At 37.0% G+C, this 144,179-nt stretch overlaps 2 protein-coding genes across 2 annotated transcripts; one reads left to right on the top strand and one right to left on the bottom strand.

The window, feature by feature from the left end:
* Nucleotides 1–31,313: 31,313 nt before the first annotated feature.
* Nucleotides 31,314–95,515, bottom strand: PDHX (pyruvate dehydrogenase complex component X). Its single transcript, XM_049779989.1, is given in 12 exon segments — nt 31,314–31,671; nt 31,674–31,776; nt 34,010–34,072; nt 39,421–39,579; nt 42,555–42,613; nt 46,958–47,105; nt 48,953–49,121; nt 56,493–56,591; nt 60,536–60,735; nt 73,523–73,623; nt 80,824–80,904; nt 95,304–95,515. Coding segments are annotated over 12 exon segments (1,494 nt in total). The 5' UTR covers nt 95,464–95,515; the 3' UTR covers nt 31,314–31,519.
* Nucleotides 95,516–95,705: 190 nt separating this feature from the next.
* On the top strand, nt 95,706–119,869 carry APIP (APAF1 interacting protein). The gene is made up of 7 exons (XM_049779905.1): nt 95,706–95,830; nt 105,793–105,893; nt 111,496–111,544; nt 112,794–112,911; nt 114,488–114,623; nt 118,737–118,904; nt 119,545–119,869. Exons 1-7 carry the CDS (start codon nt 95,774–95,776, stop codon nt 119,642–119,644), a joined length of 729 nt encoding a protein of 242 aa, XP_049635862.1. The 5' UTR covers nt 95,706–95,773; the 3' UTR covers nt 119,645–119,869.
* Nucleotides 119,870–144,179: the final 24,310 nt, after the last annotated feature.

The raw sequence follows: 144,179 nt of genomic DNA, 5'->3' as shown, positions 1-144,179 counted from the left end.
CCTCCACAGACTGGGAGAAAATATTTGCTCACCAACCAAAATCTCTTATTTATGAACTCAGAAGAATTTAGGATTGATTTAGTTCTTTAGTTTCCAGTGCTGGTGGGGCAACCATTTGGTGCTGTGGCCACCCCTGCTGGCCAGTTGATGTAGCAGCGAGCAGTGTGCACGCTACTACCACAATCTAAAAAAAAAATCTAAGAGAGAAAATGGCAGTTTCCTCTGACTCCAGTAAATGTAGAGATCCAATGAAAGTAGAAATTCTAGGTTAGTTATAAATTGAAACCCAAGTACTAACATGCTTCTAATCATGGTGCTTAAATAAAGATTTATTAAATTAAAAAAAAGAGATGATTTAAAAGATAAAAAAATTCTAGGTCAGACCTTTCAGACAAGAGTGCAGAAGTAGAGGCTGTTCAAACGTACTGAAGAATGTAGAAGGAACCCTCAGAATCATTTTGAGGAGATTTTTGAATCTAAAACTTTGTTTTGTTGCTTGGCACTTTTGTTTTCACATTCATCCTTTAGGCAATAATGAAACCTCTTTTAAAGAGTAAGTAAGAAAATAAACACATTTCTGGGTCTCAAAACAATATAATTGAAATGCAATAATGTTCACAAAATATGTCCAAAATTAACTATTTGCTAAGGGTTTCAGAGTGACCCCCATTTACAAGCAACATGAAAAGTGGAAGATCTGAGATGAAGTTGCTGAAGAAATCCCAGGTCTCAATAAGTGCCTCAAAGGACAGCAGCTCGAGCATGGCCATTTGCAGATTACATTGTCATGTGATGCTTTTCTCTTCTATCAAATAAACATCCTTCTAAATTAGCTCTGCTTTACAATGTCAAGTTTCTTGCGCACATCTGAAAAGTGAAGTAGTAGTTATTAAAAAAAATAGGGCTTTGGAAAAAAGTAATATTTGTCTTTTGTTTAGTGTTACTTTTAAACCACTATCAGGTCGAACATCAGCTAGAATAATCAGATTAGTTTTCTTTATTTCCTTTTTATGTTAACAAATGGTTTTATTTAGAAATTCTGAGAAAGGGGAAGGAGAAGTGGAGAGAGGGAGAGAGAGAGGGAGAGAGAGAAAAGAGAGAAAGAGAGAGGGAGAGAAAGGAGAGAGAGAAAGAGAAAGAGAGGGAGAGAGAGAGAGGGAGAGAGAGAGAGAGAGAGAGAGAGAGAGAGAGAGAGAGAGAGAGAGAGAGAGAGAGAGATGCTCTTAAGAGAATCAAGAGAATTTGGGCATTTCCAAAAGCAGAGTCCAGGTACACAACCCAGCAAGAAAACAGGAAAGTATGAAAGTCTACATCTCAAGAGGGGATCTATGGTGACATGTACCCAGGCACCATGTTTCCATGTTTTCAGGCAACACATGTGGCCAAATGAACCCAGGGAGCACATGTGCAATTCAGTTGTTTTCTGATGGGATTTACTATTTGTTTGATTGCTTGTTTTGTTTTGTTCTTAATCAAACTCATGAGATCTGAGAGTTTTAAAAGTCTAGCCTGCCCAAAGTGAGATACTTGAACTTTGTGACTGTAACAGTAAACTCAAGTGAAAGTTTTAATAGTGGTAATATATAAAATGGTCACATTTTTCTGCTGAAAAATAAAGCAAATTTTGGTAAAATATAGACATATAGTTAAGTCATAGTTCTGGGACTAGAGAGATAGTATAGCAGGTATGTCACTTGCCCTGTTCATGGCTGATGCTAGTTTGATCCGTGGCATCCCATGTGGTCTCTAGAGCACCACCAGAAGTGATTTCTGAGTGCAGTCAGGAGTCGCTGAGCATTGCCAGGAATATACCCAAAATAAAATAAAAACATAGTTCTTATTGGTTGAAAATAGACTATTAGGAAAAACAAATAATTAGCAAATTTATAAACAAAATTCTGAACAAAAAAGCCACAATATTTTGTCTAAAAATACAGAAGCTGTAGTCAAAATTGATACTCACCAACACATAACACAAACATACACAGGGAAGTTAAATTACCAGATTTTTGTGGCAAAGCTTAAGTTTTGGATACATTGTTTTGTAAACTAGTAGATATTTTATTATATATTGAATGTTATTTATGCGGCAGTTATTGGTTTGAAATTTCATTTAAAATAAATTGAAAATCCTAACGTATGAAGTGACTGGAAAGCATCCAAAGGTTTTGGCGCTTTTGGAGAATTGCCATAAATAAAGCAAAGTTTGCAAACAAGAAGCCTTGAAATATATTCTTATTAAAGGAAAAATAGAACTAAAGTCAAAATAATTCTAACAGTATGAGATCTGATTTGGAAAATTGGTAATTTCTCAACATGTAAGAATAATTAATCTGGGGGCCGGTGAGGTGGCGCTAGAGGTAAGGTGTCTGCCTTGCAAGCTCTAGCCAAGGAAGGACTACAGTTCCATCCCCCGGCATCCCATATGATCCCCCCAAGCCAGGGGCAATTTCTGAGCATTTAGCCAGGAGTAATCCCTGAGCATCAAACGGGTGTGGCCCAAAAAAACAAACAAACAAAAAAAAACAAAAGAAAAAGAATAATTAATTTGATTTAGTGTCATTTTATTTTTAGCTTCAATTTTTAATTAGATAAAATTGATATTTTGAGCCACAATAAAGTAAAAGAATTATGATTTTAATAATATGGAATATTAAAACCAATATATAAATATAGAATTTTCTAATTGAATCATGTGAGGTAGTTATAACTTTTGATAATTGATTCCAGTCATCCAAAACTTGTCAATATTAGATTTTATGATAATTTTGTGGGGAGGTTTTGGGTAACTACCAGAGGTGCTCAGGAGTTTATTCTGGCTCTTTGCCCAGGAATCACACCTGTTGGTACTTGGGGGACCATATGGGATGCCAGGGATTGAGCCAGTTCAGCCATGTGCAAGGCAAACTCCATATCCACTGTACAATCTATCACTCTGGCCCTGATAATTTTTTTCTTTACCTTGTCCTTGAGACCTTTAAAAAATATTTGTCAAAAATGTTTTTCTTAAAAAACTTCTCTGGGGGCTGGAGAGATAGCATGGAGGTAAGGCGTTTGCTTTGCATACAGAAGGTCAGTGGTTCGAATTCTGGCATCCCATATGATCCTCTGAGCCTGCCAGAAGTGATTTCTAAATGTAGAGCCACGAGTAACTCCTGAGCGCTGCCGGGTGTGACCCAAAACCAAAAACAAAAAGAAAAATTTTTTTCTCTGAATGGAAATTTGGAAGGTAGTATATGTGAAACATTCAGGTTTTTTCAATCAAGAAAAAATTAATTCAACTAGTAAAAATATCCTATGTGTAACATGACATGTTTTTTTCTTCTTGGTGAAGCAATGGAAATTTTATTGAAACTTATTTAGAAAGACGCGAGGGGAGAAAAAAGGAGAAGTGTGAGTTCAAGAGAGAAAAGTTTTTCAGAATGCAAAGAAGCAAGCAAAGAAAAAAAGCAAGTAAGGAGTCAAGAAACCAAGGTTTTGTTCAAAGGAGAACAAAAAGAGCAAGCCAAGCCAAAAAAAATTTTTTGAGCCATACCTGGAAGTGTTCAGGAAATTTTCTGATTTCACCTGATACCTTTGCATCCATAAAAATATGGTCTCAATTAAAAATATTTTATTATAAATAAGAGTCAACTGAATATATTACTTATATCTCAGATCTTAGAAACTTTGAAGATTTTAGAAATTTCTAATAAAACTCTCAAAATTTAAAATACAGTTAAAAAAAACCTCAACAATTGTTTGGAAAGGATTCAAATGACATAGTTTTATGTATTTAAGTCACACTGTGCAGTTCTCAGGGACTACTCCCTGCTCAGAGATGGGGGACTAGGTGGTGCTGGAAATGGAACTCTTTCTGCATGCAAAGAATGTGCTCAGCCCATTGCATTATCTCTTAGATCTGTGACACAGTTTTAGAGTCAAAATTAGGTGAGAACAAATAGGAGGAGCAGAGAAAAACTGTAGAGAAATTAAAATTCCAGCATGAAACTTAACCAGTGGAGAAGCGTCATTATATGTTTATGCAAACCCTTAGAATATACAATACTAAGAATATGCCTTAATATAACTACAAACTATTTGGATGATAATATTGTGTCAATGTTCACAATCATAATAAAAGTATCACCCCTTGGCTTGATGATGATGGAGGAGTTGTTCATCTGCCATGCAGAAGGCTGATGGGAAATCTCTTTACCTTTTGCTATGAACCCAAAATGATTAAAACAATAAAATCTGTTTTAAAAGTTAAGGCAAAAAAATATATGGCTAAGAATAGAATGACCCAAGAAGTGAATTTGCAGAAAAGAAAGTCAGGAAAAATTTAATTGAAGTGGTAATAAAAGTTACTGTTTTTTACATTTAATAAAATGTTGAGACCATATTTGAAGCTTATTTTGTTACTTATGAATCACATTTTCCATGTTATATTTTAGAAGTAATGAAATAAAGAAGACATTGATTAAAAAAAGCAAGAACCAAAATATGCTGATAGTTTACTTTTTCAAGGATTCCAGATCAATATAGAATAATTCAGTGTTCTTACTTTGGATCCATGTTATTTTTGGTTTATATAAAATAAGTTTTAAATTTTTTGAATGAGCCAGAGAGATAACACATAGGGCATGTGCCTTGCAGTTGGCCGACCTAGATTCTTTCTGAAGCAATCCATATAGTCCCCATGGGACCACCATGAGTAAGCCCTAAGCAAGGAAGGTCCAACTAAAAAAAACGAATAAATAAAAAACCCCACCAGTTTTGGGCAGAACAAGAATTTGAGGATCTTTCAAGGGGAGCTCAGGTGCCTCAGGGGTCACTTCTAGTAAACAAGTTGGCTGAATCAAGGCTTGGTCTTTAGAAGTATTTTTACTTAGATCCAGTATTTGTGGGGACTACCAGGATCATACCTGAAGTGAAATTAGCTAATATTGAGAAAAATTAAAAGAATGTTTGGACAGCAGATTTTAAAAAGGGGGTGTGCAAAAATTTCTGAAGGGAGTCAAATGAAGAGGTTCACTCAAGGAAAGCTGCATAATGTGGGACAAAAAAAAGTTGGTTCCATTAACTCAGTGCCTTCATCTGCAAGGGAAGAGTTTGTTATAAAGGAGACTCAATGTGCCAGACTAGAGAGACCAACAGAAAACTTAAAAAAGAAAATAAATACAAATACTGTAAAAGACATCCAGAAGTCTACATTTCTCAAAACTCCTAGGAGATTCCCATGGGCAGCAGACTTGAGCCTGCTGTCAGCTGACTTGATTTGTCATATGTCTTGGCTGAATGAATAACCTTCAATGAACCCAGAAAGCTCTCCCTTTGTGGTTGTCTTGGAAGAGACAGGACATTACTCTCACCACTATGGGCAGAGTCTGCTCTATGTGTGTGTCCCTACCTATTTTGTGGTACTTGGTTTATTCAGTGTGTTGTGAGAGAATGGTCTGCTAGTCTTGTCTGTCGATTTCATGCCTTAACCTCAGTAACATTTTAATCTCATTAGTCTTCCTGGGAGTAGGATCCATTTGACACTTTCCAGAAGCCAAAGGACAGAAAGCAGTCACTTCTGCCCATGCACTCGGTGTTCTTCATTGGAACTGTTCTTGGTGCGACTCATAGGTGCAACTTTCTTGCTTTTGAACATTTTTTTCCTCCGGTTAAATTTTTTTATGTTTTATTAAATAAGAGAAAAGTAGAAAACATAGAAAGGTCAACAAATAAAGATAATTTAAAATATTGGATCTGAGGCCGGAGCAATAGCACAGCGATAGGGTGTTTGCTTTGCAAGAGTCTGATCAGGGACAGACCCCGGTTTGATTCCTGGAATCCCATATAGTCCCATGAGTCTGCCAGTTGTGATTCTTGAGCACAGAGCCAGAAATAATCCCTGAGTACAGCCGGGTGTGGCCCCCAAATCGAACCAAACCAAAACAAACCAAACCAACCAACCAAACAAAAAATATTGGAGCTGGAGCAATAGCACAGTGGTAGGGCATTTGCCTTGCAGGTAGCCTAATCGGGACAGACCTGGGTTTGATATCCGCATCCCATTTGGTCCCCCGAGCCTGCCAGGAACGATTTCTGAGAGCAGAGCCAGGAGGAATCCCTGAGAGCTGTTGGGTGTGACCCAAAAACCAAACCCCCCACCGAAAAAGAAAATATTGTCTTTAAGAGAGCTGCTGTGAGGCCCGGAGAGATAGCACAGCGACGTTTGCCTTGCAAGCAGCCGATCCAGGACCAAAGGTGGTTGGTTCGAATCCCGGTGTCCCATATGGTCCCCCGTGCCTGCCAGGAGCTATTTCTGAGCAGACAGCCAGGAGTAACCCCTGAGCACCGCCGGGTGTGACCCAAAAACAAAGAGAGAGCTGCTGTGAAAGCTTCAGTCTGTATATTCTTTTATTTAATTTGATTTATTTACATTTTTGAGATAATAATGATATAGATGAATTTGGTTTTTAATATTGTGAACTTATATAAGGAATGATTATTATATTTTTTAAGGAGTAATTCTTAAATAGGTTCTTTTTATTATTGCTTTTCCTGGAGTTTAAAATGTCTAAGTAAAATTTTTAAGTTATCAGGGCCCAGAGAGATAGCACAGTGGTGTTTGCCTTGCAAGCAGCCGATCCAGGACCAAAAGTGGTTGGTTCGAATCCCGGCGTCCCATATGGTCCCCCGTGCCTGCCAGGAGCTATTTCTGAGCAGACAGCCAGGAGTAACCCCTGAGCACCGCTGGGTGTGACCCAAAACCCCCCCCCCAAATTTTTTTTTAAGTTATCAGAAGGAGAGTTGAGGGGTTTCATTAATATGTGAATATTCATATTCTGTAATATTAATAAATATTAGTACTTATTTCTACAAGCATATTTTTTTGAAAATCAATAGTTTCCACTAATAAGACACTAATATGGTAGGAGCAGCAGTACGAGTAGGAATGCCTACATTGCATATTGTTGACCTGAATTCAATTCCAGGTACCTCATATGGTCCCCCTGAGCCTTGCCTGGAGTTATGACTGAGTGCACAGCCAGAAATAAGTCCTGAGCACTTAAATACACACATGTGCACACACACCCACTAATATAACAATATATATTAATGTTTCGTAATTCAAATACAGTCAAAGGTAAAGAGCTCTTTTCTGATACATTTTATTCACAACAAATGCTACCTAAAATTTCAGCTATTCTGTAGTTCAGATTAGAAAATTTAATTTCATTTGTAGTTTTCAAGAATCAAAAGTCAAAATCAAAGTTCAACCTTCTGCTGTAAAAATGTGTGAGAAACTGGAAGCAGGGGCAATAGCACATTGGGTAGGGCATTTGTTTTGCATGTGGCTGACTGGGTTCAATCCCCAGCATCCCATATGGTGCCCTGAGCCAGCCAGGAGTGATTGCTGAGTGCAGATCCAGAAGTAACACCCGAGCACCTGGTGTGATCTAAGAACAATAACAACAACAACAAACGTTGTGAGAAACTGTAAATATGGTAGACTATACTTTGAACAGAGACTACTGGAATCTCGATGAATCTTCTAGTCAAGGATCGTCTTTTAGGAACTGCAAAGTAAGGAGAGCAGAGAGGGCATTCACCTTGCATGTGGCCAATGTGGACTCAATCCTTAGCATTCCATATGTTCTCCTGAGTAGTGCCAGGAGCAATTTCTGAATGCAGAGCCCTGAGCATTGCTGAAGGTAGCTCCCAAACAAACAAACAAAAATGATTGATGCCCTTTGAGGTCCACATCAAAAATATTAAGCAACTAGATCTGGCCTAACAGTTTAAGTATTTATAGTACAGAAATACTTTTACATGAACATGATTTGTACAATCAATATACTCACAACTGGCAACAAATTCCAAACTAACAAACTATCGTGACATTCATCAGTAGCTATTGTTTAATTTTCTGCAGACATTGAGTTGGAAAAGACAAACTGAGGAATTGAGAACATAGCAGCTGAACACAGCCAGTCAGGCAATTTGTTTCTTTCCTTTGTAGTAAATTAGCAAACATCCCTTTCTTTATCTTATCTCTTTATTAGGTCATATCAGCAAGTACATGCTTTCCAGGTTAGGCAAAACTTCTGAATAATTTATATTGCAAGAGAGACGGGGTCAACTTTCATCCATGTCCTCTTGGCCAAGAATGATTAGTAATGAAATATTTCAGACGTGCAGAAAAGTAGGTAAGTAAAACCACAGAGATTGAAGAGGGTACCACTCTTCTGTCTATACTTAATTTTTTAATAAAGCTCTTAAATCATCCCTGTCACATTGACATGACTATCTCGACTTTGTTGTAGCCTGTTTTCTAAATATATCCTTGTAGGTCTCTTATGTAGTTCTCTGAAGTGGTTACATAGCCTCCAGCTTGATATATTCCTGTAATAAAGTTATTTTAGGGAGTAGTAGCTGAGACCAAGTGGTATTGGTTGCAGCACTGCTAGGGTGGAAGCGATACTATCCCTTCCAGCTAACTGTATGATCAGGTAAAGGTCTGTAGTAACTTTTCTTGTGTAATTGGAATAAAAACACCTACCTGGTAAAGACATTGTGAAATGATGGCAGGAAAAAAATGTAGGGAAGTTTTTTTGCGCATAGTGGGTGATAATCAGCTTGTATATCTGTTGTATGTGCTAAACCAGCTTTTCTCTACTTGTGACCATATAATATTTCAGGAGGGCCGGGAACTGGTGAAAGTTGCATCCATGAGGGGCCATGGTATAAGACTACCAGGCCAACTGGTAGGATGGGAGCAGGGCACAGAAAGGAAACAAGATCAAAAGGATCAAGGTGACAAAAATCGTGTAACACTATGTGAAATAAAACTCACAAAGTTTGGATCATCTCCAGATGAAGGTCAATTTTCCTGCAACTAGTAGTCACTAGTTCCTTATTTGTTGGATCTCTAATATCAGTGTTTTACATTAGAATTAGCCCAGTGAAATGATGGTCTATATTTATTTTAGAAAGATAGAGATCATGTTTAAGCATACTTCATATTTCAAAAATATGAGATATTTTGTTCAGTTTTACATCTTATCATAATGTGAAGTGAAGTTGTTTTCATGGAATGAGAGATCTTATGATCTTATGAAGCAAGCCTCCTCATGACTCTAGGCATGTAACTGTCTTTTTCTGTAAACATCTCAATCTCTTCCTAACTATATGTGCATCTATTGTCTTAAAAAAAAAAACTCTCGGGACCCGGGGAGATAGCACAGCGGCCTTTGCCTTGCAAGCAGCTGATCCAGGACCAAAGGTGGTTGATTCGAATCCCGGTGTCCCATATGGTCCCCCGTGCCTGCCAGGAGCTATTTCTGAGCAGACAGCCAGGAGTAACCCCTGAGCACCGCCGGGTGTGGCCCAAAAACCAAAAAAAAACAAAAAAACAAAAAAAAAACTCTCTTTAAAAAGTTGTTATCAGAGACCGGGGCGGTGGCACAAGCGATAGGATGTTTGCCTTGCATGCACTAACCTACAATGGACTGTGGTTTGATCACCTGGCATCCCATATGGTCCCCCAAGCCTGGAGCTATTTCTGAGCGCATAGCGAGAAGTAACCCCTGAGTATCATCGGGTGTGGCCCAAAAACAAAACAAAACAACAAAAAAGAGTTGATATTATTACATCACATCATTAAATCAGTGATTCTATGCTTGAGCTCAAATTCAATTTTTTTTTAAAAAACTATCATCTATTTCTGTTTTTTATTGGTTTACCTACCTATCATCTTTCTATTCCAACCAAGTCATACTGGGTGAGATTTTTGAGCTCGAGTAATGGGAATGGAAAGGAGGGCAAAGAATAAGATAATTTTCTTTTCTAATAAAGCTTAATGCATCCACAGTTGAGAATCATATCACAGTGGGTTAAATATTTCAAATAGTGTCCTTTCTAAAGAGCAGTTTAAGACTTTTGGGATTAATCAGCAAGTCATTTTAACCTTCCCTAAGTTTGTTGGCAGAATTGTGTTATTCCAAATTTTCTGTTACAAATTATGTCTTCCATAAGAATGAAGCGTATGCATGGTGCATCCAAATGCAATATAAATCAAGACACATGTCCACAGTTGGAGCAAAACCACTTATATCATCTAACTGGATTTCACAAGAATGACTCCATGTGACAGCATACTGACCGAAGTAATTGTAAACAGTCCTAAAGAAAGCTGTATGAAGCATAGCCAAAACACATACACACATTGGATTTAAAACAATAGTTAAAAAAAAATCAAGCACATACTGTATATTTTTGGTAAGCAATAGCACACCAAATGTCAGAAGATGATCTAAGCGAACAATGTTTTCCAGAAGTCCAGTCCAGACTTGTAGCAGCCAGTCTTTGTGGTACTCTGCTCTCTCATGCCCTGTCTTTATTCCCAGTAGCTTTATGATCTCGCAGGCAATCAGGCCCAGAAGCACATGTGACAAAGGAGATCATCAATGAATATGCTTCTCTTTATTTATTAGTTTCCATGGTGAGGTCAAAATAAAAGACAATTGTTTCAAAAGCACAGAATATAAGCAGTGTCTCTCCTTACAAGCACCTTACAAGCAAAATGAAGATTACACTGTCATAAGTAGCACAGTCCAGATACATCATTCTCAAGGGGACCACCTATGGGTAGACACAAACTTCAGGGTCCAAGAAGATTCTACTAGAAGGCTCTGGCTCTTTTTCTATTTCCTTTTGGGATCTGTTACTACGTTTCTCTTTCCGCTGAATGCCAGAAATCAGACTATGCAATCTCTGGGGTTTTCCTGGTCTTCTAAATAGAAATATTGAGAAATCCAAATCAGGCCAGTAATACTGACTGACTTTTCAACCAAAAAGGAGCTAATACTGTGATGATTGAAATTGTTAGTGATTTTTGTTCTCTGGAAAGAATCAGCAGGTAAATGTTCTGGATGGTTGGGTTTTATAATGCTTCTGGTGGGCCACTTCAAGGTTGAAAGAACTCCTTACAGACATCAGCATTGTACTTATTAGTAATTCTGCAGTTTATAGAAGGCACTAAAATAACATCCATTTATTCAATGTAGTTTTGTTATAATGTGTTGGTGACAAAACCCAAATCCATAGATGTTGCAGAAAAACCCCTGCTTTCTTATATCTTATTTGGTTTATAGTTGCAGTTTCCAGGAACCCACCTACCATGGTAATTAAAGAAAGACTTGCCACACACCCTCTTGCAACCTTTTTCTTAATTTGGTTTTCTATTGTCTGGCTTGTCAATGGCAAGAATTTGCTTTCCTTTTTTTTTTTTTTTGGTTTCTCGGTCACACCCAGCAGCGCTCAGGGGTTACTCCTGGCTCTACGCTCAGAAATCACTCCTGGCAGGGCTCGGGGGGGACCATATGGGATGCCGGGATTCAAACCACTGTCCTTCTGCATTGCAAGGCATATCTCCATGCTATCTCTCCAGCCCCCTGCCTTTTCTTTTTAAAGTACCCAATCTCACAGATTATTTTATCATATATCCCATATTTTTCTATAAAACTAAGAAGGATCAAAGAAAGGTCAAGTAGTCTCAGATGCATTGGTGGGGAAATAAATATAAGGACAGAACTAAATATCCAAGCCAAAGTCAATGATAATAGGATCAAGGAACCTAAACTTTAACAATATAAATTTAAAGGGCCCTGTTGTACTGGCTGGCCAGAGGGGCAAATGGTGGTAGTATAAGATGCATTCTGGGGCCAACTGGTGGACGGAGGTTGACATCGGTGATGGGAAGGGCCCCTGACTCATTGTATAACTCAAATTCATTCTATAAAGGATCCCTGTTGTTCACAATTGTTTCAATAAAATAAAATTTAAAAAGTACCCAACCTTTGGTGTCCTTCACCATTCACCTTCCTCTATGACAGTGTTCTTAATGTACCTCATAGAGATTCCATTTAGAAGAAAACTAAGAAAGCTAGAATAGTCTAACAACAAAAGCAGTAGTTACTATGTTTTCATTTTCTTTTTTTAAATTAAGGAAATTCCCACATGTACTCATGTCAAAAATAATATCTGGGTTATTATTCAAGAAGAAAATTTACGTTTTTCTCATTTAATCACATCCTACTATGTTTCTGTGGGTTATTCATTTTTTACCTAGCTCGATTTTAGCTGCAGAAGTCTCATTGGAAGGGAAGGGAAAGACAGATCACCTAGAGCTTATCCTGACCTCAGAGTGAGAGGTCCTAAGTGTTACTTCCCAAAATTCAGCACCAGGTTTATTCAACACAGGAATACTGGTAGTGTCGCTGGTGAAAGGATGGGTATTGGGCATTGTGTAGCTGAAAACTCAATCATGAACAACTTTGTAACTTTATGTCATGATAATTCAGTTAAAAAATCATTAAAAAATGTTCTCGTGGGGTGGGGATGTTGCACAAATGGTAGGGCATTTGCCTTGCACATTCTAACGGAGGATGAATGTGGTGGTTGGATTGGGATCCCCCCCACGTCCCATATGGTTTCCCCAAGCCAGGAGTGATTTCTGAGCGCATAGCCAGGAGTAACCCCGAGCATCACTGGGTGTGGCCCAAAAAAGCAAAAAAAAAAAAAAAAAAAAAAAAAAAAAAAAAGAGTTCTTCAGTAATAGGGACCTCAAGTGCTAGGTCTCCCTCTAACCTGCTTAACCATTTGCTTTGGTACAAGATCTATTTCTCCTTTGAACTTGTTTTTTCTCCTTTTGAAAAAATTAGAAGCTAGCTACACTGTAGCAGCGATACGTCTTCTCGCTTTGCAACTGGAAAGGTTAAAGGACCTGAGCTTGTTGGTGCACATCAAAAAAGCTTAAAAACAACAGTACCTCATACCTATGCACCTCAAAAGTATAAACTCACTTAATCCTGTCTGGATCCCTGATCACTATTTTTTAGATACGGAACAGGGCAGAGAGGTTGAGAAACTTGACTTAACATACAAAAGCAGTTAGAAGGAAACAAACACGCAGGCAAATATGTATCTAATCACCCGGGTATATTAGGATACTAAGTGACCTTGAGAACTGAGTTCCCTTGACGTGCACATGCTCAGTTAAGAGATGAGCATGAGCCTCACAGTGTATCTGCCAGTCAGTAGCATTGACAAAGAGAGGAGAGTTGAATGAGGTCATGTTTTCTCTACCACCTGTAGGATTCACCCACATTTCTAGTGCAGACATGTTACCCTGGACAAACATAAAGCTTCAATGGAGAAATGTGAGAATGATTCTGGCAGCAAAACTTAGAATCAAAGGTGAAAAGGGCAGGTTAGGATTTTTTTTCTATCCAGGAATCTGCACAGTGCATTGATGTGAATATTCAAATGTTATTGAGTGAGAGAAATTTGAGGGTCGCTAAGAGGAAGCCTCTCAATAATAGTTCAAAGAAATGGGGGTCTGTGTGGATCTTTAATATAATCACTCTAAATGCTCTATATTGAACTCCCAGTTTTTTGCTTCTTCAAAATTAAGCACCAGAAGCAAAAATAACTCCATTGGCTAGTTCACATGTGGGAGGTTGGGGCTTGATTCCCAACACCACATGCATGATGCTCCATGTACTGCCTCAGTAACACTTGAACACAAGTGCTCGAGAGAGCGAGAGAGAGAGAGGAGATGGAGAGAGAGAGAGAGAGAGAGAGAGAGAGAGAGAGAAAGCGAGAGAGAGTGAGAGAGAGAAAGCGAGAGAGAGTGAGAGAGAGAGAGAAAGAGAGAGAGAGAGCTTTCATTCTCACTAAGATCTAAGATCACACCTGGGTAAAGTTAGCTTTGCTAGAACTTTGTAGATGAAAACATGTCAGCCCATTATAAAAATAAAACAAATCACCCATTATAAACTCTCAAACTCAACAAGACTGTTCTTACCAGTTCACGACAGATTGGTAGAGATAACATATAGAATGTTTGTATTTTAAGCTTATTGAACTAGGGCTTGAGTTAGGTTTCTCTTAAACTCTTATTTGCTATAGAAAGGTTTCATTAAAGACATTATCAAGTTTTTTTGAAATTTAACTGGTTCAAGTTGTCCTATGCAACCCATCAGGACCATGAGCTTAATACGATTTGGTTACAGTTTTAAACTGCCTATTGGTCACTGATCTGTATTATCACCAACATGGAGAGTTTTGTAGTCTATCTACTGGTACTTCCTTTGGCCTTATCAGCCAAATTGGCTATGTGGCATACCAAGCTATCAAAACTGAATGCAAGTTTTCTTTTCCCTTGAAAAAGACCCACTGTAATAAGAAACTAGTTCATTGCTGTCATGTCATTGATTTACTTACTGTACTTTTTAACTCAGGAGAGCTATGCATTCATCCTTCCTAATGTTTCAGTGAACAAACAGGCTCCTTTTGATACAATCTTCTCTTTATCTAGATTTATTTGTTCCTAATCCTGATGCATTCTTAGGGCAGTACTTTTTACTGTACTTTAATGTTTGTTTAATGCTCACCTCTCCTCAAGATATTCCTAGGAATACCTGAGTCACATGTCAGATTTTCAGCAGTCATCAATTACAGGCAAGACATTTTTTTTTAACTCTCTTGTTTCCAGGTAATTGAACAGTTAAAATTCTAATTTCTTTAAGCACTGATCTCAGAGACACTCTGCTATCTTCTTTTTCATATTCATTAGTTTTAATTTTTAGGTAAGTAACAGGTCATTTATTCAAACACTCACTGAGGAATTACCATGTCTTTTACTGCAGGCTCTTGGCTAGGTAGTGTGGAGACAGTTAAAGAAACATTCTGCTCTCAGAATGTTCACAATAGACTGAGGGAGGCAAGAAAGATCATGATTAAACCAAGCAGGTGTTGTTCTAAGGAAAGACAAAGGAGTGTCTCTCTGTACACAATAATGTATCTATAAGGCAATTATAGGTGTGCTGACCCAACTTGGAAGATCCTGGAAAAAATACATTCAAGGCGTGATGTTTGACTTGAACTTAAAAGGTTAAGTGCAAGTCATTTAGGAGGAATCCAAACAAGATAGGAGTGCTGTGGATATGGGAAGCAGGAGGGTGGTGGTAGTGGTGTTGTAGAGATATTTTTTAAGGAGGGGCTGGAGTGTCATGGCCAGATCATAAAGGGTGTTGTCCCTTGCACTTTCATTTTTTGAGAGGAGTCAATAAAGGGAGCATTATAACATAGAATGGTATTACGTATAAAAGGGAAAAAATTTCTAAGTTCATCTAAGTGTCCTTATTTGCTTCATCTGCCGTTGTTTTTTAGCTTATGGTCACATACAGAGAGCATGGGAGGCAAATCAGGACGTAGCACTAAATTATATCTCCATGACATTCAATAAGTATCTTCATTATCTCACACAGAGCAGTGCTTTCTCTGTGCTATGGTCTGTAGTGATCATCCTGGAAAGCATTCTGGGAAGAATTTCTTTGCATGAGGTCATGAAATGAGGAATTCAGATGGTGGTGATGTGTAAATGGCTCAAGGAGAGGGAAAGAGAGTTGTGTGTACAGAGGAGACACAGGTCAGCCCTCTTACATATAGAGAGGAAGAGTGGGCAATGCCATGAAAGAGATCAGAAGATTTGATGGTTTCTGTTGTTACCTGTGGACATGGCTGCACAGAACAGTAGGCATTTTTGAATTGGAAGAGGCAGAGTACAAAGAAATAAATGGTCTTGCACAAAATACGAGACAAAAGTGAATAAAATAAATCACATGCTTTGACTGTTTCCGGTCTGTTCTCCATGCCCAAAAGTAACTTGCCTGTCATATCAAGTTAGATATTATCCCTTTGAAATCAAGCATTCAGAACCCCAGGAAGCTTTGAAATGTAAATGTCATTACTATACTTAAGGATTCAAGCAGTGCCTAATTATCTTTTTGCTTACATATGTAGAAATCACAATGCACTTATGGCTCATGAGAGGCTGGAACCGGTTCTGGAAAATAATTTGACTCCAAATAATCCCTATAAAATCTTCTACTCTCCTACCCATCTCTAAACTATGGCTTATTTTTTCTATGTAATACTTTGGGTAAAGTTAATACATTTTATGAGCATTTGAAACTGCACCTAATTTCAAACACTGTGACCTCTGCTCCCCAACCACCTTTATCTTTTGCCCTTTACTTATTTTAGTCCATAATGTGTTTTAAAAGTTATCACTCAGGGGCCAGAGAAGTGGCGCAAGCCATAAGGCATGTGTCTGCCTTGTGCGTGCTAGCCTAGAATGGACCGCAATTGGATCCGGGTGTCCCATATGGTCCCCAGGCCAGGAGCGATTTCTGAGTGCATAATCAGGAGTAACCCCTGAGCATCACAGGTGTGGCTCAAAAACCAAAAAAAAAAAAAAAAAAAAAAAAAGTTATACAAAAGTTATCTCTCAGAGGCTGGAGTGATAGCACAGTGGATAGGGCATTTGTGTTGTACACAGCCATCCTGGGTTAGATCCCCAGCATCCAATATGGTACCTGAAGCCTACCAGGAATGATTCCTGAGTGGAGAGCCAGGTGTAATCCCTGGGTTAAAGTTATCACTCAAGCTAAGATTTCTTAGCTTTCATAGTAACTTCATTGGCCAAGGTATGTTAGACAAAGATTTCAAAATTGCGGGCTCAGAAACATGGCCTGCATGTGATTCAACCTAGCCAAGAAGGTAGCTTTTGAGCTGTGATTTCCCTCAAACATCATTTTATTTTAGAATGTAAACTCTGGTTTCCCCACTTGTCCTATTTCCTATTTCACTTCTCAGATAGGCACTGTACACTCTAGGGAAAACACAAGTTTAGTATGTTTTGAACAATAGGTGTATTCCTACAAGCATATAAAAATGAGGGTTGTGGGAGCAACACTTAAAATCATTTTGAGGAATTGCTTAGGTAGTTGTTAGTTTCTTTTCATAAACCATAAAGGCCCTTTAAAAAAAGTGTTCCCAATTTCAGACAATTCTAAAAAAATATAATGGACACTACTGTTCTTTTTCATTTGTTGGGCAAACACTACCCCAACACAAGTCAATCCTACATTGCTGCTAAGCTTTAGAAAACAATGACATTTGAAAATATGGGTTACTGACACAGGAAACTTCCCCATGAGTCAGTAGCCAACCCCAGCAAAATATCTTGTGGGTTTCAACTAAGTTCTCCACAGACTTTTTATCCAGTTCTGCTTTCTCGGTGGTCTCTAAGAGACCAATTCCTGGTTAGAAAAAGAAACTGGGTTGGTTTGTACTTCCATAAGAGAGTAGTGCTAAGCCAAAGAACTACACGTTAATAGAGCAGAACAAATGTAGGAGTCCCAGGACCTCAAACACGTGAACTCTTTCTCACCTCTGCTGCCATAACTCTTTGTATACTGAGGTTTTACAGGAAGAGGACCAGAGCAGACAAAGAAAGATGTATTTTCAAAAATATTTATTGAGGCCACACTTGCTTAAGACTTTACGAGTTAGGTGTATGTAGAACTTTATCTTGAGATCTGTACACACTAAAGCATGGTCACCACTAAAACTTGTATCTACCCATCACCATAAAATTGAGTCCATTTTACCCCACTCCAACTTCTCTTTTCTGGTAAACATCAGTCTGTTTTTTTTTTTTTGGGGGGGGGGGAGTCACACCCTGCAGAGCTCAGGGGTTACTCCTGGCTCTACATTCAGAATTCGCTCCTGCCAGGCTCAGAGAACCATATAGGATGCCGGGATTCAAACCACCGTCCTTCTGCATGCAAGGCAAATGCCCTACCTCCAGGCTCTCTCTACAGCCCCAAGTCTGTTTTTTGTTTTTAAAATTGTTTTTTTTTTAAATATTTGTTCTTTCATCTGTTTTCTGTCTTTGCACCACATAAAATCACCATCAGACTTATTCATTTAGCAGTATACCCCAAAGGTAATGTTACAAAGGTAAGATTTCATTAAAAAGATTAGGATCTCATTGTATTATTTGTCCCCCATATATCTTCCCTCTCCCACCACCAATAGACAATAAGGTTGTTTCCATATATAAGTATCTTTTTTGCTTTTTGTTTTGTTTTAGGGCCACACCCAGTGGTGCTCAGGACTCACTTCCAGCTCTGAACTCAGGAATAACTCCTATTGGGGCTTGGGAAACCATATAGAGTTCTGGGGATTGAACCTGGATAACCATATGCAAGTTAAGTGTCCTACCTACTATTCTATCTTCCTGGTCCCCTTCATACATATCTTGACTTCTATAAATAATACTGTAGTGAACCTAAGGGTGCATTACTATTTTCCAGGCTTCTGATTCAAACCCTGATGTGGTGGGTCAAGGTGAACTAGATTGAACTGTAACTGTACTCACATATCACAATTACCTGGAGAGATGGTTTCATTCCAGGTCTCACATCAGGATTCCAGGATAGGAGCACCACTGGAAGGAGTGCTGTTCAATATCAATATGGAAGGTAATTTGCTGCAACTGCCAATTTGTGAAAGCTATTGAATAGTAAAGATAAGAAAATACTTGTGAAGGAGGTATGGTGAGAGCTCTAGGTGGAAGAGTACATACCTATAATATACAAAGCCCAGGGTTGGATGGGTATGTTTCTGTGTGTATCAGGGGTAAGGGCTGTAAAAATACTCAAACCTCATTTTTTTCATTATTTAGCCATATGATCATTTTTTCCCTATCTCATGTATCTAATGGTGGGAAATACTTTACTTGAAGAAAAACTCAGTATTTAAAAACCATTTTCAGTAAAGATGTTATTCTCTTTATTACCATATAAAATCCTAATGCTTTTGTTATTTTAACTTCATGGTTACTCTTTCATATAATAAAATATTATTTGCGAGAAGTATATTTTATTGTTTTCTAAATGCATGCTCCACACATTTATTATATAATAGTATTATACAAGCTATTAAAGTGATGGGCTGAGTATTTTATGATTTGTACCTCAGTAGAATTTTAATATAGACTTGCATTTGACTATATGTATGCATATATTCCTCAGAATCAGTTGTTAAATATTTACTAGCACACACTGCTTAATCCAAGAACAAAACAGACTGAATAGCCTCCTTTGCGTGTATCTTACAGGTTTACTCCTTCATTTCAGTGCTTTAGTTTACTACTTCAAACCTGAAAAATACAAAGAACTCTGCAAGATCACTAATCAAGGGAAAGGGTTTCCTGATGATCCAAAGCAAATATTCGAATGTGCCTTACCAAAACTACCTTCTGTACAATAATAGCCATAGGCTTCTCTGAACGCACCTGCTATGTGGGAAGCATAGGAGAAAGTCTGAACAGATGGCAGTCCTGGCAGCAGAGCCAATAAATAACCTCTCCTTTGAATCTACATCACATAACTCCTTGAGGGTAGAGGTGGGGAGAGGCATAAAAGTAGGGAACAAATGGAGTTTGAATCTTAGGTACCTAACAAAGGATGGGTGAGCACTTCCATCTGCCACTGAGCAGAATGCTCACACGCGCACGCGCGCACACACACACACACACACAGACATACACACACACATCATGGCTTCCTGTACACTAACTTTATAACTGTCCTGGCTTCTGATTTTAAAGTGTCTTTCTTTTTAAAGGTGCCATAAAACATGGCTAACAAAAACAAGCTATATAAAAAGATGAAAATTCCTGTTGTTTTCATTGCTTAGTAACTGGTAACTTCAGGTCAATTCAATCACTAACATTCCACCCCACATACGGAGGAAAAATAAATTGCAAGGAGACATTATAGTTTTGCTTTGAAGAATATTGACTAGTCCTATCTCTTAAAAGATTACTTGACTCTCCAGGTTACTCTTGAAAATTTGTCCATAAATACCATGATCTATCTTGAATTTTACCCTTCACCTTAATAAGTTTTCTCCTAAATGAAAGCTCAGCAACTATTTGTCATCTCAGTTACCATGGGGAAAAATTACCTTTGGTAAAGTCAATTTCCAATTTAAAGGAAACATACTGCTTCAGTTGTATATATATCTTTTTTAAAGCATGCAGGTACTTTAAAAAAATTCCATGAGTTGCTTTTAGACTAGTGCTGCAAACAAAAACACACAAAAGACTTCTCTGATTTCCAAATAATAGATGAGTCAATGCTACCAGCATGAACTGTTCACATATCCACCCACCATAAAAGGGAAAAGTCTCAGTGCGCGCGCGCACACACACACACACACACAGGGAAAATCTTAGCGCGCGCGCACACACACACACACACACACACACAGGGAAAGTCTTAGCGCGCGCACACACACACACACACACACACGGTTATGGGTTAGTCTTGACAACTGAACGTTAACACTTTTACTGATTTGGTAATATTATTGAGACCTAACTCAGAACTGCCCAACAAGACACCCCATCCCCAGGCCCTTACTGCAGTGTGTTTGATAAAAGTCCTACTGACTCAAGTAGGGGGTTGGGAGGTGGGCAAAAGCTGAAAAATTCTAATCAACTGACATAAAATAAGCCTTATATTATATTATGTAAGTTATTATTTGTTAGCTACAGAAAGAGTATATAAGTGATATACTTCAAAACAAAAATATCAAAGGAACTTGCAAAGACAATCTGGAAAAATCACGGAAATATTTGTTATATATTCCAGAAATCTGATTATCTTAAAAAAGATAATGTGGTGAGAGTGTCAAATCCTAACCCCTAGACATTTTTGCAATAATCCACAGAGACAAAGAAAGGAGGGATGGAAGGTCCAGCTCATGACATGAAGCTCACCACAAAGAGTGGTGAGTGCAGTTGGAGAAATAAATACACTGGGAACTATCATAACAATGTGAATAAATGAGGGAAGTAGAAAGCCTGTCTAGAGAACAGGTGGGGGTTGGGTGGGGAGGAGAGAGATTTGGGACATTGGTGGTGGGAATGTTGTACCAGTGAAGGGGGGGTGTTCTTTACATAAGTGAAACCCAACTACAATCATAATTATAAACAAGGTGTTTAAATAAAGATACTAATAAAAAAAAGAAAAGATAATGTATTTCAATCAAGAAGACACTAAGTTTCTTAAATTTTACTGGATTTTTTTCTTCTACAAAACTAGTTACAGAATAAATTCACATTTTGGGCATCTCCCAGTAACTAAACTCAGAAGTAAGAACATCAAGGTGGTATTCTGTATTTGATCTTTGTTAATACACAACCATTTGCCACTCCTTCCTGAATTAGGTTAGAGGAATACAACATTAATATTAAAATTCAGAGGACAATAAATGTCAGATTGCTACAATGTGAGACACAACTTTTCTTCAATATATTCAATTCTTGTAGGAGGAGCTGTTTTCATTATATCAATAGAATGGCATTTCCCTACTCATAAGTTCTTTTGTGTTAAATTCCAGAATTCCCTAATTGACATTTTTTTTTTTTTTTTGGTTTTTGGGTCACACCCACCAGCGCTCAGGGGTTACTCCTGGATCTATGCTCAGAAATCGCTCCTGGCAGGCTCAGGGACCATATGGGATGCCGGGATTCGAGCCACTGACCTTCTGCATGCAAGGGTCTTACCTCCATGCTATCTCTTCATACTCCCATTTGACATTTTTTTTAATTATTAGAACATTTATTATTAGTCGGAAAACCGACCTGACCCAGCCCACGCTGGCCCTTTCCCTTTTAAAGTGAATCCTTGGGCCCAGAGATAGTACAGCAGGTATGGTGCTTTCTTTGCACATGGCTGACCCAGATTTGATCTGTAGTATTCCATATGGTTCCCTGAGCAACACCAGGAGTAATTCCTGAGTACAGAGCCAGGAGTAACCCTGAGCATGACTGGTGTAGTCCCAAAACAAAACAATGCAATTCTTCTGTAATCTTTAGATTCAGATTGCCTGCCTTGAATCTTCTCATTGCCACTTGCTAGCTCTGTAATTCTGACAAAGTATTTTAATAGCTCTTTTGTGAAATATAATTAACATTATCATCTCTCTTAATGGAGTTGTGAGTACGTCAACAATTAGAAACTCCTAAAAAAGGTACTCAGAGCAATGCCTGGAACAAAGGAAGTTAGCTACTACTATTGACTTGTATTTGTATAGTTTGGAAAAAGGGCTGAATTTGCTTAATGAAAACCAATAATTCTGCTAACTAGAAAAAAAGGTATTAAAAAATATAGCTAGAAAACAAAACCCCCTTAGGGAATTTCCCTGAGTAAGACTGTATTTTTAAACAGTTGTTCCATTTTTTTTAAGGCTTTTTAGGAAGCTATTTTTTCTATTATTTTCCAATGCTGTGAGGACTCATTTACAAAAAAAGGAAAACACACATATAAGTCTTATATTTTATCACACTGAATTTTCCTTTGACTAACTCATGAGTTCGTATGTTCAGTTTAAGCAAATATGATGATGTATTCTCTCAAAAATGGTTAATTTGCTCTCAGGAACAGATGCATTATAAGTTTAGCATCTATTCTCATTTTCCAAAGCTGTATCAGAGTCTGAAAAGTATAAATAACTGGAAACTCATCATGCTATTTTAATAATATATGTATGAAATAAGATAGGGTAAGATGTGTAATACTCAGAAATTTACCAAGTTGATTTATAGATGGTTTTATGTCAAAATGAAGTGTACATAAACAGCATAATGTATGAAGTAATGAAAACTAGTCAACTGTAGGGATTTAGTAACACAGATGGGCTAACGTACTATTGGGTGCAAAGCTCTCTCATTTTAAGTATTCATTCTGAACTGAGATTTGAGTTTTTAAGTTCATGCTAACTTGATAATTAACATAAAAATGGGACTGAAGAGATAGTACAAGCATGTAGGTTAGATCCTTATCATACCATATGGTTCCATGAGCATTAAAAGGGGGAAATTCCTGAGTGCAGAGCTAGCAGTAAACCCTGAGCACTGCTGAATAATGTCCCCAAAATCAATATTAAATATACTGAATTAACTGCACACACTAAGATCATAAAGGTCAACATGATTGTCGACATATAACCTAAATTATCATTTAAAATTAAAAAAAGATGACAACAAATTCGACAAAATAAAACATTTCAATTGTTTCTAGTTTTTAGTTAGCTGAGAGTCAAAGGTGATTAGATTCTCTGAAAATAAATTTAAAAAGTCCTTAAAGATGTGGTTGTGATGAAGATGTTGAAGGAAGCTGCTCTTTAGGTAGGCACCTTACTTATAAATAAAATATATTTGTGCATGCAAGACACCTTAAACAAATTATGGGCTAGAGAAGAAGTAAGAAGTGGAGGTATCAGAATACATCTAAATTGAATGCATGCATGGATGTCTCTTCCTAAAATACCAACCTTTCTTTTCTTTGGTGTGAGGCCCTAGAAAAGAACATTATCTTTGTGAGGGTAGTGCAAAGTTTTCTTTCTACCTACAGTACCTTAACTCAGTAGCTTTCCTTACAAGAGTTTCTAAACATCATTGGGATTAAAGCCATTGAACATGATTTATATAGACAATATATCAAAGTGAGCTTCTATATTAGGCATATGATAGATACTCAAATTACTACATTTAGAAAAACCAGAAACAAAAGGGAACTGGTTGAAACAGCAATGTAAAAATATTACTAATCTATGGAACCCTCCTTTCAAGCCATGTCCTATATACAAACCTGATGACAAAATTTAGTGAACTGTGCTTTGGTTATATACATGACATGGACTGGTGACCATCTCTCCATGGTCCTCCTAACATGCATTCTGTGCCCCAGATATGCCATCTGCAGTGGTACCCTGATTCTGCCAACATAACAATGAGCTCAATACCTGAGGTTGACCTGGGTCTTGAAGGATTGCTCTCTATTTCTCTAGCAACTGGGCACAGATCTGGCCTTGTTAATCCAGTTAAATTCTCTGCTATACAGGACCTGACTTGGTAAGGATAACTCCAAAGAAGCTTGGAGTACTGAAAACAAGAAATGGGAAAACACTTATTCTTTTTTTGGTTTTTGGACCACATCAAGCAGTTCTCATGGCTTATTGCTGGCTCTACACTCAGGGATCACTCCTGATGAACCATAATGGATGCCTGGGTTGGCAAAATGGAAAGCAAATGCCATACCCATCACTCCAGCCCCTAAATTGGTAAATACTTTTGGTTCTGAGTTTGTACCAAATTTATAGCAATTTATTTTTTAAAAGTAAGATATCTACTGTCATGCTTTTATCCTTAGAAGCAATAGACTAAATGAAAAAGAACATATACTTTTCTAAGCCTTTCATTCAGAGGTACAAGTTGAAACACTTATTTCAAGTGTAAAGCAGTAGTCCATTATGAAAACAAAATGCCTGTTAAAACTTTCTGTTCATATTTACCAGAGAATCGCTGCAGAGAAAAATACAAATTAAGAGTGGTCATATACTCAGCAAATTAGTGCTATTACAAAAGAACAAGAACTTTGGTTATTTTAAGTGGAAAATATCTGTCAGTACAGAATCAATTTAGCAGCAGAAATACAATCAAAAAGACTGTGCACAAAATGTGGAGAGCTTGAGCACTTTGACACTCCACAGGCCAATATTCAAATCACTTATGAGCTTTGTGCCTTTGGTCAAATTCCCTATTTCTAAATTTAGTTCCTACCCTATTTTACAGTAACTGTAACATATGATGCTGTGTTTTATTGAATTGCAAGGATTGAGTAAGATAAGAACCACCACGGTTGAGCTTCTCTCATTTTTTTTTTTTTTGGTTTGTTTTATAAGACATTGATGCAGTGAAGCTGAACCAGAGCTAAAGTCTTGATGATCTATTTCTTGACTTTTAACAAAAGCCTGCTTTCCTTATTTGAATATGTTATACACTGAAGATGCTAACTTAAAAAGTCATTTTTCTAGGAGAAAAAGTTTCTTGGATTGGTAGCAAAATATATAAGTGATAAAATACTAAAGTAAATTCTATATGATCACAGATTAATAAAACAGAGGCTAATAATTCTTCAAAACATATCTTTATAACTTATATGTGTAAATAAACGGTGTTGCATTATGAGATAAATTATACAATACCCAGATAAACTATATTCTTCCAAACCCTGCTTGTCCATATCTCTAGAAACCAGTGGAGATAGTGGGAAATAAATTCAAAAGATAGAAAAAAAAATAAGATCTAAAGTGACTTTATTGAAATATTAGTTTTCCACTTACTAAAAGTTTAAATGTCTTCTGAAATAAAATCACAATCTTAACTTTTAAGAGACTGGTGATATGGGAGATGGGAAATTATATTTTAAATTTACTACTGGTGTTATTATCTGACAGTATAAACACATAATAAATCAGAGTAAAATAACATATTCCAATATTCTTCACTTTTTCCCTTTGTAATACTTTATTATAAAATCTTCATATGGTTTCTTTTGACTATCACTCCCCTTATTTTGACCTACTTGGCATATGATTACTATTTTATTTTTATTTATTCTGTTGTTTTGGACTATATATGGTGGTTCAGGGGCAACTCCTGGCTTTGTGCTCAGGAGTCATACCTGAGGGACATGTGCTCGGGAGACAACATGAAATGTGGAGATTTGGGCCAGAGAGATAGCATGGAGGTAAGGTGTATGCCCTGCATGCAGAAGGACTGTGTGATTTGAATCCAGGCATCCCATATGGTTTCCCTGAGTCTGCCAGAGGCGATTTCTGAGCATAGAGCCAGGAGTAGCTCCTGAGATCAGCCTGGTGTGACCCAAAAACAAAAAAAAAAAAAACAAACAAACAAAGCAAAAAAAAGAAATGTGGAGATTTGAATCAGAGTCATGGCACATCTCACTTCAACCTTCGAACTATCTCTGTCCATGGATAATCTTAAGGAATTTTGCACTGCTATTTCCTTATTTAAAATCAACAAAACTTTCCTATCCATAAATCCATATTTAAATTGGTGGTTAATTTTTACCTGCAGGACAATTGGTTGTTTCATTCCTTTACCAGAGCCAAAGATCATCATGCTGTACTATGTAGCAGAAAAAAAAACCTTTTCTAGGGGCCAGAGTGATAGGACAGTGGAAAGAGCTTTTGCTTTGCATGCAATCAACCTAGATTTGATCCCTGCCACTACATATGGTGCCCTGAGCCCACTAGTATCCCAAATGGTTTCTAAGTGCAGTCAGGTGTAAGCCCTGAGCACTGATGGGTATGGGGCTCCACACCCATCAAAAAAAAATTTTTTTTTAAAACTAAAATGTAATGTCACTTTAATTTTTCTCTCTCATTTAGCATATTAACTCACAGCACAATCTATCTTTCACTAAACACTTAGGAAACTAGGTTTACTATTAGCATAAAGCCCAATTAGCCTATGGTTTCAAGTTTGATATCAAGGTCTTTAATTCATTTGGATTTTACCGTCATACATGATGTTAGCTGGCGGTCTGAGTTCGCTTTTTTGCACGTGGATAACCAGTTGTGCCAACACCATTTGTTGAAGAGGCTTCCTTGCTCCTTTATAAAAAACTAGGTGATTGTATGTCTGGGGAACATTCTCTGAGTACTCAAGCCTATTCCACTGACCTGAGGGTCTGTCTATATTCCAATACTATGCTGTTTTGATAACTATTGCTTTGTAATACAGTTTAAAGTTGGGGAAAGTAATGTCTCCCATATTCCTTTTCCCAAGGATTGCTTTAGCAATCCGAAATGAATTTCAGAAGTGTTTGATCCACTTCTTTGAAGACTGTTATGGGTATCTTTAGAGGGATTGCATTAAACCTGTACAATGCTTTGGGGAGTATTGCCATTTTAATGTTAATCCTGCCAATCCATGAGCAGGATATGTGTTTCCATTTCTGCGTGTCCTCTCTTATTTCTTGGAGCAGAATTTTATAGTTTTCTTTGTATAGGTCCTTCATGTCTTTAGTCAAGTTGACTCCAAGATATTTGAGTTTGTGTGACACTAATGTGAATGGGGCTGTTTTTCTTTTTTGGTTTTTGGGTCATACCTGGCAGTGCTCAGCAGCTACTCCTGGATCTAGGCTCAGAAATTGCCCCCGATAGGCTCGGGGGACCATATGGACGCAAGGATTCAAACCACCATTCTTCTGCATGCAAGGGAAATGCCTCCATGCTACCTCTCCAGCCTCAGGGTTGTTTTCTTAATGTCCATTTCTTCCCTATCATTATTGGTGTATAAAAAGGCCATTGATTTTTGTGTGTTAATTTTGTAGCCTGCCACAATGCTATATAAATCTATTGTTTCTAGAAGCTTTTTGGTAGAGTCTTTAGGGTTTTCTAAGTAGAGTATCATGTCATCTGCAAACAGTAAGAGCTTAACTTCTTTCCTACCTGGATTCCTTTGATATCTTTTTCTTGCCTAATTGCTACAGCAAGTACTTCCAGTAATATGTTGCATAGGAGTGGTGAGAGAGGACAATGCTGTCTTGTACCAGAATTTAGAGAAAAGGCTTTTAGTTTTTCTCCATTGAGGATAATATTTGCCACTGGCTTGTGGTAGATGGCCTTAACTATATTGAGAAAGGTTCCTTTCATTCCCATCTTGCTGAGAGTTTTTTTTTTTTTTTTTTTATCAAGAATGGGTATTGGACCTTATCAAATGCTTTCTCTGAGTCTATTGATATGATCATGTGATTTTTATTTTTCTTGATGTTGATGTGTATTATGTTGATAGATTTACGGATGTTAAAACATCCTTGCATTCCTGGGATGAAACCTACTTGATCTTGATATCAGACCTGAAAGCATAAGGTATAAAGAACAACATGTACGTAAAACACTCCATGACATTGAGACTAAAGGCATCTTTACGGAGGAAACAGCACTCTCCAAGAAAGTGGAAGCACAGATAAACAGATGGGAATATATTAAGCTGCACCTCAAAGAAAAAGTACCCAGGATACAAGAGCCACCCACTGAGTGGGAGAAACTATTCACCCAATACCTATCAGATAAGGGGCTAATATCCAAAATAATAAGGTACTGACAGAACTTTACAAGGAGAAAACATCTAACCCATTAAAAAATGGTGAGATGAACAGATACTTTCCAAAAGAAGAAATACAAATGGCCAAAAGGCACATGAAAAAATGCTCCACATCACTAATCATCAGGGAGATGCAAATCAAAACAACTATGAGGTACCATCTCACACCACAGAGCTTGGCGCACATCACAGAGAATGAGAACAAGCACTGCTGGCGGGGATGTGGAAAGAAAGAAACTCTTATTCACTGCTGGTGGGAATGCCGTCTAGTTCAGCATTTATGGAAAGTGATATGGAGACACTTCCAAAAACTGGAAATTGAACTCCCATACGATCCAACTATAGCACTCTTAGGGATATACCCTAGGAACACAAAAATACAATACAAAAATTCCTTCCTCACACCAATATTCATTGCAGCACTATTTACAATAGCCAGACTTTGGAAACAACCAAGATGCCCTTCAAGAGATGAACGGCTAAAGAAGCTGTGGTACAGGGCCGGAGAGATAGCATGGAGGTAAGTCATTTGCCTTTCATGCAGAAGGATGGTGGTTCGAATCCCGGCATCCCATATGGTCCCCCATGCTTGCCAGGGGCGATTTTCTGAGCATAGAGCCAGGAGTATCCCCTGAGCATTGCTGGGTGTGACCCAAAAACCAAAAACAAAAAAAAAAAAAACAAAAAAAAAAAAACAAAAAAAGAAGCTGTGGTACATAAAAACAATGGAATATTATACAGCCATCAGGAGAGATAAGTCATGAAATTTTCCTATACATGGATGTACATGGAATCTATTATGCTGAGTGAAATAAATCAGAGGGAGAGAGATAGATGCATAATAATCTCATTCATCTATGGGTTTTAAGAAAAATGAAAGACATTTTTGCAATAATTCTCAGAGACAAAAAAAGGAGGGCTGGAAGGTTTAGCTCACGACATGAAGTTCATCACAAGAGTAGTGAGTGCAGTTAGAGAAATAACTACATTGAGAACTACATAACAATGTGAATGAATGGGGGTAGTAGAAAGCCTGTCTAGAGTACAGGTTGGGGTGGGTGGGGAGGAGAGAGATTTGGGACACTGGTGAGGGGAATGTTGCACTAGTAAAGGGGGGGTGTTTTTTACATGACTGAAACCCAACTACAATCATATTTATAATTAAGGTGTTTAAATAAAGATATTAATTTAAAAAAGCAAAATTAGCTGTCTATATAATTAGTGTGAATAAAGTCCAACATATTAAAATTAAAACAAAACAAAACAAATTAAGCCACAATTTCATTATCTATTATATGCAAAATATCTGGACAGTCATACACAAAAATTTCCTAGTAATGCTTTTTAAAAAAATTTGTTCAACAATACACTGGTGACTTTAATTTACCAAACAGTGAACCAATAAATAGTCTGTAAATGTTAGCTAGAAAGTGTAATCTGTGAGAAGCAGAAACATCTGACCTGTAAGTTCTAATATTCATTATATTTTAATGTGAAACTGTTAAGCTGACATGGCTCTGAGCACCCACAGGGCAGGTCTGCAGCTACCACCAGCTCTTGCACTGTAGCTGAGGAAAGGGTTTTGACATCTGAGGCCTCAGCCAGCACCTCTAACTGTACTTTTTAATGAAACCTGCTTGAGATTGGAAAAAAAAGTGTTGCATTTTCTGTATAAGACTTCTCAATATTTTAGTCATTATCTTGCTTTCTTTCAGGAGAAGAAAAGAGAGCCAGGCAAAACATTTCTTTGTATATTTTCTCAGTGTGATATCTACAGATACAATGTAAAGAAACTGCTCACACAACTCTGTTCATTTACCTATAAATGACTCAAACCAAATACACTAGGTTCCTTTTCTTGTATAGATGTTCTTTAACACTAGGCTTCAACAGAACTCTTTAAAAACAATATATTCTACACAAACCTACTCAGTACAGGGAGATCAATAAACATACTTTTAGTGAAAATAAACAGTTATACCAAATGAGAAGTCAAACCATGAAAAGTGATTGATTATATGACAAGTCTAATTGTGATGCTCATGAAGAATTAAAATCTCTTGAATTTATACAGCATGTTTACTGTGTACTTCATAGTAATAAAGGCAGGTTGGAATCTGGATCAAGGCTCATTTAACCTACAGGGAAATGAATGAAGTACATATTTATGATATTAGTCCAAAGAAAACAACTCAAAGTCAAAGTTTACTTATGGTTATCTCAGGTTCATTTCCTAAAGATAGAAAACTTGAAAAAGTTTTCTTTACTAATATTGTCTGACCAAAAACAAGTTAACTGAATAAAAGTTCTTTGAAAATTAGCACCTGATTTTCAGTATAACTGCTATATGGCTTGCTAAAAATGAGTGATTGAATGGAACATTTTGATCAACATTTTAGAATTGACATTATTTGGGAAGACTCGTGCTAGGTATGTTGTTTATCACGTCTCACCATAAAACTCATACTAGGCTATTTTCAGGTGACTCATGATACTATGGCAGATACTATGGCATGATTCACAGCAAATACTACTACCATCTTAAATGAGACTGATTATTAAATTACATTCTATTCCAGCAGCATTATTTTGTCAGTTATAGTAGTTATTAAAAGAATATGCATTCTTATATTTGAGAATGCTTACGAAAAGCTTTATTAATAGAATAAAAAGAGTTCTCACTTATTTCATAAGCCTACTATACTTCCTAAAGCTTAACACTGTTTCATTTATCTTAATGCATACTATTTTTAAATTCTTCTTTAGTCCTCTAGAGTCCTTTTAAAGCTTTACAGAAAGCTTACTAATTCATTTTAAGGTTTTATTAAATGTCTGTATTCTAACATTTAAAATAAATATAATTTTTTTAATATTTTCTTCATTTTATTATACAATAAAAACGATTAAAATGCAGCAAACAAATACTTTTGTTTAAATCACTAAATTAAAATGTTTGGTAGGTGACAGTATAATTTATTTTATATACGCTCCAATATATAAAAGCGAGCAGTTTATCTCAAGGTTTAAATATTTTAGTTGTAGTTAATCATTGAAACAAAATGGTCTCTTTATTTTTGATTTTTAATTCCTACTCTTGGAAGTTCACAATGTCATAGAAGTGAAAAATAAGACTAATAAAAACCACTCTGAAACATACTGCTTTATATACATAAAAATTCAGTAATGTTGCCATGGCCCTTAATATAATGTGATCCATATTACTATTATCCAGAATAAACTACTGTACACATTAAATTGTTCAAGTATGTCTAGGGCAGTGCTTGTAAAAGTGAGGTCTCACTGCTAAATTAGTGGGAATCCAACCTTTGAAAACAACTTCTAACTTCAACGTATGAGCCAGAGATAGAATTTAAATTACATCTAGTTTAACACCCTCTTTAGCACCAGAGGTTAAAAAAGGATCTGACTAACCAAATATTCTCTTTCTTTTATTAATTTGTTATCTCTTATTTCTACAACATTATACCCCAACTGAAAATAAAGACAGCCTGGTCAAACTCTTTCACCTTAAATAAATAAGCATTCCATACACTTCACACTATAATACTGTCTTCCTTTTCTGTATGTTTCTTGATGAAAACCATAAAATAAAGCCCAAGTCCAAGCTCTCATTGTTGAGAACTAAGTAAGTAGCATAGGATTCTCTAGCTTTGCTTTTAAGTTTTCAAGAAACCTAGTAGCCAGTTCATCATCTACCACTCGGCTATCGCTCGACATTGTGACAGTTATGAGCTGGTGCTTCTGCAGCGTGGCATTTCCCTCTTCATCCTCATGAGCTTCAGCACAGGTCGGAATCTCCCAACAGCCAAAATGCAGGCCTGAGGAGGGTTGATCACTGCAGTAAATTCATCAATGCCAAACATCCCAAGTTGGAAATACTACGGGGGAAAACAAAAAGTTTTGAAGGTGAACTGTCCCAAAGATTCTTCTTCTAAAACATACATTTCACTTTTCTAAACAACTGTGCTATCAAACTTCTTACAAAGTTATTAAAAAACAAAGAAATACCATAAATATATATAAAATGTATATATATAAAGAGAGTGGAGTGTTAAAAACAAGTACTATAGACATAGAGATATTGTACTACTGTGCCTACTCATTTATTTGGCATTGAAATGAAAGTCTTAGTGAATTGGAAAAAAATTTTAAGTATAAGGATTGGATACAAGAGGATTTATCCAGATAAATTGTGTATGCAGCCAATCTAAAACTACAGGTTAAAAAATTTAGCCAATTTGGGGTTAGAAAGTCAATATATTAAAAAAAATGTATTTTTAGGATCAGTGAAAGTACAGAGGGTAGGCATTTGCCTTGCACATGGCTGACCCATGTTTGATCCCTGCCATCTTCATAGGCCCCCCTGTGCGTAGCCAGGAATGAAGGCCTGAGTGCAGACCCAAGGAGTTAAACACCTGAGCAACTGCCAGGTGTGGCCCAAAAACTTGAAAAACATTTTTTTAAATACCATTTATAATGATATTAAAAATAATGAAATAAATGTATGGTTCATACATAAGACTTTCATACAGAAAAATTATAAATACAATCAAAACAAATTGAAAGAGGTCAAATGAACTAGTGTGTACCATATTCGCTAACCATTAACACAGTACTATAAAGATGCCAATTTGTCCCTAACTTGATATAATGATTTACTATAATCCCAATTGCTAATACCAGCAAAGAAGGGTATTTGTGCATGTGTATCTACATACATACAGATGTACACAAGTTAATCAGTGTGTGAACAAAACTAGATTTTCTTTAGCAAGTATCAAAAAATTGTAGCCATGAGTAGGGGACAGAGGAGATAGTATAGTAGGTAGGATGCTTGCCCTCGCATGCATTCAACTGAGTTTAATCATTCCACATGATCCCTGAGGAGTGCAGAGCTAGGAGTAAATCTCTAAATACTGCTAGTTGTGGAAGAAACCAAAACAAGACTCTTAAAATTGAAACTTTTTTCACTAAAAACATCTCTAAGAAAATGGTTCTGTGTTCTTTCTTGAACACATTTCTTCTCTTTCTTTCCTTCACTCTTTAAAGGCTTAGGGTAGGAAAAGTTACTTGAAATATAAATTAAAAATATCTGGAAATTAGTATCTGAGTAATTGGAAATAAGAACTCCTACAAGTCATTTCACAATATGAACACAAAATTTTAATGAACACCTAACTGGACATATTAACTAATACAAATGGCAAACAGATCTCAACACTACTAGTATGTATTTTCTTGACCACAAGAATTATTACCCCACCACTCCCAAGAACATTAAAATTTACAAGTAATATTACTATTTATTAATATATATTAACCACATATCATATATTTAATAAATAAAATATGCACATGTATTCAGTTAGACTTTAACCATGCTTATAAGAACTATTATTTATAAAGCAGAGACTGTAAACAAGATATATTAAAATAATATTGCAGTATTTGTATTATATACTGTAAAATATGCTATCCATCAATCAAAGCAAAGGACCACTTCAAGTAATAACATAGTTATTTTGATGGTCATTAATGTTGTGTGAAAGATATCAGACACTATAGGGTATATATTTACTTAAGGATCAAATCAAGCAAAACAACTCTAGGGTGATAATTTTCTGAATCGTGGCTACCTTTGATGAGGTGATAATTAGAATAAAGAGAAATTCTGGGATGCTGAAAATATTCTCTATTTTTCTTCACTTTGTAAAATAATCATGATATATTCTGTACTCTATGTAGGTAATAGAGAAGAACAGAATAAAAACTCAAGGGTCTAAGAGTTAACATTTTCCACATGAACATGTTAAGTAAAACATATCAAACCCAGAAATGAATATAATTGCATTTTATAATTCTAGTAAGTCTACAAATATAAAGAAAAATTTTTTAGCTTCAAATGTCACTTTTTGGACATTTGAATAACTGTAGTTACCAGCTTCGATATGAAGGTCTTACTTATCTGCAGAACACTTTCCCACATTCTGCTCCTTAAAAATGTGGTATCTAGCTTAAATTTCAAAAACTGTTTTAGAAAACAGGTGAAACAAGTTGACATGGACTTTGTAAAGTGTGATGATCCTAATAGTGAAAATGTTTACATTTTACCTGAAGATCCTCCTTGTATTCTTCAGGTAACAATTTTCCATCTCTTGCTTTCTTTGACAGAACCTGGTGAAAACACAAAAAGGACATGAAAAACAGCACTATGATGTACAGCTAACGCTGTCACCTGAAAAACTTGTACAGAATATACTCTTATCTTGTGTTTCAACTGATTTTATAGCAAATTATATAAATGTTTTCCAATAAAAATTTAAACGTGAATTAGAGCATTTAAAAACTAAAGATGTGATAAAAATTGTAGAAAAATCACTTCCCTTTAAAAATTCTTCAAACACCATTATTATCCATGTGCCTTTACTATGCAGAATGTTTCCAGTGTTTTCCCAAATATACATGGCAGTGTGTATTTCATTTTTTGTGGGGAGAGAAAGGTGTGGGCTGGGCCACACTAGTCCGGGCTATTTTATTCCTGGCTCCATACTCAGGAACTATTAGTGGTACCTGAGGGATCATATAGGACAGGGATCTCAAAGTCAATTTACCTGGGGGCCACAGGAGGCAAAGTCAGGGTGAGGCAGGGCTGCATAAGGAATTTCACAAAAAAAAAGTCCTCAAACATCATTATTAACAGTTTTAATTATTTCTTCTGAACATGAATAGAACAGTGAGTGAAGATCATGAACAGTTCTTCCGAACACGGCAGCTTTTGCCTATTCCTTGCTGCCAGAGACTTGACAGCGCTTCTTCTCACAAATCTGAACATATTTGGCTTTAGAGAGGAAGCAGTTGAGACCCTCAGTATGGATTGAAGATGATCATCATTAAGTCTAGACCTGTACTTTGACTTATTGAAGTTCAGTGTGGAGAATAATTTTTCACACAAATATGTGCTCCCAATAAGGCACATGGTACGCTTGAACATTCTGGAAAGCTCAGGGAAGCTGGGGGGCAATTCTCTCAAAAATTACCCATGCATGTCTGCTTTTCCACTTATTTCACTAAAATTGGCTTTGAGATCAGAGTTGCATTGCAGGTCAATGAGCTTAATTTGAAGCACAGGAGGGGCATCTTGCACATCAAAGGAAAAGGGGTCCACAAACATTTGGAAAGTGGCTCTGTGCTTTTTGAAGTCTGCAAATCTGTGATTAAATTCCTTCTCTTAGCTTAAAAATAGCATCAACATATTTCTCACCACTGAATGGTATGCCTGCACCCACAAGTTCCTTGCATGCTGGGAAATGGCAAAGGTTTGTCTGAGAGAGCTGGGATTTCCAAAACACAAGTTTGTGGAGAATGCTCTCACGTTGTCATAGGCGCACTGATAAGCTGCCCAGGGCCTGATAACATCTTGTTTAGTACATTCAGCTTATGTGTGATGTCACAAGAAAAGCTAAGCCCATGAGTCATTTGTGATCCACTCAACTCAGAAACAGCATTCCCCATCTTCTCCTGAAGGCTTTCACTTCTTCTCAATACTCAAAAATCTTTCAGGACATTTCCCCTGCTGATCCAACGTACCTCGGTGAAATAGAGCATATCTCCATATTCTGACTCCATTTCCTCTAAAAAAGCACAGAACCTCCTGTTCTTTAAGCCCCTGGATCTGATTTGGTCGATGCATTTCACAACAGCAGACATCATATTGTCACACAGCAGGTATTTACTGCAAAGGGCCTGCTGATGGATAATGCAGTGAAGAGCAGTGGCCTTCTCTACACCCTCCTCTTCAAGTTTTTTTTGAACAAGTGCCACCAGTCCATTTTTTCTCCGTCATTGACGGTGCTCCATTGGTTATTATTCCAACAAACCTCTTCCATGGCAAACCTGCATTCTCAATGGCACCACACAGATGCCAAAATATCTCATTAGTGGTGGTCTGGCCATGCATTGGAATGATTATGAGCAGCTTCTCTGTCAATTCAAAATTGCAATCAACACCACAGACATAAATTGTGAGCTGTGCAGTGTCTGTTATATCTGTGCCCTCGTCAAGATCAACTGAGTATGCGTCAAAACATTTGGCTTTCTCACACAGTTGATGATGTCACTTGACATGTCAGAAATGCACTCTGCCACAGTGTTGGCAGAAAGGCTGATTTTGCTAAACTGATCTTTCTTTTCCAGATAATACTTGCAGCCTGTAACATGCATTTTTTTTAAACAAACTCTCCTTCTGTGAATGGTTTCCCTGCCTTAGCAATCATCTCACTAACCATGTAACTAGCTTCGACTGATGCAACATTCTCTTTGGTTGCTTTCTTGAAGAAATCTTGTTGCCTCATTACAAGACTGGCAACCCGCTTGGCTCTCTCATTTCCTTGATATTTTGCACATTCCTCAGCATGTTTAGTTGAATAATGGCGTTTCAAGTAGAATTCCTTGTGCACTGCAACTTTCTCTGAGCAAGTAAGACAGGGGATGCCCCTGTGCTCAACAAAGAAATACTGCGTCTCCACTTTTCCTGAAATTGTCTGTGCTCGTCATCAATCTTTCTCTTCACTGTAGGCTTTGATGAAGTCATGATGAAGGTCTGACAAAATCTAATTCTGTAATAAACTTCTCTCCCTTCTCTCCCTTAGGCCTCCAATAATGCAAAGGACAGCGGGCAGGAGCAGTGGAAATGACATCTGCGCTAGGCGCAAAGTATTCGCGATTATTCGCTTACCGAATATTCGCAATAAAAAATCGCAAAAAAAAAATAAAGTTAAACATTTGCATAACCCGAACAGAACTGCTCGAGGTATATGTATGTTTAATGCAATTTTTTTCTTACTAATGCTATTTTTATTGCGATTATTCAGTAAGCAAATAATCGCGAATACTGCGATATTTGAAGGCCGGCTGCGGGCCACAAAATGTTGTATGGAGGGCTGCAAAAGGCCTGCGGGCCACGAGTTTGAGACCCCTAATATAGTTTGTTAGGGATCAAACCCAGGTTGCTGTATGCAAGCAAATGCCCTATCCACTATACCATCCCTCTGGTTTCAACACTCCAGTTGTCACTAAAATGTTATTTTTTTGGTTTTGTTTTGCTATTGCGCCATCCTAAGTGTGCTCAGGGCTTACCACTGCCTCTGTGGCCAGTGATTACTCTTGGCAGGCTCAGGGGACCATATGAGAAGCCGAAGATCTGGGTCACCCACGTGTAAGGCAAATGCCCTAACAACTGCACCATCACCCCAGCCCAAGAATGCTTTCTTACAAGAAGCCGTGTGTGTGTGTGTGTGTGTGTGTGTGTGTGTGTGTGTGTGTGCGTGCGCGCGCGCGCAGGAATGGAACGAGAGCCTCCAGGCCTGCCCTCAGATTTTGAATTATTGGTCATGTAACTCCAGAGTTCCAAACAACTGCTTTGTATTTCAACTCTCAATATCATAATCACCTTCTGTATTGTTAAACTTTATAAATAACTTTTTTGTTGTTGTTGTTGTTGTTTTTTTGGATCACACTCAGAAGCACTTACAATTACTCCTGGTTCTTAGCTCAGAAATTACTCCTGGCAGGCTTGTGGGACTATTGGGATACCAGGGGTTGAATTCGGATTGGCTGCATGCAAGGAAAACTCCCTACATGCTATGCTATTGCTCAGGCTCCTGCTTAATATGTTAAAACTTGCATCTGCCACAATTCAACTTACTCCCCAAAATCAAAATGTAGCTAACTGGTTTCGTTTGAATCATTTCATATAAACATCTGAAGTGCAAATTAAACCCTTTAAAATAGACGTTTGAAGAAAAAAAAAAAATGGGACTTTTGGTCCTTTAACCATCAAGACTGTTTCTGAATGGAAGAATGAAATATTTTCATATAATTCTTGACAATAAATATTTCTAAAATTTGACATGTATCACATTAATCTGAAAAGTAATTTTTTTTATTTTTTGTTTTTTTTTTTTTGGTGGGGGGGTCACATCCAGCAGTGCTCAGGGGCTACTCCTGGCTCTATGTTCAGAAATCGCTCCTGGCAGGCTTGGGAACCACATGGATGTAGGGATTCAAACCACCGTCCTTCTGCATGAAAGGCAAACGCCTTACCTCCATGCTATCTCTCCGGACTCTTGAAAAGTACTTTTTAATTTTTCTGAGATGAAGTGGGATGGGCTTTCAAGCAGTATTCAGCGAAACAGCATCAATATGCAGGCCTGGTGGTCAGTGCTACTCAGGCAGCCAAGTGCTGTCCAAGGTAAAATTCAATTCCTGTGAATGCAAAATATGTACCCCAACCCCTGATCTGTCTCCATGGCCAGTAGATGGCAGTTCTTTAAAGGCAGATGATCATTATATCCTGATGTTATACTATGCTAAACAAATAACCACATTCACTTAAAAATCTAATTGTAAGCCCAGATACTCCATGAAAAAAAATTTCTATAGGCTCTAAATACATCAGCATAATATTTTTATTAATGAGCTCTGGAGTCTGGAGCAAGGTTCTTGGGAGAATTATTGACATTGAAAATTCTTAATTCTTATCAGAGTATCTGCAATGTGAACCTAAAATGAAATCATGAGTTAGCTAATAAATGGCTATAAAATATTCATAAAATATTTCAGGTTCCTCACTATTGATCTAGAAAAAACAATAGAGAAGTAATAAAATTAGGGTTTTCTTTTGCTTTTAAAATCACTACAATTAATGAATTAAAAAAGCATAGAACCTACGGCTTATTACTCTACTACTTTATAAGGGAATGCAAGTTGAGTTAATTGAGGCATGTACTTTATTCTTAAATCTATCTAAATTATCTATTCATTTGCTGTGCCAAAAATTGAAACTAGGGCCTCATACAAACAATGTAAATGCTCTACCAATGAGCTATGTCCCAGACCTAAATTATCACCTTTAGAATTAAATCCTAGAGTTGGCGAAATAAAGCATTCATCTGTAACTGTAATAGTTAGCTCTAATTTATCTGTATTTACTTCTATTTTTATTGTGTGTGTGTGTGTGTTGTTTTGTGTTTGGGCCACACCCAGTGGCACTAAGGGCTCTGCATTCGGAAACTGCTCCTGGCAGGCTCAGGGGACCATATAGAATGCCGGGAATCAAACCCAGGTCCATCCTGGATCAGCTGCATACAAGGCAATGTCTTTCTGGCCTCAATATACTTCTAAATTTTTGTAGGTGAGCATATGGGGTGGGGTAGGCATACACCTGGCACTGCTCAGAGCTTGCTCTGATCTCTGCATTCAGGGATCATTCCTGGAAGAATCAGAGGACCATCTGAAATGTTAGGAGTTGAGTCTGGGTCAGCTGCAGAAAAGGCAAGTACCTTACCTACTATACAATCTCTCTGGGCCATTATATCTGAAATGTGAATGTGACTTAAAAACCTACACAGAAAACTGACATTGAAAGTAAAAAGGACAATAAAATTATAAATATATATCATTGTGAGTAGATTATATTAACATTTAATCAGAATGTAAATTCTAACAACTTGAACAAGACATACCTTTACAGAGTTAGCAATTTCCTGTATACCCTTCGAAGGTACATCTTTGATGATTGGTGTAATTAAACCTTTATCTGTTGCCACAGCCACCGAGATGTCAATATTGGGCAGCTGCTTTGGCCCCTCTCCATCCCAGCTGACATTAACATCTGGCATTTGCTAGAAAACAGAAAAAGAAAAGTAAGTTACAAAAGAACTTTCAATTCAATGGTGATATTTTCCAAAGTAAATATAATGCAGCTAGAGGAAGATAAATATTTAATTTGAAAAAAAGCAGTTTGTATCTGAGTGTTCTTTATATGCTCAGAAAGAATAAACACATCAACTTTTTGGAAAAAAAGCTTAAAGAAACTCTAAAATTCTGATGATGTAATGTTTGGTCATCTTCCTATTATGGTTAGAAACCGGCTCCTTTTCATGGACCTAAGTCTAGAAAGTATTTAACATCTATTGTGTTTCTTCTTCTTTTGACGAACAGCATGACCTTGTGAAAAAGGGAGGAAAAAGGGTCAGTGACAGCCAGTATCACCAATCCTATGACATGAAGGAAACAGATTTGTTTATTACTATCTATCTATCTATCTATCTATCTATCTATCTATCTATCTATCTATCTATCTATCTATCTATCTATCTATCTATCTACCTACCTACCTACCTACCTACCTACCTACCTACCTACCTACCTACCTACCTACCTACCTACCTATCTATCTATCTATCAGGAAACAGATTTGTTTATTATTACTATCTATCTATCTATCCATCCATCCATCCATCCATCCATCCATCCATCCATCCATCCATCCATCCATCTATTGCAGGCCCTTAAAATGTGATTTCTCTCATTAAAAAAGACTTCTTAAGTTCACAAATACATGATACATACTTCTATATTTAGAATGCATTTACACTATAGTATATAATTTAGTATACAATTACTCTATATATAAAAATGCCAGATGAAATGATTAAATGCCTTACACAATCCATAATTTTGTCATATATACAAGAAATACGAAAAATAAAAGTGTTTTTTCAAAAACTCCCTGCTTTCAGGGCTAGAGCGATATAGCATATGGTTGACTCAGGTTCGATCCCAGGATCCCATATGATTTCCAGAATCCACCAGGAGTGATTCCTGAGCACAGAGCCAGGAAGTAACCCCTGAGTATCACAGGGTATAGCCTAAAAACCAAAAACCATAAAATAATTTTCTGCCTTCTACAGAATAAAATCTAAGTTCCCCAGCATAATACTTAAACCTAACAATATATAATAAAGCTCACTATACCTAACCAATTTTATTGATTTATTCACTTTGGTACTCAGGCCTACTCCTGACTGTTCAGGGGCCCACAGGTGGTACCAGGGATGTAACTTGGGTATGCTGCATGCATGGCAAGCATTTTAACTTCCATTTTCTCTCTCCAGCCCTCTAATTTTAATCCTGACTATATACTGAAGATAAAATTTCCAACCTATTTAGCTTCTTACTGTTATATTATGCTGATCATTTCTGTCACTTCTCAACTGTCCTTTTTATTTCTTTCAAAACTCAGTTCATTCATTTAACAATGCTTCAATATCAAAATAATCAAGTCCCAACCCCTCAGAAGATATTAGAATCTTTACAGACAACACTAAAATAAGAATGGCAACAAAACAAAACCCAAATCCTCAACAACAAAACAGCAGCCTCACAAACAAAGAATATCTGGAAAATAGAGTTCATCAGAAAATTGTAATAAAATCAAACAGTTTGTATTCAAAGGAAAAAACTCCCATCTATTTTATTTTGGGGGGGGGTATTATTTTGAGGATATTACCCAGCAGTAATCAGAGCTTATGCTTAGCTCCAGCCTTAGTACAGAGAAAACCTCATTTTTGATGCTGCCTAGGCCAAATTGCTCACTGTTCTTTCAAACCCCATGTCCAAATCCATCAGCAAATTCTATTTGTTCTACTTTTGACATATAACTATAAAATTCTCACTTCAATTCAGTTTCAGTGCTATCACAGTCATGTCTACAGAATCCTAGGCAGGTTCAGTGTTGCTGCCCACCTGCTGGATTACACATAAATACAGCAGTATCTCGTCTTTTTAAAGTGTAAGTTGGATCATGTCTCTCCTCAAAATCCTCCTAGGCTTCCTTCTCATGTATAATGAAATCTATAGCTTGTTCTATGACCAGCAAGGCTTCAAACACCCTTCCAAAACTTTCCCACTTCTTGCAAAATGTTGCTTTGACCCCACCGAAGACACACATTAACCTCAAGATTTGTATTTGAAAACAAGCGCTGGGCTGCTGTTCTCATTGTCTGGGAAAGAAGTTCTCAGCTAGGAACCATATATTCCCAATGGGCCCCTGGGACATTTATTCCAAAGGGGTGATGAATGAAACTGCCTAAATGCAGTGGTTTGAGGGGCACAGTAAGAAACTAAGGGGCCAGGGGTGGGCACAGGCAAAGATAAAAACAAAAGTTGGAAAGGGGGATGATCAGAAAACTCTTACACCAGGTATCTAAGTGTCTCCTTTCTTCCTCTTTCTACTAATTTTGTCTCAGGTACTACCTGTCAGAAGAGCCTTCCTTGCCTAAAGCTGTAGAATAACACTTCAGTTATTCTGTCTCCTTATTCTATTTTCTCCTTTCCTCAACACTTTGTTAGACAAAACTGTTTGTCCTGTCACTTTTAAGTCCTGAAGGAGCAGAGTCTACATAGGCTTTGGCTCACTTGGGGATAAATCACTACCAGTTTAATAAGTAGTCTTTTTTCCTGCTGTAATTAGTTGTAAGCCCATTAGATGCTCAGTTATATCATCTACAAAACAGAGGAAGGGAAATTCAATGACAGAATACTTTTAGCAATAAAATTATCAACATTCTGTGACTTAAATTTTTTTTTTGTTTTTGGGCCACACCCATTTGACGCTCAGGGGTTACCTCCTGGCTATGTGTTCAGAAATCGCGCCTGGCTTGGGGGGATCATATGGGACGCCGGGGAATCGAACAGCGGTCCTTCCTTGGCTAGCGCTTGCAAGGCAGACACTTTACCTCTAGCGCCACCTCACTGGCCCCAGGTGACTTAAGTGACTATTTCAAGCGTCAAAACTGTCTGGTTTGCTACTTACTTTAAGGGTAACTGCTACCGCCTTGATGATAAAATCATTTACTGATACTTTAATATCATCTGAAAGAAAAAATATTAAATCATTCTTTATAAAACAGAACTCTGAGCATTATGATTAAAAATTTGTAATTATAGAATGTACAATTTTAAAGATACAAGTTTTTGTTTAGTTATCAATACAGTGTTCCTGATTTTTAAAACCTGCATGATAAGAAACATAATATATCTTTTACTCCTGAGTAAATAACATTAATTAATTAAACTTTACTTCTGGAATCCTGATTATAATTATTCTAGACTGCTCAAATATCTACTAGAAGAACTTGGAAGATACATACAATCATAAGCAGAAGAATTACTATGTTTCTAAAAAAACCAAATGGTCACTGTGGTGTATAGTCATAAAGTTTACATAGTGATTTCCTTTCTTTTGCTGTCCTTTTTTATGATATGCTTTAAAATATAATAACTGCTGGGGGAATGGTCAGTAGTCACTTAAGTTTTAATTTTTTTCACTTTTATTATTTGTTTACAGGGTCCTTTTTGGTGGTGCTTGGCCTTACAGCATGGGCTTAAGTGTTTAGGACTTGAAGACTACCAATACCACCCTAGGGGTGGTACAGGAAGTTTTGTAAGGAGGAGATTTCCCCAGTTCTCATGCGGTCACTTAAAATACGCAGATATAAGGGGGAGTGGTTGAAATTTTTTCTATCAACTAGGGAGTAAAATGAAAAAGATTAAGGGCACCACATTAAACAAGAACTGTTTAATTTAACAAGACAGGATATAGAAAATGCCAAAGATGAAATAATGTTGGCATAGGTCCTAGCGCAAAAAATAAAATGAGGTCGACTGTTTAGTTTTACAGGGTGAATCCATATGAATCAATTTCCTTTCAATATGCAAAACGATTTTAAGATAAAACTAGGGTTCCCTCCCTTCCTACAGAGCTGATCATAGCTAAAATATGTGTGTGATTCTATTTTGTTTTTCCTCCTGGGTCTAAAGCATTAGAAAAATGTGAACTACAATGCATATTTTATTTTAAGAGCTTCTAGAAAGGTTTTAAGGGACCAGACATAGTAAATAAGATAAGGATAAGGAGTTAGCCCTGCACAGGACAAACTTGTATAGAATCCTCAACACACATAAGGTCCACTACCAGGAGTGATCCTTGAGCACAGAAATCCATCCCAGGCCCTTTTGTTCTTTTCCCCCAGCAGTATGTAGAATGCTGGGGATTAAACCTGGGTCTTCTCTGCACAGAAAGCCTGCGCATCATACCACTGATCTACCTTCCTGCTCAGCTTGAGTTTTGTTATTTATTTGTCGAGGCTCGGGGGCGCACACCCAGTGGTTCTTAGAGCTTACTCCTGTCTCTGCTCAGGAAATTATTCCTGTCTCGGGGGACCATGGCCTGAAGTCAGCTATATGAACATAATATTTTACGATATATATTTATTTTATATATATAAATACAATATATATAAATATATAATTTCCCACAGGAGAGACTTCCCAAATAAAATATCAGCTGATTATTACCAAAATTACTGTCCAACGTTCTCTGCTCTCACCATACTCCAATTATGTTGTAATCGCAAATTGATTACTTTCTTCAAGTGAAGATACTCAATTTTATTGGTTTTCAAGTCATTATACTCTCCTGGTTTTCACTTTTATTGGAGGAGGAGAGATGTCAGGCTATACCCAGCAGTGTTTAGGCTTTTAGTTATAGCTCTGTGACTGAGGGATCACTCCTGGCAATACTAAGAAGAAATATCTAAATGAAATGGTAAGAGTAGAAATCAATGAAAATTTGGGGCCCGATAGTATAGTAGTATAGTAGTAGTATAGTCTTGATTTGCAGGTAGTCAAGCTGGATTTAATCCCAGGTTTGACCTCATATGGTCCTCCATGAGTTACCCATATGATCCTCCAAGCCCTGCAGGAGTTATCTCTTGGCACAGAACCAGGAGTAAACCCTAAGCACCACTGGGTATTGCCCAAAGAGAAAAAGAAGATATAAACTAAAAATCAATGAAAGTGAAATTATAGAAGTGATACAGCTAATGATATCTGGTCCTCTGAAGAGAAGAATAAAATTGATAAAACTCTAGCCCTAATAATTGGGAAATTTAGAAGGTACACTTTAATCATATTTATTAATTCTTTTGGTTTTTGTGTAACACCTGGTGATGCTCAGGGATTACTCGACTCTGTAGACAGGAATTACACCTGGAGGTGTTCACAAGACCATACGGGATGCCAGGTATTAAACTCAGGTTGGTGTTGTACAAGGCAAGTACTTTACTCACTGTACTAAAGATTGGGCCCACACACTAATACTATTTAAAATAGTGGCATTAGCTCATATTATATTAGATATATAAAGCAATATTTTGAACAACTTATATATATTGGATATATATACACATACTTGAATATTTGAATTCATACTGTATATAAAAAACCCTAGAGGGCCTGAGGAAGCACTGACTTTAAAAGCCTATCTTATAAGTATATGTATACATAGTCACAATTTCAATTCTCTGGTGCTACCACATGCTCTCTGAGCCTAACAACTCTCTCTGACTTCAATCCTTGGCATCACAAAAGACTTCTGGCCATACCAAATTTGTAAGTATTACAAAGGGGCATGAGTTCTGGCAAGCAACAAAGCGACTCAACTTAAGCACTATATTCATAATTTGTGGCCCTCAACTAAAAAGCGAAATCCCTGGTATGTGTCTAAGTGCTAACACGATAGGGAGTAAAGACGATGGGAAATATCCTATCCAATGTTGGGAGATGTGCAATCTGAGAGCACTGATAGTTGAAAATGGGCAAGCACCAGTTATGTGTGTGACTGACCACCCAGCACCGCATACAACAAAATCAACAATAATAAATAATTATTTATTATAACAATATAACAATATTATTATAATTATAATATTATTATAACAATAATAAAGCAAGAGAGAGGAAGAAATAAAAACTTCTATTTATTTGCTTGTTTATGTGTTTATTTATTTAGGTTTGAGGCTATACCTGCCAATGTTTGAGGGACCATATGAAATGCTGAGGATCTAACAGGGGGGGAATGTGTGTAAGGCAAATTTCACTGGTTCTAAATACCACCAGCTCCAAATCATAACTTTTAAACACAGAAAAATAATACTATAGGCCTAAATTGCTTCACTGGTAAACTCCAATAAACAAGTTAAAAGGACCAATTCTACAAATACTTTTCCAGAAAATAAAGAACAAAACATTTCCAAACTAATCCATGAGACCTGATCAGTCCAAAAGAAAAGAAAAAACTCAGCAAGGAAAAAATGCTGACCAGTACTCCTCATGTAAATATTATTAGTAAAGCTTTCAAAACTCAAGCAATATATGAGGAAAAAAATGACTGTGTTTTAATCAACAATAATGAGATATCACTCAGTAAAAGAGGCTGGAGAGACAATACAGTGGGTGGTGCACTTGCCTTGAACACAGCTAACCATGACTTAATCTTTGTCACTCAACATGGTCTCCTGAGCACCACAAGAATGAACCCTAAGCACAGAGCCAGAAGTAGGCCCTGAACACAACTGATTGTAGCCCCAAAACAGAAACAAAACCAAAGTTGTTTCAACATCTGGTTATCAACCATTTCAGCACTTCAACAGACAGAAAATAAAAATTCTCAAAAGACAGACCAAAACCAGCAGAGATAATTTAACATCTGATAAAATTCAATATTGCTCATGTTTAAAACCTTCAGTATTAGGGAAAATCTACAAATATGCACTCTAGGTTTACCCTGCACCAGTGGCTAACATTATTACACTAAAAGCTTTCCTCCAAGATTAAGGCAAAACTCTGCCTTTATCATTATATTCACTATTGTACTAGGTTCTGGACAATGCTTTAAGTCAAAAGAGTAAAAAAAATGGAATGAAAAGACAAAAATATCAGTTCTATGGGTGTTACGGTTGTAGAGATAGTACAGTGGGCTTGGTGCTTGCCTTGCACCATACCTGGGCTTGATCTCAGCAACCTATATGGTCCTCTGAGCACTGCCAGGAATGATGCCTGGGTACAGAGACAAGAGCAATCCCTTAACATTACTGTGTGTGGCTCAAAACAACTAAAAATACCTATTTGTCTCTTTGCAACATTGTTTTTTTTATTTCTAAATAGTAAATTTAAGAGTTTAAAAGTATACTATGAAGAAGAAAAAAAATCAAAACTTGTATTTAATCTTTTTTTATACGAAGAGTACCACTTCCTATTAGCCCCCAAATATATCCAGATGCTGAAGCTGAAATATGCATAATGTTCATTCTACAAGTAAAGGATTTCTTGATAGCTAGCATGTGTAAGCTAGTAAATAAATTCAACCCTACTAACCTTTGACCATTTTTTGTCTAACTTTCAAGACTTCTCCAAGGTCACAGTCAGTAGAAGCATATGCATGAGGCACAGTGCTTTTAGATTCAGTTAACCTCTTGGCAATAACTCTTCGGATATTGCTCGCAGGTATTTCAGTGAATGTGCCCTGAAAAGACATAGCAACCTGTCAGTTAAACTGTAAACAGCAGATACAATCCTAACGCATAAATGAACTTTAGTCTCAGTGACTTCTGATAGTATTTAAATACAGGAAACTTAAGGTTAAAAATTAATATTTGGGACAATCTGAGAATTTGCTAAGTTTTAATGTATATGACGAAAAAATTGATAAGATATGGCTGTAAAAAATTCACGTTTTAGTACTGAATGAACAGGATGAAAAAAAGTAAACTTACTAAATCCGCTACCCATGAGGTGCACTAACATATATTAAATAGCTTGAGATAATTTCTTACAAATATCACTTTATACATTTTTGGGTCACATTTGGCTATACTTAGGGATTATACCTATCCCTGTGCTCAGGAATCACTCCTGGTTGTGCCTGGAGAATCATATGTGGTGTCATGGATCACACCCAGGCTGGATAATATGAAAGGCAAGTGCCCCATCTGCTGGACTATTGCTCTGGCTTCTAAACATCATTTCTTGAAATTCAAAGCAGTCAATAAAATAAGAACTTAGAACTATACTTATAAACAGCATACAGTAGAAAACAATAGTCTAATATACTAGACAATCTGCCAAGTTATTTATATTTAGCTTTATAATTTTTTTTTTTTTTTTGGTTTTTGAGCCACAGCTAGTGATGCTCAGGGGTTATTCCTGGCTCTGTGCTCAGCAATCACTCCTGGTTTAGGGGATCATATATGACGACGGGGATCAAGGTCTGTCCTGTATCAGCCGCATGCAAAGCAAGCACCCTACCACTGTGCTATTGCTCTGGCCCTGGGTTTATAATTTAAATAAACCATATGTGTCTTTTTTCCTAGAAATTCATACTACAACGTAAGAAAGAGAAAATAAAATCTTCCTGTAATTTCACTGTAGCTTTTCGATTCTTTTCCTTGGACTTCTAACAAAAACATGATGGGTCTTAAATGGTATCTAACTTCTTCTTTGTCTTCTTCATTCAGGGATCACATTATAATCTCTAAAGAATAAAACGTAAGAGGCAGAAAATGGTGATGTTTCTGCTTTACCAAATGCTCTCTTATAAAATTGACTGTTTTATGTTCGCAGTGTACTTGATAAGACAAAGTAAGTGTTCCCTTTACAAGAATTGGACAGTAAAGTGCATCATTTAAGTAATTCATTCTTTAAAAAGTATTTGATCATGCAAACTTTTTATTTCTCACAAGTCAAAATGGATTAAGTAGCTCGACATTTGCAAAAACTTATACTACTTCCAATTCTTTTGGAATATTATACTGTAATATATTTCTCCATGAGAAACAAAGCTCATTAAAATGTTCAATCAATCTTAAATAAAGCTAATTATTCTGAATTTCTTCTGACAGGAAGCAAGTGACAGAAAAGATATTAGAAAAGAGAGTCAAAGACAAAATGGAATAAATTAAAAAGACAAAAGAGCTGCTAATATTGTCTGAATTGAAAACGTATAATTAATTAGGTATACTGTCTCTATACTCAATATAACTAAGATTATACTTTTCTTAGACCAAAAAATAAAATATACTTACTAAAGAGAGTTAGCATCAGTTATCAATTAATAGTATTGCTTCTAAGAGAAAAAAACTGTGAAATATGTCATGACTATTGAACATATATAGGTACTGAGGTTATGAAACTTATGGTAAGGGCAAGCTGAATTATGGTCTTAGTGTTCTACTTGGAAGTTAATCACTGCAAATATAAATGAGTCATTTTAAGAAATGGGCAAAACAATTTTTTTGACAACTACTAGAATTAATAAAACATACAATAATGGTTCCAATTTTCCCTGAAATACAGAAATCCACTCAACATTACCGGGACATTGGGCTGGCCAGGAGTTGATATTGGTGGGATCCCTGGACGGGATGGTACAGCTGTGGCCTGTGGAAGCACAGGTTCTGTGGGAGTAGTGGAAGGGGCTGGCCTTGGTCTGGATTCAGTGATCTTGCCAGTCTCTTTTAGTTGAACCAGTTTGAGAGCATCTCTGTAAGTATTAAGGACATTAGAGAAACATTATTCAAATAAGGAATATTAGAGAACATTTGGAAAGTAGAGGAGATGGAGAAGGAAGATATAAAAATACACAGACGTTAATTATTATGATACAGAATAAATTACTTGAGCTAGATAACTAAATCTTTTTTCTGGTCTGCTGGTTCATATCATTAGTTCAGGTTAGAATACCTGTACATTTTCTAAATCCATAAAATAGAATTTTATCGAAAGGTTGATAAAGAACTGATTTTTTGGGGGGAGGGGCACACCCATTGATGCTCAGGGGTTACTCCTTGCTATGCGCTCAGAAATCGCTCCTGGCTTGGAGGAACCATATGAGATGCTAGGGGATCGAACCGTGGTCCGTCCTAGACTAGTGCTCGCAAGGCAGGCACCTTACCTCTAGCGCCACTGCTCCAGCCCCTAAAGTACTGATTTTTAAAAAGAATTTTTCTTTATTTAAATTTCTGTTGTACCATACCCTTTATTCTTAATATCTATAATTTCATCATTAAAATTTATTATACCTATAAATTTCACTAGGACATTTATAAAATGATTTTTATTCTAGTGCAAATTACCTTAATTACAGCCAGGAAATCACATCATTTTAAAATTTTGTTCAAGTGCCATGAATAGAATCTAATTTATTAATCCTAATGCTTAGTTAGCATCAGGTGAACTGAATGTCTAATAATAGATTGGTCTTTGTATTATTCTGCATTTATTTTTTTAAAGTAAATAATCAGATAATTAGACTACTAAATATGCCAAGGTATAAAACTATGCTAAATAAGAATGGGTACAGAGTAATATAATTTTCTTAATATAAAAAAATTTCTGAAAACTTAAATATCTGCTAATTAGTTGGTATTACATGCCCAAGAATCACATAACAATAATAAAATCCAGCAAATTTGTTAAACATTTATTAGATTATATTAGATGATAGCCTTTACAAAACAAAACCTTTACTTCTATCTTAAGATAGAAGCATTGTAAGCAGAATTCTGAAATAGCATTAAGTTGCCCAATACTGGTATAAATAACTCCAAATATCCCTCAAATGGAGGTGGCTATGACTCCATATTTGAGTGTCACTAATATAACAGAAATTGGGAATTCCTTAAAGGAATATCAGAACAGAGACTCTCCAGCTATGTTCAAGAAAGAAACAGGTAATTTGTGAACTGCCTATGATTTGGCCCGGTGGCAAGGGCCTGAAGGAAATTTTCAAGAGTTCAGTATGTTCTGTCCATGGCTGTCAGGGAGGAGGCAGGATCAGAATTCTGTGCCAAGAACTAACTGTTGTCCAACAATTATACCTCTGAATCTAGAAGAAAGCTTCAGATGAGACCGAGACCTAAAGGACTCCTTGTTTCAAGAGAAGATGAGCTGAGACTCTTGACTTATACAAATGAACAGGAGCTAATTAAAGCTTCTAGGTTTACTATAATTTATTATGTAGCAACATAAAACTGACACAGGAATGATGGTCTGAGGTGCTCTCTTAGAGGAATTCCCTAAACTGTACTAGACTATCATTACTCAGAGAAGTAGGATCAATACATTCTATAATGTTCAAAAAGGAACAGAGGGATTTAACATTAAGGGCAACTAATTTATTTGGTTCAAAACTAAGGTGATCACAATAAAGACTGGATGTCAAGTTGACAAAAATCTGACCTCTACAATCTTGGCTCTCTTAGGAATGAAAGAATAAAGCAAAAAGTGAGGGAAAATAATCTCTTATGGATATACTGTGCTTGTATTTATTAAGCAACCTAATACAGGCATATGAATAAAGTATTAGTACTCCCAATTATATATGAGCTAATTTGAAGAGGTTAATATTCTATGTCCACGTAAGTATTTTTCAAGTAACTATTCAGTCGATGTCAAGGACAGAAAGATACAAATCACTTTCCTTCAAGGAATATTACTCTATAGGTAAGGCACACTTCCATCATTTTTAATATATTGCACAATAAATGCATATGCAATAAAGGAAATGAATCAAAGGACTGAGAGTGATGAGAGACTCCTTTAAAACAGGATGGGGGGCGGGGCCGGAGTGGTGGCGCAAGTGGTCAGGCATCTGCCTTGCCCATGCTAGCCTAGGATGGATGGCTGTTTGATACCCCAGCGTCCCATATGGTCCCCCAAGCCAAGAGCAATTTCTGAGTTCATAGCCAGGAATAACCTCTGAGCATCACTGGGTGTGGCCCCAAAACAAAACAAAACAAAAAAACCAGGATGGCCAGGGAAGGCCTCAAGGAGGTAATATTTGTATAGGAAGAAACAAGGAGTGTATCTCAACAATGCTACTTTGAAAAATGCTTCCAGAGGGAACAGCAAGCGTAATATGAGGAAAACCAATATGGCTCTTTTTAGGAAAAGAAAGAAGGCAGGCAAAGGAAGGAATGACAAAAAGTTGGAGAGAAGTTGGAGAGAAAGATAGGTAGCTAAGAACGGCCATGGCTGAGTTAAACCGAGGTATGATAAGCTATGCACATAGCACACAGTAGTACAAATTAAGATAGAATAATTTTTCTCCTATTAGAATAACATTAAATGCATAAGTCTCAGATTAACAACTTAGGGAGTGAATGAAAAAAGTCTGATCTATTAAATCTAAAGTTCAGAAGGATGATCACCTAGCAAAGGTCTTTAACAAATCACTAAAAAAGCAGAGCATACTGGAGACAAATCTATTCTCAAAGGATGAACAATACAGAGACAATGACTTAAGGATTGAGGAAATAGAATTACATGTCTTGAGGAATGAGTGTAGTACTTGTAAGGTTTTTTCTAACAAGCTGAATTCTATTTGGATATTACTTTAAGATATTAATAACTAAGACCCACTATTTCTTAGTTAATAATATTCACATATGAAAAAATAATTACAAATATAATCTCTGGATATTTATGTCATGAATGAAACTTCAAGCCAACTGTGGACACTGATAATAGAACAAACCTTTCAATGACTCAGAAAAACACCTTCAAAATTCTTCATCCCTTTAAAGTTCTTAAAATCTAACAACTCCTTCCATTGTATTTGGTAAAAGCATCTCACAAAATGATTAATCTCGGATGTGAGTTTAAATCACTTCAGAGTGGCATATTCCAAACACATTAATTTTCGTTATATAGGGATCACTAGTTTACCCACATCGCCACTTAAAAACGGAGAACACAAAAGTAAAATCATTATTTGGGGAGAGTAAAATCTAAGCAATCTAAATTATTCATGCCTGAATGCACATTTCTTAAGGTTGATCATATTAAACCACATTTTACTTGTCAAGAATATTAACTACTACTTATATCAAGAAAAGATATTTCTTTTGTCTCTATTGTAATTAGATTCTTGGACAAAAATAATTAGGTGAAGAATAAAAAGAGGAAACACTCATAAACAGCAGAAAATCAATTCTGCCCACTGTTCACAGTAAACTTTTAATGCTAATTTTACACTTATAGATATCATAAAGTATAAATGTTAATTCTTGTTTAATAACAGCTAATAATTTCAGTTCTGCAACGTAGAATTATTTTAATGATTTTTGTTGTCTAAATTATTAATGACTGAAGCTGTGGAAAAGGTAGACATCGAAGGTATAATTCCCTATTGCCTTATTATAATTCCCGTTTCCTCAATCCTTAAATTACTGTCACCGTGTTATGCTTCATCCGTTGAAAACCAGAATTATCTCTAGTATGCTCCTGCTTTTTTCATGATTCTTTAAAGGCCATTGTTAGGTGATCTTCCTTTGAGATTTAGATTAAATAGATCAGATTTGTTCATGCAGTCCCAAAATTGTTAATCCGAGACTTACTTATTTAATCTTATTCTCTAGGAAAACTAACCCATCAGACACTTCGTAGAAAGAAAGAGCATGCCTTGGTAGTTAGTATAGTAGGTAGTTCAATTAGGGTAAGAGGACCATCTAGTAGGGTCCCTTAGAAAGAAGCCTTTCTAACCAGATGTTAATTCCCTTGGTTGTATTATGAAAGAAGTATCACTAAAAGTATACTAAACATTAGTGGATACAGGTAAAAGGACTGGTGTTAGAACACTGTATGCCTGATTCAACCACTTTATCTTTGTAATTCTCAGTGATTTAATAAAAAATAAATTAAGGCAAATGTTTGTAAAAGACATTAGACAGCAGGTTTCAAAAGCCTGTGAGTATTCTGCCTCTGTATGCCTGTAGTGTTTTTCTTAAAAAGTTACATGTATAGGGCCCACAGAGATAGCACAGCAGGTAGGATGTTGGTCTTGCACATGGCTGACACAGGTTTGATCCCTGGCATCCCATAGGGTGATCCCAAGTCACTGCCAGGAATGATTTCTGAGAGCATAGTCAGGAGAACCCCTGAATGTCACCCATGTGTGTCCCCCAAGAAAAATTACATGTACAGCCAAACTATAGTTTGTATACGTCTGTCATTTACTTTACTGACAATTTTCATCATAAATATAATGGATAAAAGGTACTTCAAGGCAGCTGAAATTGATTTTTCCCATCCTGAATAATTTTGAGATATTTTATTATTATTTTGGGGTTAGGGACCATATCTGACAATCTTTAGGACTTGCTCCTGATTCTGTACTCAGGGATAACTCCTGGTAGTATTTGGGGGGGACCATATGTAGCAATGGAGATGGAACTGGGGCTGGTCATATGCAAGGCAAGCACCCTACCTGCTGTACTATCTATCCAGCCCTAAAAAAAATTTTAAACACCATAGTTTACAATAGTGTTAATACCAGTGTCTTAGAAGGTAATTATTCTACTCCATTTCTAATCGATGAGGTAAAGAGGTAGATGTTCCTCACTACTACCAGCATGTATGTTAAGGTCTTTTTTTTTGTTTGTTTTGTTTTTTGCGCCACACACGGTGGTGCTCAGGGGTTACTCCTGGCTGTCTGCTCAGAAATAGCTCCTGACAGGCACGGGGGACCATATGGAACACCCGGGATTTGAACCAACCACCTTTGGTCCTGGATCGGCTGCTTGCAAGGCAAACACCGCTGTGCTATCTCTCCGGGCCCAAGGTCTTTTAAAGATAGTTCATATCAAAGCCTGAAAGTTTTCAATCTCATTAGATGACAGCATTTCCATAGATGAATAGGCATTAAGTGCATTTCAAACTTTTTCCAAAGTCCAACTTAATATTATATTTATACAGTCATCTTTAAAAGTATAGAAAGTGCTTAATATATGATTTAAGGAATCCATATTTGTCATGAATTTTCTATAGTAAGTCATATTCTGAAAAATGAACACTTATACTGTGTAGTTAAAGAAGGCCAGGGAAGAGAACTAAGGGTACTAAAGGAGAACGAAGGTAAAAAAAAAAAATAAATAAACTCTGTCCATAGGGTATGGAGCAAAATGGTACTATTTTATTTTCTTTAGGAATTTTATGATTTACTACTTTAACTTTCACCTCAGGTTTGAAAGAAAGTAATATGTTACGTCCTAAGTAGTAGTACAGTGGGTAGGGTGTTGCTTTATATATGGTTGACTTGAGTTTGATCCCTGGTACTCCATCTGAGTAACCCAGGAGTGATCTCTGAATGCAGAGCCAGAAGTAAGCCTAAGTGGGCACAGATGAGAATGCCAAAAAACAAACAAAAATGTTTTTTGTTTCTCATTTATATTTTTATATTAAACATATATAAAATATTTTATATTTAACATAACATTAATCAAAGTTAATCAATGCTAAATTAAATAATATTTATAATAATAGTATATATTAAGCAATTTAACAAATGTAGAAGAAAGCTACTTCTTTATTTCAGTTATCACATTCCTGAATTACTTTTTGAAAGGTCATCTACATCAATCTTTTTCTCATATTCTATCTTCCTTGAGTTTCTATCTCCCAGAAATCATCTAAGACAAGAATTCCTGCCTTCTGTGCCAGAGTAATAGTCCAGTAGGTAGAGTGCTTGCCTTGCATGCAGCCAATCCAGCTTCAATCCCTGGCACCCCATATGGTCCTTCGAGTCCATCAGGAGTGTTCTCTGAGTGATCCACTGCTCTAGTCTCACTATACCCATTTTAATCCTAGTTTATCTTCATGTCAGATTAATTTTATTCTTCCCACAAGAGGAAGTTTTCATAGAGCAAGGCCCCACTGTTTCACACAATTTAAACAAATGGAAAGCTATTCTGTGTTCTTTTTTTTTGGTTTTTGGGCCACACCCGGCGGTGCTCAGGGGTTACTCCTGGCTGTCTGCTCAGAAATAGCTCCTGGCAGGCACGGGGGACCATATGGGACACCGGGATTCAAACCAACCACCTTTGGTCCTGGATCGGCTGCTTGCAAGGCAAACGCCTCTGAGCTATCTCTCCGGGCCCGCTATTCTGTGTTCTTAAGAAGACTCAGCATCAAAAAATTTCAGTTCGAGATAATTTGATAAAGAAATCATGGTACATATACATAATGGAATACTACTTGGCTGTAAGAAAAGAAGTCATGCTATTGGAAGTGGGGGGGGGGAAGGGAAAGAAGGGGAATAAGTCAGAGAAGGTACTACTCTGACAATGACAGAGAAAAGTTGTCATTCTGGACCAGATCTAGAGATGCTAAATGGAGGTAATGGGATAGGCATAATACCCTATCAGCAACAGCATTATAAATCATAATGCCTAAAAGCTGGCACACAGGGTAGGAAGATCAGCAATGAAGAAGGCTGGGAAGTGAAACAGGAACAGGTAGACAAAGTGGGCAGTGAAGAAGGGCAGTGGAGAAAGGCAGTGGAGAAGTGTCAAAACATTGTATGACTAAAGTTCAATCGTGAAATAACTTTGTTAAGTGTAATTCACAGTGATTCAATAACAAATATTTTTTAAATGTCAGTTCTAAGTTATTTAAATATAATCAATAAAACAGATTGATGGAATGGAAAAAAGAATTCAAAGACCCAACAGCATTTAGAAATTGCTTTGGTCATGCAAGTGAATAAATTCTACATGAAAAAAAGTGCAATTATTTCCAAAAGTGTATTTTCTTGTTCTAGAAATTTAAATGAATATGTGATTATTTCATACCAACTCAAAACAATAGTCTCACCAGTCTGCACTCTAATTTTCTGCCTCTATTGCTATCCCTAAAGCTCTGGCTTAGTTACCAAATTAGAACTGTTCTTCAGTAATACTGCAATTATTCAGAAAACAACTCTTGCATAAAAAACAATTCTATACTGACTAAAGCAAATAAAAGAACAGCATACTTCCTTTAAATCTTAACAATGAATAAACTTTCCCTTGAATACTGAGAAAAAGATGATCATGATAAATAATGGAGTTAGTTAATACAAAAAGCACACACATACTCTTTAGTGAATATGCCCCGAGGGCCAGTAGCAGTGCCCTGGCTGACATCCAGTGCATGTTTTTCCAGAATATTACGGGCAGCTGGACTTAAGCGGATCCTAAAAAAGAAAATATGAAGATTAATGGAACCAATTAACACCTTATATTTCATTCAACTACATCTAGATGTCAACAGTTTTGCTACTAATTAGGAAAAGAAAAATAATAAGCTAAAATTCTGCTTTAATACTAGAACATTTTCATATAAAATTAACTATTTGTAGTTACATATTTACATACATAAAACAAAATTCTTTGGACCAAAAAATTCTCATATGACACCTTATGTCACACATCAATTAAAAACTGCTGATACTTTTATTCATTTAATTTTAAGTTATTTTTTGGGTGGGCCACACCCGGTGATGCTCAGGGGTTACTCCTGGCTATGGGCTCAGAAATCGCTACTGGCTTGGGGGACCATATGGGATGCCGGGATCTAACCAAAGTTCGTCCTGGATCAGCATACAACGCAAATGCCCTACCACAGCACCATTGCTTCAAACACTTTTATTCATTTTTAATGATAAAATATATTTCTATTTCTGACCATTTTGGGGTGTAATATTAAGTGGCATCAAGTGCTATCATACTCTTGTATAACCAGAACATGACCCATCTATTACTTTTTCATTTTACTAAACTAAAACACTGTACCAAAATTAAAATAATGTAAACCATTAATTTAACTGTACCCATTTCTCAGCCCTTCCTCCTCTCAGTTGACAACCACCATTTAAGTAATTTAACTATTATTCGGTAATTTAAGTATTCTAAGTCCTACCTTCTTAAATCAAAAGTGGTGACATAACAATAGAAGGTTTTGAAAGTATGATAACCAACTGCATATCAAAATCAATCCACGATGGATCTAAAGTGTTTGGCACTGCTCACTCATGCTGCATTTCTTGGGCAAAAGGGGCCACATGCAAAAAAGGGATTAAGAAGCCACAATCTATAAACAAAATCATGATATTTGTACCTTTACAAGTGCCTTATTTTAATTTGCTTAAGAATCTTTTTATTTTTTTGGTTTTGGGCCACACCTGGCGGTACTCAGGGGTTACTCCTGGCTGTCTGCTCAGAAATAGCTCCCAGCAGGCATGGGGAACCATATGGGACGCCGGGATTCGAACCAACCACCTTTGGTCCTGGATCGGTTGCTTGCAAGGCAAACACTGCTGTGCTATCTCTCCAGGCCCTATTTGCTTAAGAATCTTAAGGGCTCACGTATGGTACAGTGTGTTGCCATAATTTTTTTTTTAAAGGCTGAGTTAATGTTTATATATATATATATGAGTTAATAGTATATACAGATTGTATTTTTTGGATAAATCAGTTGTTTCCACCTTTTAGTTATTATGAATAATACTTTTATATAAAATGGGGTAATGTAAAATTAATGCTTTTTGAGTCTCTGTTTTCGACACTTCAATACACACCCAGACAAGGAACTTCTAGACGATATGATAATTCTAGTTTTAATTTTCTTGAAAAATTGTCCTATTGTTTTCCATGGCAACTATTCCATTTTATATTCTAACAGACTGTGTAAAACTGAGTTCTAATTTCTCTACATAGTTGTCAAATACTTGCTGTTTTCCATTTTGTAGGAAGTCATGGTAATGAGAGTGGAGTGTTTTCTCATTGTGGTTTTGATTTGTATTTCCTAAAAATAGTGGCACAATTATCTTTTCATGTACTTACTAGCCATCTGTAAAACTTTCTTTGGAAAAAATGTCTCTGTGTATTCTAATTAGAATGTTGTTTCTAAATGAAAGATTTCAATAAAGATCTTACTGTTTACATAAAGCCTTTTTACTTGAATATGCTAAGAGAAGTAAGGCAAAAGCAATGCTCATATGTTGACTATATATAAACAAGAGAGCTGAGGCCTACCAAAAAGTCATATGACTTAACTAAATGTCTCCTCCTCAATTAAGATCATCAAGTAAAACAAGTATAGATGGGGCCAGAGAGATAGCATGGAGGTAGGGTGTTTGCCTTGCATGCAGAAGGTCATCAGTTCGAATCCCAGCATCCCATATAGTCCCCCGAGCCTGCCAGAAACAATTTCTGAGCGTAGAGACAGGAGTAACCCCTGAGCACTGCCAGGTGTTGCCCAAAAAACCAATCCAAACCAAAACAAAACAAAACAACAACAAAAAACACAAACCAAACCAAACAAAACAAAACCCAACATGCATAGATAACTACAATAACAAATTATAAATAAATAAAGAACATGGATAGGGTCCAGAAATTTATATTAGAAACAAAAAGTAAGTGTAGTATGTTCTGTGTTTCAGAGAAATAGTTCTAGTGGATACAGGCTCAACATTAAGAAATGTTTAGATTTCTCAAAAGAAACTGTCCATTTTAGATTTTTATGCAAGGTTAGCTAATAACCAACTAATTAAAAATTTTATCAAAACAAATAACTGTGTCTGTCAACACTGAAGATTCATAGACCACCTAGTTTTTAACCCACAATGTGGGGCTTCACACCTATATACATACCTAATGATGGACCTTAGCACAATGGACACACAATGTACAGAACACACTAGTGTTCACAAAAGGAAATAAGAGTAAGAACAAAATACCCCTGAGTCTACATGCAGTTACTCAAGGAATAAATCAAAAATAATGTGTGTGTTTAATGGAAATATAAAACTCAGTACCTTCTTTTTATGTTTTTGGGTCACACCCGGTTACTGCTCAGATGTAACTCCTGGCTATATGCTCAGAAATTGCCCCTGGCTTGGGGGACCATATGGGACGCCAGGGATGGAACCGTGATCAGTTCTAAGTTAGCACATGCTAGGCAATTGTCCTAATGACTGTGCCACTGCTCTGTCCCCTAAAACTTAGTACTTCTTAAACACTAATTTTTTTCTGACCGTTGATGCTTATAAACTTAAAGACAAAGGAAAACATGCAAACAAACAAACAAACAAACAAACAAAAAACCATACATGGGACTGGAGCAATAGCACAGCGGTAGGGCATTTGCCTTGCATGTGGCTGACCAAGGACGGGCATGGGTTCAATCCCTGGTGTCCCATATAGAGCAATTTCTGAGAGCCAGGAGCGATTTCTGAGCACATAGCCAGTAGTAACCCCCGAGTTTCACTGGGTGTGGTCCCAAATCAACAACAACAACAACAACAAAAAACCCAGAACTTAGTAGGACTTTCCTCTACAAAAAATTTTTGTTTGTTTTGTCTTTTGTGGAGGACCACAACCATCAGTACTCGGGACTTATTCTTGGCTCTGCACTCAGAGACTACTGTTGTGGCTTAAGGAACCACTTTACATGATACCAAGAGTCAAACCCTGGTTGGCCAAGCAGAACGCAAGCATTTCTAATACTGTACTATGGCTCTGGCTTCACTACAAGAAACTTCTTAGGAAAAAAAAGTAAATTTATATAATTATAGAGAATACCAAAAATAAGTAACTTGTTAGATTTTTTTAAAGTCCATTAGGTAGTCATATAAAGCCGAAATGAACAATGTTTACCAGATATCTAACAAACAACAGGACAAATCTGAACTTTTTATCAATGAGAGAAAGTCCTACATATATATGTTAAATATATATACATGTTAAATCACTAACTTCATTTCATATCATTATGTACTGGTAATTAACATTATAGTGACTATAATCCTACTAGTGGGAAAACAACATGAAGGTTAGGGAAAGGAATTCTATCTTGGAATCCTAGAACCTAATTTAAAATCAACATGAACAGACTACCAGGTTATTCATTGTGTCTTTCACAGTACCTAAATAAAACACAGCAGGTACTCAATGATTAGTTTCTGAGTGAAGAATGATAGCAAACTAATCAATGATGGCCTCAGTTTCCTATGAGAAAGGGTCCTTCGAAGGACTACAATCTACATAATGCAAAGAACTGCTTTAATATAATGATTCAAATGCCCTGAAACTAGTCACAACGTTTTATTGTATCATCATTCAAATAAATACTCACTGCAATTTTCCTGCTGTGGGTGTCTTTTTAACAGGGGTGGAAATCTGTGGCTCTGGTGAAGGCTGAGGCACTGATGGTTTGGAAGCTACAGGTGGAGGGCCCACATCTTTGGGAATTTGAACATGTTTCCAATCTTCTCCTTCTTCAACTAGCAAGCCAATTAGTGAACCTAGTCGTATGTTCTTAGATCCTTCTTCAACCTATGTTTTAAAAAGAAAATTATTATAGATTCAGACTCAGAACCTCATGAAGTACTAAATAGTGTTCTGATTAGAAAGATCAACATCACTTCTAAGCAGTCTGCTCCCTCTTCAACGTCTTCAACCTCATCACTCCCCACATACAAGTCTTCTTTCACTATTCTCCCTCAAAACAGTAACTAATGCTATCTTTTGAAATTAAATTTATAATAAATAAACTTATAAAATTAACTTTCCTAATTAGTCAATAAAACAAAGTACAATTTTTCAGTAAATTAATTTATTTTCTGGAGGAAGACTCTAAATATCACAATGTATCCGTAGTGTTGTTTAAGTACTCTGGTTAATAGTAAGTGAGGTTTCAGTCTTTCTTTATACTTCATTCTTTCTTTATCTCTACAAAAACTGGGAAATAAAAGCCACATGAAATTTTTATAAGTACATCAGAAACACACTGGTATTTCCATTAAGCAAGCACATTTTTCCTATATAATTGTAATTAAAAGTACAAATAAGATCAAGAACAATTTTTTATTTAGATATATTTTTAGTGTTTTAATGGCACGAACTGATGAAAATGGTTGATTCTAATTTGCTGCCTAAAATGAGTCTGAGGAGAAGCTTTAGAGACAATATTCTTAAGTTTTCTACTAGAAGAAAATGTCATTCCTTGAAATTTTCCAATTACTCTTTTTCAATTACTTTAAATAAAATTGATCAAATATGTAATTTAATGAATAATAGAATATACTAAATATAGAATATTCACTAATACATTAAGTACAAGTCAAATATAATTCCTAAAAAGGGCTTGACATTTCCAAATTACACTAATTTTGATGCTTATTACTATGTACTTATTCTTAAAATAAGAGAACAAAAGTTCTAGAAGTTAGAAAACTTTTTAAGCTTACTAATCACAGAAGAACAGCAACAATCTTTGGATAAAACAAAATATATTTAATAAATAAAACTAAAGAAAAATGCTTGAATGGCAAACTGGGGAAAACAATAACCTAGAAATATTTGTTGTTTGTTACATAAGAATGTCATACTTTTGTAGATTGCTTATTTTTTATTTACCATGTCAAAAGTGTTGATTAATAGGCTACATATTTTTCTTTTAGAAATGCCCAATTTTGCACTCACAAACTGTTAAAGAAATTAAGATGATTTGTTTTGTTTTGTTTTGTTTTGTTTTGGGGCCAACCCAGCAGGGCTCAAGGGTTATTGCTGGCTCTATTCTCAGGAATACCTCCTGGTAGGTTCAGAGGGCCATATAGTATACAGGGAATTAAACCTGGTTTGGCCAAATGCTAAACACACTATCTGCTGTGCTCTTGCTCTGGTCCCAAGAGGACTAATTTTAAAACTGACAATAGAAAGTACTAAGTGACATGAAGTCCATTTGATGAATTTGTCAAATCAATTCAGAAATAATCAAGAATACAGTCAATATCCAAGTATCAAGAATATTACTCAAATATAAGACACTCTTTAAAAGTTTTTTAAAAACACCAATAGATTTCTATAATCTGACTTAAATACTATACTGAAACTGACACTTCTCTTTGTCTCATTCTTTATATATACTAAATACAATTCCTCACGTAGTCGAGAACTTCAGAAGTAATCAAAACACGTGGTATATCAATTATTACCACATATATAAACAAAAATTTACTTAACGAATCACATTTCCCCCAAAATAATGACATTATGAAGCATGAACCTCCGAAAGCAATGGTCAAGGCATGTAATACATTATCATACAACTAAAGCACTATATGGTTTAAGATATTGTCTCTTTCGCTTTAGTATTTTTTTTCAAGATTTGTGTTAATTTTCTTTTGGGGGGGGGGGGGCGGCCACACCCGGCGGTGCTCAGGGGTTACTCCTGGCTGTCTGCTCAGAAATAGCTCCTGGCAGGCACGGGGGACCATATGGGACACCAGGATTCGAACCAACCACCTTTGGTCCTGGATCGGCTGCTTGCAAGGCAAACGCCGCTGTGCTATCTCTCCGGGCCCTTGTGTTAGTTTTCAATACAATTTCACTGGTGGTAATCTACAAATATGTAAAGCTGCTTATTATCAGGGATGAAATTCAGCAGCAGAGTACATGCTACCTACGTTTTAAAAAGAAAATTATTACAGACTCAGGCTCATAACTTCATTAAGTACTGAACAGTGTTCTGATTAAAAAGATCAAAATCACTTATAAACACTTCTAAACTTGCATGTGCGAGCCTTGGCTTTAATCCCTGACATGCACACAAAAATTAAAGCGAGTTTGTACTTTGGTAACTGAGCAAATAACACACTTTTGAAAGCTGTTTAGATTCCAAACTAGCCTTTGTTATTGCTCCTGAGTCAGCAGTTTTTATACACTGAGTTCCACCACTTGTAGCACTTGATCAGAGCCCTCTCCAACTCTTGTACCAAAGATTTTTGGAATGCTAAATGCAGAATTTCTAAACTTCATGCTACCAAAACAACAGACTGTTAATGATGAAATATTCATTGTGTGAAATCTGTCATACAAAGTATTAGTCTTCCCTCCCAGTTTTCTATAGAATTCTTGCTGGTTCTGAAGCAATTAAAATAGTAACAGTAGCTTCTTCATAGAGAAGACTTGAGTTATATAGGAGACACTTAGACTAGTACCAGGCATCAAGTAACTGCTGCTTAAAGATGGAAGGTGGTATTATTGTGGTGGTGGTGGCTTCCTCCAATTTGCTGATTTTCCAAAAGTATACTCAATATGATCAAAACTGAAGCACAGTGTAGCCCCTAGTAGAGTTGGAAATTCATGTTTAAGACACAGCATGGGACTGGCAGATCTAGAGAATAAATCATAACATATGGAAGATTCAGTTACTCTGTTCGTAATCTTTCATGATATTCAAAGAGGCTGAGTTCTAATCTTAGGAATGCAACCTACCTAGGATAGATCCTCTCTACCCAGAGCATCAACAGAGGCTCAAATGAATCACCTACAAATGTGCTAAATATAACAAAAAGAAAGGATTCATCAGAATACCCAAAGATATAAATTCATAAGTAAAAAATACAAAATGTGTACAGTACTTCCTAATGGACAATTTGTTTGCAGAGGATCAGTCCATTAAAGAAACAGAAAATTGGGATAGAGAAATAGTGCAGTGGAAAGGGTGCTTATCTTGGATATAGCTGACTGCAGTTCAATCCTTGGCACCCCTAACAAGTCCCACAAGTATCACTACCAAGAGTGACCTCAGGGGCTGGAGTGGTGGCACTAGAGGTAAGGCATCTGCCTTGCAAGGGCCAGCCTAGGACGAACCATGATTCGATTCCCCCGATGTCCCATATGATCCCCCCAAGCCAGGAGTGATTTCTGAGCGCATAGCCAGGAGTAACCCCTGAGTGTCACTGGGTGTGGCCCAAAAAACAAAAACAAAAAACAAAACAACAACAACAAAAAGTGATCCCAGAGTGAAGAGCCAGAAATAAGTCCTGAGCATGTCAGAGATGGCCCAAGAACTCCCTCTGACCAAAATAAGTTAAATGGTCATTTAAATAATTTTCTTCTTTTAAACAGGACACTTTAGAGTGCCTGAGAATTAAAGCAAGAACAGAGTAGTTAAAATGAGCTAAACTTACAAGTTGGTGTCTAAAAACTTAGTGAAAGCTTTTGCATCATAGCCAAAACTATAATACAATTTTGTTTTACTTGAGCCACATCTGGTGGTGCTCAAAGACTACTCCTGGCTCGGCCCATTTCTGGTGTGTTTGGGGACCATACAGCATGCCAGATATTGACCTGTGTAAGATGCATGCAAAGTAAGCGCCCTTTTCTCTGTGATATAATTCCATCTGCTAAAACTATTATACAAATTTAAGTTGTTTCCTATTCTTAAATTTACATGGCTATATATGAAGTATAATAAGTTTGGTTTAAAAGAAAAGCTAAGGAATTAATAAGCCCTAATGCAGAGATAAAGAACAATTAATTAAACTTTTAATTAACAGCCTGGCATTTATGTGTCGGATACTGTTTGCTCTACTAGAGTATTAATTTAATTTGATTTCCCTCACAGCCTCATGAGGTGAAATGCTAGTATTATTCCCATTTACAAATGAGAAACTGAGCCTAGGAAAAAAAATGTCTGGTCCAAATTTTTATAAGGCTAGTAAATATACAAGCCAGGATTCAGACAGTCTGACAACAGATATGTTTAATACCAAAAGTAGAAACCGCAGGCCCCAAATGAAATTATCATACAGCATTTCATGGGGTTGCTGATGTTTTAAAAACAAGCTTAAAAGATGTAACAAAGGGGCCGGCATGGTGGCACTAGAGGTGAGGTGTCTGCCTTGCCAATGCTAGCCTAGGACGGACCGCGGTTCGATCCCTCGGCGTCCCATATGGTCCCCCAAGCCAGGAGTGACTTCTGAGCGCATAGCCAGGAGTAACCCCTGAGCGTCACCGGGTGTGGCCCAAAATCCAAAAATAAATAAATAAATAAATAAATAAATAAATAAATAAATAAATAATGATGTAACATGGATGGACTAGAGAATATCATGATAAGTGAAGTGAACCAGAAAAAAAAAGGATAAAAATGATAGTACTCTTATGTGGACTTAAAGATACAAAGCAAGGTAGCACCAAAGAGGCAAATGTAACATAAAGGGAGAACTGATCTGCATAATCGAATTTGCAAGGCAGGGAAGGTGTTGAAAGGGAGGGAAACTGGGATGCTGGAGAAAGGGAGGTGGATACATTGGTAATGATGGGTCCATGGTGCTGGAGTAATGCACAGGTAATCATTATTAACAATATTACAAATCATATTTCAATCCAAAAAATGAAAAAGATATATATGCAAGCTGAAAAGAGAAGATATGGGACAGATTATCAAGCTTATAAAAAAAGATATGGGTAGATTATAACTGATTCATCCTTTTCTTTATGATTCATCTTTTAATTTATGCACAGATTAGATAGTTTTCCACTTGATTCTGGAATTTACCATTTCAATATGAAAATAATTAGAACTGAGAATATCTTCTATTGAACAGAATTTGCTCTAGGGTGTTAAGAGCATATGTCACAATTAAAAATATTGTCTATAGAAAAGATTCAAAGATTTCACAACTTCAAAATTAACCATAAATGTTCAAACTATAAAATTCAAGTGTGAAGGAGTCTCAGACAACTAAATGGAAAACAGACAGTGGGGAACCTAACAATAAAATAAAACCATATTAAAAAAATATACATCCATAGGGAAAATATCAGTAAGATGCTAGTAGAGTGGGACACAGAATAGAAATTGAAGTGGTAGGGCATTTATCTTGCAAGCAGCTGAGCCAGGATGGACCTGGGTTCAATCCCCAGTGTCTCATATGGTCCCCTAAGCCAGGAATGATATCTGAGCACATAGCCAGGAGTAACCCCTGAGCATCACTGGGTGTGGGTCCCCCCCAAAAAATTAAAGTATTATGATATAATAACAAAAACAATATGAAATTGCTAATGTGGCAGAACTGGGATGCAAAGAGCAGTGTCACTATCAGTAATGCCTGACCAGGAGGTTAGAAAGCCTAATGCTTGGCACTAGACCCCCCAGGCCCAGAGGATAACCCCTGGCAATGCCTGGAAACATCTGAGAGTCACAAGATAGAACTCAGCACCAGTGATCTATTACCTAAGCTCTCTCGCTAGTCATTCCCAAATAATTATTTTATTTATGAATCACAGGTAATCAATATAAGAAAACATTGCTTTACTTGGTTCAATGTCCATACATGTTTGCTTTATTGCAGTGCTGGAGATCAAACCTAGGACAGGACATACATGAAATAACTGCTTTATCACTGGTACAAACCTTGGGCCTTACGTTAGCTTTTTAAAAGTATTCTGGGGCCAGAGTGATAATTCAGTACGGAGGGTGTTTGACTTGCATGCGGCTGACCTGGTACCAACCTGGGTTTCAATCTCTGGCATCCCATATGATCCCAATGCACTCCAGGAGCTATTTCTTAGTGTAGTGCCAGGAGTAACCCCTGAGCGCTGCTGTGTGTGGTCCCAAAGCCAAAAAAAAAAAAATGTGTGAAAAGCTGTGAAAGCTAACTGTGAAGGCTGTTTTGAACAATAGTCCACCAATAAAATAAAAAAATCAATAAAATAAAAAATCTACTGATGGCTGAATTACTAATAAATTACTGTATTTTCATATCATGAGATGCAAACCCACACCCCCCGCAGTGCATCTTATGGAGCATATGCCACCTGGAGCTGAGTGCAGAGGAGCTGAAGCTTGAGTGCATCCAAAAACTATGTGCAACTTATGGTCAGGTGTGTCTTACAGAGCAAAAAATATGGTAATTAAAATTCACAAAAAATTATGTTTATAAAAGGGTCACATGTATCTCTTTTGTATATCTCAGATGTATTCCCTTAACATCTATAACTCTTTTCAAATATCCTCATTTGTGACAATTTTGCCCACTAGATTAGTTATTTGATTGCTTGATTTTTCCCCCTATGAGATCTGTTTTATAAGCAATACTGGTAGAAGAGTAACTCTGTGTAGATTTTACGTTTATACCAAGTTACGGGAAATGTTGGAATTTATTTGTTGGCCCCCAGATGCACCAACAATATCTTGTGGCATTGCTTCTCCTTTGCATAGGCACATTAAAATGGGAAAATAATACATATACAAACAAGTTCTTATCTAACAGAGATGGGAACACAAATTTGGTAATGTAATTAGGCCTTTTATCCTGAACATTGGCATAATGATATGTATGGCTCAGGCCTCAGAAGAATGGGCATCGCCCACACACACCTGAACTATGGAAAGAACCACAATTGTCTTTAACATTCCCAGGACCCAAGCCTCTACTAGAGAAGTCCTACCACTGCTTTGGCATTGACTGACTCCAAGGAGTACTCCCAACACCCAGGTGACTCAGCAACAGACTGCATGCAGAGTAGATTGCTCTGCATTTAATGATATGCTCCACATCAGCCTGACATCAACGAAAGAAATGCACAGAATCCAGAATCTTTAAATATAAAAGTCTGATACCAACTATGGTAAAGTGTGAAAAAGTTTCACCGGGATCTTGAGAATGACTGGAATTGGATAGATTGGTATGCCTGGAACCCAGACTCTGTCTTATGCCAATAAACTTCTGGGGTGAGGCCTTTTTGTAATCAGGTCAAGGATTTTTTTTTTCCCATTTTCTCCATTTTTCTGAACCTATGCAAACATTGGCGATTGCCACTATCACACCTTTACTATATTTTTTACTCTTATCCTTTAAGGAAAAAAATACAACTCACTAAACTTAACAAATTACTGTAGTAGAATGCCAGTCTCGAAAACAGGCAAGGGATGGGAAGGGGGGAGTAATGTTGCACTGGTGAAGGGGGATGTTCTGGTTATGACTGTAACCCAAATATGATCATGTTACTTAAATAAAAAATATATTTAATTAAAAAAATAGAAAATGAAAGCATAAACTAGAAGTTAAACACTATATTAAAGTTTAAATCAGGAAAAAAATTATGTTTAGTCATAATTTCCTATACTCTTTCGATCATCACAGGTAATTTACATAAAACCCTAACAATGTTAGAAGTCAAATTAGACTAATTGTAATAAACTTTTCAAATAATCATTCCAATATTCTAACTTAATCACTGTCATCTAAAAGACCAGGTATTCAAAATTCATTTTTAAGACTAAGTTTAGGGGCTGGAGAAATAGCACAACTGTATGGTGTTTGCCTTGCATGTGGCCAATCTAGGACGAACCTTGGTTCGATCCCCTGGCGTCCTATATGATCCCAAGCCAAGAGCAGTTTCTGAGTGCACAGCCAGAGTAAGAGTAACCCCTGAGTGTCACAGGGTGTGCCCTCCCCAAAAAAAGACTAAGTTTATAATGAGCATGTGTGTAACAGTTTAGACTTCCTGCAAAAAAAATTAATAGATTTAATAGGGAGCACACGAGAACTTAACTCTTCCATTAAATGAAGTAAACTGGAATTAAATTAGAAATAAAATCACAAAATATCTACATTAACAATGTAGACAACTATTCAATAGCACATAGCTCAATTATTATTTAACATTATTAGTAGTCTTTCAGCCTTGTTTCTTGCTTTAATTAAAATGTAATATCATTTTCTATTTGTAATGAAACTCAGATACGAAATTTTGGGGAAAAACAAAACAAAACCTTTTCAAAAGGCTGAAAATAGATTCCTTATAATTTATAAATTACAATTTATATTTCTAATTTTGATTATAAATTTAAGACTTATACTTTTACAATTACATTTATAAATAAATAAAATACATTAATTTTAATAATTTTCATATCTTTAATGTATTCCAAAAAGTTTAATATCAACACTTTTTTTTTACTTATGCATCACATAGCTAACATAGTTAACTGTAACACAATTGTTTTTAGATAAGTGTCAGCAAAGATACTAAAAAAAAGAATAAAAATTTTTTTAAAAAGTTAAAAAATAAAATAAATTAACAAACAAATTTGTGAAAATTACTGTATCTCTAATGGGGTCATTATGACATTGGCAGAGGTTCAATAAACTATTGTTTCTAGCTGATCATTTTGTTATTTCATTTGTTTCCAAACACGTGACTTCAGCAATGTATTGGCATCTAGACTCTGTTCTGATGAGGTTGACAGCATCATACAAATAAAGTTGTCCAGGAATTAAAGCACTATTACTGATCCTATGGCTTTTGTGAGGAGTGTTCTCAGCTGGCAGGTCTCCTGGAAATAGTAGAATGCAGAGGAAGGTGTGCCCAAACTCATTCAGCCCAAACACCAGCATACTTGGAGTTTGGGTCAGACTGATATCTCTGCAGAGAACTGTAGAGGAGTGGCAAAGCAGGGCCATAGACAAAGCAGTAATTCTGGGTGATGAGTCAGCAGATGTAGCTTTTTCGGGATAGGGGGTTGGCCTGCCCTCTCCTCTCAAGATTGCCAGCTTTCCGCTACATGGCTAGTGTAACTACAATTTTTCACAGCCTCGTTTAAACCGCTTTCAAGAAAAGACTGAGTCTATGGAGCTGGCACAGTGAGAATCTCAACGCTTAATTTTTTAAGTTTATAAATGTACTTCCTTGATTCTTATACGTATTTCTAGAAAAAAATCTTTTTTATTAAATGTGCCAATAAAATGAAAAATAATTCACAACGAAAAATAAAGGTTGAACCTGCTAGGAGAAAGTCTGGAAATGGAAGTGTGATAAAGAAAAAAAAAAAAGACAGATAAAACAAAAACAAAACAAGGAAGACATTAGTTATATCCCATTTATGCATTTCCTCTCTTTTTCCATAAGAAGTACATATAAACAATGTGTTATAAATGCACTCCCGTTTTTATTTCAAGAATCATGTGGGGGGGGAGTCACACAGCCCTAAATATATGCATATTTTTTCTTTAGTGAGAAAATAACTGTGTCTTTAGTGAGGAAATAGCTACTTGTTCTGCTACAGTGGCTATCCATTCTATCTTCCAGCCCTCTACCTTATCAGAGCATTAGAGAGAGATAAATAGGCCTCGTGGACCCACGACTTTGTTAGCAATTTAAAATGCATTACTGAGCAGTTAAGTGGAAAATACTATGAATTCTGGAAGACTTTCATAGTCAAATAATTCAGAACTAGGGCCAAGAACACAGCTTGCCAAAAGCATACACAATAAAATGAAGCTTATTATAAAATGAAAATTTTATATATGGGAATTAAAATAATCTTTTTCTTGTCCAAAAATATTGCATAAATTAGTCAAAGCACTATTTTTAGTATAATTATTTATATTTACATTTTCCTAGCTATAAAGGTACAAAAACTTTTGCTTTCCATTCCTTTTTATTCTAAAAATATTTTCAGCAATGCGTTTTAAACATGTCTCAATATCACATGGACAAGCTAAGTCTGAGGAAAATGTCAAAAATAAAATAGAGCCGGGGTGGGGGGGAGGTGGGGGATATGGGATGCAAATGGGAACGGGGGGTGGAGGGAGGACAAATTTGATGATGAGAATTCCCCTGATCCAATGTTAATATGTACCTAAAGTATTACTGTGAAAGATAAGTAAGCCAATATGGTCAAAATAAAAATTATATTTGTAAAAAATAAAAATAAAAAGAATAAAATAAAGATGACTAAAAAAGGCAAAGGGTAATCTTTAATAAGAAATACAAATGAGGGGCCGGAGAGATAGCATGGAGGTAAGGCATTTGCCTTTCATGCAGAAGGTCATCGGTTCGAATCCCGGCGTCCCATATGGTCCCCTGTGCCTGCCGGGAGCAATTTCTGAGCATGGAGCCAGGAGTGGCCCCTGAGCACTGCCGGGTGTGACCCAAAAACCACAAAAAAAAAAAAAAAAAAAAAGGAAATACAAATGAAAATTTATACCTAAGTAGAGTATAACATTCCAAAATGTGTTCCTTGGAGAAAATATAGCAAGGAATGTATTATCCATTATCCATGGTCAAAACAGAGGTGAGCTGACAGATCAGAACTTAAAATGCATCAAAGAACAATTAACAGATGTACAACTTATCTGTACAAATCAAACTACACATGCAAATGGAAACTTACTTTATGAACATCAACAACCAATACAAATTATAAGATTGACAAAAATGGTAAGTGAGCAAGATCTTTATAAACAAGTATTATAATAATAACAACATTTATTGACACTGGTGGATAAATATATTATCTTACATAATTTCCACTACTACCTCAAGACATAAATTGTATTATTATCTCTCCTTTATTATAAAAAAAAGGCAGATGGTCAAGAATCTGTCAATCATTATGCAACTATTTACTTGTAAAACTTACAAGCATGAATACAGAACCTATAATCTCAACTGCAATTCTATATGCTAAATGTATTAGTATTAAGAAACAAGCATGTTCTATCAGTACATATATATATACCATATATTACCTTAAATAATGATGCATTAAAGACCATCTGTTTTACTTTTTCACACAGATTAATACTTCACATTACAAAAATAAGTAAATTATAAAATTTGGAATATTGGAAGATAGAAAATATGGGACATTAAAAGGAAAACCATTTAAATTCCACTAGTCAAGGGCACTTACTTCTATCACCTTTTTATCTTTTCTATGTATGTTTGCTTTTCTTTCAAATGTTACAAGATTATCATCACTTTCCACAGACAATTTAAAGGCAATTCTCCAAAGGGGTAAATTTTATTAAAGTCTTACATACATAAATCATAATACTTTGTGTAAATATTTCATATTTATTTTTAGGTTTTGGGGCCACAACTGGTAGCGTTGAAGGATTACCCCTGGATCTGCACTCAGAAATTACTCCTCGAAGTCTTGGGGGGACCTATGGGATGCCAGGGATGGAACCTGGGTTGGCCACATGCAAAGCAAATACCGTACTGGCTGTGCTATCACTCTGGCCCATCATAATTATTTTTAATCATGCAATTATTTTCTTTTTTGGTTTTTGGGTCACACCCAGCGGCACTCAAGGCTTACTAGAGCTCTGCGCTCAGAAATCACTCCAGGCAAGCTTGCGGGACCATATGGGATGCTAGGATTCGAACTACCGTCTATCCTGGATTGGTTGCATGCAAGGCAAATGCCCTACCGCTGTGCTATCTCTCCAGCCCCCTATTATTTTTTGTTTATTTATATTTTTGGTTATTTTTGTTTGTTTGTTTTTGCCACACCCAGTGATGCTTAGGGGTTACTCCTGGTTCGGCACTCAGAAATCACTCCAGGTTTGGGGGACCATGTGGGATGCTGGGGATCGAACCATAGTTCATCCTAGGCTAACAGGGCAAGGCACATGCCTTACCACTTGTGCCACTGCTTCCAGCCCCTATTTTTTAATATTTATTTTTATTATGCTATACTCTGTTATTTAAGTATCCTTTCATGCAGATACAAGATTTGACTAAAGGCTGTACAAACTTCAATTTCTATTAATCTCACTAGAGTATCCAAGTTGCAGCTCCATAGTTTTAGTTATAAGAAAGATTGTCTAGAGAAAAAATATTCATAATTACTACATATATTAAAATTTAGATCTAAAATCCTTTACCTTACTTGTAGACCTACAGGATATTTACCACAAAAAAGTTCAAGAACAGAAAGTATGTATTTAATAGCTAAGATTGTTAACTTTATAATCAAGGTGAAATATGCTATATATACCTGTAATATAGTTATTATGGTAATTATAATAACGTCCAAACCAAAAGAATTAGTAGAATATGGACGAAGCCACTGAGTGTGACTATAAAGTTCCCTAATAATACTCTGTTCAGATCAACTTAATTGGTTTAATTTATAGATTAGGAGTAGAGCAAATAATTGATTTACTTACAATTCAGAAAAACCTGGGTTGGATAAAATGTAATACAGATAAAACATTCGTGTAAGGTTTTTACTCTATGCTTTAATATCTTACTATCTTCAAATTCTACCTCAAATGGTCTTCGATCTTCCTTGAAGTCAGCATATGTCTGTCTCCTCCAGGGAACTCATACCATAACTGAAATAGTTTTAAATTTTATGATCACTGTTGACTAGTACTAGACCTTTACACTAAAATAAATACCTAAATTAAAAAAACATTATGAACCAGGTAAGTTAACATTATAAACAAAAGCAACAATAGAAAGCAACTTTATTTCATGTTATTTTACAAATTTTATCCTATTAAAGACAATCAAAATAAAATCTTACCACTATTTTGGCCAAGATGCCATCATCACTTGCATCTAAGGTAACCACAGCTTTGTCTGTCTCTATTTCACATAAGGCATCTCCAGCACTCACAGCTTCACCTACAAAACAAGACTAGGTTTGTTTTCTTTTATAAATATGCGTAACCTTGGGCCAAAGTGACAGGTCATCAGGTAGTATTTTTTGCAAGCAAATGACCCAGTTTCGAGTCTCGGTACTACATATGGTGCCCTGAACCTGCCAGCAGAGATCCCTGAGAACAGAATCAGGAGTAAGTCAGAGTACCACCAGGTGTGACTCTCCATATTAAATAGTAAAGCATAAATAGTAAGCATTGTAAAAACATAAATACCCAAAGACAATAGAAACAAAGGCCATGAGAACTAGTCCTTAATAGAAAGCCTGACACAGGCTTAGGTCAGAGAAAGGACTAGTATAGAATATTAGTGGGAAAAGGCCATTTCAGACAAGAATTGGGGGCTGAAAGTATGTAGTGATATGCATAATATCACTTCAATAACAGTATTGCAAACCACAGGACCTAAAAAGAAAAAGGAAAAAAGAGAAGTGTCTGCCATAAAGGCATGCTAGGGGATAGGAAAGAAACAAGGGACACTGGTGGAGAGACATGGACACTAGTGAAGGGACTGATATTCTAACACCAACATATGGGGGAGTGGGGGACTGGGTCACACCTGGCAGTGTTCAGGGGTTACTCCTGGTCTGGGCTCAAAAATTGCTTCTGGCAGGCTCGGGGGACCAAAAGGGATGCTGGGATTCGAACCACTGTCCTTCTGCATGCAAGGCAAATGCCCTACCTCCATGCTATCTCTCCGGCCCTTAACACCAATATTTTAAGACTGAAAGTCAATCATGAACAACTTCTTAACTTAGTATTTCATGGTGATTCAATAAGTTACAAAAAGTACCAATAGTACCAGAATGTGGGCTGGCATATCTGTGGAAAAATTGAGTAATGCATACCCAAGTATTCAGCAATGATTTTTGGGTCATGGAATTATAAGTAATTCTTACTGAATACATGTCTACATATGCACTGCCTGTGTGTTTGCATAACTACATATATAAATAAATATATATAAATATATTTTTTTTGCTGGTTTCCCAAAAAAAAATTTTTTTTTGCTGGTTTCCCAAAAATTCTAGAATGCACATAATTTTGCTAGAATAAAAAGCAATTATGATTATGTAACTATTTAAAATGAAATGACAAGAGATGACAATGAATGTATATCCTCCTCCAAACAAATCAAACTCCAGACCACATAGTCTTTCCATTTTAATTTGACTATTATTCCATGAAAAGTTTCCCAATTATTTACCTCTGGATTACCATTATAAAATAAGTTCAAATTCAGCAGCACAGTGCATCAGTGAAAAGGTAAATTAAGAGACATTTCAGTGGGACGGAAAAGATGGAAACTCAAAAGTGTTAAGCACGTCTAGACTTGGTTTCTAAATCAAAACACAAGTTGCAAGCAGGGGAGAGGAAAAGAAGGGTAGTGGTTTTCTTTTAAAGTAAAGGAATCTAAAAGTGACTTGTGCTAAGACTGGGAAGTCAAGTGAGAGTCACTACTTATTATAAACAATGTAAGAATTCTAAACTAAGTGGCTGAAAAATGGGAAATCAGAACCAACTAAAGACCATGATTCATTAGAGCAACAAAGATAACTTATATGCTGTTACTACAGCATGTTTTAATAGCTAAAAAATTTAACAAGATTTATCACAGTATTCTAAATAAGTATATTCCCTTCATTTTAATTTCACTTAGATTTTTATCTACCTCAATTCACAGTTCAAAGCATGTTTTGTGAAAGAATGTAAACCCCAAAGGACAAATCTAGGGCAGAGTTCCAAGTTCCTTTCATATGAACTCGCTTAGCCTAGACAACACCGCCACCCCACAAACACACCCCTGCACCTAATATAAACTCTCAGACCCTAGACTAAACACACACACAGTTCATGTCATATGTATCTTCATATATAAGACATACATGTACACATCCACACAAACTCAGTCTAGGCAAAACATCAATACCCACACATATAAAACTCTCATAGGTTAAGTTGGACACACAGACACACACATACACATACACACACACAAATCAGGAGTATTGTAGTTGCTGGAATTACAGTTTTAGATTTTCAAGAAACTTTGAAAAGTTTGTAAGACTGAACTGCTTTCTACTAAAGGTCGCATCTTTTGCTGGGAAATAAAAAAGAATTACCTCCCCCTAAATTCTATATTAAAAATAGTTTTTAAGGGCAAGAGTTATAATATAGCAGGTAGGGTGCTGCTTGCAAGCAGCCAACCCAGGTTCAATTCCTGGATTCCATATCAAATGAGGTCCCCTGTATACCACCAGGAGTGATTCCAGAGCACAAAGCCAGAAGTAACAACCCCTGGGCACTACTCGGTATGGGCCCAAAAAGAAAAAAAATTTTTGGTTTTCATGAAATAATTTCAGATATAAAGATTCAAATACATTGCTTTATATAAAATCACCATACACTAATAAAGATCTCAAACTAAATGTCTGAATACAGAATGACTAAAGCAATTTACCATAAATGTATCAAGAAACAAACATACTCAGACATATATAGGCATACCCATGTGTACTATGAAAAGATACATCCCAAAGAGTACAATTAAATCAGATGATGAATTCATAAGAGAAGACAGTAAATTATTGAAAACTAAGGATTAAGACTACTCTCAATTATTTATAGTGTATTGGTAAATACATATTTCTTAGTTGACAGAAGACAGAATTTAAAATGCAACCTTCAGAAAACATGCTCAAGGGGCTTAAAGCACATCCTGGTCTATGCTACGTGAAAAGGGCACATTGTAATCAAAAAAAAAAAAAAAAAAAAAAAAGAAGAGAATGTTGAGGCCACATGTCTCCTGGATCCTGATCACATTCTTCATATACTAATGGGTCTGAATAACTTATCAAATTGCCAGTGAGCTTGAAGTCTAAAAGATAAATGTGGTGCAGAGAATCTTATGATGCACTGGACTATCAGTTCTCAAAGAAAAGAAATTAATCTTTTTATAATAACCTTACTATTTAAAAGGCTGTTCTGTTTCTGATTCATTATTTGATGGCAATAACACTCTGTCATATTAAATATAGAAACAGCTAAGCTCTATAATTCATTAGGAAAAATACTAAATATAGATTTTAATTGTTACATTATTAATAAAGGTGAAACTATCTTAGATATCAATAATTCTTTTAAAAGATGACAGCAGCCTGATGAAACAATTTCTCAAAGTGCTTCCGAATGAAGCAGAGGTTCTTTCATTTCTATGGCATGTCTTTCTCAAATTATATATATATATTCTTTTGATTTTTGAGCAACACCTGGTGACGCTCAGGAGTTACTCCTGGCTATGCCTCAGAAATTGCGCCTGGCTTGGGGGACCATATAGGACGCTGGTGGATCGAACCGCAGTTCGTCCTAGGTTGACGCATGCAAGGCAAATGCCCTACTGCTTGCACCACTGCTCTGCCTCCCCCCAACTTGTTTTAAAGTAAGATCTCATCCTCATTCTCTCTTCTTCTGGAATTCCTATTGATTTTCACCCAATGAACCTTTAACAGAGCTAAAATTACCTCCTCACACCAAAATGTAAGCCCATGACATCTTACTTCTAACAGTTTGCCATACTAGTTATATTACCTGGAATGGCATCTTTTTCACTTAAGAAACACAAACAAAACAAGAACATTTATTTGAAGACCAGCTTGGATAGTACCTCATTTGTAAAACCTAATCAGATCCCAGCTTTGAGCTTATTTTGTACTGTCAAATGTTTACTAACCAACTGTTTACAATGCTGCCGAGTCTCTCATTACTATGCTAGTCCATGCTAGGAGACACATCAAAACCTAGATGTATTTCCACTAAGGAAGAGAACTAAATAATGTTTTCACTTGATGTGGTATCTAACTAATTATGGTAGCCTCACTATGCCATAAATCTTAAGCTCCTTATTAGCCCAATCCACACTCTCAAACTTCTGGTGTGAGACTCATTACATAAATTATGTTGTTGCCTTTCCCAACACCACAGTGTTTCTAAAATTACTGGGATTTTCTCTCCCCAAATCCCAAGTTCATGTGGCAAGAGTTTTTAAACACTATCCTATTCCAAATGGTCATCTCTGACAAATGTATTGCCATGAGCGCTCTATCTTCCACATCACAACTATGCCAAGATGCTGATTTCTAGCCAGTGTCTAAACTCTCATTTTATTTTATAAGCACTACAGCAGGACATTAAATGGATCGCATTTGTGCCAACTGAATCACACATCCTAATGAATCATTCAAATCCTCCCAGGCCATTTCCTCTGTCAAGTTGCTCTTCTCTCCTCTTCCCATTTTAAATTTTTGATTCACTATTCCCAAGATGAATCATAATAAGGCTACAGGGAACTTATCTGGTCACCTATAAATTTTGTTTGGCTTGTTTCTGAGCCACACCTAATGGTAGTCAGCACTTACTCTTAACTTTGTGTCTTTAGGGATCATCCTCAGCAGTGCTTAGGGTGGGCATGGTGGGCATCACATGGAATCTAACTGGTCTCAGCAATGTGCAGGGCAAGCACCCTTCCTGCTGTAATATCATCTCCAGTCCCATCACCTATAATTTCTCTATATATCTAACCAACAAAAAACTAGCAGAAACTGGAGGCTCTTTACTCCACAAAAATGTTTCATGTTACAGAATGAATAAAGTAGATGAAAAGCTGGCTGGATCCTGATCTGTAGTCAATACCATACAGTGGGAAGGGGGAGAAGTTAGGAGAGAAGGTTGATGTTTACCACTGTAATTGGCAATAGGCATAGGAAGAAAAAAGAAAGAAGAAACTGACAAAAAAATTTAACCCCTTCCAACTTCCTTCCAATATCCTTCTATATTAAGAGCATCGAATATAATGCATATTATTTTTATGTCCTTTTATATTATGAGTCCTAAATATACTTACTGTTGTTGGTCATTATACATTTACATTTCTGTTGTTGTTGTGTACCAGGGATCAAACTCATAATTTAGCATATTTAAAGCATGAGCCATGTGGTTAGCCTCTGATCTTCATATTTTAGCTAAATGACTTGTGACTAGAGAAATATCACTGATAAATAGTATAACAAATATTCTTAGTAAAGAAAGCTTCACATTTCTGTTGAGCTTATAAAAAATCAAAAGAGTAGTATCTAATTATACTCCAAGGACTACTGGTTGTACTTTTAAAAATATGTACATGTAGGGGCCAGAGTGATAACGCAGTGGTAGGGCATTTGCCTTGCACACGGCTGACCCAGGACAGACCTCAGTTCGATCCCCCAGTGTCCCGTATGGTCCCCCAAGCCAGGAGTGATTTCTGATTGCATAGTCAGGAGTAACCCTTGAGCGACACTGGGTGTGACCCAAAAAACCAATATATATATACACACATATATATTACATGTAATCATTAAAATTTTTAACACAAGAGCTAGATAGTACAGCATGTAGAGCATTTGCTTTGTATGTGGCCAACACCAATTTAATGCTCAACACCTGATATACAGATCTGAGTGATCTGTAAGCCCAGAACCAGGTATAAGACTTGAACACAGCCAGTTGTGGCCCTCAAAAGCCCCCCAAAATTCAAACTTTCTAAAACACACAAAAGTGTGATAAAAATTAAAGAAGTCACTGTAATGTTTTACCCAATTTATACAACTATCAACTATTCACATAGTTTTATTTTATCTGACATATTCAATCTAATCTTTCACCATTTATTTTGAAGTTAATCCTAGACTACCCCAGATTTCAAGCTAGAAACTCCCCTCCCTCATTTCTTCCATCACTCTTCAACCCTTAAAACCTATATTTGGATGAAAATGACCATTAGAATTCCCCAGTCTGGCTTTTGCTAATACAATTAATACTCATTGTAAAATGTATTTCTCCTTCCTCTATATAACCTGAAAAAGAAATATTTAACTCCAACGGTTGATTACATTAAGTTCAGTTATCTAAACTTAGATTATCATAGTTGATAGAATGTACCAAGGAAGAATGTAATACCTGCTTTTCTTTTTATATTAGTTGTCACTGTTGATCACTGCTATACCTAATGCATTATTAGTATGTATAATATAGTCAAAACAGTGACATTCTATTACTCCTCCATCATTACATAAAAGTTAGAACATGCCAGTAAAAAAAACCTTCTAATCTAGTTCATTGCCTTAAACTATAGTTCATGGAGGAAATGTAAGGAAAATATATTTGTGACTTTTTATTTAAAATTGGGGCAGGAGCCATAGCATCGTGGATAGGGCATTTGCCTTGCATGCAGTAGACCTAGGTTCAATTCCTGGCATTCCATATAGCCCCCCAAGCCTGCCAGAAGTAATTTCTGAGTGCAAAGCCAGGAGTAAACCCTGAGCACCAGTAGATGTGGGCCCAAAACCCAAAGAAAGAAAGTAAATAAATAAAATTAAAATAAATAAATAAATAAAATTAAAATGAGTTAATTTACTAACAATTCCAAAGAAAACCAATGATTGATATTTTCTTTCATGTTACAATGAATTTTGGATTCAAATCTATTCAATGTACTTGCATTAATCTTTTTAAGTCCCAGGATCAGTTACTCTTACAGAGATGTATTAATGTGTTGGTTGAACCAATAATACATAGGGCGCTGGCCTTGCACACAGCCAAACTAGGCTCAATCCTCAACACCTTACATGATCCTCGAGGTCTCTCAGGAGTAATTCCTTATTGCAGAGAGAGGAGTAACCCTGCAGCATCACAAAACGTGGCAAACAACAAAAATCATTATAAAATAATGTGTTTAACATTCAGTAAGGCTACAACACCCTCCTTTTCTCTGCTCCACCTTCAAGATATTTTTCTTCTTACTCATTCTCTGAAATTAAATTATACTCAATTTCCCTAACACCAGGAAATACACATTCATTATAAAGTCATAAGTCAGCATAATGATATTGACAAATTAATGACTATGAACCTAAAAACTAAGTGTAAAGAATCAAACTTAGAAGAGAATTTTTAAAGTCTTTTACTAATCTCTAACTGTGAAAAATTGGATGAAAACTTTTGTTACATTACATGGTTTAAGTTTTATTTTAAAAAGTTTGGATTACCAGAAAGACAATTCATTTCATTTATATACTGTGTTGTATATAAAATTATCAAATGAAAGAAGATATATGTAATACACTTGGCTCACCTTCCTTTTTCAGCCATTTCACGATGTTTCCTTCTTCCATTGTAGGAGACAGAGATGGCATTAGTATTTTAATCGGATCAGCTGAAATTTAAAAAATGAAAGAAGAAAAGATTAGTCATCAAAAAAAAAATGTGCCTCATAAGACACTAAAAAAGGGGGACCAGAGTGATAGCACGGTAGGGTGCTTGTCTTGCATGTGGCTGACCCGGTTTTGATCCTTGGCATCCCATATGGTTCCCAGAGCCTGCCAAGAATGATTTATGAATGCAGAACCAGGAGTAACCCATGAGTACTGCCAGGTGTGGTCCCAAAAACCAAAAAAAAGAGAGAGAGAGAGCGAAAAAAGATAAAATAAAATTAGAATCAAACTCAATTTGAGACAAGAAAACACTTAGAAGATTAAAAGGCTCCCCCAATTGGTTAAACTAAAAAAAAAATCATAAAACTCAACTATTATAAAGAAAAACTTTTTTTTTAAAATACCTTTTAACTTTCAAGATTCTTAAAAGGTATACAAGGCTTGATCTACAGAACACATCTGTAAATAATGAATTTTCTGGTTGCCTATATTACACTGTCTATTGCCTATTTTCAATTTTTACCTGGCAAAATGAAGAAAATAAGAACATTTGCAAGTGCAAGATGCTGAATTTGATCCTGCTGTCACATGGCTCTCTGAGCTGCATTGAGTATAGATACAGTGGCCCCTAAGAATCATTAGGGACCCTGATAACTTCCTGCTAAGCACCAGACTGTTAGGCCCACATAACTCAAGACTAGCCCCTAAGTTTAAAAATGGCAAAAAAAAAAAGGGGGGGGGACACCTCCCTTCTCATCATAGCACCATAATTGAAGGTCAGCCTCATCTTGAAAAATATCAGCCTCATATTTCATTATGAAATGAAGTGTTTCATAATAGCATGTATGTTAAATACATCAAATATAGTTCCACACCAAAGCAGCAAAACAAATGGACTTCAATGATTTTATGCCCAGATTTCAATTTATGACATAGTAAATCATTTCTCTCAAAACGAAATCTCTCCAATATTTTTAATGTTGGTTCTAGTTGCCATGATACAGTTGATATTTATTTTATGACTTCTATCTCCAATTATAATCTCTCACTTCCAACACCTACACATTTCCATTATCCCTGACATTGAGAACTGTTACAGAAGTTTGCATTTATTATTTTCCAAATTAACACATCAAGAATCTCCATTTTTTATTTTTTAAAAACAAAAAGAATACAATCATTCCTCATACATCCTTCATGGATGAATTAAAATTGCTTCTTTGAATAGTGAATATAAAATATTCTGTAATAGATCACTATCCTTACTCTGAAATGAAGGTTACAAAAAAAATACATTTTAAGCATCTCCATTACTCAGCATCACCTCTTGACTGATCTTACTATTTATTAAGAGTGAAATAAATAATGTACTTTTTTTTTACTAATCTAACCACTATGTCCTCATCCTCTTATGCAGAAAATCATTTTAAAACATAGCAATTGTTCATTAATAAAGGTATATGTCTTACTCTAGTATATTCTCTTTCAACTAGAATAAACATCTTTTCCAAAAATATTTTTTCAGTTGAAAAGTAATTACATAATCATATGATCTGCTTAGTGTTTTAGGACAACACACAATATCTTCTCTTCATAGCTTTTATTAATTATGCTGATATGCATGGGCTTTGAAGAATTCAATTTTTAGCCTCTATCTAATAAATTTTACTTCATTAGTTAAATACAGCTTTTTCTTTCCATTTCAGTAAGCAGTATTATACTTTTCTCATCAAACTGAGACAGCTTTGAAATGTATTCTACATATAGTTGTATTTAAGAAATGCACTCAACTATGGGTAAGAATAAATAAAATATGTTATTTTCTCTATTGAGCATACACATTACTTCAATTACTGCTTAAAATTTTGAGTGTTCCTGCTCTATCCAAACACAGCTAATCCATAAGGTGAGCACTCCCAATAAATGAGGGAATCCAGTGGAGCAGCTTGGGGCCCAAGAGATACAGCAAAAACCCAGACTAAAGCCCTCAGTCCAAGTTCAGAGAAGTCCCAGGGTTTAGAACCTGCCTGCAGCAACATGGCACTGTCCCAATGCTGTTAACACAGATCTGCATCAGGCACAAAGAGGAAGCACCACAGACAACTACCAAGTTGTGAGCAAAGAAAGTAGCCCTAAAGACCATGCACTAAAGTCAAATCAAGATGGAATAAAAGACTCAATATCAGGCCTGAATCCATTAAGTTGCACTGAGGAAAATAAAGGCAGAACTCTACATGACAGTGAAATTAGAGGCACTTTTGAGTCAGTGCCATTGACCAATCAAATAGAAGCAAAATTAGATACTACACTAAATTGAGAAGCTTTTGTACTTCAAAGAAACGAAGACAAAAATACAAAATTACACCAGCGTGGGAGAAAATATCTACCCACCACTCATTTAATAAAAGGCTAATTTCATATGTATATGATATTATATATACACACATATATACCTATATACCCACACACACACACACACACACACACACACACACACACACACATATATATATATATATGAAGCACTGTATACAAAAATGGAAATAAGATGAACAGAAACTTCCTCAAAGAAAACATAAAAAAAAGCTGAAAAGGTATATGAAAAAATGCTCTTTGTCACTAAACATCAGGGAAATGCAAATCAAAACAATGAGATAACATCTCATACCACAGAGAATAGTATACATAAAAACAAACAAGTGTTGATATGTGTTGCAAGTCAGCCCCTGAAGAGGTTGACTGATGGAGGGATGGAGGATGAGGCCTTTCTCTTCCAGCTCAGAGCACGCGTCTGCCACCCTGTCTAGTCGACGGTTCTGAGGTGAAATGGCGGGTAAACAGCTCGCAGACAGTCAGGCTTGTGGAAATATTAGCTTTATTCAGTGTACAAGACTGAAGTCCAAAGACTCAGTCTCAGTTCCAGCAAAAAGCCCCGGCCTTCCACAGACCCTTGTTTTTATCCCCCAGAATCAGGTACTACCCAATGGTGGGATCAGATACCAACCAATGGTGGAAGCAGAATCAGGTACTACCCTAGGGTGGGAGCAGAATGCCAGGTCACACCCTAGGGTAGGGCACAATCACCAATCAGGTTAGGGTGAGTAACATAGTAATCCCCTAAAATATTTACATACACAACAATTCCCCCGTTTGTTTTTAGTAAACAAACAATATTGTCTACAATTATTAAAGGAAAAATTAGTCAATAATAAAAGAGCGGCTGTTTGCATAAGCGCATCACAGGAAAATGTAAAGAAAAACTTCTAACCTAAACACACGGTGTCTAAAACCAGAAACATGTATCAAGGAATCAACTACAAGCTCCCAAGAAGATAAATCTAAGACGTACATAGATCCTTCGAAGAGAAGCCAGAAAGGTTGTGTAGCAGGCAAGAAGAAGAACCTTTTCTTTCTTTGTTGTTGTTGTTGTTGGTTTTTGGGTCACACCTGGCAGTGCTCAGGAGTTACTCCTGGCTCCACGCTCAGAAATTGCTCCTGGCAGATACCGGCATTCGAACCAATGACCTTCTGCATGAAAGGCAAACGCCTTACCTCCATGCTATCTCTCCGGCCCCATTTTTATTCAAGTCCAGGTAGACCAGAAAGCCCATCTTTGAGGGCACTGAACTAGGCCTTTATTTCGGAGGAAGAGGCACATACACCCCCTGCAGAGTGGGGAGCCACTGCAATGATGATCAATAGGTATATGAATGTAATCCAAGTTCTTAATCCAGGCTGAAGTCCATATGATTTCCGAAATTGATGTTGATTATTTATAGATGGGAGCTTAAGTCACAAACCAAAACAAAATGTTTAAGGCAGAGACCCTCCCTGTGTAAATAAAGAACTATAATACTATAAAAATACTATAATACTATAAAAATACTATAAAACTATAATACTATAAAACTATAATACTATAAAAATACTATAATACTATAAAAACTAAAATACTATAAACCTAGTATTTTGCCTATGATGCACCCACGCAAAAAACCCTGAGAACAGACAAAAATATCATTTAGGAAATTATAGACAACAATATCTAACTCACAAACCTAAAATCAAGAAAGCAAAAACCCTAATATAATACAACATCAATTCCTTATTTTTGCCTTTATCCTTTTTTTCCTTATTAGGTTAATACTTTCTTGCTAGAGATCTGAGTCATTTATCAATTTCTAAATTTTATAGTAGCTTCACTAAGCAATTCTCCCATTTCTTCAATTTCAACTACATTTATTTTATTTTATTTGGGGCCACACCTGGTGACACTCAGGGGTTACTCCTGACTATGCGCTCATAAATTGCTCCTGGCTTGGGGGACCATATGGGATGCCAGGGATCGAACCCACGTCAGTCCTGGGCAGCTATGTTCAAGACAATGCCCTGCTGCTGTGCAATCGCTCCAACCTGTTTTTTCAATTATTAAACACAAGTGGTTTTTTTATTTGGGGGGGTAGGGCTGCCACTCCAGGCAATGCATAAGAACTACTTAGGCTTGTTGCTCATGTATGCCTCCTAGTGGTGCTCAGGGGCCATGTGGCACTGTGCACTGAACCTGGGCTTCCTACCCTTAGAGCATGTGATCCTTTTTTTTTTTTTTTTTGAGTATGTGTCCAGTCCCTACAGCACAATTCTGCGCCTTCAAATTCAAATACAGCAACACTGATCTAATCTCTTTGTTCCTAGGTACTTCTTTTAATCCTCAAAACAAAACACTCATACTTAAGCAAAATCAAGTACATCAATGCTTTAAATTGCTGACCCACGCATTAATTGTGAAAGGTCCCCAGATTAAAAGAATTAAAAGGTTGATAAAAGCAAACTCTTAAAATACAAATGCAGAACAAACGGCTTGAGATGAAGCTGAATTAAGCACCACTGCTCTGACTAAAAGCATTAAGGAAATCAGCAGTTTACATTTGGTTCAGGTTAAATGTCATGCTCCAGTCCATTTCTACACACCAAACTCAGGAAGACAGACATATGAAGAAGTAAATTGCCCGACACTTCCTTAGCGTGGCTCCCAGTTCCTAACATTAATTCCCTTCCTCCCTAATAGGCGGAAACGCTGCTCACATAATCACCTCTTTCCAATGCAAGAACTCATTAAATGAAACTGAACCTTTAAATGTTCTCAAGTAAAACAATTCTGCCACCTGCAGGTAAAGTGAAGTAAAGCACTATGACGTACAGTGAATTAACTTGAAAACCAACAGGAAGGACACTGCAGTTGGGAATGTTGCATCGATGAAGGGGGGTGTTCTTTACATTATTGAAACCCAAGTACAATCATATTTGTAATCAAGGTGTTTAAATAAAGATATTAATAAAAAAAGAATGATTCAATTCAAATAATTATTTTTGGGGGCTTGGGTTATTGGGCCACACCCACCAGCACTCAGGGGTTATTACTGGCTCTATGCTCAGAAATAGCTCTGGCAGGCTTGGGGAACCATATGGGATGCCAGGGTTCAAACCTGGGTCTGCAGTGTGCAAGGCAAACACACTACCACTGTGCTATCACTCTGGTCCCAAATTCAAATAATTCATAAACCCAATAATTACTGTGGCATCATACTGATGAAAGAACAAGATTGAAAATGCCAGTAAACCGCAACAGAAAAAAATGCAAGATAAGTGACATTAAAAACAGCATTTACAAGGCTAGGAACATAGCGGAAACAGCCGGAATGCAAGTCCTGGGTGTAGGCTGCTAAGTCTGATTTCCAGGACTGCATGCCCCTCTTCATAAAGCAGTAGCAGGGAGGGGAGGCTCTGCTGTGACATAAGCATCATTGGGGTGGCCACTGAATCAGATGGCCCAGTTGGCCAAGAATCTCCAGAAAAGACCTACAAGTTCCCTAAACATGGCTGGAGTTCACCCAAAAGAAAAGACCCCAAAAGAACCCTACCCCAAAGAAAAGATCTTGAAACAATAACAGATATAAAAGCTGCCCCCAAGAGAATTTACAGGACATAATCCAGTCTCCACCTTCTTGGTTGGTGTGCACCTAAGACTCACAGACTACACTTCCCAAAGACAAGAGTGATTATCTCACTGATGTCATTAAAACAAATGCTCTTACATTCCTTATTTTATAAAACTTACATTTTAACAATTTTTACAATATTCAATTTCACTCCCTCACTAAAACCTAACACGTAAAACGTGCTTTATTTTGCATTTTAGACATAAAGCCCCAAGGTTGGGGGGGAAATGGGAAACCTTGATAAATAATTTTGGAAGCAGAAAGTAAATAGAGAATAATTGACTAAATCCTGAAACCTGAATTGTAAATTAACAGTGGGAATAAGTTAGGAAATTCAAACTGACTTGTATCACAATTTCCCAAAGGCTTGAGAATGCTAACAGTACAAGGGCCTTTGGGCCTTTGCAATAGCAGAGTAAATTGGATAAATACTACCTGAGATCCCTAAATCCTTCTCTCAGTTCAATGCTGGGTAACCAAGTCTCTCTCAGCAAAAGACTGTGGACTGTCCTTTCTGGGGAATGGAGGGGCAACTCAAACATCTGGAATCTGGAGTGATAGCTCAGCAGGAGAGCATTTGTCTAGCACGTGGCTGACCCGGGACAGACCTGGGTTCAATTTCCCACATCCCATATGGTCCTCCATGCCTGCTAGGAGTGATTTCTAATTGCAGAGCCAGGAATAACCCCTGAGTGCTGCTGGGCGGGGCTCAAAATAAAACAAAACAAAACAAAAAACATCTGGGATCTATAGAAAGTGCAAAAATATTAACAGAAATGATCTGTTATGACTGACAATATACAAAATTGCTAAGGATGTGTGGAATGTTTTAGCAATGGTTACAAAAAATTAAAGAAAAAAGTTAAAGTAGTAAGATCAGTATATGTATTTACTATTCAGTGTAAATACTGAATAGTACTTAATATTTATAGTGTAAATACTGAATTTAACCAAGACTTGTAAAATAACCACGAAGGGAGAACAGGGAAGGAAATACAGAAGTAAGGCAGCAAGTAGCAGTCACCAACAAATAACTATAAAATGCAAATAAGGAAAATGTAAAGGCTGGAAGAAATAGTATTGTTTTTACTTCTGAGCAAGCCAACAACTAAAGTAGTAGGAAGGAATGGAGTAGAGGCCATTGAATTATTATAGTTTGTTCACTATTATCCAAAATTCTAGTCCTGTATTGCTTTAAGTATTATATTACTTAATAAAATAATATTCTGATTTAACCAAAAGCAGCATACCATTGTAATTTAGAAAGCAGTGCTGGAAACTACCCCCAATTCCAGTGTTGCTTTCCTGGACACATTTTCTTTCCTGTCGCCTAAGGAGTCACTGTCATGGTAAACATGGCCATGGTTTTGTCTACTCTGCTGTATGCATTGCTAAATTGTGTAGTTCCTTTTGATTAGTTTTGAGCATTGCTCTCCTTTGAGCCCTCTTTTTTCAATCAGTGTGCTTCTGTTGTATCTGTGCTATTGCAGAGGCCAGTATGATAGCACAGCTTGTAGGGCATCTGCCTGCACATAGTACTTGAGTTCAATCCTCAGCATCCCATATGGTCCCCTGAGCACTACCAGGAGTAACTGCTGAGTGTAGAATCAGGAGTAGCCCCTGAGCATCACCGGTGTGGCCCCCAAACAAAACAAAACTGTTGCTGCATTGAGCTTGATTTCATTCTTTTGTCATTGTTACATGAAGTACTTTGTATGAATGGACTACATATATTGTTCATCTATCTGCTCTTCTGTCTTTGGACTTATTTTTTGCCCCTGGTTTTCTATTTGTTGGTTTTGTTTTTAAATACCAACAATGCAGCTGTGAACATTCCTGCACTGACTCTTGTGTATAGACACAAGAGCTTTTTGGACCATGTATTCAGGAATGCATACACACAAATAAATATATTCTGCATGTCTTCCTAGTGCCCATGCTTATGTCAAATAGTTTTCCCAAGTGGTTAGATATATACATTCCCATCAGCAGTATGTTGCAGTCTCATGGCCACAAACATCTCACACACACACACACACACACACACACACAAAACACACAAAACACACACACAAAAGCAATGCTGGAGCAAAATTGGTAAAGTTCAAACACAGATACACAACTTACAACTTACTGAATCATTTTATGCCTCCATTGTCTTTTTCATCAATTGGCTAAGAGAATATCAGTTTCAAAATTGTTATTATTGTTGATAGGCAACAAAGAAATGGTTGTGTCATGAAAAAACTTGGGATAAAAAAATAAATATAAACAACAACAACTTGATTTGAATTTGTTTATAGTACTCCATATATGGCTAATGTTTACAGTATTATTTATGTGCAACCCTCTTCCGCTCCGAAATGCACAAGCTCTGATATGGCCACAGCTATAAACCTTGAAGAAAAATCAATACCGGGGGGAAATACCCAGAGAGATGCTTCATTTGGCCTGAGAAAGTAAAGCAGCTCACTATCAGATCTTTCAAAATGCTTGGCCCCATCCCAACTGAAGTAGAGAACAACGGATGGGTTTTAAACCAGGTAGCCAGCCTTCATGGTGTAAGAATGGGGGAGAAGAGAAGACCTGTTTGTTCAGTTATTCAACAACCAGCCAATACCAGGTGCTAGCTTGGGGGTTTGGAAAGATGACACATAAACAATGCAGCCAACAATCCCTACTCTCATGGAGTTTGCTTTCTAAAGTGGAGAGGTAAAAGTAACTCATTACCTGATAGTGGTATAAATTTAAGAAAGAAAGGAAAAAGAAGAAAGTGATAGTGTCCACTGTTAAGTCAGACAATCCTAAAGGGAAGCACCTTTCAGACAAGGAAACAGTGCCAGAAAGATAGAACACAGTAAGGTGCTTATCTCCCATGTGGCTGACCATATACTATCCTTAGTGCAATATATGCTCCTTAGTACCCCGGCGTATGTTTCAAACTATTACCACACCCCCAACACACACACACACACACACAAGAAAGAGCACAAAGAATACACAAAAAACAAGCTAAGTTGGCTTGGTATGTTCAAAGCACACCAAAGAAGCTATGTTGGAGAGCATAAGAGGATAAAAGCTAGTCAGAAAAAGGAAGGACATTCATTGTAAATCTCAAAAAGGACATCAGATTTTATTCTGAATTTAATGAGAAGCTCTTGAAGGGTGTTCAGTCAAAGAGTACATGATCTGACTTACAATTGACAAGAAGCACACTGAAAGCTGCACACTGAAAGGCAGGCAGCACTAGGTCAAGGACAGTGGGAAGACCATTTTATTGGGGTGCTCCTGGGAAAATCTCTACTCGGAATCCATCAGCCTAGTTAGTAAAGGTAGTCTGATTACATGTGAAAGATAGAAATAACAGAATTCCCATTAGATTGAAGGCAGTGTGTGAATGTCAGAAGTGAAGGATAACTCAAGAGAGGTATAAAAGAAAAATCAAACTTAAGAGGCTGCAGAACTAGTACAGTAGTACACACCTTGCATGCAGTCAAACTCATTGATCCCTAGCACCACAGGGTCTCCTGAGCATCTCAGGGTGTTACCCAGAGAGGCCAAATCATTCCTGGCTCTACAGGGCCCTTGCAGCACTTCACCCTTGAGACCTTGAATTGAAGACCTGGCCCACTTACCAGAGAAACACTGGACAAGGATGTTCATCTCCTGAGCACCACTTTGAAGGCCTCTCCTAACCCCTACCCTCTATTAAACTTAGATTCCACTACTCAAAAAAAATAATTATTTTCCCCTATAAAGTATGACCAAGGAGCCTTACAAACAACAAAGACTTGAGACTCAATTCCTATACAGTTATTCAAAAGTAGACAGAAAAACCCTGTTAAAATTAAGTCAGTGATACAGTCATAAAGATACTCATCTAGGACCACAATCCAGGCAAACCACAATGATTTCTCCAAGTATAGAAGTTGTACTTACTCCCATCTTTTATAGAGTAAGAACTGTTACCTTCCATCTTTGAGAGTTCTAGTGCTAACACCTGGGGGCATAAAGTGCAATGTCAATTAGGAGTGAAACAAGGGGGTATGAAAGGTAATTCCTCTTTGCCCTTTGAGATCTTACCCACTCTACCAAATTGGCGATATCAACCCACAGGCTTTTTTGCTCAAATGGCTTTTGCTCAGACCTCCCTCCAGCTGGTCCAGCCAATGCACAAGCAGTAAACTGAAGGGACAGAGGAGTGAAGTCAAGCTACTGACTTCCCAGCATCCCACCGATGGAAGTTTTCTGGTGGTGACATGATCCCTTAGCTGAAAGGCACAGAGATTTTTTTGTTTGTTTGTTTGTAGGGGGGCCTGCAGCATCCTATTCAGCACCATGGGCACCAAGAATCAAACTCAGGTCGATGACATGCAAGGAAAGCAACCTAGCCAGTTAGAAGTCACTTATTAAACAAATTACCCATTTTTAGAGTGCCATCTGCCCTCTGCTGGGACCCTCCTGAAAGGATATAGAAAGAAGGCTATCACTTAATAAAGAATTCAAACCACAAGGCCTGGGAGATTATAGAGGTTTGATCCCACACTAGTATTTGCTGAGCACTGTCATGCATAATCCTGGAAGACCCAGGCACCATGCAGGCAGCCCTGTGAACCCAATACAGTACCACATCCTTGAACACTAGCCCCGAAACACTGGCTTGAATTAACAGGAAATAGTTCTGGACCCCTTGAGCATCTCTTGGGAGGGCCAAAGATAAAAACTTAACTAAAGTTTTATTTTCCCTCAAAACCAAGTGAAATCACTTTATTGGATGATAAACTATGAACAACAACAAAGAAGTAGATTTTAGAGAATAGCATTTGATCTGAGAAGCCCATATCCACCCAAATCAAGAGCTGAAAATCTTGACTTCATTGTAGAAAGTTATAGGATGCATCATCAGTTATGTGCTCATAGTTGGAATCCCTATATAAAAATAAACCTTTCTTATTCTTTGATGTGGAAATTTCAGCTCACAATAGGAAATGACTGAAATGATCATGAAAACAGGTTGGAGATAAGGTGTTACTTATAAATTATAGAGAGAGCTACAGATTCCCTGGAATCACATACAAAACTTTTCCCACGTGCATTCTTCCTAAGAAATGTTACTGTTTACCAATTTTGAAATAAATTGTGAGCTGGATCAATAATACAGTAGGTAGAGTGCTATAAATATGGCCAGCCTGAATTTGATCCCTGGCATGACAAACATATGCCTGGTCTCATGAATCCAGTCAGGAGTAATCCCTGAGTGCAAAACCTGTATAGACCCTGTGTACAACTAGATATGGCTCCAAAGTCCCCCCAAGCCCCCCAAAAAGCAAAATTGTACTCAGTGTCAGCAGATTCCAAGGAAACTCTTCCAAATTACACACCTGGAAGCCTATACATAACCATGTAATATATATGCTGACTAAAGAGTTCTTATATGTTTCTATTACAAGACATCCTCCACATAATACAAGTCCTTGATTTTATACAGGTGTAGACAAAAACAGATCAATCATTAGCTACAGTAAATGCACTGCCGCCAATTCTTTTAAAAATCACCATATACTCAATATGTTTAAGAAACTTGATTCTTTCATATACTTAGAATCTAACTGCACATTTTTATTTATTTTTTATAATATCTTTAAGCACCATGATTACAAACATGATTATAGTTGGGTTTCAGTCATTAAAAAACGCACCCCTCTTCATCAGTGTAACATTCCTACCACCAATGACACCCATTTTTCTCCTCCCCCCAACCCCTGCCTGTATTTGAGACAGGCATTCTACTTCTCTCATTCATTAACATTGTCATGGTAGTTCTTAGTGTAGTTATTTCTCTAACTGCACTCACCACTCTTCTGAGTCTGAGTACTTTTTGTCCAATAAAATGCAGATAAATGCCAATCGTCTGAGGTTGTTGTGACGTGTGACTAAGGAGTTCTAAGTGCTTGTCATATGACATAGATACCATGGCTCATTAAAATTGTGCCCACAAGCAACTTTCAAGAAAATCAAAGCTTCAAATGTATTCTCAACTGTCATGGATGTTTAGAACTTGGAAAGATGTATGAAAGAGGTATTTCAATAATTGTATTGGATTCACATACTTTGTAGTACACCAAACAGTTGTAAGTATTATGATATTGTAACTTTTATCAAAGTCAAAGAAAACCTATGTGTTTTTACAAACTAAGGTGTTTTGTAATAAAAACAAAAACAAACACTTCAAGAACTTGTATCCTTTTTTGGCATGGCAAACAAAAACAAGTACACTTTAAAAAAGAAAAGTGAAACATGACTCAGTATTAGAAAGCAAAACATGATTTTTCAACAATTTAAAACCACCAAACAACACCTTTAGCTTTCAATGGAATGTAAAACAATTAATCGGCAACTATCAATAACCTCCCTCAGATGTCTTCCTCCTAAAACTCATATCCTATTACTTCTTATGCCGTTACATGGAAAGGGGGAATTAAGGTAGAAGAGAATCAGGATTGTCAAAAAGCTGGCAGTGAGCTGAGGAAAGAAAAACCTGTTATTATCTAGATGGGCCCAGAGAACTACTGGAAAAGAACATTTTGTTGGGTTTTTGTTGTTGCTGCTTTTTGAGATACAGCGTCTTCTTGACAAAAATATGAAGCTGTTAGTCAAGTTGTTCAATGTGTATGAAGGTAGGTAAAATGTCGTGGTGCACCAGATAAAGATTGCTTAAGTGAGTTTCCTAAGGCAAAAGCCTTTTCATTGGTTATAGAGAAAATCCTTGTGTGCATGTGTGTGTCTATGTCCACATTTACTCTTTCTCTATGAAGAGAATTCAGTTTCCCTTAAAAAGAAGATTTTACAAGCTGAAGACCATTCCTTCTACATAATTTCTATCAGAGTTTATACTATCCTATTATTTTCTAAAGTCATGAGTTTCAAAGGTAACCTCGTCAAACATCAAAACGCAGGATCAGAGTGAGTACTGTAGGGAAGGTGCTTGCCTGGCATCCAGCAGACCTAGATTCAGACTCCAATACCCATATGGTCTCTGAGCTCACCAGGAATGATCCTTAAGTGCAGAATCAGAAATAATAAAAAGCATCAACATGTATGGTCCAAAAATAAACAAATAGCCATGCCATAGGACTCATCTAAGATTGTTTGCAAAGTGTGGAATGTTAAGGTCCACTGCTCTAATCCTGATAGAAAGGCTTGAGCTGTAGGCAAGTTCAATATTTAACAGAATGGGAAATTCTATACATAGCTAAAGGACCAGCGTTTTATAAACCATTAAACCAAAAACGTATATACAGTTCCAATTTTACCTCTGGAAATCTCAGTGCACTCATCTAGCTAAGTGTATCTTTGTGACTTATTTTAGGAGTTTCTGGCAGTTCAGAATAGTAGATCATGTACAATGCACCTAATTTTTTTATTTTGTTGTTTTTGTTTGGTGCAATAACCAGTGGTTCAGGACTTACTTCTAGCTAAGCGCTCAGGGATTGCTCCTGGTGGAATTCAAGACCAAACCTAGTGCCTGGTGATGGAAACTGGGTAGGTGGCAAACAAGACAAGGACCCTACCCATTGTACTATCTCTTCCACACCAACCACCTAATATTTTTAGACTCAAACTTACTCTAAAAGTGCAAATTAATAAATAATACATCTCCCTAAAAAAAAAAAAAAAGAAGAGAAAAGAAAGTTAAGTCCTACCTCACCGTGTACCTCTCTTCTAATATAAAGAAAAATAAAGCCTGGGATATCTATAGCATTACATAAAGTTAAAGGCTGGAAAAACTGCATGCACCAAAATCACTCTTACTCATTCAGTGGTGACATTGTATAATATACTTCTTCCTAAATTTGCCTTCTCTCAAGAGCATGTTTTGGTAAATAAGCGTTTCCCGGTATTTAGCTAAAAGATGCTTTAGACTAAGTCCTTCACTAGATGTCCTGCAGGGCAAGACGATTTGAAAACGGTGCTTAGAAAGAATGAATCAGAACCGTTAAGAGCAGCTCATCGTCTCTGCAAGCTCGGATGACTCTTGCCCCACCGAGATGCCGATCACCCCTAAAGGAAGTGAAATGGGAAGATGAAGCCAAATGACACACCTGGGACAACGATTGGGCCTTTTCTGTGTGTCGCACAATGAACCCAAAAGGCAAAGCAAGGTCACCGTTAGAAGGGGGGGACAGAGACTGAGTTCTCACAAATTCTCCCCGTCGCAAGAATGGCCTTCACGGGACGCACTAAGCCAAATTGGTTGACTGTACTCCAAAAAAACATAAGCCCCTTAAGGGAACAAGGAGCCCCGAAAAAACCCACCCCCAGATAATGGGCCTTCACCGAAAAGCCCCTGACCCAGGGCAGGGGCTCAGCTAGCTACAAGGAACATGGGGAACTCGGCCACTCACCCCATTGCCACTGAGTGTTGTGAAACCATCTCCAACTAGTTACGGAGCCGACGGGCCACCCAGGAACCCCCTTAATCAACCCCGGGCTTCGCCGGCTGCTGAAGCTCAGGAGACAGCGCAGTACGCGCGGGTCACAGCCGAGCCTCCAGGAGGCCGCCATCTTCCAGGCCTTCTCTCGAGCTGTCCGCGTCACAGCCTGATCCAATCATCAAGACCCTCACAGGCCACGCCCACTAGGGAATTGGTCACGCCTCCGGACGGGAGCATAGCCTGAAATGGGCGGTCTCCAGCCTTGATGATCCCGCCTACTTCCTGGTCGGAGACGTAGTGTCCAATCAGCGTTGCCCTTTTGAACCCGTCTTTTGCATTGTACTCCCCGCCCCCCGGGCTGTCCTCGGCGCTGCCTGATTGCGTGGGAACCTTCTCTGCAAGAGCCTTAGCGGATTGTGGCGGCTCCCCTCGTCCTCGCTATGTCTGGCTGTCACTCTGCGGAGGGAAATTGTTGCACGCGGAGGTGCGACGCGCAGGTAGGGAAATTGTTGCACGCGGAGGTGCGACGCGCAGGTAGGGGCGGGGCCGTCGATGACCATTTAGTCCCTGAAGTCTCCGTAAAAGTGGGGCGCCAATGCGGGTGAGGGTTGGTTGCAATGCCCATGCATGCTTCGGCCTCCTACGTTCCGCTAGCTGTTCGAAAGCCCTGGGCCCTGCCAGGTCTTTGCACCCGGGGCTGAACTCTCCCACGGTGGGAACTTGCAATCAGACTTTGCAAAAAGAAAGAAAAATTAAGAAGTGGGAGGAGAGTGACATGCTAAGTGTGATTTCTTTTTTTATTTAACAGTGATTTTTTTTAATTTTTATTTTTATAGTGGTCAAAGTGAATTACAATTATTTCACAGAAATATTTAAGACACATAGTGACAATGAATGAGGGGCATTCCCACCATTCGTGTTATCTTCCCTCCACCCCTGTTTCAAAACTACCTATCCTTTGGAGGAGCAAAAGAAGGAATTGTGATGCGGGCCGCTAATTTGAGATTGGCTCTTTTGGATGTGCTTTGCAAAATCAGAGCTATGCCTTGGCAGCCTTTCTCTATTGTGCATCTGAGCACTTGCTTTATGCCTCTCTGTTTGTGGGAGAAACATAGAAACAGTTGCTTAACCAGAGGTCAAAGGAAGTCTACCCCTAGGCTACCTATATTATTCATTATTTATATACCCTTACTGAACACCTACACCGTATCTAAAGATGCAGACAAAAATAAGAAAAATGCCCGGGTCCTAGAGAAAAACTAAAAGAGTAAACCATCTTAACATAGGGTGGAAAATCTTGTATAAACTCCCAAGGAAAATCTCCTCAAATTAGCCCCTTACCCCATTATTCTTTCATAGAACTGAAGGTCACATATAAAAAGTGATATTGTGCAGGAGAATTTATTGTTGAGTGCTTGTCAACTACTGTCGTTCCCATATTAGCAAAGGTGACCCCAAGAATAAAATGCACATAATGCCGGAAAGGCATACTGAATGAGAACAGAGATGGTGACTTCAGGATTCGGAATTGAGGCAAATCGATTCCTAGACAGTTGTGTGGGAAGGATGAGGAATTGAAACACAACTTGGTAGTACAGTTGTTCCTACAATATTTCAATAATACGTCTTACTATCCCCCAGTAAATAAATCTTGGTGCAATGTAATCTAAACATCAGCAACCACCCTAACCAACATGGCTTTGAAATGATGTGGTGTATATGATCATGTCTGTTCCATGCAATGGTCATAAACATTTTGAGTAGACATTTTTAATTTCTGGCAGCTTTTAAAAATTAGAACATTTGGGGCCAGAAAGCTAGAATAGAGGTTATGGTGTTCGTTTTGCTTGTAGCCAATCATGGTTTAGATCCTGGTCACCACATAGGCCTCAAGCATCCTGCATCCTGCATGCAACTTGGCAGACACCCAGATCTGAGGCTTAGGTTAAACTTCCCCAAACCCCACTGCAAACCAACAACATAAATCAACTCCTCATTCTTGGTTTGTTTTGGTTTTAGTTTGGGGCCACACCTGGCTTTGCTGATGGTTTAGTCCTTGCTCTGCACCAACCCCATTTTCTTGGCTTCTTGCACTTGTTAGGGAATGTCACAGAATCAAAATTGCAGCCATGGTGGGTGAGAAGGGAAAAGAATTTATTCTTGTGGACCAAGAGTTAACCCTGATAACTCTTAGCCCCATGCAAAGAGCCTACAACATTTTTATATATTGTAATGATCAAGCCTTATATATTTTATACATTCTAATAATTAAGAAAGCATTAAGTTATAAACAAAATAGATATGACCTTGAAGAACAAGCCTTTGTTTTTGTTTTGGGGCCACACCCAGCAGTGCTCAGGTTACTCCTGGCTCTGCACTTTGGGAATCACTCCTGGCTGCCTCAAGGGAGCATATGGGATGCTAGAAATCGAACCCAGGTGAATCCAGTGCAAGGCCAATGCCCTACCAATGCTATTGTTCCAGCCCTAGAACATGGAATTCTTACACAAACTAAGTTGCAATTGAAGCTGTTGGTTGAATCCCTCTTGGGCTGACTTCGAAGAACAAAAGTATTCTACTCTAGCCTAATAACTGTACCTAATTTCAGCTGCCATGATCAGGTGACTGTCAACTGCTTTTCACTGCCCAGTTTTTCCTCAGCTTCCCACACATACTGAACCCCTAGTGTGATTGGCTGAGAACTGCTACCCAGGAGGGGCTCCTGCACTTCCTGAACATCCCTTGGAGTCCTCCCTCTCTCCAAAGAAGTTCTGAATGTCTTTCTTACTCATGTCAGCTAGATTGAGGTGAGTTTTAAATAGCATCTTTAATGTGGCATGTGCTTGCAGTGTTCTCTCAGCTCCACTTGCACTAGGTTTGTATAAAATTACAAACTTAGACTTACAACACAAACATTTATCATCTGATAGTTTTTGAAAGAGTTTAGCTGACGTCCTGGCTGGCAATTAAACTGCCAGCAGGATATACAGTCATCTTAAGATTTGATCACAGCTTAGTGTTCTACTTCCAGAGTTGTTGACCAATTTCTGTTTCTCCTCACAAAACCATATCTCAATTTTTTACCACAAAGCTCTTTGCAGAGGCTAAGTACCCATAGGACATAACAGTTGGCCTCCCTCAAGCAATCCAAGAGTGAATGACCAAGACAGAAACTACAAGCTGCCTTTATAACCTAATCTCCAAAATGACATGCTGTCACTTGCTCCATAGTCTATTGGTGGCACAGACCAGCCTGTGTACAGTGTGAGAAAGGTGCGAGGTGTGAAAATCAAAAGACAGGTGTTGAGTCAGAGTATATGGATAAGGCACTTGTCTACACATAGTCAACTCGGGTTCAGTCCCCAGTATCTCTTATGGTTCCGTGAGCACAACAAGGAGTGATCCTTGATGCTGAATCAGTAGTAATCCTCAGTCCTGCTGAGTGTGGCCTAAAACAAAAACAAAAACCACTCAGAAGCTAGGGATTATTAAGAGCAAACCTGAACATTGATAACCACAGCTATGTGGCACAGAGTTAAGAATTCTTTTTTAATCGAAAGAAAATATTTGGAAAACTAAATTAATTGGGGAAAGAATGCAGAGAAACTAAATCCATACAAAGGAGGCAGTAAGTGATTCAAGGAATAGAATTCAGTGATCAAAGTAGTACATGCAGTACTAATACTAGAACAAAGGGTAAACTGGAATAAATTGTAGTAAGGAGACCAGTTAAGAAACATAACCTTAATCCTCTCCAACTATGAATCCCAGATAGGGAAAAGACCATTTGAAAAGGAGTTTCACAAAATTAATTGCGTTCTCCATTATTATACTCCGAGGTTATCCTTTTTACTGTTTATATGTTAAAAATGAATCTTTTTGAGAAAGGTGGTAATAGTTGGTTAAGTGACAATAACACAGCTGGTTTTAAAGTTTAGAGGTCTGGGAACCCAAGATAGTAAGAAAGTTGATATCTAGAAGGGGCCACTTACTACATAAAAGCCTGAGAGTTGAGTTAAGTGATAGGTGAGGTAGTAGGTGAGGCAAAGCTGAAGCCAGGGTTGGCATCAAATTGGGTGCCTAGTCAGTGCTTGAGCCATGTGAAATGTAGAGGTAGAAGGGAGAAATGATGGAATTTGTAGGGAGGTGAAGTTACAAAGAAAACCATTAAGCATATAGAAAATGAAGCAGATATGTTGAAAGAAGCAGAAATGCTGATGGCTTTGCTGTTCTGTATACTCATCTAAGCCCATCTTGAAGCTGTTATTAGGGAAAGAGAAGTCTGGAATGAGCAAAAGAATTGCTAGATATATTGGGGGCTTTTCAAGTCTGTGTAAATTGTTGGATACTGACATAAATGCAAATTGCTCAACTTTTCCCAATCTTGAGGGGATTCTTGATTATCGTATTTTCCGGCGTATAAGACGACTTTTGAAACAAAAGTCAACCGAAAATCGGGGGTCATCTTATACACCGAGTATATCCCAAAAAATGTTTCATTATGCCGCTAAACGAAAATTGTCTGAATATTGCCACAAAACGAATTTTCCAACTCAATCCTGCACCAGTCACTGCAAGGCTGCTCGAACCGCCTCTCTAACTCAGCCAATCCAAGCAGGCTTTTTATGCATGCAAATTAGACAATGTTCTGGACCTGAATCTACACTGTAAAAAGCCTGCTCAGATTGGCCAGAGTCAGAGAGGAAATCTATTACAGTATAATCTTCGAACCTTTGCTTGTTGTGATTGGTGATTGTGATTGGTACATGAGCACAGGAACAGATGCAGCACATGCAGCACAGGAACGTTCTGTCTGATACAGCGAATATAGGCCTAAACCTATGTTTTAACTGCAAAATTAGGGGGTCGTTTTATATGCCCAGTCGTCTTATATGCCAACAAATACGGTACATACTTTGTAGTTTTATTTATTTTTTTCAATTCTCTTTGAAATGTGGCACTATATTTGTGATTCTCTTTTTCACTAATTAAATAGTATTTTTGACTCTTGTTTATTACATATTTGTATGAGAGTTACTCAGGACAATATGTTTGAACGATACATGTCCCTGTTAAGCTTAAGTAGAAAGAAAGTCAGAGAGGAAATTGGTCTTGTTGGCTGTGAGCAGGTATCTCAATAAATTTGAAGCAGATTTTTTTAGAATAACTAGATTTTCTTAGAAAATAAATGAAATGTGAATAACAATCTTTTTAGACTAATTGGGGTTAGGGAAATGCTCCCACATAGTGCTTAGGGGAGATGGAGGGGCTGTTCCCAGCTTTACTGACCTGACAGTGGGATTCTGATTGTTCTGTACTCTGACTTCTGACCAAAGTGAGTAATACCAGTGAGTAGACTTTCCCTGAATTTATTGGTGACTAGATGATTCCTTTAAGATATATTTTTTATTTGAAGAGGTGAAATCTGTAATTAAGCTTTTTCAGTACGGTACAATGGGGCTTAGCCCAAGCAACTCCATTTTGTGTCTGTTATTTTGTTTGTTTGGATCACTCCCAGTAGTATATAGGATTTAACTCCAGGCAGGGTTTAAGGGAAAGACCTCCTCACATGCATGCCTCCATTACATTTTGTAGGCCCTACTGCCAACTGATTCTTTTCCTTAAATAAGTAATTTTGTGGGTTTGAACATTTGGATGAAACTTTATTAACAACAGTTGTCATGTCATTGTTATCCCTCTAGCTTGAAGCTCTCCCACCCACTTCTTGGGTCACCGGGGATGAACACAAGCAGGTCGCAAAGCAAATTCACTGCCCATATGAGATTTCTCCAGCACCATGATGTGTGGTTTTGGTTTTTTTTTTTTTTTTGGTTTTTGGTTTTTGGTTTTTGGGTTACACCCAGCAGCGCTCAGGGGTCACTCCTGGCTCCAGGCTCAGAAATTGCTCCTGGCAGGCTCAGGTGACCATATGGGATGCCAGGATTAGAACCACCGACCTTCTGCATGCAAGGCAAATGCCTTACCTCCATTCTATCTCTCTGCCCCGGTGCTGTTGTTTTTAACAGTACAAAATAGTGCCATGTTTCTCTGTCACTTAGAGTAGAACCTTTATAATTAAATGTAATATATACAAATTAATTTAATATAAATTAAATGTATAATTAAATAGATAAATTACATATTAATATAATCAAATTATAATATAATATAATCAAAGTACATTTGATTATAACCTATCTTGAGACACAACTCTCAAAATTCTTATTCTAATTGCAAACCAGACAGCCGGGGCTGGAGAGATAGCACAGCAGTAAGGCGTTAGCCTTGCAGACAGCTGACCCAGGATGAACTGGGGTTCGATTCCTGGCATCTCATATGGTCTCCTTCCAGGAGCGATTTCTGAGCACAGAGCCAGGAGTAAACCCCTGAGCACTACCTACTGTGTACTCCCCCCCCAAAAAAAAAGAAGAAAAGAAAAGAAAACTAGACAGTAATAACAGATAAGAAATACTAATATTCATGAAAAGCTAAATAGTCAATAGACCTTCTTGCTAATTCTTATTAAAACATATGTTCTGATTTTTATTTCTGACCATTTTAGACAGTATAAGTGATTATATTTTGTAGGCCCTACTGCCAACTGATTCTTTTCCTTAAAATTGCAATTTTGTAGGTTTGAACATTTGGATGAAACTTTATAAACAACAGTTGCCATGTCATTGTTATCGCTCTAGCTTGAAGCTTACTAATTACTATATCTTTCCTAGACAAGACAAAGGAAAAGGGAGACCTATAATAACAGACCATGTTCCATGATGTTTGCAACTTGCTGTGCAAATTGGTGGGGTTTTTTTTGTTGTTGTTGTTTGTTTGTTTTTGGTTTTTGGGCCACACCCGGTGATCCTGGCTATGTGCTCCGAAGTTGCTCCTGTCTTGGGGGACCATATGGGACACCAGGGGATCGAATCACAGTCCAGCCTAGGCTAGTGCTGGCAAGGCAGACACCTTACCTCTAGCGCCACCGCCCGGCCCCATGGTGGTTTTAAGGATTGGAAAACAGTAGGAGTCTTCTCATTAGCTCAACTTTTATATATAATTAAAATATCATTTATAGCTCAACCAAAGGAAACAGCATATTTTGTAGGACATAGATAATTTTGGCTAGATTCTGTAAGGACAGATATAGGAAGAGGCAGCATAACTTTTTACTCATTATAATTCATGATATTTTAGCTTATTAAAATAGGATGGAAATGGAGTTGACTTGTTACACTGTGCTGAATGTATGATGTCCATTGTATCTTATTTTAATCATATTTTATTTTGTAGATAATAAAAGTGAGACCCCAGGTCATATAAGCAAAACATAGTGCAGTATGGATGTGCTTTTATTTAACCTCAATTTATTTACTTGCATTGACCAGAACCTTAAAAAGTTCCAATAATTCTATGTTTTCAGTTTCCTTTTTTGAATCCTACATCAAATTATCAGCTATATAACTTAACTAAAATCCAATATATTTGTATAGTATTGATAATGGATATGGAAAAGCACCACAATTTTAGATATCCAGTTAGGTAAGTTTAGTAATAATATTGTTCAATAATAAACTACCTTCAGACTTATTTTCCTCCAGAGGAATATAGAACAGCTTCCATATGCTTTTCTGGCAGATGTCTGTGCCTGTTTCTATTGGCCTTAATGGTATCACTTCTAGGGTTTTGTAGTTTCTGTGATGATTTCCTCTGATTGCCCTATTTTTTTCCATTTTGAGCATATTCTGGTCTATCTCGACCAAACATTGACAAATTCTACAACTATCACAGATTCAAAGTAGGGAAAATACAGAAGATGAAAAGAAAGCTTATTAAAGTAAAAGTATTCCCATGAGAATTGTAGGTGGGCCTTTACTCAGAGGATTGAAAGACTACATCATCTCCTTTGTTTGGTGTTCCATACTCTACTTACAAGTGAGGTCCTCCCTGTGCACACCTGTTCCCATCCCTGAGATGGTATACATAATGACATCCTAATGAAACACAAAGTAGAAATTGATTCCCAGACATGAGGCTAGAGAATAATACAGCAGGTAGGGCATTTGTTTTGTGTATAACTGACCCAGATTTGATCACTATTCCCCCAAACACCATGAGGAATGACCCATGAGTACAGAGTAGGAAATAAGCCTTGAGCACTACCAGATGTGGCCCAAAAAATCAAAAATTAAAAAATGCCAGATATCAAGTCACATCCCTGAGTGATATATTCTCTAAAATAATAGGCTTCAGATCCTGGGTTAATCCTTCCAGCTCTCATCGCTATTGTCTCTGGGTATTATTTCAATACTGTCTTTTATTTTTCTTAAATCCCACAAATGAGTGAGACTTTTTTGTGATTATCTCTCTCCCTCTGACTTATTTCACTCAGCATAATAGTTTCTATGTTTATCCATGTATAGGAAAATGTCATTTTTCTGACAGATGCATAGTATTCCACTCAGGAAGAGTGATGAGTGCAGTTAGAGAAATAACTACATTAACAGCTATCATGACCATGGTAGTGAGTGAGAGAAGTAGAATGACTGTCTCGAATACAGGCAGGGGGTGGGGCAGGAGGGAGATGGGGGGCATTGGTGGTGGGAAGGTTGCACTGGTGAAAGGGGGTATTCTTTTTTTAGGTCCAAAACCCAACTACAAACATGTATATAATCATGGTGCTTAAATAAAGATATTACTAATTAAAAATTAAAAATAATAAAATGATAGTCTTCTTTATTTCACTCTTTCTGCATATACCACGCCAGCATCCCCAATGGAAATTCATATCTGGGTGAGGAGCATGTGCAGTCAGCAAGAAATTTTCATCTCGTGGTGATTTTAATGAACAGACTATCCAGGTCTAGATAGATATTGTAAATCTCTGGGACTCTATACTCATAAGTTATAAAGACCTTGAACCTTGTTGTGCCCAAGGCTGGTTTTAAGCATCGATCTTTTGGACTCCTTTATTAAGTTCCCTGCTTCTAAAACCTTATGTATTTTGATATCCTAAAATCTTCAGTGGTCTGCATTAAGATCATAAACCTTATAAATTCAGAGACCTAAATATTTTTACTCATTAATATTTTTATAAGTTTTATTTTACTCAAGGTCATTTCAGTTATTATATCTTTGGGGGTTTTCACTACCCCTTATTATTTCGGATCCCTACTTTGATTTTTCTACTGCCTTGCATTGTTATGAAAATTGAAACTCAAGGTCACCAAAGTTTTGCAATTACCTTCTGGAAAATTATGGCCTTGGAGTTCACTTCCCTCGGAGGTCGTCCCAATCTCATTTATTTTATGGCCCCTGTAGTATCCTGTTTTCTTGCAAACTTAACGATTTATTTTGAAAAGTTTAAGTATGATTTATTGGAAAGTTTTTAGTTATTTTTCAAAATAGGGATTATATATTCTGCTGCTCAAAATGGAATGTATTATATTCTTTATTGATTTTCTGTAATCTGTAAAAAGAGAAAACATTGGGTTTTCCCTCTAAAAAGCAATCAGTAGAATTATATAAAAATCAGTTTCTAAGTTTATTAAATGTATATACATGTTCCCATAGACATATATCTTTATAGAAATGAGCCCAGAATTCATTGATATTGTTTCCTAGTTCTTTTTACATTATATTCTATAATGTCTATTTCTGTTCATTCTTATTCTGTAACCTATCTCAGAGTGTTTGTTTACATGGTTCTTAATGAATGATTCCAGGTTGCCAAATAATAGTTTTTCCTTTTTTTTTTTTTTTTTTTTGGTATTTGGGCCACACCCAGTGATGCTCAGGGGTTACTCCTGACTATGCACTCAGAAATTGCTCCTGGCTTGGGGGACCATATGGATTGAACTGAGGTCCATCCTGGATCAGCTGTGTGCAAGGCAAATGCCCTACCGCTATGCTGTCGCTCAGGCCCCTGATCTATTTTAAAAGCATTGGTTTTTGTTTGTTTTTGCTTGGGGGGCACATCTCACCATGCTCTAGTATTACTCCTGGCTCTGCACTTAGGAATTACTCGACAGCTTCAGGCAGGTGGTGGCAGGGAAGAGATGGACATATAGGAGATGCCGGGATTCCAACTCAGATGTTAGGCCACATGCAAAACAAACACCCTTCTATTGCTCTGTCCCCAAGACACAACATGTTTTGTGATCATTCTCTTGCTCACCATACACTCTCTATAGATTTTCCTAAGCTTCCTAATAAATATATTAGTTTCTAAGTGTAATCTAGTATAGTAATTTGATAAAATGTCTGATTATAAACTCTAGTGAGACAGCTTGAAGGGCTGACTATGTATTGTATATAGAAGATCTGAATGCAATCCTTGGTACCATATGGTCCCCAAGTACCTTTAATTAAGATGCTCAGTCACTGACCAGGGAATAGCCCTTGAGCACCACAAAGTGTGGCTCCAAAACCAAAATAAATAAAATCTTTATCTTTTTTTAAGAACAAGGAACATCCAAGATACCTGATCCCAGAGCTCTGCAAACAGTTCTACCATTTGGGCTGGGTCACTGGGACTGGAGGCGGAATTAGTTTGAAGCATGGGTAAGTTTCTAGCTGAATTCATTTCTGGGAATTTGCCGTTTAACTAATCCATAGAGTCGAAACAAGTCTTTCATCCTAAGAACAACTTATGAGTAGTTCATAGTTTATATTATATAGAAGGTATTTTTGCTTCTAAATGGAGAACTAGATGTTTACATAACTTAATATAACAAGTGTATAGAAGTTGTAATATAATAAATAGCTAAGGTCATGAACTACAATTTCTAATCGGGATAAATTGGTCTTTGGAGTATCAATATTAAATAACATGTTGACATATATGTTCATAGATTGAGAGTTATAAAGGATTTCTCCTACATAGACAGGGTAAGTCTCAAGGTTCAGATGTTTATTTTAGAATTAAAGAAATTAATATCTGGTGAAAATCTTAAAAAGTACATTTGAGGGACCGGGAAGGTGGCGCTACAGGTTAGGTGTCTGCCTTGCAAGCGGATGGACCGCGGTTCGATCCCCCGGTGTCCCATATGGTCCCCCAAGCCAGGGGTGATTTCTGAGCGCGTAGCCAGGAGTAACCCCTGAGCGTCAAATGGGTGTGGCCCAAAAACTAAAAACTAAAAAAAAAAAAAAAAAAAAAAAAGTACATTTGAAAGGCCAGTGTGATAGCACAGTGGAAGGATATTTGCCTTGCACACAGCTGACCTAGGGTGGACGAAGTTTCAATCCCCAGCATTCATATGGTTCCCAAGCCTGCCAGGAGCAATTTATGAGTATAGAGCCAAGAGTAACCCCTGACTGTCGCTGGGTGTGGCCTAACCCCTGCCCCCAAAAAGCACATGACTACAGTGACATGTGTCACAGGCTAAAGCTGTGCTCTGGATTTTATCCCCTGTACCCCCTACCCCAGGCCATTTCAAAAGACTTAGGCAGGACATGTATATCTCCTTCAAATATTTCTTTAGATGTATTTCCTTAGTGGAATAATTCTTACTGTCTCTCTTCTTATGTAGCAGCAGTTTTCTCCATTCATTTTTTTAGATCTTTTTAGTAGGAAATTCTAGTAGATAAGTTTCTCTTGGGTATGTGTTATTAATGAAAGATGTGCCTGCTGGATATAGAGGGTAAGATAAGAATTACTGGGTTCAAATTGAAATAAAAGGAATAAAAAAGTATTTATCTGTTCATTAAGTGTATTCAATGTCAAAAAAAATTTATTCAATGTCCTTTTTTAAGAGAACAAAGATTAAGTAACTTAACCGAAAGAGGTTGTGAAACCTCTCAAAGTATTTTTTCAATAGAATTAGTATTTTCTTTCTTAAATATTTTAAAAATATTATTGTCTGGAAGCTGAGTGATAAAATAAGTAATGGGGCCACAAAGTCAACTCAAAGAACTGAGCCCATGTTTTGAATGTGGGAGACCTGGGTTCAATTCCCAGCACTACATTCAATTCCCAGGCACCATGGGGGCAATCCATAAGCTCAAAGTCAGAGGTTACATTGCTGGGTGTAGCCCAAAAAAAGAATAACAACAAATAAGTTAACTTGATTACTTATGGTAATTCATTTTTCTTAACAAAATCAGAATACTAGGATATCAATATTATATTGAATATATATATATATATTTTATATATGTAAATAGTGACACCTCCCCCCCCAAAGGATGTGTTGCATTATGTGAAAGGGAATAAAATATAAAATATTATCGGTATTTTTATTTTTGTATTTATTTTTGGTTTGAGGGTACACCGGGCGGCTCTCAGGAGTTACTCCTGACTCTGTTACCCAGAAATTGCTTCTAGCAGGCCGAGGGACCATATGGGATGCCGGGGATCAAACCTGGTTCGACTGTATGCAAGGCAAACGCCCTACCCCAATGCTATCACTCTGGTCCCTGTTATGAGTATTTTTAACAAAAGAAGTTCATGGCAATATCACAGGAGGATATCATCTACTTCAACTAACCAAGTAATTCTTGAAATGGTAATTGAATTGTGTGAGACAACAGCTGACACTGTTACAGATGTAGGGATGAGTTCAGTTTAGTAAGGCCTTGCTCCCCATGATGATCCTGCAAACATCCATCCATGTGTCTTCTCTTGCTGTCAGCCTAGAAATGACATATGTCAGTTTATTATTTTGACAATCTCTAGGTTATTTTGCCAAGACTTTAAGTTGAGCTCTTTCAAAGTCCTTTGATGGACAATATTTTGTTGGGTATTTTTCATGTATCTCTTTCAGTGTGAGCCCCAGATGATAAATCATATTCTGAACGTTACCTTTAGTTAGCTACTTTCATTTTGCCTGTGTAGAAATCCTTTGTGCATGAATAAAAATGAACTTTCTACTAGACTAATTTTATATCCTTTTTAACTCTTTTAAAAATAACAACATTCGGGGCCGGGTAGGTGGCGCTGGAGGTAAGGTGTCTGCCTTGCAAGCGCTAGCCAAGGAAGGACCGCGGTTTGATCCCCCTGCGTCCCATATGGTCCACCCAAGCCAGGGGCGATTTCTGAGCACATAGCCAGGAGTAACCCCTGAGCGTCAAACGGGTGTGGCCCAAAAACCAAAAAAAAAAAAAAAAAAAATAACAACATTCGGGTCAAGGAGATGAACGAGTGTTATAGGCACATGCCTAGTGTGTGTCCCACCCAGGTTTTGATTTTTGGCACCACTTGTTTCTTTGAACGCCACTAGAAACAACCTTAGAGGCCTCCAACCACTGCAGGTCTAACCTGGATAATCCTCATCACCACAGCTTCCAAGCACCATTGTATCCTCAGGCTTTTGCATTGAATTATATGATGCGCTCTGCCCAAAAAAGTAAATGGAAAAAAATTAGTTTGAAATAGAATACAGCTAAGGGTCCATTGAAAATCTTAACAGAAACTGAGTTAAAAGACTGTAGTTTTTCTAAAAGAACTGTACTAAGCCATGCACTAGAATTGCGTGTGGCTACCATAAAACACTGACCAGTACCTGTTAAAACTAAATGACTTGTATAGCAATCAATTTATAGAAAAATTGCATCATACGTGTAAACTTTTTCCTTTCATTGATGCCTAATTGGACAGGAGCTCCGCCTGGAGGTCACAGGTGGAAACCACTGCAGTCTTAGGGAATTGTAGATCTTCATACACTTGCAAAATGAGATGAGCATTTTGTGGCAAAGTGTTGGTGTTTTTCCATAATATCTAGATGAATTCATAAGACTATATCAGTGATTTTATTAGCAATGTTTCTGTTATGTTGTTATTAAAGTTTGGTTTTCTTTGATACTTCAAGCAAAAAATAAAGTACAAGTCCAGAAGATTACATTTCCAGAACATACTAGCAGTAAGCACTTTCAAATATAAAATTGATTATTGATTCCACAGTTTGTTTGCTACCATCTCAGCTTATACTACTCTGTGAAATCAAAAGTTGTATATAAAAGATAGTTTTAAGATGTATCTAAGAACCAAATCAGGAGGAGAATATGAAGGACCAACAGAAAGCAAGGCAAAGATAACCAGAAGCCTTTGTGTTTAGGTTGGTCCTCACCTTCAGAGTTAGCATTTCTTGATTTCACAGTGTAATGCTCATATATGTCAGGTGATACTAATCCAATTTCATATTATTAAAATTAACAACTTTATATTTCAACAAAGTAACTGGGACATAGTTGGATTTAAAGTGTGTGTGTGTGTGTGTGTTTCAATTTTGCTCTGTTTTTGGGCTACATCCAACAGTTGTCAGGGCTTACTCTTGGCTCTGTTCTCAGGGGATTATCTTGTTGGTGCTTGGGGGCCCATATAGTGTTCCAAGGGATTGAACCTGGGTCAGCCATGTGCAAGCCAAGTGTCCTACTTGCTATATTATCACTCTGGACCCTTAAATGATTGTTTTAAATAACTAAGCAGTAAATAAAAATAGAAACAACTGTTCTGGGACATATTAAAAGGACTTAACAATATAATAATAAAAGAAGAGAGGGAATATAGAATAACCAACCCCAAAACTTAATACCTTGAAATTCAACAATGCTTTTTGTTTGTGGCTCACATCTCCAAGTAAATACTTCACTTTAGTCTTTGGCATTTTTCCCTTCTAAACTAAAAAGCCTTTCATCTTGTATTTTTATCCAGCTATCTCTTTCTTTATACATGTAGGTCTTTTTTTTTCCCAAAACCTACTTAGCTAATCTTTTAATTACCCAAAGTTGACAAAGTTGATCAAGATCTGACATGATTTTCATTTTACAAAGGCATTAGTAAAAACAGATTTTGGATTTAGATACCAAATCACTTGACTAAACAAAATAATTCCCAGGGTCTTTCTACTTTACAGATAAATTTTATTTACCAGCAAACTGTTACTTCTCTCTGTCTTTGTGTCTGTCTGTCTTGTCTGTCTCTCATTCTCTCCATCATCTTCCTCATTTATCTATGAATAAAATATTTTACTTAAAAATAACAAACAAAAAAAACAAAAGCAGTGGTTGTGATTGCATAGAGTACCACACATAATTTTAGAGTTTTCTTCCAGGTTACCCACAAACAAAAGATTGAGTCTCTATTAATTGAACAGGGCCTTTTTTTTTATAACCAAAAAATTCCAATGATCCATCTCACTGCAGAAAAAAACACTGCTCTCTGGCTCTGTTGTCTTCTTTTACAGCAAGGTTCCTATGAAACCTAGCTTTATGAAATTGTGATTCATTTTGTAAATAAGCCTTGCTTGTATTTCACTCCCATCAAATTCATTCCGCAGGCATATCTGTGTTCTAAGCCTCAGCTTACCGCTGAACCCTTAAAGGAACTTTCATTCATCTTTCTGTTTCTGACTATCCCAAGTCAATAAGTTTAATAGTAAATCTAGCTCTGTGAAACAGTTAACTATTAGTTGATTCAGTGTCTCCAGGTCCGATGACCTTTTCTTCTGTTGCCTATGGCAGCTCCTTCTCATCTTCTGGCAGCAACTGGAACTGATAAATGAGCCAGAGGATCTTGACTGGGAGTGGAGAGAGCACTGGAATTTGGTTTTTCTTCAGAGAAGAATTAGATATTAATTTCCAAATTAGATCTCAGGACACCTTGTGACAAATGGTAACATGTGTAGCGTCTCCATTATCACAGCCCTCTGGAACAGAAAGATCTCTCCAGATTGATCTCTGTTTTTCTTTTCCACTTTTCACTTTTTGCTATGGTTTCAGCATTATTACCTGTTATTTTCACAAAATAGACAGGCTTCTCAAACAGGCACAGGGTTTCCACCAGGAAAAGTAAATACTGTTATTTAGCAAACTGCCCAGCAGAGGTCTCTGAACTTCATGTTTTATTATAAGAGACACAGTAGACTTAAACCCAGTTCTTTGCAAGACAAATCTAGTAAACTTGTTTTGTTGTTCTTATTGTTAATTGTTTTTACTATATATCAGGATCCAATCTTACTTAAAGAGTTACTTAAAGATGCTAAGACATCTGTTTTTAGTTTCCATTAACTATATTAAAAACTTGGTTACTATTGATTTGTGCAGTATAAAAAGAAATTTATATGAAACAAAAGTCAAAAATAGCGATCAACATTTCACCATTTAATAAGCTTGGGAAAAGCATTAGTTTGATATCATGAATATCAGTTTCTATATTTTGTTTTACCAGCAATGACATCTACATTGCTCCTTCAGGAGTGCAAAAGGAACGAATTCAGGTATGATAAAGAGATAAATAGACTCTTTATTTTCTTTATTGTTTTTATTTATTTTGTTGTTATTGTTTTTCTTTGGGCCACACCCAGAAATACTCAGGCTTACTCCTAGCTCTGTGATCAGGGATTACTTTGGAAAGCTCAAGGGAATCTGGGTCAGCCATATGCAAATCAAATGCCCTACAAGCTATACTATCTCTTCTAGCCCCTAAAGGGATCCTTTTTAAACCCAAATTGCTGTCTTACCTCTCAATTATTATTTTGTGTTTTTTTTGTTTGTTTTTTGGGGTTTTTTTTTGTTTTGTTTTGTTTTTGGGCCACACCCGGTGGTGCTCAGGGGTTACTCCTGGCTGGCTGCTCAGAAATAGCTCCTGGCAGACACAGGGGACCATATGGGACACCGGGATTCAAACCAACCACCATTGGTCCTGGATCGACTGTTTGCAAGGCAAACGCCACTGTGCTCTCTCTCCGGGCCCACAGTTATTATTTTGTAAGATGAAATGAATTTTGAATGAGATGTTACTTTTAAAGGTTTATTATTGCTGTGATGATTTAAATAATTAAATTTTTGTGGATAATTTTTTTTGGATTTTTAGTAAGAAGATTCTTGGTAAAATACTTCATGTAACCAGTATGTCTTGAAATCTTATTCACCCTCTAGAGGGCAAAAGTGAGCAATACAGTATTAATTCATAATAAATAGTGGTCATAACTAAATTACTATCACACCATCTTTATCATCTTGCTAGTAGAGTAATCAGTCTCAAATGAACCAAACTGATCATATTTAGTAACAGTAAAGCTCTTCCAGCTTTATGGGTTTTTGTTTGGTTTTAGAGCCACACCTAGTAATGCCCAGGACTTAACTCCTGTTGGGATCACTCCTAATGGGCTCAGGGGGATTTCTTGGGTGTTGGGGATTAAATCAAGGTTGGGCAAGTACCTTAACATGATGTACAGACCATATATTATAAATTTTTCATGTCAGCTTTTACTTCAAATTCTAATGGAGACTTTTCTTTTAACTTGAATAATCTGTAATATAAAACATTGTTTATTTCTGAAAAATGGCTAAAGTATTTTGAGAAATGAAATATGTGTGAGTTTAAGATACAGACACAAATGTATGCATATCTTAAATCCACTTATCTATATATTTCTATATATGCATATATATGTATCTAAAACACCATTTTGTGTGACAGTCCCAATAGGTATTCTTTAAACTTTTTTTCCTCCCTCTAAATAGCCTGAAGACATGTTTGTTTGTGACATAAATGAACAGGACATAAGTGGGCCTCCCCCATCTAAGATGCTAAAAAAGAGCCAGTGTACACCTCTTTTTATGAATGCCTACACAATGAGAGGTAAGTGAAAAAATGGATTCAGCATAGAGAAGATTGGCAGAGTAACTTTGTCTATATGATAATTATTATTATGTAGTTCATTTTTCTTTAAAGCTTCTGTATAAGATCTTTGAATCTGTTTACTCGTTCAGTCCTCACGTCTTTCACAAGGGAAGTCAAGCATCAATCCTTCCATTTTCCTTTATTGGTTTTGGTACCTGGAATTACACCTAACAGAGCTAGAGTTCTGTCCCAGGGCTTCAGACATGCATGATATGTGTATGTGCTCTGCCCTTGAGCCACATCACTGCATTTTCTTTGTGAAAGAGAGCAGGAGCTTGGGGAAAATTCCCATTTCAGCTTAAGAGATACACCTCTGAAAATTTAGAGTAAAAGTCAATGAAATTACACATGAGGGGAAATTATGCCCTTAATTTCAGGGGGAGGGCTGTTCCTCTCTCTTGGAAAATGTTACTGTGTAAGTAGAAGTCATTTTAATTTCTAGTAAGCCTAGAAAGGTGAAATTTGGAGAATATTGTGAAAATAAACAATTTTAAATGAAGTACTGACTGCCAAATTAATAAAATCTTTAGAGCCATGTTCGTAATATAGTGATTTGTTTACTATTCAAGTCAACATTGAGTCAGAATCATGCTGTTGTTTGCCGTTCCAGACCTTATCAACTATTACTAAAAAAATTAACTGACAGATCATAACATCATAAAGCTCAGTGAGTCTGTAATTGCAAAACTGTACTTTATAACATACAAATCATTTTGAGGTAAATCCATGGTATCTATACATTAAAAATTCCTACCACTCTATTATGTTAATACGTCAACTGAGCTATGGAGCCTAACTTAGTGATTAAGGATCAGATTGGCCTGAGTTCAAATTCAAGTTCTTCCTCTACTACCTATGAACCATGGACCAGTTATTTAACAACTCTGAGCCTCCAGTTCCTTAATCACTAACTGGTGAAAATAGAATTTACTCCCATGCTGGCTGTGATGATGCACAGAAAAGGTCAAATATAAAGGGGTTACATGGTGCCTGGCTCAAAGGAATCCTTCATTAAAGAATAGTATTGTACTGACAGTCTCCATAGTTCAAACTATACTTCATCAAGTCACTTTTTTCTTTGTTTGTTTGTTTGTTTTTTTGGGTCACACCCAGCAGCACTCGGGTTACTCCTGGCTCTATGCTCAGAAATAGCTCCAGGCAGGTTCAGGGGACTATATGGATTCGAACCACTGACCTTCTGCATGAAAGGCAAATGCCTTACCTCCATGCTATCTCTCCGGCCCCTCAAACTATACTTCATACCATTGAAAAGCTACTTCTTGAGCATAAAAATCATGTATTGTCCTGATGCTGGGTAAATTTTTTCAACTTTTTTTTTTCCTTTCTAACCCTTATGAATATGTCTTCTTCCCTTCCTTCCCCAATGCTCACTAGCAACTTATTCCAAGCCAATAAAAGGAAATTCATAAATATATATGTACATACATTTGTGGACATATGCTAGTATTTTTTTTTTCCTCTAAAAGGTACAATTGATTTTTTGCTAAGTACTTGCCTTTCTTTTTTCCTCCAGGCGCAGGGGCAGTGATTCACACCCACTCTAAAGCAGCTGTTATGGCCACTCTTCTCTTCCCAGGACGGGAGTTTAAAATCACACATCAAGAGATGATCAAAGGAATAAAGAAATGTACCTCAGGAGGATATTACAGGTGTATTTCTCTATTTTGTTCCAGTAATTTGGAAAGTGTTTTTTTCTTCTTTTAATAAACAGTAGACTGAGCTTTCTTCAAACATTTAGTGAGTTTTTTAGGTATCTCTGTTAAATAACACCTCACTTTATAGGATACTTCCAGATCCAGTCTCTGTGACACAAGTTAGATACCTTCCCCAGCCCAAAGCAACACGAAGAATGAGTTATTTGAGAAAATTGGGAGATTTTAATAGAGAATTGTATGTTTAATGTATAATATATACTTATAGAAAATTATATATATTATTGGAAGGAATTATGTTCCTAGATTAAAGAATCTGACAACCAGTATCTCCTCACCTTCATCTAATTTAGTATTTCTTCAATGTGTGCATATGTGTGCAAACATCTATAATTATTTTAATAAAGTAGATCTGTAATTTTTTGTGGTAGAAAGTGGCATACTCTAGGAGAATAGACCTTTTAGATAAAAATCAAATAGCTTCTCTAGCCCACAGAAATGTAATTATTTGTAAATTTGGATATGTCATCATGAAGAAACATGTTTACAGTGCTCAGGCATATGCTAACACATCTTATTCCAGAGCCTTCACCCTCATTTCTACCAGCCTAATTCTCCTTTTCTGAAGTGTTTTTATAGCAGTATCATACTATTACTGCATAGCATGTTTAAACTAGCATACTGACAAATAGATTTGATATTAATTAATATTGTCTGCTTAAAGCATTCCTCGGCACCGTGAAACACCAGTTTACAAAAGTTAACTCTTTTAATGATAACTATTCATCCTAAAGAAGCATTGCCCTGCCTTGCCTTTTTCTTTTTTTAAATTTTTGGTTTTTGGGTCACACCCGGCAGTGCTCAGGGCTCCATGGCTTATGCTCAGAAATCGCTCCTGGCAGGCTCAGGGGACCATGTGAGATGCTGGGATTCGAACCAATGATCTGCATGCAAGGCAAATGCCTTACCTCCATGCTATCTCTCCGGCCCCTGCCTTGCCTTTTTTCATATCTGTGATTTAGAGGAGAGAGATTTGTATGTTGTCAGCCTCATCAACATTGGTTTGCTTTGATGATAAAACTAGGTTTGGGGCCGGAGTGATGGCACAGTGGTAGGGCATTTGCTTTGTGCGTGACTGATCCAGGACGGACCGCGGTTTAATCCCCCAGATCCCATGTGGTCCCCAAAGCCGGGAGTGATATCTGAGCTCATAGCCAGGAATAACCTCTGAGTGTCACAGGGTGTGCCCCAAAATAAAATTAAATAAATAAAATAAAACTAGGTTAGAAGAACATGTGAGAAGGTTTGTAAATGAAGAAAGACTCAATAAAAGGCAGCTAGAAAGTTTTGGAAGAGGATGATGAATGTAAGGATGCCATTTATTGTGTAACATAGACTATGCATTTTATATCTGTTTTGAACATTTGAAATTTTTGGTTTGGGAGTCACACCTGGCTTCCTTCTAGCTCCCAGGGATGCTCAGAGCACTATAGGTCACATCAGAGAGTGAACCAGGGTCTAGTACATGCAAAGCAGGCTTCTTACACCTTGTACTATCTCTCCAGCCTCAAATGTTTGACAGCTTTAAGAATACAACCCCTGGGGCTAGAGATAGATAGCATACAGGATGCTTGCAAGGGGCCAAACTTGGGTTTGATCCTTGGCACTGCCAGGACTAATTCTCTGAACACAGAGCCACGAGCACCCTTTAAGCATTGCTTTTGTGTGCCCTTCAAACAAAACAAAATTAAAAGAATACAACCCTGTCCCCTAGTCCGCGATGTACTTGTGATGCTTGTAATCTAGGGCTACTCCCAGCAGTGTTCAGGGACCATATGGTTCTAGGAACCGATCCCAGGGCTCTGTTCATGCAAGATATATGCTCTATCACATGACCTGTATCTCAGCCTTAGAATACAAACATTATTAAGATACCCTTTATGATCCTTTCTATGGGAAACCAGTAACAGGGTTATTTTTCCAGCTCAAAGGATGGTGATATTTTATTGAAATTTCATTAAAAAATTCTTTGTCTAGTTTTCAAAGGAAAGATAAGTTAAAAAGAAACAGAGGGTTTGATGTTCTCTACTTTATGTATTATAAGCAGTTTTGGGGGAAAAGAATTTCTAATTCTTGTCAGGGAGGAGGGTTTATCATAAACAAAATTGTCCCCATTAGGGAAGTAGCATGATTTTAGTACACTGAAAATAGTAGGGGCCAGAGAGTTGGCATGGAGCTAAGCCATTTGCCTTCCATGCAGAAGAATGGTGGTTCGAATTCCAGCATCCCAAATGGTCCCCCAAGCCTGCCAGGAGTGATTTCTGAGCATAGAGCCAGGAGTAACCCCTGAGCACTGCCGGGTGTGACCCAAAAACCAAAACAAACAAAAAGAGAAAATGGCACTCTTTGGTGGTCAAACTGTTTTCCTCACTTAAGGATGAGTGTTCTGTCTGTAAAATTAATCTCTTGAATTAAATTAGTGCTCAGGTCTTTGCAGTGAAGTTATTTTGCCCATAAAATGTACGATAGAAGGCATCATACAAACTTATAACCACAAGTTGTAAGTTTGTAGTTCTCCTGACCAACAGCAGGAAAAATATTTGAGTCTTGAACAATTCTGTTCTTACATATTTAAGAATATATATATTAGGGCTGGAGTGATAGCACAATGGGAGGGTGTTTGCCTTGCACTCGGCATTCTCAGGCTCATCTCTGGCATGCCATATGGTCCCCCAAGCCTACCAGGAGTAATTTCTGAGCACAAAGCCAGGAGTAATCCCTGGAGTAATACCACCAGATGTGCCCCTCCTCAAAAGATTATAATTATGCTTGTTTTTTTTTTTACCTAAGATAATGAGAACTTTATAATATTTATAATAATGATGAGCCAACTTTTTAATTACATTATCTGCCTTAGAGTAATCATTTCTGATAATATTTTAACTTAAAGTCTTATTTGATCATTTAAGTTGTTACAGAGGTTCCAGGAGTTAAGTAGGAGTTATATTAAGAAAGTAGGGAGCCAGAGAGAGAGCATGGAGGTAGTGAGTTTGCCTTGCATGCAGAAGGACAGTGGTTCGAATCCCGGCATCCCATATGGTCCCCTGAGCCTGCCAGGAGCTATTTCTGAGTATAGACCCAGGAGTAACCCCTGAGCACTGCCGGGTGTGACCCAAAAAAAAAAAAAGGAAGTAAAGACAAATCATGTGAAAAGCAAAACATGTCTGAGTTTTGATTGATTATAATAGAGTTTTATAACAGTAACTTTGTAATTAAGTTATATGAGCAAGGAAAATTCTAATGCTACAAATTTGACATTTTAATATTTATTTCCAAAAGGTTCTTGCTATTCTGATACCACAAGTCATCTCAGTTGTTGTTGTTGTTGGTTGTTGTCGTTGTTTTTGAACTTTCCTACTCAAGACATTTTGAGGTCTTTTAAAGATAAAGTGATTTTTTTGTCTTTTTTGTTGTTGTTGTTGTTGTTTTGTATTTTATTTTGTTTTGTTTTGTTTTTTGGGGCACACTGGTGATGCTTAGGGGTTACTCCTAGCTATGTGCTCAGAAATTGCTCCTGGCTTTGGGGACCATCTGGGACACCAGGGATTGAACCAGGTCAGCCCTCCTGGGTCAGCCACATGCAAGATAAATGCCCTACCGCTGTGCTATCATCCTGACCCCATAAAGTGATTTTTTTAAGTGACTTTTTTGTCCTTAAGAAATTCTTACTTAGTAATTCAGTTGTTAATATTTCCTCTTCTTCTGAATCGCAAATCTGTTATTTCTCACTGCTATTAAAAATAATTACTTGCTTCAAGGAAAGACTTGGATAATGTAGATAATTCTTTGTTAGTTTTTGGTATCCTGTACAAATGTCTGCTACTTTACACTGGCAGGACTTGAATGATTCCTGCCAAATTTTAAGGCATGGATTGGTACAGGGGTTTTATACTAGATACACATAATAGCATGCAACATCTTGTTCATAATTTAGTGTCTTTTCTGTCCTAAAAAGAATGTCCAGTTGATTACTTGAAAATACTTAATACATTTTAATTGTAAACTTTTTTGTTTTAAAAATAGAAAAATATGGCTTCTTTTGTCCTACAGATATGATGATATGCTAGTGGTCCCCATTATTGAGAATACACCTGAAGAGAAAGATCTCAAAGAACGAATGGCTCGTGCAATGAATGAATATCCAGACTCCTGCGCAGTATTAGTCAGACGCCATGGAGTCTATGTCTGGGGAGAGACATGGGAAAAGGCAAAAACCATGTAAGCAGTGATTAATTAATTAATGTAATTAATTAATTAAGACAAGTCATCATACTCAACATGAGAGATAAATGTTTCATGAGTCAAAAGAAAGATGGTTTTTTGAGTATTATTCAAATTGGTTGGCCTTTATCATTACTTTTAGATACTTCATTTGTATCACATATTCACTCATTGTGGGGACTGTTATTTAGCATGACTGCATATTTGCTGAGTTTTGTGTGTGTGTGTATTTTAACATAATGTAGCACTACTTTTTCTGTATTTTTCTGTGCACTTTATTATAAAGAAGGAGACAAAGATCCTGTGCTCAGGGTTGAAGATAGACTAGAAGCTTGATGACCTAGGTTAGAGAATGATTTATTATATTTATTTCAGAAAGTATGACGCATAATAAAAATTTTAATTTATGTAAGTAGTATATTTAAAACTCCCTTTTATTTCCTGAGACACACATTAACATGGTTGCATGATTCACACAGTTCTTGCCCATGTTTCAATTATATTAGAACAAAATAAGAAGTTGTTGTCCTGGAATTGAGAAAAATAAAAGTTAAAAAATTAAAAATGGGGTTAACTGATGGAAAAGAAAAGTGATTATACTGATGATCTGTTCAGTTCTCTGCTTTTTCTTTCATAGGTGTGAATGTTATGACTATTTGTTTGATATTGCCGTATCAATGAAGACAGTAGGACTCGATCCTACACAGCTTCCAGTTGGAGAAAATGGAATTGTATAAATAAAATCAAAGTTGAATTATATGAAGATAAAGGATCTTAATTAGCATTTAAATGAAACTGGACTACTTTAAAAAATGAATTAAAAGCTTTCATGTCACTAAGTGCTGTGGATAATCACCCTGAATCTCTTCTGATAATGAATGATTTTGCTTATATTCTTATAATTTTAAATGATAACACAATGGAATAATTATTTTATAATAAATATTTTTATGTTTATTTTATGGCTTGTGCTAAGTATTTTATTTTTAATTTCTTTTATATATACTCCTAAAAACCTTTTATTACTCAAATTTGCTAGTGATAATAGAATAACTTTGCAAATTTGACTCAATAATGGAATGCACAATTTTTGTCTTTAAATATTGGTGTCAAAAAATTGATGTGAAAGAATTTAGGATAAATTTATGCCTGATGTTAAAAAAGTTGCATAACTTTCCCCTTTATGCTGGAGTGCTTCCTTCTACCATTTTGGGGCTCTCATTTTATATTGGAATTAATAGTGAAAATCAGATCATTTGATATTAACTCAAACTCACTTTGAATAAATCTTGACCAAAATGTCAGAAAGTACTTGTCTGTATAAGTATTAGAGGACAAAGCAACAACTTGATCACAAATGTTGATTTTGGTTACTATTTTTCTTTACTAAATATAGAATACTGGGGGTTTTACACCAGCAGTGTTCAGGGCTTACATCTGACTTAGGGATTACTCCTGTGGGGGGTCAGGGAACTCCGTGAAGTGCCTTGGACTGAACTTGGGTCAACCATGTGCAAAGCAAGCACTCAACCCACTGTACTGTCTCTTTAGCTCTGTTTAATACTTTTTTTAAATTTGAGAGTAGGGCAATAATGCACCATCTCCAAAATCTTGATCTTATATACTGCCCTATCTGCTTATTATATTTACCCTGTGAACTTTAACTCATATTCTTTTGTTTCAATAATTTCTTTTTTTTTCATTTTTTTCTTTTTTTTAAATTTATTTTTAATTATGTGAACAATGATGCAAAGAAAGAGGATAAGGTAAAGTTACAGTGAAAGGGCAATCACCCAGAAATAGAGTTCTCAGAAGAAATCCCCCTGCGAACACCTTAATTTTGATCTTACAGTCAAGGAACATTAAGAAAGATAGGGCTCGGAGAGAGAGCACAGGGGCTCGGAGAGATAGCACAGAGGCGTTTGCCTTGCAAGCAGCCAATCCAGGACCAAAGGTGGTTGGTTGGAATCCCGGTGTCCCATATGGTCCCCCGTGCCTGCCAGGAGCTATTTCTGAGCAGACAGCCAGGAGTAACCCCTGAGCACTGCAGGGTGTAGCCCAAAAACCAAAAATAAATAAATAAAACCAAACCCATGTACAATTACTTTGTCCCTCAAGTCCCCAGATTGTAGTACATTATAATATTTCTTAGCAGTACACCAAGCAATCTAAAGCCATAAAATTTATGTAACTCCTTAAACTTGAAGGCATAATAGTTTTTTACATTTCCATGCACCTCAAAAGCTTAAGTGGGTTTTTTTTTTAAGGTTTAGAGTCAAAGGAGCACAGTAAAAACGGTGTTAGAGTGGCAATTATCGTTTGCATAGGCCTACCAAAATATGGCGGACATGGGAAGGAAAAGCCTTGGCCTAAATACAAGGAGACCCTACCCTGAAGTTTCCTGGCATAAGACCAACTCTAGACTCCAGGCAAACTAGTTTGTCCAATCCAGGTCATTGTCTGTAGTACCACTAGTTTTATTTTTCACAGTCTTTGTTGTTGGTATCATGTTTCTGTATTGAAGATCCTGGAATCTGTATATCCTACATTGAAGTCAGGATGGTGCAGAGCATCCTCTAATTTCCACTCACAATTAAAGGGCAATGCAGAAAGTCCTGTTCAGTAAGCAGGTCATTGTTGTTGTCTTCTCAGTGTTAAGGGAAGACTCTTTTGAGCATATCGATGACAGAGCAGCAGTAGGGTCTTCCCTGGTAGAGGATTGCTTCCAGGTGATGTTATAGACAACTTTGGATGTTTCATAGATTGCTTCCCTGGTTCCAGGGTGAATGGAGAATGCCCATTCTTCTGAGGCCTGTGCCAGGTCATTATGTCAATGTTCAGGGTGTAAGGTCCCATTGCACTACAAGATTTGTGTGTTCCTATCTCTATTAGATAAGAACTTAATTGTATGTATATGTTTCAGTAATTCCTTAACTCCTTAGCCCCTTTAAGTCCCTTGTATCTTACCATTTGTCATTATTCATGCATGACTTCTTTTCTTATGAAGCACAAATTACCATTCATATTTATATTTGATTGCAAACATCCCTACCCCCTTGTGTTTTTTTATGGTAAATAGGAGGTATAGGGTTTACACCTGACAGTGGTCACAATTTAGTCCAGACTATGTTCAGGAATTACTCTTGGCAGGTCTCAAGGTACTATATATGGCACCAGAGAATGAAACAAAGTCAGCTACATGCAAGGCAAGTGCACAAACACCAGTTAGTACCAACCCTCCCCAGCCCCCAGCATCTTGATCCCTCTAGTATAATCACCTAGCAAATATTGTTGGGCTTCTTACTTGGTAACTACACCCAAGCAACAAGACTTGATGGGAGAAATTCATAAAACTATTGACTGATATCACTTTAGATTTATGACCACAAATCTGAAGTGGGCATTAGCCTACGGTTCTCTAGTAATTTTAATTTCTCAACCTTATCTTCTGTCAACTCTCCAACATTCTCACCCTCTTACCAACTCATTTGACTCTTCTCAAACTAGAAGAGATAAAGTAGATTCTCTGCAGGAACTTACTATCTACCCCACTTCAGTGTTTCACCAGCCTACCTGCCAACAGGCATCTTTATCACATTATTTCAAGAGTTGATTCTGAGACCGGATCTTCTAAAAAAGCCTTGGATGCAATGTTTTCTGTCTCAAAGACAACTTTTGTAAGGATTCTGACATTTAATCCCATTGCTCTCTTGTAGTACTGTTTTTATCCTCTTCTATTTATATGAAGAGGTGTAATACATTTCATTTGAAAATAATGCACACCTTGCTGTCACCTTGAGGTAACAACCTGTAGAGCAATCATTTTTGGAAAGAGTGGTCCACTTGTCTATTTTTTGGTCTCTTGTTCCTTGGCCCACTCAAATCACTCTATATTCTCTGTAAACTCTCCCCTATCTTCATTGTCTTTGCTTTCCCCTTTGTTTTAAATGAAGTTTGCTTCTGAAAGCCCTTAAGTAGAAGTTTTCACTTCCCCTCATACCATTGGACCTAGAGGTACAATGAGTGAATTACTTGAACACTAAATGTTATTCTCCTTTTCTTGTCCCATTATCCTTAGCAAATCTTCAATCACAGTTAATATCAGCACTATTCTGAATTCTGGTTTATTTGTACTCCTTACTCTTCTCAAACTTTGAAATCCCTATGTACTCTGGCATGATTTGCAAGCCAACTCACTGAATTTCTTACACATACATGTGCTTACACAAAGACGTGCAAAAATGTGGGTTACACAAGGATTTTTTGTGTGTGTCTATTTTATTCACTGTCTTTGAACAAAGGACTTAACCTAAGTTCATTGCTGGTACTCAAGGAATAGCAATTGAATGAAAGTCCTTTTGCTGAAATTAGTAGTCAGGTCTTAATTTTACTTGAGTTCTCAGTAGTGGTGTTAACTCCTTGAAACATTTACCCTAGACATTCATAACAGACAGATTCAAGTGATTTCAGCTTATCCCGTTGGTCACTTCTGTGTATCTTTCTTGAAATAATTGCTTATCTGAAGTCTAAATTTTGGAGGACCTTAGGACTCTACCCTAGTTCTCCATCTATACTTTTTTACCTAGGATATCTCAGCGCTGCAGTATTAAGTATGGCCAATAACCTAATAATTCAGTGCTTTATCTCCAGCTCATACCTCTCCTTCACATTCCAGACTTACCTCTCTACCTCCTACTCATTACCTTTGGATGTGTAACTGGCATCTTAAACCTCCAATGGTACCAACAGTGCATCTAATTTTTCTTCCCTTTTATTCATGACCTTTCCTCCCCTACTTCCTCCAAGTACTTTCTGAACACTCATGCCAAAACCTTCGTTGAGACAGGCCTCTATTTTTTCCACTTCAAGAAAAATGCCCGACACATTGTAAGACTGGTTTTCTGAGTTCGTAGAGGTTCTTTCGCTGAAGAAAACAATCAAGGTCACCTATTAATCTCATTTTTCTCATTTTTTCTCATTATTTCCCTTTCTTTTTGTGTTGCTGTAATGAAGAGCAGAGGTTAAACGCACATGTTCTAATTGAGGTTGCACTAATTTAGTGCAAGAACACAACCTGGTTGCAGTGCTTATTAGAGGGTACTGTGGTGCACATAACCTACCTATGGTGGGAGAAGGAGCATTCTCAAGGCAGAAGTGCTCAGACATATTTAGTTGTTACACTTGCTGGGGGTTAGGCTCATGCTTGAGTTATGTGAATTGTGGAACTCACACCTCACACCTGTTCTGTTGCACTAGATATCCCAGATAACAGCTGTCAGGATCTCACTCAGAGTATGTGGGTGATATGAGGGATTGAGTTCAAGATCTCAAAATTATGTAAAGCAGGCATCTTTATGCACTAAGCCAATTTCCTGGCTCCTCATTTTTCTCAATTTAAAAATAAAGCTAATGAATTATGAAAGTAGGTGAAACAACAGTGCTAGATCCAGAGTAGCTATTTAATAAGTGTTAATGATCCTTTTTTTTTTTTTTGTAAATTCCCACAGGAATATTTTGAAGTATTTTCTCTTTTTTTTTAAATGAGAAAAATTGCAGTTTAGACAAAACAGTAAATGTGCGGAATTTAAATAAGAAAATGCATGCACTCTCCTGCCCACTCTGTCATATCATAAGAAGTCACTCAATTACAAACTTCTTTTTGAACCTCATTTATCTTCAGGGTAATTGAAACACAGGTAAATCATTTGCTATCCTGCAGCACAGCATTTCTTCAATTTTACCACTGGAAATAAAGACAAGATTTACAAAACCTGATTAAAGACTGAAAAGGAGCTGATAAAAGTCTCTATTTCCAAGTTAGTTTCTTTCTTAAAGAATATGATCCCTATTGTGTGATTGCTAGGAACTAGTTGAGCTCTGAAGATGAATACAAATATAGTTTGGGGAGAGTATATTTTTAGTGTCTGGCACATGGGGATCTGGATGAATATTTGTGAAGGGGTGAAGGGCATTAGGCATTCTTCTCATGCCCTTGTGACTGGTCTCACAATTATCCTACTTTAAATAAGGAGAAGAAAGGTTGGTCATGAATGAAGGATTAAAGTGGTAAGAGATCTAGATCAAACACATTTTTTATTTCATTAAGTGCAGGACATTCCATCCACTACTATTGAATAAGGGATTAACATATTTTTAGTGAAGAGTATGCCATTGGTATTTTCTCAAATAATTTTAGAGTCCTTTGACCCATTCCCAGGAAATGGCTAAACAAATCAGTTAAAGTTCCAACCTTAAGGAGTATTTCATTTAATATTTCAACTATTTCAAATACATTCCTTTTGATAAAACTGCCATGTCTCATAATACAAGTCAAAGTAACAAAAAAGGGAGGGAGAGGAAAAATATAAGTCAAAGTTATTAGAATTAATAACACATCACTTTTTTTTATAAAAGTGTTCCTATTAATATATTTCCCTTTTTTCTCTTTTAAATAATTTCTTTAAGCACCATGATTACAAAAATTGTTCATAATTGGGTTCAATGTACAACCCCCTTCACCAGTGCAACTTTTCTGCCACCATGACCATTGTCCCCCATCTCCTGCCTCCCTCCCAGTGCCTGCCTGTCTTCAAGACAGGCATTGTATTTCTCTACCATTGTCATGGTAGTGTAGTTATTTCTCTAACTGTACTTACCACTCTTTGTGATAAGCTTATTATCATGAACTAGTCCTTCCAGCCCTCATCCCTATTGTCTCTGGTGTTCTTGTTATACTGTCTTTTATTTTTCTTAAATCCCACACATGAGTGAGACTATTCTGTGCTTATCTCTTTATCTCTGACTTATTTCACTCAACATAATAGTCTCCAAATCCATCCATGTATAAGCAAATTTCGTGGCTTTATTTCTTCTAACAACTGTATATTTCATTATATAGATGTACCACAATTTCTTTAGCCACTCATCTGTTGTTGGCATCTGTGTTGTTTTCAGATTCTGGCTATTGTAAATAGTGCTGCTAAAAACATAAGAATGAAGATATTTTCAATTAGGGCTACAATAGAAAGAGCTTGCTTTTTGTTTGTTTTTTGAGAGCTTGGTTTTAAATGATTAGTTTATAATCTATAATCATTGAATCAAGCTTGAGTTATTAATCACAGAATGACACTTTTGTGATTATGTTATAAGGAATGTTTATTGTTGTTTAAATATAAATTAAGAGTCCTAGTGTTGGGATGGTGATGGTGAGGCCTTTCTCGGCTTGGCCTGGCACTTACAGCCCCTACAGCCAGCAGGTCTATAGGTTGCAGGGTGATGGCGGAGAAATTCACAACGCAGTCAGATGAAGTTTCAGGAGAAATCCAGCTTTATTAAAAGACTCTAACCACCATGTGCCACATGGCTTCTAAGCTAAGCTTTTTCTAAGCAGTCACTTCTCTGCTCCTTCCCTGGCTCTCTCTGCCTCTGTCTCCCTATCAGCTGCTCTCCAGGCTTCCTTGCTGACTCATTCTTCTCTCTTTAACTCTCCTTATTTTCTTTATTCCTCCAGGCAGAGTCCTCTATCACCAATTTTAGGTGTGGGCAGTTCTGATCATTCAGCTGGGATAAACAAGAAGTTGGGGAAGGGGATACCCACATTCTCCACCATTTTTGTATTATTACCCAACACTATTAATGTCTAGAATATTCAAGTTTGTTTTTATAAGCTTCTCTGAACAAAATTACAAGAACATTTCTGCAGATATACAATTTGAAAATAAGCTACTATATGATACACAATATAACATCAGCAATTGGGAAACATTCACTTGAATAGCTGAGAAATTTCAAAATTCTTCCACACTTGTGCAAACAAATATTAAAGCACTAAAGATAGATACAAAAACTATTTTATTATAGATACAATAAATATTTATAACTATTTTTGAGATCTTGGTTTTAGTTGATTAGTTTATAATCTATAATCATAAAATCAAGCTTGTATTATTAACCACAGAATGACGCTTTTGTGATTATGTTATAAAGAATGTTTATCTCTTTCTAACACAAGTCTAATGCATAATTTTGTAGTTTTAAAATATATTTTATGAAAATGAAATGACTTTTGCAAATCTATATAGTTTCTACCACTTATTATTTTTCTGTTTAAGAGTCTTCAAAATTTTATTTGCAAAATAATTTTTTGGGGGTCGACATCAGACTCATCAAAGGACCGTGAAGGAGGGATTGAATTTAGTGTCCCTGCATGCAAAGCATGTTCTACAGTCCCAACCCCTTTCTTTATTTTATATTTTATTTTATTTTTGGTTTTTGATACACACTCGGTGTCACTCAGGGGTTACGCCTGGCTATGTGCTCAGAAATCGCTCCTGGCTTGGGGTGACCATATGGGACGCTGGGGGATTGAACCGCCGTTCGTCCTAGGCTAGCGCATGCAAGGCAAATGTCTTATGCCCTGCGCCACCGCTCTGGTCCCCTTTATTTTTAAATGAGAAACCAAAATATAAAGTAGAAAGTAGATAAGTGCTGTATTAATCTTCTCTATCATTGTTCTTGAATGTCTCTGATTAAAAAGAAAAGGTTGTAAAGATGAATTTGGGGGGGGCATACTTGGTGATGCTCAGGAGTTACTCCTGGCTATGCGCTCAGAAATCGCTCCTGACTCAGGGGGACACCAGGGGTAGAAACCAGGTCTGTCCTGGGTCAACCATGTGCAAAGCAAATGCTCCACTGCTGTGCTATCGCTCTGACCCCAAGATAAAATGAATTTATAAAAGGTTCTGCCCTGCCTAATGGTATTCTCCATATAATTGATGAATATGGTACTGTGGTTTTTTTTTTTATCACTGTAATTTACAAAGTTATTGGTATTGAGGTTCTTAGAGTTCTTGAATTGACTTTTGTATGAGGCATGAAATGGAAGATCATTTTCTACATGTGGTTACCAATTTTTCCAACACAATTTATTAAAGAGCAACCTTTCATAAAATTGAGTTTAACAGGGGCTGGAGCAGTGGTGCAGTGGTAGTGGTAGGGCATTTGCCATGCACTTCCTGGTGTCTGACCAGGAAGAACAACGATTTGATACCCCGGCGTCCCATGTGGTCTCCCAAGCCAGAAGCCATTTTTGAGCTCACAGCGAGGAGTAACCCCTGAGCATCACTGGGTGTGACCCAAAAACCAAACAAACAAACAAAAAATAAAAAAACAAACAAAAAACAAATGAACAAAAAAAACCCTGAATCTAGCAGCATCTTTAATAATTCTCCTATGACCATCTTCAAGGCCATTCACCAAGAAAAAGAAGCAAAGACAAACAAATGGAACTACATCAAATTAAGAAGCTTTCACAGCACATCAAAATAATGATGATAATAATAATAATTACAAAAAATGACTAGAACACTACAAATTAGAAGAAAATATTTGCACATCACTGACATAACAAAGGGTTAACATCCAAGATGTATAGAGCACTTATAAAATTTTTTTTTTTTTTTTTTTTTTTTTTTTTTTTTTTTTTTTTGCCACTTATAAAATTTAGCAAAAGGGGCCGGAGTGGTGGCACAGCGGTAGGACGTTTTCCTTGCATGCTGCTGACCTAGGATTGACCGAGGTTGATCCACTGGCGTCCCATATGGTCCCCAAGCCAGGAGCGCTTTCTGAGCACATAGCCAGAAGTATCCCCTGAAAGTCACTGGGTGTGGCCCCAAAATAATTAGCAACAAAGTAACCTCAAAAAATGGGGAGATAGGGGCCGAAGCAGTGGCACAAGCGGTAGGGCGTTTGCCTTACACGCACTAACCTAGGACGGACCGTGGTTCGATCCCCGAGCATCCCATATGGTCCCTGAGCCAGAAACAATTTCTGAGCGTGTAGCCAGGAGTATCCCCTGAACGTCACCGGTGTGCCCCCCCCACCCGGGCACATGGGGAGATAGACACTTCCATCAAAGAATCCAATAAATATATGCCAATTAACAGATGGACAGTAAATATATGAAACAACATTCATCACTTATCATCAGGTAAGTGCAAATCAAATCAGTGAGATATCACCTTTTACCAGTGAGTCCGGTACACATTAAAAAAATACTAAAAATGGAAAATGATGACTATCAATACTTCCCAATTAGTCAGGTCCAGTCTGATAGCTGTGGCCTTTTCAGAAAGGAGGGGACAGATTTCCCCCTTTTGGCATGAACTACAGTAACCCAACACCATTCCTCACACCCTCCAACAGAAAGGGCTTTATTTATTAAACACCATAGTTACAAAATTGTTCAAGATTGAGTTTCAGTCATACAGTGTATACCACCCTTAACCAGTGCACATTTCCTGCCTCTAATGTCCCAAGATTCCCTCCCACATTCCCCACTGTCTGTGACAGATTTTACTTCTCCCCCCCTCTCTTTTATCCTTTTAGACACTGATTTTCACTATTGTTAATGAAGGGGTACCATGCATATCATTTTTCTTTTTTGAGCACCCAGTTCTTGTCCAGAGTAATCAATTTCAACTATCATGATCATAGTATACCCTTCTTTATCCTAACTGCTCAGCTATACTATTTGTGGCAGCTTCCTACCTTGGATAGGTACTCCTAGTCCTCATCTCTATTGTCTCTAGATATTATTGCCATACTGTTTTATTCTGATATTTCACAAATGAGTGAGATTATTCTATATCTATTACTTTTCTCTGATTCATTTTGACATGCATAATAATCTCCATATCCATCCATGTATAAACAAATTAATGAATTTATTTTTTCCTAACAGCTGCATAGTATTACATTGTGTAAATCTATTATGGTTTTTTTCTTTAGCCATGCATCTGTTCTTGGGCACTTGGGTTGTTTCCAGATTCTGGACAATGTAAATAGTGCTGAGAATAACATAAGAGTGCAGAGGACTTTTCTGCATGGTGTTTGTGTGTCCCTAGGGTATATTCCTAAGAGTGGTATTGCAGGATAATATGGAACCTTGATTTCTAATTGGGCCCCAGTACAATTCATATATTTTGCCCAAAAGGCTGGACTAGGCTATACTCCCACTAGCAGTGAGAAAGTTACTTTCTCTCTGAATCTGTATCAGCACAAGTTGTTCTTGTTCTTTGTAATAGTGACCCAATTTATTTCAGATTTATAAACCTTGGACTGTTTAGCTAGAGGACACCTCAATATTTTGTAGTATCAGCCCAATGTTATCACAGGAAATCTGATGGGAAAGTTATATAGTAATCTTCCCACCTCAGTGAACCTAACTAGTAGCACACAAGGCTCAACTAGCACCAAAACAGAGTCCAGTATATCCTTAGACACTGAGTTTAGTAATACCAGTCATAGCAAATTGACCTTTGCTGATCTCAACTTTGATAATTCCAGTTACTTTTGTGTTATAATATGAAATAAATTTGCTTGTGCCTGTATGGAGGCTGACTGTGGTGATGGGTGGGTAACTTGGAATACTGATGAAGGAATGAATAGTCACACTGGTGATGGGACTGGTGTTTGAACATTTATTTATTTTTTTGTGGGGTACATCTGGTGATGCTCAGGGATTACTCCTGGTTAAGCGCTCAGATATCACTTCTGGCTTGGGGGTCCATATGGAATATGGATTCAACCCAGGTCCATCCTGGGTTAGCCACGTGCAAGGAAAACGCCCTACCGCTGTGCTGTCACTCCGGCCCCTAGTGTTTGATCATTTAATGCAACTGTATCATGAATAACATGTTAAATTATTGTGTTATAATAAAAATTAGAAAAAAATAAAAGGATAAAAATAAACAGTGTTGGGGCCAGAGCAATAGCATAACTGATAAGGCATTTGCCTTGAATGCAGCCTACCAGGCTCAATCCCTGACATCCCATGTGGTCCCTCAAGCCTTCTAGGAGTGATTTCTGAGTACAGAGCCAGGAGTAACCCCTGAACACTTCTGGATGTGGCCCCCAAACAAAACAAAACAACAGTTTGGCATAGATATGGGAGTAAAGAAACATATATCCATTATTCATGGGAATGTCCTCATCTTTGAAAAACAGTATGGGCACTTCTCAAAAACAAAGCAATAACAGCAACCCCCTGCAAACACACAAAAAAATCAGCTTCTATTATGGTCCAACAATTCCACTTCTCAGCATTTACTCTAAGGCTCCAAAAACACCTTTTTGAAAAGGCATTTCTTCCCTTACATTCATTGGAATACTATTCACAACAGCCAAAATCTGCAAACAACTCATGTGACCGTTACTAAACTGCTGGATTTAAAAACGTGGCAATATACACAGTAAAATACTACTCATCAATAAGAAAAGGTAAAGCGATGCAATTTCTACTACATGGATGGAAATAGAAAATATTATACTGAGCAAAGTCAATCAGAAGGGAAGAGACAGATACAGAGTTATTTCTTGTTTGTGGTATATAAAGAGAACAACAAATGGTCAAAGAAAATAGAACTGGAGAGTTGGTCTGCAAAATTGATCTTGGAGGGGGTAAAATGGGAAGTGTTCCTGGGACACTGGCCAAAAGTGGGTACTCTGGTGTGGGTGTGGTGTTGGATTATGTATGGGTGAAGCTATCATTAGCAATTTTGCAAATCACATAAATAAAAATAAATAAAATAAATAAAAATAAAAATGTGAAATTAAAAAATAAAAATGTTAAATATTAAGCTATTCATTTCATTAGAGCAGAATACAGAGCAAGTAATATACAATTGAATTTTCACAGCACTCCTTTGTTTTTTTGTTTTGGGTCATACCTTTGATGCATTCCCCTTGCCATGCTGGGGAATATACAGAATACTGAGGATCAAACCCAGGAAGGACACATGCAAGGCAAGAGCCCTACCAGCTGTGCTATTTCTCAAGCCCCAGAATTCTTTTTTTGGAGTCCAAAAAGCACTAACAGGTGTGACCCTTTAAAATTTTTAAAAGGGCCCCAGTACAATACTATGGATCACTTGCCTTGCATGTGACTAACCTGAGTTTAATCCCTGGCATGCCATATAGTCTCCAGATCACTGCTAAAAGTAATCCCTGAGCACAGAGCCAAGAGCAAGCCCTTATTACCTTGACTAGATTGCTCAGAAGACATGACAGATTTTATCAAAAGGGAGTTTTTAAATTAGTTGAAATATAAGATGAGATTACCCTTAAGGTTAGGACTTAGACCTTATTATTTGGCCATTCCTCAGAAAATTAAATTAAATAAGTAACAGAACAAAAATATTCTTACCAAATCTCTCATAATCCTTTTGATATACAGTAGCATCTGATATGGGAAAGTTATTAAGTAAAATAAAATTAAAAAATCTTCAATAGCCAAAATTACCTTAAAATATTCTTTAAATCATTTGTAAAGTTTAGTCCATATAATTGTGAATTTAATTTAGTTTCTTTTATCATTTCAATAGTGTTTTATGTAATTCAATTAACTTTAAATTGTTTTCTTTTTAAGGTTGCTGATCAAGCCATCATCAACCACTTCTCTATTATGTGAATGATGTACATTAAAATCCTTCACAGTTTTTCCCATCGGTTTCACAAGTTTATTATTGGTTTCAGGTTTAATAGCTCTTATCACTTTTACTATGAGGTTTATTTCCTTGCAGTACAATCCTTTTAAGTTATTTTAGCATGGTTCAGTGACATTACAATTGGAACTCCTAGCTAGTATCTGTTCTCTTTTCTCATGCTTGGATAAATTTTCCAATGAATAAACTTGTCTTCACCCATCAATAAATATGAAAAGATTGTGTGTACTATTTTATTATGCTCATTTAGGATCACTATTTTATGAAAACTACATGAAAGCCAAAATACCCTACCCAAAGAAATATAAGATAGTCAAACAAGTACATATTCTCTTGAAGCAGGCACTTGCAGAATATAAAAAGTAAGCCTCCCAATTGAATGAATCTGTGTGCTCCTCTGACAACATTAACAGATAGACATAAAAAGAAAAAAAAATTTTCCTCACTTCTTCCTTCCAATTCCTCAGAGGGAGGAGGGAATAATGGAGCCTGGGAATAATGAATGTCCTGCTAGCTCTAAAGTGACAGAGTTAAATGGCCTCTCTGATTAATGGGGCATAATTGCAAAAGAATCTTAAATCCTGGTTTGTGACAGATTGGGCATGGGAAGTTATAAATAAAGAAATAAGGAATATATAACATCACAAAACAAAGATTGGAAAATAGGATTACCAAGCCTCTTAACTCATAAAGTTTATCTGATATCTCCTTATTGAATGTCTTTCTTTTTGTGTGTCTTCCCATTAGCAAACAGGAATGTTTTGTTCATTAACTATCTAAAAGTGCAAAACAGTGAAGTTTAGCGTACACTTGAGATGGTCATCTCAAATCCTGTGAATTCAATGTAATACTCTCTACCAAAGTATATAAGTTTTGAGCAATCAATGTCATGTTCTATCCATTTCCATGGCTTCATCCTTAGTCTAATTGCTAATACAAAATGTTTTTATAATACCCCATACCATATGTTGCTTCTTCTTTAAATATTAAAATGTGTTAATTACACTTACATGGAAGGAAAACATAGGTGCAGAAAGACCCAAGACCCAAGAACAATAGTGCATTTGTCCTAGGTCTTTGGAATGTAATCAAACATCTAATAATCTTTAAAGATCTTACTAAGTTTTGTGGCTTCTATTCAGGCTGAATGAACTAATTACTGTTTGGAAAAACATATATATAATTTGAATATTAAAATTGTAAATTGGCCAATATAAGTTTCTAGGTATATTTTCAGCTTGTTTACCTGTTTTTATTTCCTATATGAATTTTAGGTATATTCACACTGACATTTTAATAAAAATGTCACTTATTAAACACTTATCAATGATCAAAGGGGTTTTAATTATGATGCTATATAAGGACATTATTATATATAATATAAGGATATTACTAAAGGAAAATTTATGTCCCTATATTTTCCTACAGTTTTTAAGTATGAATTTACATGCACTGATAAACCTGCACATTTCTTTTCTCCAATGTTTGCTTTGTTTTGTTTGTTGTTCTGTTTTATTTTTCTCACATCATCTGTTCTCAGAGCTTACTCCTAACTGCTCTAGGTAGTCACTCTCGACAGGATTCAGGAACCATATGCAGTGTTGGTGATATTTCTGAGTGGGCTGCATGCAAGGCAATCACTACCTGGTGTACAATTTCTCTGGTCTTTGCACATTTCTACCTTTTGCATTTTGTTCTAGTAGCTTATTCTTTATAGACAAGAGGATCCTGATAGCTGTCTCGGAACTAAAAAAAATATGTTGATTCTATTTTAAATTTAAATCTCTGAAGGCTTTATATCCGAGCGGTCCTTGCCAGTGACTCAGTCGTTTGTTTCAGGCTTTGCACTGAAGTGATATTTTGCAATGACACTTTTAAAACTATTTCTTTTACAGAATTTCAGATATATTTCTCCCCTTAATTTTTTTTGGCAAGCATGCATGTTGCCAACCCATGCATGTAGTGTCTGTACACACATGTCACTGGCATCTCCCATCTTAAAATGTGTATTTTCTTGCTTTCAGACTACAATGCTGGGATGTATACTGGACTTTCCACCTTTGGAAAAGCCCAAGTTCTCTTTGAGCACAGCACAATCTCTTTCTTTTTATGTTTTTTGTTTTTTTTTTTGTTTTTGGGCCACACCCGGTGATGCTCAGGGGTTACTCCTGGCTATGTGCTCAGAAGTTGCTCCTGGCTTGGGGGACCATATGGGACGCCGGGGGATCGAACTGAGGTCCATCCAAGGATAGCGCAGGCAAGGCAGGCACTTTTCTCTAGCACCACCTCCCGGCCCCACAATCTCTTTCTTATCCTCTCCTTCCCCTTCCTGAGAACCTCCCCTTTCTCAGAATTTCTTTTTTTTTGTGTGTGTGTGTGTGTGGTTTTTGGGTCACACCCGGCAGTGCTCAGGGGTTACTCCTGGCTTCATGCTCAGAAATTGCTCCTGGCAGGCACGGGGGACCATATGGGACGCCGGGATTCAAACCGATGACCTTCTGCATGAAAGGCAAACACCTTACCTCCATGCTATCTCTCCGGACCCCCCTTTCTCAGAATTTCTAAATGAAACCTGCTTTTACTTAAAATATCTTTTCCATAATTGAATTGTAAGGCATCTCAAAATAGTGATCTTATCAAGGATTAATTCATTTCAATCTACACTAAATTAATGTCTTATCAGCAATAATGTAAGCTTCTTAGAGAATTTCTCTAAAACCTCTTTTCTATTTTTCTAAATTTCAGAACATATAATAATGTTGTCCTTAACTTGTTTTCACCCAGAAAGCAAAAGTAAGCTCTCATTTTAAATAGTTAATTTCCTTCCACAGCCATGACATTATTTCTTTAAACACACACACACACACACACACACACACACACAAAATTTGCTGAGTTGTGGCAAAGTGAAGGAAATTACTTTTGCCCCAGGTAACCTCCAAGAATTACCATTAGCATTTTACGATAATTCTGACTCATCAAGCTTACAAATCAGTGTGATTTTAACCAGGACTTTACTTCTCACTGTTAATCTTCCATCTTTCAATGCCATTCACATGTTCTCCAGGCATTTTTTCTATTTATTTAAGAAACAAATCACCACATATAGTTTAAATATGAAATGAAAACTTTACTGTAAACCAAATCCAAAATTTATTAAAGTGGTTATTATCATTTTTAATCTCTCTTAATGCTCTCTCATCCTGGGCCTGAGCGTTTGCTCTTTCCTTCAATTCCTTTTGCCTGGTAGGGAGATTTTATTCATTACTTTATTATTTTGGGAAGATCTTTTAACCTTGCTATTCTGCCTTTAAAAATGTTATTGTATTTCCCTTTTTAGGGGAATCTGATACAGTATATGCATACATATAGATTTTTAAAATAATTTTTATTGTGACCAACATGAATTACAAATCTTTCATAATAATATTTGTGGTACACAGTGGCATTGAATCAGGGGTATTTCTTTTTTTTTTTCTTTTTTGGTTTTTGGTGCTCAGGGGTTACTCCTGGCTGTCTGCTCAGAAATAGCTCCTGGCAGGCATGGGGGACCATATGGGACACTGGGATTCAAACCAGCCACTTTAGGTCCTGGATTGGCTGCTTGCAAGGCAAACACCGCTGTGCTATCTCTCCGGGCCCAATCAGGGGTATTTCTACCACCAGTGTTGTCCTCCCTTCGCCCCAATTCCCAGCATCCCCCTTTTTTTGTCCCCCCAGACTACTAGGGTAACTGATCCCCTCTGTGTTGAAGATTGGCTATCGATTCTGTTGTCGTTGACTTTGGGTTTGGTGTTTAAGTCTGATCCTTTTTTATTTCTACTCGATGGTCATACGACTGTTTGGTTCTGGTACCATCTGTTTTTTCCCCCCTCAATTTATGAAGCAGAACAAGATGATTCAAGTTATGTGGTTCTGTTTGAAAAAAAGAAGAAAGAAAGAAAAAAAGAAAAAACAACAAACAAAAAATAGGGGGAATCCATCCTAGAAGTTATAAATATCAATTTAAAAAGAATGGGAAAAAAGAAGAAAAACACACCCCCCCCGAAAATAAAGCCTACAACAAAAACAAAATAGACAAAACAAAAAAAGAAACAAAAATCACACAAAAGACCAAAACTAGCAACTACAAAAATAGCACCACAGCAACAAATACAATGGCCAAACAATAACCACGAGAACAAAAGAAAAAAAAGAAATGAAAAGAAAAAAGGAAGAGGGCTGGTTGTAAGGTTTTTTTGTTTTTTTTTTTGGTTTTGTTTTTACATAGGCACAGTATATTGGGGAAATTAGAAAGGGAATTAATTCCCTTGGCCTTAAAAGATACAGGATTTCTCTGCCCTCGAAACATATTTTCATGGGAATAATTACAGGCTCCATACACGCTCCTTTTCAGACCCCAAGGATTTTTTATGGTGCCAGGAAACTTTCTGCTCAGTTGTGAATGATAGAATCAGGCCTCTATTTTGAGATCTTGGTATTTTCACAAGTGTTAGAATGAATAAAGCCTAGATTAGTGTCTTTCTTTATGGTTCTACCAGTTCTATTCCAAGACTGTTGTTGTAATCAGTCTTCTGTAACTGGTGATCTTGATTTTTGCACAGATCCTAGGACGAAGCCTAGGGTAGTCTTTCATTATGTTTCCAGAAAATCTGCTCTGTCGTAGTTGTCAAAGACCTCTGGAATTAGAGATCTTAGTTATTGTACAAATCCTAGGCTGAAGCCTAGGTTAGGTCTTTCTTTTTGGTCTCAGGATAAGTTCTGCCCAATCATGGTTGTCTTCTGTAGTTAGCTATCTTGGTTTTTGCACAGATCAAAGGATGCTATGCCTTCTGATTTCATCTTACCAAGTTAGGTGATTAGATAGGACAACCTGCTCTTAGACCAAATTGTTGCCATTTCATCGTTGTCAGGATGACATATCAAAACTGGCGCAAGTTGGTGTTAGAGCGGTATTAGGAATTTCTCAGGGGTAGTTTGGTTCCATGTGCTATTGCAGGGAACTGTGTCTATTCTAGTATACATACAAATTTGTGCCTCTTCAAACTTTTGCCCAACAACTATGTTTTTATTCGTAAAACATGTATTTCTATTTACTTAAAATATATGTTATTATTTATATCCCTTGATACCTATATTTTTCAGTTTATAAAATTAGAACTCATATATTGACCTTCACCTTGAGCAGAATTGCTTAATATTCTGACTGATACTAATGATATTATTTCATTTTTGGTTATTTATTTTCATATATGTAATTATATTTTTAAATAATTTTTATTGTGACCAATGTGAATTTCAATTCTTTCACAAGTATATTTAAGGTACAGAGTGACAGTAAATTAGGGTCATTCCCACCACCACTGTTGTCCTCTCTCCACCCCTGTTCCCAGCATGCATCCTATACCTCTCCTTTTGCACCCGGGATTGTTAGTGTAACAGGTTCCTTTTGTATATAGCTTGTTGTAGATTGGGTATCTTGATTCTGTTGTCTTTTGGTTTGGTATTTAGGTCTGATCATTTTTTATTTCCATTCAATGTTCATGTGACTATTTGCGCCTAGTACCATCCACTCCCCCCACCCCCATTTATGAAGCAGAACAAGAGGATTCAAGATCTGTGGTTCTGTTGGGAAAATAAAAAGAAAGAAGAAAAGCTAGGGAGAAACCTGTCTAGAAGCTATAAATATAAATTTAAGAAAAGAAAGAAAAAAACAAGCAACTACAATAAAACAAAACAACAACAACATAAAACAAGAATATCAACAAGAAAAAGAAAAAAAGGAAAGGGAGCTGGTTTGGCAAGATGGGTATTTTGTTTGTTTGTTTGTTTGTTTTTGCATAGGCACAGTAAGTATTGAGAAAATTAGAAAGGGAATTTTCTTAGCCTAAGAGATACAGGGTTTCTCCATGATACTAATGATTTTTTAATAATTTTATTGTGACCAAAGTGAATAACAAATCTTTCACAGTAATATTTTTTTATTTTTTCATTTAAACAACTTTATTACATACATGATTGTGTTTGGGTTTCAGTCATGTAAAGAACACCACCCATCACCAGTGCAACATTCCCATCACCAATGTACCAAATCTCCCTCCTCCCCACCCAACCCCCGCCTGTACTCTAGACAGGCTTTCTATTTCCCTCATACATTCTTATTATTGGGATAGTTCAAAATGTAGTTATTTCTCTAACTAAACTCATCTCTTTTTGTGGTGAGCTTCATGAGGTGAGCTGTAACTTTTAGCTCTTTTCTAATTTGTGTCTGAAAGTTATTATTGCAAGAATGTCTTTCATTTTTCTTAAAACCCATAGATGAGTGAGACCATTCTGCATCTCTCTCTCTCTCTCTCTCTCTCTCTCTCTCTCTCTCTCTCTCTCTCTCTCTCTCTCCCTCCCTGACTTATTTCGCTTAGCATAATAGATTCCATGTACATCCATGTATAGGAAAATTTCATGACTTCATCTCTCCTGACAGCTGCATAATATTCCATTGTACCACAGTTTCTTTAGCCATTCATCTGTTGAAGGGTATCTTGGCTCTTTCCAGAGTCTTGCTATGGTAAATAGTGCTGCAATGAATATAGGTGTAAGGAAGGGATTTTTGTATTGTATTTTGTGTTCCACTCCTAGGAGTGGAATAGCTGGGTCGAATGGGAGCTCGATTTCCAGTTTTTGGAGGAATCTCCATATTGCTTTCCATAAAGGTTGAACTAGACAGCATTCCCACCAGCAGTGGATAAGAGTTCCTTTCTCTCCACATCCCCGCCAACACTGCTTGTTCTCATTCTTTGTGATGTGTGCCAATTTCTGGGGTGTGAGGTGGTACTTCATAATTGTTTTGATTTGCATCTCCCTGATGATTAGTGATGTGGAGCATTTTTTCATGTGTCTTTTGGCCATTTGTATTTCTTCTTTGTCAAAGTGTCCATTTCTTCTCCCCATTTTTTGATGGAATTAGATGTTTTTTTCTTGTAAATTTCTGTCAGTGCCTTGTATATTTTGGAGATTAGCCCCTTGTCTGATGGGTATTGGGTGAATAGTTTCTCCCACTCAGTGGGGGCTCTTGTAAACTGGGCGCTATTTCTTTTGAGGTGCAGAAGATTCTCAGTTTAATATATTCCCATCTGTTAATATCTGCTTTTACTTGCTTGGAGAGTGCAGTTTTCTCTTTGAAGATGCCTTTAGTCTCAATGTCCTGGAGTGTTTTACCTACGTGTTGTTCTATATATCTTATGGTTTCAGGTCTGATATCGAGTTCTTTCATCCATTTGGATTTAACCTTCATACATGATGTTAGCTGGGGGTCTAAGTTCAATTTTTTTGTAAGTGGCTAGCCAGTTGTGCCAACACTACTTGTTGAAGAGGCTTTCTTTGCTCCATTTAGGATTTCTTGCTCCTTCATCAAAAATTAGGTGATTATATGTCTGTGGAACATTCTCTGAGTATTCAAGCCTATTCCACTGATCTGAGGGTCTGTCTTTATTCCAATACCATGCTGTTTTGATAACTATTGCTTTGAAGTACAGTTTAAAGTTGGGGAAAGTAATTCCTCTCATATTCTTTTTCCCAATGATTGCTCTAGCTATTCTAGGCAGTATATTGTTCCAAATGAATTTCAAAAGTGCCTAATCCACTTCTTTGAAGAATGTCATAGGTATCTTTAGAGGGATCACATTAAATCTGTACAATGCTTTGGGGAGTATTGCCATTTTAATTATGTTAATCCTGCCAATAAATGAGCATGGTATGTGCTTCCATTTCCATGTGTCCTCTCTTATTTCTTGGAGCAGAGTTTTATAGTTTTCTTTGTATAGGTCCTTCACATTTTTAGTCAAGTTGATTCCAAGATATTTGATTTTCTGTGGCACTATTGTAAATGGGTTTGCTTTCTTTTTTTTTTTTTTGGTTTTTGGGCCACACCCGGTAACGCTCAGGGGTTACTCCTGGCTATGCGCTCAGAAGTCGCTCCTGGCTTGGGGGACCATATGGGACGCCGGGGGATCGAACCGCGGTCCGTCTCCTTAGGCTAGCGCAGGTAAGGCAGGCACCTTACCTCCAGCGCCACCGCCCGGCCCCGGGTTTGCTTTCTTAATGTCCATTTCTTCCTTATTACTATTGATGTATAAAAAGGCCATTGATTTTTGTGTTAATTTTGTAGCCTGCCACCTTGCTACATGAGTCTATTGTTTCTAGAAGCTTTTTCGTAGAGACTTTAGGGTTTTCTAGGTAGAGTATTATGTCATCTGCAAACAGCGAGAGCTTGACATCTTAGTTTCCTATCTGAATTCTTTTAATATTTTTTCTTGCCTAATCGCTATAGCAAGTACTTCCAGTGCTATGTTGAATAGGAGTGGTGAGAGAGGACAGCCTTGTCTTGTGCCAGAATTTAGAGGAAATGCTTTAAGATTTTCCCTATTGAGGACCATATTTGCCTCTGGCTTGTGGTAGATGGCCTTAACTATATTGAGAAAGGTTCCTTCCATTCCCATCTTGCTGAGAGTTTTGATCAAGAATGGGTTTGGACCTTATCAAATGCTTTCTCTGTGTCTATTGATATGATCATGTGATTTCTATTTTTCTTGCTGTTGATGTTGTGTATTATGTTGATAGATTTACGGATGTTAAACCATCCTTGCATTACTGGGATGAAACCTACTTGATAATAGTGGATGATCTTTTTTTTTTTTAAACACCTTGATTACATACATGGTTGTGTTTGGGGTTCAGTCATGTAAAGAACACCACCCATCACCAGTGCAACATTCCCATCACCAATGTCCCAAATCTCCCTCCTTCCCACCCGACCCCCGCCTGTACTCTAAACAGGCTCTCAATTTTCCTCATACATTCTCGTTATTAGGACAGTTCAAAATGTAGTTATTTCTCTAACTAAACTCATCACTCTTTGTGGTGAGCTTCCTGAGGTAAGCTGAAACTTTCAGCACTTTTCTCTTTTGTGTCTGAAAATTATTATTGCAAGAATGTCTTTCATTTTTCTTAAAACCCATAGATGAGTGAGACCATTCTGCGTTTTTCTCTCTCTCCTTCAACCGTGGAAGATTATAAGAGTCCAAGAATTTATCCATTTCTTCCAGGTTCTCATTTGTAGTGGCATAGAGTTTCTGATTACCCTTTGAATCTCTGTCATATCAGTAGTGATCTCTCCTTTTTCATTCCTAATACGAGTTATCAAGTTTCTCTCTCTTTCTTTGTTAGGTTTGCCAGTGGTCTATCAATCTTGTTTATTTTTTCAAAGAACCAACTTCTGCTTTTGTTGATCTTTCGGATTGTTTTTTGGGTTTCCACTTCGTTGATTTCTGCTCTCAGCTTTGTTATTTCCTTCTGTCTCCCTATTTTTTCGGTCCTTTTGTTGAGCATTTTCTAGTTCTATTAGCTGTGTCATTAAGCTACTCAGGTAAGCTCCTTCCTACCTGATGTATGCTTTGCAAAGCGATAAATTTTCCTCTCAGTACTGCTTTTGCTGTGTCCCATAAGTCTGATAGTTTGTGTCTTTATTGTCATTTGTTTGTAGGAACCTTTTGATTTCCTCCTTGATTTCATCTCGGACCCACTGGTTATTGAGTATGAGGCTGTTTAACTTCCAGGTGTTAACGTTTTTCTTCTGAGTCCCTTTGGAATTTACAAATAATTTCAGAGCCTTGTGGTCAGTGAAGGTAGTCTGCAAAATTTCTATTCTCTTGATATTATGGAGGTATGTTTTATGTGCCAGCATGTAGTCTATCCTGGAGAATGTCCCATGTATATTGGAGAAGAATGTGTACGCAGGTTTCTGGGGATGGAGTGTCCTATATATATCCACTAGGCCTCTTTCTTCCATTTCTCTCCTCAGGTCTAGTATATTCTTGTTGGGTTTCAGTATTGTTGACCTATCCAGTGTTGACAAAGCCGTGTTGAGTTCCCCACAATTATTGTGTTGTTATTAATATTATTTTTCAGATTTGTCAACAGTTGTGTTAAATATTTTGCTGGCCCCTCATTCAGTGAATATATGTTTAGGAGAGTGATTTCTTCCTGCTCTACATACCCCTTGATTAATATAAAATGTCCAGCTTTGTCCCTTCCAACCTTTCTGAGTATAAAGTTTGCATTATCTGATAATAGTATGGCCACTCCAGCTTTTTTATGGGTGTTGTTTGCTTGGATGATTTTTCTCCAGCCTTTTATTTTGAGTCTATGTTTGTTCTGACTATTCAGGTGCGTTTCTTGTAGGCAGCAGAAGGTTGGATTGAGTTTTTGGATCCATTTAGCCACTCTGTGTCTCTTGACTGGTGCATTTTGTCCATTGACGTTGAGAGAAAGAATTGTCCTGGGATTTAATGCCATCTTTATATCGAAATTTGGTGTGTCTTTTGGTTAGTCTTGTCTTAAATTAGGTCTTTCAGTTTTTCTCTTAAGACTGGTTTTGAGACTGTAAAGTTTCTGAGCTGTTTTTTGTCTGTGAAACCATGTATTCGTCCATCAAACTGGAAAGTGAGTTTTGCTGAGTAAAGTATTCTAGGTGAAGCATTCATTTCATTCAGTCTTGTCACAATATCCCACCACTGCTTTCTGTCCTTGAGTGTTTCTGGTGACAGGTCTGCTGTAAATCTCAAGGATGCTTGCTTGAATGTGATTTCCCCTTTTGATCTTGCTGTTTTCAGAATTCTGTCTCTATCTGTGGGATTTGTCATTGTGACTAGGATGTGTCTTGGGGTGGTTTTTCTGGGGTCTCTTTTGGTTGGTACTCTTCGAGCATGCAGGATTTGATCACATATATTCTTTAGCTTTGGAAGTTTCTCTTTAATGATGTTCTTGACCATTTATTCTTCCTGGAAATTTTCTTCCTGGGTCTCTGGAACTCCAATGATTCTTAAGTTGTTTCTGTTGATCTTATCATAGACTTCTATTTTCATCTGTTCCCATTCTTTGACTAATTTTTCCATTGTCTGTTCATTTGCTTTAAGTTTTTTTTCCAATTTCTCCTGCTGTATGGAATTGTTATGTATCTTATCTTCCACAGCACCAAGTCTATTCTCAGCTTCTTATACCCTGTCCTAGAGCTTATCCATTTTGTCATTCACTTCGTTTACTGACTTTTTCAGGCCTGTTAGTTGACATGTTATTTCAGTTTGGAGTTTTGTGATTTCTGTCATCATATTTTCTTGGTTCTTATTAGTGTTCTGTTCAACTTGATCCATGGTTTCTTTGAGTTTGTTGAGGATCTTCCATATTGCTAGTCTAAAGTCCTTATCTGAGAGGTTGATTAGTTGGTTGGTCATTATCTGGTCCTCAGAATTGTCATCTTCATTCTCTATGTCTGATGCTGGCCTGCGTTGTTTCCCCATTGTCACACTTGTATTGTGGGTTTTTCTATGTATTGTGGTGGTATTCATTGGCTATCTGATGCAGGCAGCACATTCCTCTGGCTCCGCCCTTTCTGGATGGGCCGATTTGCCTCTAAGGGAGGGGAGTCCTCCCTTAGATGAGGCCTCACACAGGATCAAATCTTAGGCCCGAGCACGCAACAGAGAAGACAGTCTGGAGAGAAATGCTTGCTTCTGTGATCCAGCACAGTTCTTACTGTGATTTTTTCTTCTTGTTGCAATGGTGTTCTTTTCTTAGAAAGAGCGCACGGCTTTGTAGTGAAGCAGAGCGGCCATGCTCTGCTGGAGCCTCTTTTTGGCCCACTCCCAAGAGGTTCACGCAACAGGATAGTAGACAGAGACACACAGGCAGCACTCACAGTTTTTCACAGTCGGGCCCC

The sequence above is a fragment of the Suncus etruscus genome, chromosome 9 (genome assembly GCF_024139225.1).
Source record: "Suncus etruscus isolate mSunEtr1 chromosome 9, mSunEtr1.pri.cur, whole genome shotgun sequence".
Taxonomy (NCBI): domain Eukaryota; kingdom Metazoa; phylum Chordata; class Mammalia; order Eulipotyphla; family Soricidae; genus Suncus; species Suncus etruscus.
The sequence above is the reverse complement of the archived record's forward strand: the minus strand, read 5'-3'. Positions and strand labels throughout refer to the sequence as shown.

Bases quoted from the DNA above. Each gene is read 5' to 3' on its own strand.
- APIP (XM_049779905.1), top strand. From the start codon at position 95,774: ATGTCTGGCTGTCACTCTGCGGAGGGAAATTGTTGCACGCGGAGGTGC. The intron at 105,894-111,495 runs GTAAGTTTCTAG...TTGTTTTACCAG, and splicing joins GGAATTAGTTTGAAGCATGG to CAATGACATCTACATTGCTC. The intron at 112,912-114,487 runs GTAAGTGAAAAA...TTTTTCCTCCAG, and splicing joins GAATGCCTACACAATGAGAG to GCGCAGGGGCAGTGATTCAC.